We start from the raw sequence: 144,179 nt of genomic DNA, 5'->3' as shown, positions 1-144,179 counted from the left end.
CTGATTGATAACCTGGAAGCTTGCCAGAAAACACCATATAATATTGATCAGTGGTATGGCCGGTTCTGTGATGTACTAAATGATGCAACGGAAAAGTGTTTACCTGTTAGAATCAGTATCATCCAAGCCTAAGAGACCTCGACAAATTGGTAAACCGCTATTGGAATAAAGAGTTAAGTCATTTAGGGTTTGACCAATCAATGAGAAGAGGTTTAAGGGAAGAGTTTAAACAGTGTCAACATATCTTTGACAAACAAGCTAAGTTCTAGAAGAGGAGTATCAGAAGGGGCCAAGCACTGCATCTTGAACAACTGCAAAGTAACAACCCTCAGCAATTTTGGAATGAAATCAATAAACTGGGTCCGAAAAGAGTTATGAAAATTCCAATGGAAATCATCCTGGAAAATGATCAACTTGAACATAAGAAGAATTGTATATTAGATAACTGTGAGAAGGATTTTGTTAACCTATTTTCAGGTAATAATATACCATCTGTGCTTGATGATTAATTATAAATTATACATTCTTCTTTATACAAAGAATGGGTGGGAAATTGAGATGAATACGCCTCAAACGTGTTCCTGAATTGACTTGAGGAAGTTAGGAAGGCTGTTGAGAAAGCAAAATAAGAAAAGCAATAGGAATAGCAGAGTTGCCAAATGAAGTCCTGAAGTCTACTAGGTTACTGCAGACTCTATTTTGTCTTTTACTATTGTACCCGGATGATATTGTCCTCATTGCAGAAAGCGAGTTTGATTTGCAATGTACGCAGAACAGTCAATCTCTGGTGTACCAAAATGGAGATGAATGATTAACCAAGATAAAACCCGGATGGTGCACTTAAAAAAAAAAATTGTACAGTAAGAAGTTTTCATATTCTCTTTTGAAGCAATGCACCGAAAATACACTAGCTCATATAAATACATTGGTTTCCTTTTGATGGATGTATGACCTTTAAAGAGGGTATAAAGTACGTACTAGATTCTGCAGATAGCATGTTAGGGTCTGTCGTAAGTACACTAAAAGTCTGTAAAGACCTGGGCTATTGTACATATTCACAGCTCTTTAGTTCATGTGTGTCCTATACTGAACTATGCTGCTGGAATCAGGAGTTTTATAGAATCCAAAACAGCTGACTATTCAGAATAGAGCCATACAATGTTTTCTGGGAGTGCGTAAGTTTGCTCCAAGCCTTGCTATTCAAGGAGACATGGGTTGGGAGCTCTGTGAAATAAGACAGAGGGGTGAAATTATTAGGTTATGGAACCGCCTTATCAATATTCCAGTGGACAGAATAACAAAAATGGATTTCAACTGGGATAAAACACACAACTACCCTTGGACAACAGAACTCGATGCCATATTTAAGGAAGCTGATCTACAACACTTATTTAGAAACAAGTTAGGATGCAGTATGATCAAACACAAGTTAACCCTTAGAGCTACAATGAAAAATGGTCAACTGACATATGTCTAAACCAAAACTCTGAACTTACAACCAGATCAAAAACAGCTATGATCTATGACCTTATGTCCCCGCTCACCTAACCAAAAATCAAAAGGTCCTTGTGTGCCCAGTTGAGAACCAGGATACTGCCTCTGGCAATATGAAGTACGTAGGTTCAATGCCATTGATGTAGAAGAGCGACTATGTACTATCTGGGGTTTAGGAGGTTGAGAATGAAGTGCACATTTTATTTTATTGTACTTTATATGATGATTTGAGAGCTATACTGAAACAGGAACTATTCTGGATTTAAAAAAAGATATTTTTTTTTAAATGGCAATTTACAAAAAAATGTATTCCTGGTTGTAAATTGTATCTCCAAAGCTTGGAAGATGCAACACGATAAGCTGTATACTTGAAAGGTTTTCATCAGATACTTTTTTCCTAAATAGCCATTTTCTACATTAAAGTATTTTGCCAGATCAGGACCTAACATAAGGACAACTCAGAGTATGCTGTTCTGTTCTTCTGAAATAGACTACATTTTCTTCATACCATGTTACTTTAAACCATTCTAAAATAAATAATGGATTTATTGTGAAGGTGTAGGTTATATTACAGGGATTTATGAGACTTTTTATAATATAGATGTTTCAAAGTTCTGCATCAGTGGCTTGTAGACTACGTTTGGAAGCCAGGAGAGGCTAAATGTGTTTATGTTCATTAACGGTCAATTACCGTGAGACCGTCAGTTATTTGCTTGACAATCACCGGCTGACTAAATCTCGTGCCCGCCATAGCCCTACTCATGATCAACCTGGTTAAATAAAAGCGTCAACATACTCAAATAGCAGGCCAACCCACCGACTTTCTCTGTTAAAACCTGGAGGTTGAACACTCGCTCATCGTTGAACAGCTCGATGCCATAGACACAGTCGAATCCGTCGTATTTGACCATGTAGAGGGAGGTGTTGACGGTGAGGCGCTCCAGCACTGTGCCTTTCCACTTGGTCAGGTTGCCCTTCTCCCTCCAATTGTGCTCAATCCGCAGGCCCAGCAGGTTGTTAGCGTCTGAGGTCGACGACAGAGACGAACCTGAACTCTCACTCAGCTCACCGCTGCTACGTTTTCTGAGGGGAAGGGAGAGAAGAATATAGGCTCTTCATCTATGTCTGTAATGTATTTTTCGTTATGTGTCGGACCCCAGTAAGACTAGCTGTCGCCATTGGTGTCGGCTAATGGGGATCCTAATAAATAAAAAAATCTAATCTGTAGCTAGAGGACTTCTGCTCTCTCCAGGAGTAGCTAAGTATCAGTTTTTGTCTTAATCAGTTGTTGCCCTGTCTTTTGTTGGCTAGTGCCATTACTTTTTTTCATACTAGCACTTTGCTGATAACTATATTGAGGTAAAACTTACTATGATTGTGATATGTGGTTGTCTCACTTAGCTATCTTTACACTAACTGTAAGTCACTATGGATAAGAGCGTCTGCTAAATGCTAAATGACAAATGTAAAATAAGTTCAACCCACTGGGCACATACGTCAATTCACAGTCTATTCCACGTTGGTTGAACGTAATTTTGTTGAAATGACGTGGAAACAACGTTAATTCAACCATCGTATGCCCAGTGGGCAAGTTCGGGTTCAAGCAAACCAGGAAACACACAAAACAGTACTAGAATATCAGTGAAATAACCAACAGGTGATTCAACCTACCTGCCCCTTTTCTTGGACATGTTTCCATAAATTCACACAATCCTGTGGGTAGAGGGCAAAGAGTGTATTATACAACACAAAAACATGTAATAATCTCAATTTTGAGAAAGTAACTTGATACAATGGTATTGTGTGCTGGATTATGAGTTTATATTTTACTAGGTTATATGGATAACACATGGACAGTGTCTTGAGGAGCAGAAAGACCGATATTCAAGTTACAAAGGAAGAAGGTACACATTTACCTGGGATTCTGGACACTCATAACAATGTTGCCTAAATTACAGTGTTATCATATCGCATAATTATGGTTACGTAAATTATGCTATCCCCTACAACCAACAAATCCACACCCACGAATGTAGTCTACAAGTAGTCCTACAGGATTGGTTATTTTACCCATGTAGCCTAGTAGTTTCCCGCGAGTAGACCACAGGCTTTGTTACATCGTAGCCATACCGGATGTCAACAAACAACAATGTCGCCCTCCCTCTCGCTGCATAACCTCTTTCAACTTCTGCCAGTGCAATTCCCTATACAATCATGTCGCGTCTCTAGTGTCATTTCGCTGCGACCAAGTTTCGTAAAATTGTAGCAATTTGATTTTTCTGGACTAGACAAGATATATTCCTGGCGACAGACATAGTCAAGTTGAAGCCATCCTGTAAGCAGAGGTGTAGCCTTTCACATTCGTAATTTTTGTTCAGATATTGACAATTGTTTTTCAAAGGCGCGCGTGCCTATTTGCGACATCAACGTCGATGTAACAATCAACGTCATGTAATCATGTATAGGCTACAGTGAGGTTGTTTTGTGACATAAAACTGACCTCTGGTCTACAGTAAAACGACCAATGCGGTATTCACATTTGCATTACAATAGCGCACGCAACAGGCGAAATTGACGCACTGGAGGGCTTGAATTACAGCAGGCCTATACTCTAGTGTAGTAAAACGATTATTAAAGTAGAATGAATATTTAGACAGAGTTACCTGGGCACTATTTTCATATCTACTTCCCTCTGCTGAGCAGAATCCACCTCATGAAAGCTACAAGGAAATAGTCTTACTACGGAAACTACAACTACCAAGATAGGTCTATGCCTAAACGAACTGTTCATTAAATCAGTGTACTTCGCAAAGGACGCTGGGAGTTGGTGTCCATTACGTCACTCACCACAAAGCCATGGAAAGTGATTGGGTGCTGTATCTCACAAAGGAGCGGACATGTTTTAATTTAGCATAAATCTCCAGTGTGTATCTATTTTGCCTATATGTTAGTAAACTTGGCGGCCAATATGCTAGGTAGGTTGAACTAACCTACATTTCCCACCATGCAATACATTTTGTGGATTGTCTTTCCCAATATTCGTTATCTCTCTCTCTGCCTCGCAATCCGACTGCTGTGTCCGTACTGTACATAAACAACTAGAGCTACAGAGCAGACTGTGATCAGAAAAGACAGCTACCTGACACAGGACCTCTGAATCGCAATGGATGTGATCCGTCATGTCCAAAAGGAGGCTCCTAAATATCTTACTCAAATGGTGGAATACGTATACAATCTCATACTTGAGTTAAAGTAAAGATACCTTAATAGAAAATGACTCAAGTAAAAGTGAAAGTCACCCAGTATAATACTACTTGAGTAAAAGTCTAAAAGTATTTAGTTTTAAATATAGTTAAGTATCAAAAGTAAATGTAATTGCTAAAATATCCACCAGAAGCCCACTAGATCAGTGGAAATAGGGATGACCAAGGGTGTTCTCTTGATAAGTGTGTGAATAGGACAATTATCCTGTCCTGCTAAGCATTCAAAATGTAACGAGTACTTTTGGATGTCGGAAAATGTATGCAGTAAAAAGTACATTATTTTCTTAAGGAATGTAGTGATGTAAAAGTTGTCAAAAAAATAAATAGTCAAGTAAAGTACAGATACCCCAGAAAACAACTTAAGTACTTTACACCACTGTTGGCTGGCAGCAGTTATTTATTGTGTTTTATTTAACTCAGAACCTTGTCTCCCATCTCAGTATTTTAGAACAGATAATATGCATACAGTGTTACTATTCATTTTATCATTGAGCTTATTAATTCAAACCATGCTAAATGTAGGCTACGTACAATCTCCCCCCGTCAGGTATCTCTCAAAATGTCAAGGAGGCTAAACCAAGTAAAATAAATGTTACATTACAGTAACAAAGATTATGTAATAGGGATCATAAGTTTCCACATCTCTCCGTTTTCCTTGGTCTCCTCCAGTGGCAAATCATGGCAGGAGATAGAGTCTAATCATGTGGAGGGTGGAGGATCATAAACCACTGTCCAGTCCAAGTCCTGTGACGGATCTAACAAATACCTGCCTTGTCAAATAAATGCCATAAGAAAAATACTCTGTACTGTTAGCTGCTAAGGAGGCCGGATAAACCATTACATCTGATCAAATTTGGCCTACTCAACAAACTCCTCGAAAGATACTGTAAGTTCTAGTTTTTACCACTAGATGTCAGACACAGTCTATGTCACAGCAGACCATTCATAATGATCAAATCAAATCAAAGTTTATTTGTCAAGTGTGCCGAATACCTTACATTGAAATGCTTACTTACAGGCTCTAACAAATAGTGAAAAAAATTTATTAGGTGAACAATGGGTAAGTAAAGAAATAAAACAACAGTAAAAAAACAGGCTATATACATTAGCGAGGCTATAAAAGTAGCGAGGCTACATACAGACAACGGTTAATCAGGCTGATTGAGGTAGAATGTACATATAGATATGGTTAAAGTGACTATGCATATATGATGAACAGAGAGTAGCAGTAGCGTAAAAGAGGGGTTGGCGGGTGGCGGGACACAATGCAGATAGCCCGGTTAGCCAATATGCGGGAGCACTGGTTGGTCGGCCCAGTTGAGGTAGTATGTACATGAATGTATAGTTAAAGTGACTGGGTTGGACAGACTTTCATGGATTAACTGTACAAAGCAAATGATTGAGTGTTTCAGAGGGCTTCTCTGACAACCTATCCTCTATTAGAGCTCTGAGTACCTTTCTTAGTTCCGCAGTGTGTGTGCGTCAGACGTCTTAATCAACCTCACCTTTAGTGTTGCAACTCTTCAGTCAGAAATCACCAGACCATTGATTTAAAGTTGACAAAAATCATTTGTCTCCACTTAGCGACACACGAGCCTTTGAATATACTTTGTGAATCATTTCTTTAACCACTCCCCTAGGGCATTTTATCAACCATCTTCTGTCCTAGATGAGGAACTTAGGAAGAGTTAACTTCAACTAGCTAACTTGAAGATAGCTAGTTGTTTTTTAATTGTTTTAATTTAACCAGGTAAGCTAGTTGAGAACAAGTTCTCATTTACAACTGCGACCTGGCCAAGATAAAGCAAGGCAGTGTGACACAAACAACAACACAGAGTTAGACATGGAATAAACAAACGTACAGTCAATAACACAATAGAAAAAAAAGAAAGTCCATATACAGTGTGTGCAAATGGCGTGAGGAGGAAAGGCAATATATAGGCCATAGTAGCGAAGTCATTACAATTTAGCAAATTAACACTGGAGTGATGGATGAGCTGATGGTGATGTGCAAGTAGAAATACTGGTGTACAAAAGAGCAGAAAAGTAAATAAAAACAATATGGGGATGAGGTAGGTAGATTGGGTGGGCTATTTACAGATGGGCTATGTACAGCTGCAGCGATCGGTTAGCTGCTCAGATAGCTGATGTTTAAAGTTAGTAAGGGAAATATAAGTCTCCAGCTTCAGCGATTTTTGCAATTCGTTCCAGTCATTGGCAGCAGAGAACTGGAAGGAAAGGTGGCCAAAGGAGGTGTTGGCTTTGGGGATGACTAGTGAGATATACCTGCTGGAGCGTGTGCTACGGGTGGGTGTTGTTATCGTGACCAGTGAGCTGAGATAAGGCGGAGCTTTACCTACTTATAGATGACCTGGAGCTAGTGGGTCTGGCGACGAATACGTTGCGAGGGCCAGCTGACAAGAGCATACACGTCGCAGTGGTGGGTGGTATAAGCTGCTTTGGTGACAAAATGGATGGCACTGTGATAGACTGCATCCAGTTTTCTGAGTAGAGTATTGGAAGCTATTTTGTAAAAGACATCACCCGTGACCAGCTCGAAAACCGGAATGCACAGTGGAGAAGGTACGGTGGGATTCGAAATGGTCAGTGATCTGTTTATTAACTTGGCTTTTGAAGACTTTAGAAAGGCAGGGTAGGATGGATATTGGTCTGTAACAGTTCATCCCCCTTTGAAGAGGGGGATGACCGCGGCAGCGTTCCAATCTTTAGGGATCTCGGACAATACGAAAGAGAGTTTGAACAGACTGGTAATAGTGGTTGCAACAATGGCGGCGGATCATTTTAGAAAGAGAGGGTCCAGATTGTCTAGCCCAGCTGATTTGTATGGGTCCAGGTTTTGCAGCTCTTTCAGATCATCTGCTATCTGGATTTGGGTGACGGAGAGGCTGGGGAGGCTTGGGCAAGTAGCTGCGGGGGGTGCAGAGCTGTTGGCCGGGGTTGGGGTAGCCAGGAGGAAAGCATGGCCAGCCGTAGAGAAATGCTTATTGAAATTCTCGATTATCGTGGATTTATCGGTGGTGACAGTGTTACCTAGCCTCAGTGCAGTGGGTAGCTGGGAGGAGGTGCTCTTATTCTCCATGGACTTTACAGTGTCCCAAAACCTTTTGGAGTTAGAGCTACAGGATGCAAATTTCTGTTTGAAAAAGCTAGCCTTTGCTTTCCTGACTGACTGCGTGTATTGGTTCCTGACTTCCCAGAAAAGTTGCATATCGCGGGAACTATTCGATGCTAGTGTAGTCCGCCACAGGATGTTTTTGTGCTGGTTGAGGGCAGTCAGGTCTGGAGTGAACCAAGGACTATATCTGTTCTTAGTTCTACATTTTTTGAAAGGGGCATGCTTATTTAAGATGGTGAGGAAATGACTTTTAAAGAACAACTAGGCATCCTTGACTGACGGGATGAGGTCACTATCCTTCCAGGATACCCGGGCCAGGTCGATTAGAAAGGCCTGCTCGCAGAAGTGTTTTAGGGAGCGTGACAGTGATGGGTGGTCGTTTGAACGCGGACCTGTAGTGGATGCAGGCAATGAGGCAGTGATCGCTGAGATCCTGATTGAAAACAGCAGATGTGTATTTGGAGGAAAAGTTGGTCAGGATAATATCTATGAGGGTGCCCATGTTTACGGATTTAGGGTTGTACCTGGTGGGTTCCTTGATAATTTGTGTGAGATTGAGGGCATCGAGCTTAGATTGTAGGACTGCCGGGCGTTAAGCATATCCCAGTTCAGGTCACCTAACAGAACGAACTCTGAAGAAAATGGGGGGCAATCAATTCACATATGGTGTCCAGGGCACAGCTGAGAGCTGAGGGGGGTCTATAACAGGTGGCAACAGTGAGAGACTTATTTCTGGAGAGATTCATTTTTAAGATTAGAAGCTCGAACTGTTTGGGCATAGACCTGGAAAGTATGACAGAACTTTGCAGGCTATCTCTGAAGTAGATTGCAACTCCTCCCCCTTTGGCATTTCTATCTTGACGGAAAATGTTGTAGCTGGGTATGAAAATCTCCGAATTTTTGGTGGCCTTCCTAAGCCAGGATTCAGACACTGCAAGGACTTCAGGGTTGGCGGAGTTTCCTAAAGCAGTGAGTAAAACAAACTTAGGGAGAAAAAATGAAAATCTCCGAATTTTTGGTGGCCTTCCTAAGCCAGGATTCAGACACTGCAAGGACTTCAGGGTTGGCGGAGTTTCCTAAAGCAGTGAGTAAAACAAACTTAGCCAGGCTTCTGATGCTAACATGCATGAAACCAATACTTTTTCAGTTACAGAAGTCAACAAATGAGAGTGCCTGGGGACACACAGGGCCTGGGTTAACCTCCACACCACCCGAGGAACAGAGGATGAGTAGGATGAAGGTACGGCTAAAGGCTATCAAAACTGGTCGTCTTGTGCATTGGGGACAGAGGAGGTATCTGAGGCATGTTGAGTGGGACTAGGAGCTCCACAGTAAACTAAAACAATGATAACTATCCTAAACAACAGTACAAGTCATATTGACATTTGAGAGAGACATAAAGTGAGTCATAAAGCAATCACAGGTGTTGATTGGGAGAGCTAGCTAAGACAACAATGGGTAAGACAACAACAGCCAATCAGCTAAGACAACAACAACAGGTAAAATAGCGATGAATGGGCAGAGAGGGTCAGTTAACTACACACAGGGCCTGAGTTCGAGGCTGGGGCCGACAGATAAACAAAAAAATTAACTAAATGGAGTACCGTGATTAATGAACAGTCCAGCAGGCATCAGCTATGTAGCCAAGTGATCATAGGGTCCAGTGAACAGCAATAGATGGAACAGGGAAGTTGCGGGGTAGTCGTTACCATGCTAGCACACGGGAGACACGGCATTTAAAGTTAGCAGACTGGGGTAAGTAGAAGCTTCTGCTCCGACGTTGAGGGCACAGCAGGTGGAGTTACGGCGGCGAACCAGTCGTGGTGGTACGGCGGGGCATCGTGTCGACATAGGGTCCGGGCCGGATGGCGAAAGAGGTATTGTAGTTGTAGTAATTTTGTTTGCTAGCCGGGAGATGTGCCTGGCTTGCGGCTAACTGGTGCTTGCTTCGGGGCAGGGGCGTTAGCCACTATAGCCCTCGGTAGCAGCTAGCTAGCAGCGATGATCCGATGCAAAGGTCCAGAGCTTACGGCAAGGATCCGGTGGAGTAGTGGATTCTAGCCGTGTTGGAGGTAGAGTCCGGGAGGCATCAGCTGAGTAGCCGAGTGATCACAGAGTAGGCCGGGAGGTGGGCCTGGCTCAGGGCTAGCTTCGGGGGTGGGTCACTCGGTGGCAGCTAGCTAGCTGTGATGATCAGGAGTAATGGTCCAGGGTTTACGGCAGGAATCCGGCGTTGTAGTGGAGAAAACAGTCCAATACTGGCAGGCTGGCAAGTATTATCCAGGCTAAAAAAAACATCTGGTGTCTGTGCAGAAGGTAAAGGCCGCTAGCAGTGGCTAACAATGACTAAATAGCTAATAACTAATTAGCTGTTTAGCTTCTGATGGCTAGCTTCTGCCGGAGGTTCCGGCTAGGTCTAAAAAATAGCAGATCCGTGTCACATTGGGTGAGGCAGGTTACTGGAAGGTATATTTAATTTAAAAATGGAAAAGAGATTGAAAATAAATTGAAATATAGACAAAAAAGACGAAAAATACAAAAAGTAAACGAGAGGACGACAAACCACGTCTGCACTGCTACGCCATCTTGTTGTACCCTAGCATACTAGAGCTTGCAGACACTTAAACTGTGTGGTATTAATGAGTACAAGGAAGCACTGATTTGTTGATGTGTAAATACAACAGTTTAAAGTGGCCTCTTCTTTTTGTTCCCTTCATCTGTACTGGTCTGAGAACACAGGCTAGGGGAATGCAACGTACATTGATGTATTTACGAGGAATGTGGTTTGGCTTGTCAGTGCACACACACACAAGAAGACCAGGTGAGGAAAATGCACTTTCGACTATTGAGATGCACCCAAATGTGTCATTCTGCTGTCAGTCTCTCTCCCATAATCCAGCGTAATATTTACCCTGTGCCCTGTCACAATACTTTTGCAATGCATCCTTCTTTCTTTCCTCCCTTTCTTGAGGTAATCCCTGTTCTAACATGAATGATCTAAGCTCCCTCGCACAAAGCTCTCTCGCTTTCACCTCCCTTTCGTGTTGGATCAGTGATTACTCCAAAGGAGGGGAAGAAGGAAAGATTCATTTGAACAGTATTTGAACCGGGCCATGGACTGCTCTCTCTCTCTCTGTGTGGTGTGGATGCCAGTGTGCCTCAGCCTTGGCTAACTCAGCAAGACTGGATCTGGCCACAGAAGTCTGTGGGTTTGGCTAAAGCTGAGATGGTATACAATCCTCCCCCTCAGCCATTCATCATCATGGACACAGGACACTGAACAACAGAGGTGATTATTGTTGTATGAGGATCATCCTGGCCTGACGAGAGAAACTAAAAGCCTGGTACACAAGGATATAGGATTTTGGTAAAACATTTTACTTGAGCCCTTTGTCATAAGGCCTACATGATGTCGTCATGAATAGTCATGCGTTATTACAACATATGTCATTTTATGTCAACTGTCATGAGTCATGACAGCTTAGGAAATATGTCATTACATTATAATGGAACTGCCGTGTACGCCTCATGAAAGAGTAGGCCTAAAGTGCATTTTCTGATGTCAGAAACTGAAACTCTGTCTATCAGCCAAACACCTAACACAATGAGTAAAGTGCTACCACAATGTCTTCAGTTCTATACAGTGCAGATGTTTAGTCAGTGTGTGTGGGGGTGAGTCATAAAGTTATTATGTTAAACTGACAGAATGTGTCCTCTGTGACTGTGTACATAGCATTCCTGCTGCCCAAGGTTTCCTGTCCGCGTTCCTGGCTGCCCGTCGTTGTCACAGCAACAGAGCAGAAAGCATTAGTCCATTACGCTGCTATGTTGTTTCACCAAATAGCTGAACGTTTTTAGAGATGAGAGAGTTTAATAGTCACATGTACACCTTTGCATATGTAATTACAGGGGTACAGGGAAGTTCTTGAGCTCCAACAATACAGGCCCCATTTAAATAAAAGAAGACCGGGGGAGCAGCAGAGAGTACATGGGGTAAAAATTTCCATTGAGGTGGCGGGGGATGGAGCTATTGGCCAGTCTTACAGTTTTCACCATGATGCTCCTATACTGAGTGATGGAAACGGGAGAACAAGCAATGGGTCGGGTGTCTGGGGTCCCTGATTATCTTCTTGGCCTTCCTGCAACACCTGGTGCGTTCGGCTGAGTGTACAACCCTCTGTAGCGCCTTGTAGTTCACGGCGGTGGAGTTGCCGTACCAGCCTGTGATGCAGCCCGACAGTATGCTCTCGATGGTGCTCATGTAGAACACTGTGATGGCCCTCGGAGACAGGCCACGTTTTTTTCAGCATCCTGAGGTTGAAGAGTCGCTGTCATGCCTTCTTCACCACAGTGTCCGTGTGGTTTGACCATTTCAGCCCCTCAGAGATGTGTACGCATTGACCGTCTCCACGGTTGATGAGGATGGGGGCGTGCCCAGCCTGGTTCCTCCTGAAGTCCACAATCAGCTCCTTTGTTATTCTGGCATTAAGGGAGAGGTTGTTTACCCGGCACCACACCGTCAGAGTGCCTACCTCCTCCCTGTAGACCGTCACATAATTTGTTGTAAATCCTACTACTGTGGTGTTGTCAGCGAACTTGATGATGGAGTTGGAACTGTGTGAGGCCACACAGTCGTGGGTATACAGGGAGTACAGGAGGGGACTGAGGACGCACCCTTGTGGGCCCCCATGTTGAGAATCAGTGCCGAGGAGGTAATGTTGTCTACCTTCACCACCTGAGGGTGGCCCGTCAGGAAGTCCAAGACCCAGTTGCATAGGGAGTTCAGTCCCAGGGCTGTGAGCTTTGTGGTGTGCTTAGAGGGCACTATGGCATTGAAGTTGTCATGACTAATGGGATAACTGATTCATATTTGTAAGAGTGAAGCAGAATGATGACGGTGCTGTTCTGACTTTTTCCTGCTTTTCGTTTTCCACAGAAGTCGGTGCTTTGCAAAATATTTTCTTGGGAGGGAAATTAGTTCAATAAAATATGACTTTATTATATTTTACAGTTAATTTGGTCCATTACATAAGAGTAAGGATGAATCTTATAACTGAAAATAGTACTGAAAATAGTACTCATAATATTCACTCTTAATCGAATGGTAATCAAAAGGGGGATCCAGGACCCAGTGGCAGGTCATGGCTGGATCACTCACGTCACTAACCTACAAAGTTTGGGAACCACTGCTTACAAACACGTAGCTTAGCCCAATCCTAAAAAGTCTGGAGAGAAAGTAGCCTTGGAGCCTTGTCTCCATCACACCACACACGCACACACACACACGCACACACACGCACACACACACACACGCACACACACACGCACACACACACGCACACACACACACACACACACACACACACACACACACACACACACACACACACACACACACACACACACACACACACACATACCAGTGGAGGCTCTTCAGTACCAGTGGAGGCTCTTCAGTGGAAGAAGGGGAGGACCATCCTACTCATGGAATTTCACACAAAAGAAATGTAGAAATATGAAAATGTTTTATAGCCTTTCTAGATAAAACTATACCAAATATATTCACGTCACCAAATAACGGATTAAAACACACTTTTTTTGCAATGAAGTTCTACAGTAGCCTCAACAGCACCCTCTAGGGTAGCACCATTGTGTAGCTGGAGAACAGCTATTTTCATTCATCCTCTGGGTACATTGACTTTAATACAAAACCTAGGAGGCTCATGGTTCTTACCCCCTTCCATAGACTTACACAGTAGTTATGATGACTTCTGGAGGACATCTTCCAACCTATCAGAGCTCTTGTAGTATGAACTGAAATTTTGTCCATCCAATCAAAGGATCAGAGAATGAATCTAGTACTGAAAGCATAAGCTACCGCGAGCTAACACTGCAGTGCATAAAGTGTAGTGAGTTGTTGACTCAAAGAGACAGAAAGACAATAGTTGAGCTACCTATATTTTTTCTTTTTAATTTACCTTTCACTGACTTAGCTAATGCAGCTCATTTAGCCTACTCAACAACCTGACAAACAATAGCATTCTCAAACAGAGAATGCTATTTATGTTAGCTAGTTGGCTAAGGCTAACCAACACTGCAAATCTTCCAAGTCAAGGTAAGCTTTCAGTTATATAAAAGTATTGCCACCGGGGCCTGCCGGTGTAACTACTAAACTATTTGCTGTACACTGTACTGCGTGATTGTACACATGGATTAAATTGTGGGTTTACTAATGCATTAGTTCTAGTTTGTTGAGTATAACGTTAATATGGTGACAACAATGTAGGCTGTGTAGCGGTTATGGTATGAAGGTTTGTCTTGAGGAGTGTAGCTTTTTTTTAAACAAAAAGCAAAGTGATGATTCATAGCTGTGGCTGCTATGAAAATGAACTGTGTTTGCCTGTGATCAGGGGTGTATTCATTCCAGCGATTCTGTTACAAAATGTTAGCAGAAGCGAACGGAATGAAGCAGGGAGGGACGTACCTGAATTTGTCCAATATAAAATGTTGTTTTAACGGTTTGGACTAATGATTACACCCCAGATCAGCTAGATGCAGGCAAGAGTGTGCAAGGCAGTATTGAATGTGTCACTGTCTGTCACCTTGATTACTCCAATTTGTCTCTCGACCTGTGCACCTACGTTATAAACTTTCATTTGTAGTCTAGGTTGTAGCAACCTCATGATGGGTATAGGGCATATTCGAGTATCATGTAGTAGACTAAACATATTGATGTTGCATTGATCTGGTTGAATGGAAGATGAATGACAATTATCCAATATGCTGTAATGGAAATAAGGCCCCCCAAAAATGTGTCCTCATTAATCTTAATCGGCACCGACCGCCACTGACACACACACACACACACCAATAAATGTTTTTCAAAGTAAATAACGTGTGTCTTTTGCAGCCATGATAATGGAGGATAGGAACAGTCTGCAGCTCGACCTCAACTCTCCTCCTCCTCCCTTCCCAGCACTTAGCTCTTCATAAGCCTCATAAAAACACCTCTGTGACAAGCAGTCTCAGACCTCTCTGAATGAGACATGAGTCCCCCTAAATGGGGGGAGGGGGCATCTCTAATAGCCAGCTAACTATCTGCTGCTGTCTCTGCTGCTAAGAGGTTCCTCCAGCAGTGTTATTCAAGGAGGGGATCCCGTGGAGGCGTTCTTCCCAGGGGCATGCTGCGAATCTCGGCTCCAAAAATAGAGTACTCCCTCCATCTCACATCTCCAGATATCTAACCAGGCAGATTGCTCAAGATTGACTTCGAAATTGGACATCTGTGCATGTCCTGAGGATGACAAGAAATACCTTAAACCAGACACTAGGGGCAACGGTGAGCAGTATTACCATCATGTAGTCTTTGGTTTTGAAGTAGCCTTATTTTAACCCTTCAGAATGTAAACTCTAGATCCGAAGGTTGCGTGGTAGACTCAATTTGTATTTTTATTTTTTAACCCTATCTCAAACCTTAACCCTTAACTTAACCAATCAGAAGGAATGCCTAAACCCATTTTTGTTTTACTCTATCCCAAACATTAACCATCAACTTCTAAATTTGACGTTTGGAGAAACGGAATGATGCTGAGCAGGAGGACTCAACCCAGGGTGTCAAAAACACTTTGAAATTTGACATTTGGAGCAACTTCTAAAGCTGATGTTTGGAGAAATCTGGATAAGCATCAGAATCTGAAGTCAAATTGGTAAAACTGTGAGATCTTGTAGCTCTGTCAGTTCAATTTTCACTGCAGTAGAGAAGACACACATGTACAGACACACAGTGTGTGTGTGTGTGATTGATTGATTGGTAGTATTATTAGAATTTTGGCTACGAAACTGAACTAAAGCCCAGGAGCTGAGGGGGTATCGTGGCTCGATCACAAATTAAAAAATAATTGATTGAGCGTCACATCATATTTCCATTTGTAGATCATCAAGTGTGTGTGTTTGTCTAAGATATTACCCCAAGTTTATGTTATGCTGATAACAGGTGTGCCAAAGAAAAATGCAGAACATCTAGCAGAGAATACTGCTCTGTTTTAGCTGATAATGGCAGTATGTCCATATGGAGGAAAACCCTGACTGTAAGACTGTCATAGATGACTTGACGTTCTACAATGACTCATGCAGAATCACGAGCCCATATCTCTATGGACTTGTGTGGTTCTCACCACGGTTCACTGTTGATCCAAATAAAGCATTTGTGTGTGCGTGCGTGCCTTGTACATGTTTGAGTTTGTGGTATATAACATTCTACAATATAACATTACGCCATTTGAGAGTATAGGGCTAAAATCTGAATGTTTTCAATGGGCATGAATCACATCTCACCTCCCTGTTCCCCTGCAAATTTAAAGGAGAGCATCTGGTGTATTCTTTTCTCAGGAGAGCTTTCTGTAAGAACCCCAAAAACATCTTGTGTTTGAGAGCACAATACATATCAGCAGGGTCAGGAAGAGTTCAGTGCTCACTGTACTCGGGGATGGGTGTACACATGGGACCGACTTGGTTTGAACCTTGGTCTCCTGCACCCTAAGTGTTTTTATTGATTTATTTTACCTTTATTTATATAGGTAAATCAATTAAGAACAGATCCTGATTAGCAATTTGCAATGGCTATCTTTGTTAGCCCACTTGATCTTTGTTAGCTAAAGCACAAGTATTACCTCGGGAGCTAACACAAGTCTTAAGGTCTCAGACACACACACAATGAAGCAAAATTAACAATCATTCCAACTGACCTTCAGTCCACAAAACAGAAAGTTGACTTTAGAAAACGATCCCCGCAGAGAGTTCTGTACAAATATTACATTTTCTCCAGTAAATGAAACTTAGAATTCAATGTTTAACCCACGGACAACCTTGATTATACACTCAGTGGCCAGTTTATTAGGTACACCACTGTCACGGACCCCCACTCGATACTGTTGCTCATTCCGTGCACCAGTTCCGGAGGTCTACGTCACCGGCGTCTAGGCATCACTGAAATGTTTCATTACGCACACCTGGTTCCCATTTCCCCTGATTAGGATATGTATAATTGTGCCCTTTGTTCACCATTGTCTTGTTTTTGGTTATTGTTCCCAAGTCCGTTTGTCACGCCCTGACCTTAGAGATCCTTTTTTATTCTCTATTTTGGTTAGGTCAGGGTGTGACTAGGGTGGGTAGTTTATTTTTTTTATTTCTATGTTGGCCTGGTATGGTTCCCAATCAGAGGCAGCTGTCTATCATTGTCTCTGATTGAGGATCATATTTAGGCAGCCTTTTCCCACTGGGTTTTTGTGTGATCTTGTCAATGTCTAGTTGCCTGCGAGCACTACATTAGTTTCACGGTTTGTTTTTGCGCTTTATTGTTTTCTGTGAGTTTCATCCAATCAACATGTGGAACTCTATGCACGCTGCGCCATGGTCCATTAATTCAACCAACGATCGTGACACTGTTGGTCTTGTGAGTACCTGTGCTTTGTTTCGGCTTTTGTGCTGCGTGTTGTTTATTACGGGTCTCGTCCCGTGTAGTGTTTATTACGAGTCTTGTGCCGTGTATTTATTTGAGGTTTAACCTTGCTCTTTTGTTTGGGTTACATTCTTGTGTTTTTGTATACGTGTTTGTTTTGGGCTTCGTGCCTTTTCATGGCATGTTGTGTTTTTGGGTGGAGTATTAAAACCCCCCCTATTACGTACTCTTGCGCCTGCCTCCAATCATTTGTACAACGTGAATAGCACCCCTTTCATGTAAATGGTTCGCTCCTATTGCCGGCCTCCTGGGCTTTTCACGCACGACAGTGAGTACGGTTACATGCACACAATAATGCGATTTATTGTGGATGATCAAATTAATATAATAGCTCGATTAAAACATTTACGTGGTTTGCAAGAAAGATTTCCCGAATAATCCTGTTCACATGGACACATCTGAACTCAGGCTACCTGAAGCCACACTTATAAATGCAGGAAATCGGCAATCAAAATAAACGTTCTAGCACAGCGATCATGTTATTTTTGGTAAGCATTTTTGATTCTGAGTTAGGACATAAAGTTTGTATGTGAAAGCGACTTCTAAGATATATTATTCTGAACTCACTTCACTCGTCTAAAGAGGGAGGATCGTTCGGCTGGTGCTAGCACATGCGCAGATGGAATACACCGCTTGAACGCCGGTTAAGGTTTTTAGTGCTGTATCCCATTTTCCTGGCAGACGTGCTGTGGGCTACAATCAGATCGTATTGTTAAAGTTAGACCATGACGACTGAAAATAGTCTCCGGACTATCAATCACCTTTTCTGCGGTAGTGGATTGCATGATATCATATTCATAATATCTGCTGTGGTAGTCTACAACTACTAGTACTGAGTGTCCTGTTGGTAGTGGACCCAATAGGTCAGTGGCGACGTCCTGCAACAGCCCATCAGGTAGCGCTGTGGGTCTCAGCGGTTCTGGCACGTCTGATCTTGCTACAATCTGGCGTCCGTGGCATGACTCGACGTGTCTCTCTGCAGCCTTGTCCATGCCCAGCCACCATACCTTACTCCTGAGGTGTTTTATGCACACTATGCCCAAATGTCTCTTGTGAGTTGAGGCTATAGCCCTCGCCATGAAGTGCACGTGGCAAAACAATGCGTGTTCCCCTTAGGACTAATTGTTCAATTACACACAGATCATTTGCTATAGGTGCATATGCCTGGCATGTCTCATAACACCCGCTCTGAATAGCACTTCATCTGTAGCTGATGCTTCCTCCACTTCCCTTGTGGTCATTGCATTTGGCGTTCGCGTTCACTGCCACAAATCTCACATACTCCTCTGCTCCATGTGTGCGTGGGTCTTTCACTGCAGTCGCTCCAATTAGACATGACAGAGGGTCGGCGATGTTGTTTTTCTCTGCTATGTGGAAAACACGGAAGTCATAGAGTTGGCGTATCAGCACCCACCGTTTGATGCGAGAGCATGGCTTTGAGCGAGGGCTGTAAAATAGCCTCCAACGCCTTATGATCAGTCTCTAGATCAAATTCCCTGCCGTGTACATACCTTTCACAAGCCCAAGCCAATGCTAGGGCCTCACGCTCAGTTTGTGAATATCTGCGTTTACACTCTGACAGACTCCTGCTCACATAACAGACAAACCATTTATTCTTGTTGTTCTTGCATGAGCACAGCTCCTAGGCCCACTGGTCCTGCGTCTGCTATTGCTTTTGTTGCAGTGTCTTTGTCAAAGTACACAAGTGTCATGGCGTCAGACGGTTTCTCTTTTAATGTCTGAAATATATTCTTCTGTTCTGGTCCGAAGGGGAATGTTGTGTTCTTCTTGGTTAAATTCCGCAGAGGCTCAGAGTGTAGAGAACCGGGGAATTAACCTACTGCTGTAGCCCGCTAAGCCTAGAAAGCTACAAACCTCTACAGTCTCAGGATCCCTGGCCTCGACCACTGCTCTCACTCTTTCAGCTGTGGGCACAATGCCCTTCTGTTAGAGTAGCATGCCCATGTTGAACTGACATTTCTCTGAGTTGAGTGTCAGCCCATAGTTCTCCAGCCTTTTGAGGACAGCATGTAGCCACTGGTCAAGGATCTCCTTGTCCGGAGTGTGGACGATGATGTCATCCTATATGTTCTCCACCCCCTCGATGCCTGCCAGTGCTCTTGCGATTTCGTGTTGATACTCCTCGCTCGCCAATGATACTCCAAATATGAATCTCTTACATCTGTATATCCCATTATGCACTGCAAACGTTGTTATGTCTCTCGACTCTGGTGTTCCAATTGATGATAGCCCCATTTAGATCCAGTTTACTGAACATGACAGACCCATTCATTCCTTGCTAAAGTTAGACTACTGTGGGGATTGGGTACCTGCCACATATGATTCCTGTGTTCGCTTGTCTCATGTCTAGACACAGTCTTATGTCGCCATCCAGTTTTGGCACTACCACTACCGGATTCACCCATGGTGTGGCATCATCCACTCTCAATTAAGTCTATGTTTTGTAGTTCCTCTTTTTCTCCACAGCTTCTCTCAGGTAGAAGGGTAGACGCCTGTGCTACTGGTGTCACATTTTAATCAACATGTAGGTTGATCTGCTTTGTGTTTAGCTTACCCACCCCTTCAAAAAACTTGGGGTATTGCTGTTTTATCTGCGTTTTTACATTTGTCACTGCTAATGCCAACACTCACTTTTAGCACACCCAATGTGAAGGCAGTCTCTTTACCTAGCAATGGCTCTTCCCGTCCACATACCACAGTGAACTCAGCCTGTGTGCTGCGCTTGCCTGTCTTTATTTGGCATGTGAACCCCTTTTACTGGTAATGGCTCGTTTGATGAGTATGCATGTAGCTTTTTATCAGTCAGTGACGAACGGCATCTGATTTCCTTGGCTTTTAACATTTTCCATGTGCTCTCATCTACTAAGTTACGCGTGGTTCCAGAATCAATTAACAATAATAAATTGAGCCTTCCCACTGAGAACGTGATCCTGTCTGAGTTAGTTCTCATTTACCACAAATGCATAGTCTCGGTTTTGTCCCTCTGAATCAACATATTTCACAGTCTGTAACCTTTGGTCTTGCACATTTTTGCAAAATGGACCTGCTGCACAAGCAGGGTCCTTTGTAAAATGATCTGCATGTCCACAGCAGTAGCACACCTTCTCTGATTTGTCTTTTAATTTTGCATTCTTACTCTGCTTCTTTTTGTGACATTTCCCCTCCTTTTTGAAAGCACAGTTTCCTTATTCTTAGCATCTATGCTCACATGCGTGGTGGACATTTGCACTTCAATTCTTTCACATTGTGCGGCTAGCTCGAGTGACTGCACCAATGTTAGCCCAGGGCCCTCCAATAGTTTTTGGTGCACATTTTTCGTATTACACTTGCTCAGTGTGGCATCTCTAATCTGATTGTCCTTATCTCTAGCAAAGTCAGTCTTTAGCTGCTTGTTTAAGATGAGTAACAAAATCCTGAACCGTCTCACCAGTTTTCTGTGTCAGTTGATAAAATGTCTGTCTCGCGAATGCTGTGTTCACTTGTGGCACGAAGTATGCATTTAACGCAGCCACAGCCCAGACGTAGTCCGTTGGTCCTCCAGTGTCTGCGAGTGTGGCGAAAATGTCCTGCACCTCTGTCCCAGCATGATGTAGAAGCAAAGGTCTCCATTGTTTTGTAATTGCATCAACGTCACCGGATAGTATTAATCCTTTACCATCCACAAACAACTCAAACGCCATCAACAACCTGGTCCAGTGAGGACCTAACGTAGCAGGCTCACTGTAGCAGTCAAACTTTGGCATGGTGCTTACCATCTTGACAAAACGAATTCTCTATCATTTTCAAATGTTATCCTCGTCGCCATTGTTCAATTCCATACTTACAATTTGTGCTAAGTTAGGATATTATACTGAATTGAATCAACCAGACTCAGAGGTAAACTTCACCATGTCTTTACTCCATCACTGTCGGTGTTACAAGCCCTGAATTCCTTTACTGACGTGGTGACGTCATATATCAGGTCATCAAAACACAACACTAATAAACTGCCGACTGAGTGTAGAGTTCCAAGCCATGCCCTTAACACAGTTGAAGTTGGAAGGTTACATACACTTAGGTTGGAGTCATTAAAACTCGTTTTTCAACCACTCCACAAATTTCCTGTTAACAAACTATAGTTTTGGCAAGTTGGTTAGACTACTTTGTGCATGACACAAGTAATTTTCCCAACAATTGTTTACAGACAGATTACTTCACTTATAATTCACTGTATCACAATTCCAGTGGGTCAGTTTACATACACTAAGTTGACTGTGCCTTTAAACAGCTTGGAAAATTCCAGAAAATGATAGAAGCTTCTGATAGGCTTATTGACATAATTTGAGTCAATTGGAGGTGTACCTGTGGATGTATATCAAGGCCTACCTTCAAACTCAGTGCCTCTTTGCATGACATCATGGGAAAATCAAAGGAAATCAGCCAAGACCTCAGAAACAAAATTGTAGACCTCCACAAGCAATCTCCAAATGCCTGAAGGTACCACGTTCATCTGTACAAATAATAGTATGGAAGTATGAACACCACGGGACCACGCAGTCGTCATACCGCTCAGGAAGGAGATGCGTTCTGTCTCCTAGAGATGAACGTACTTTGGTGCGAAAAGTGCAAATCAATCCCAGAACAACAGCAAAGGACCCTGTGAAGATGCTGGAGGACACATGTACAAAAGTATCTATATCCACAGTAAAACGAGTCCTATATCAACATAACCTGAAAGGCCGCTCAGCAAGGAAGAAGCCACTGCTCCAAAAAGCCATAAAAAAAGCCATACTACGGTTTGCAACGGCACATTGGGACAAAGATTGTACTTTTTGGAGAAATGTCCTCTGGTCTGATGAAACAAAAACAGAACCGTTTGGCCATAATGACCATTGTTATGTTTGGAGGAAAGAGGGGGAGGCTTGCAAGCCGAAGAACACCATCCCAACCGTGAAGCACGGGGGTGGCAGCATGTTGTGGGTGTGCTTTGCTGCAGGAGGGACTGGTGCACTTCACAAAATAGATGGCATCATAAGGTAGGAAAATTATGTGGAATTATTGAAGCAACATCTCACGACATCAGTCAAAGTTAAAGCTTGGTCGCAAATGGGTCTTCCAAATGGACAATGACCCCAAGCATACTTCCAAAGTTGTGGCAAAATGGCTTAAGGACAACAAATCAAGATATTGGAGTGGCCGTTACAATAGAACATTTGTGGGCAGAACTGAAAGTGTGTGCGAGCAAGGAGGCCTACAAATCTGACTCAGTTACACCAGCTCTGTCAGGAGGAATGGGCCAAAATGCACCCAATTTATTGTTTGAAGCTTGTGGAAGGCTACCCTAAATGTTTGACCCAAGTTAAACAATTTAAAGGCAATGCTACCAAATACTAATTGAGTGTATGTAAACTTCTGACACACTGGGAATGTGATGAAAGAAATATAAGCTGAAATAAATCATTCTCCCTATTAGACAGGTAATTTTTACTTGGATTAAATGTCAGGAATTGTGAAACTGAGTTTAAAAGTGATTTGGCTAAGGTGTATGTAGACTTCAACTGTATGTTCTGTACAACCTTTTCACAGTAAAGAATGAGGTTCACACATGAGCTGTACACTCATGAGTATAACCATAATGTTCAGACTACAAATGTTGGTTCTTAATTTGAGCCAGTTTGCTACAGCAGGAAAATAATCATGCAGCAACAGGAAATGTGAATTATTATCAAGTGGATTATAATTAATATACTTTTTTTTGTGGGACTATATACATATTTCATTAGGGAAAATAAAGTCAGACATTTTAAAGATGAAATTACAAACTTTAGAAGCCTTTTTAATTCTGGAATATACCAAAAAAATTGCAAACATGTATCCTGTTTGCAATAAGGCACTAAAGTGAAACTGCAAAAAATGTGGCAATGAAATTAACTTTAAGTCCTGAGTACAAAGCGTTATGTTTGGGGCAAATCCAACACAACATATTACAGAATACCACTTCATTTTTTCATGCATGATGGTGACTGCATCATGTTATTGGTATGCAGGAAAAGGAAAACCTGCTCCAGACAGCTTTCCAACACACAGGGTATCAGGATAAGGTAAGACCCAGATGCAGACCGTGTCGAAGTAACAATGTTTATTACAGCAACAGAGGCAAAGGTACAGGACGGCAGGCAGGCAGGCTCAGGGTCAGGAGCAGGCAGAGTGGTCAGGCGGGCGGGTTCAGGGTCAGGACAGGTAAGGGTCAAAAACTAGGAGGGCGAGATAACGAGAGGCTGGGAAATGACAGGAGCTGACAGGACAAATGCTGGTAAGCTTGACAAACAAGACGAACTGGCAACAGACAAACAGAAAACACATGTATAAGTACTGTACACAGGGGATAATGGGGAAGATGGGCGACACCTGGAGGGGGGTGGAGACAAGCACAAAGACAGGTGAAACAGATAAGGGCGTGACACTTGGAGACAAATTCATCTTTCAGCAGGACAATAACCTAAAACACAAGGCCAAATATACACTTAAATTGCTTAACAAAAATACATTGAATGTTCCTGAGTGGCCTAGTTACAGTTTGGGTTTAAATCTACTTGAAAATCTATGGCAATACATGAAAATGGCTGTCTAGCAATAATCAACAACCAACTTGACAGAGCTTGAAGATTTTTCAAAAGAAGAATGTGCAAATATTGTGCAAAGCTCTTAGACTTACCCAGAAAGACTCACAGCTGTAATCGCTGCCAAAGGTGATTAAATTATACTGAATAAATATATAAACACATGCAACGATTTAACTGACACAGTTCATATCAGTCAATTGAAATAAATTCACTAGACCCTAATCTATGCATTTCACATGACTGGGCAGGGGCACAGCCATGGGTGGGCCTAGGAGGGCATAGGCCCACGCACTAGGGAGCAAGGGCCACCCACTGGGGAGCCAGGGCCAACCAATCAGAATGTTTTTTCCCCACAAAAGGGCTTTATTACAGGCTTTATTGCAGTTTCATCAGCTATGTCTCAGACGATCCTGCAGGTGAAGAAGCCGGATGCGGAGATCTTGGGCAGGCATCGTTACACTTTTTCTGCGGTTGTGAGGCCATTTGGGTGTACTGCCAAATTCTCTAAAATGACGTTGGAGGCGGCTTATGGTAGAGAAATGAACATTCAATTCTAGGTTTAGTAAAGGGTTTTATCCATCCTCTATCTAGGCCACAGCTTGTAGGATAGTAGGCTTAAGGGCTTGAAGACCTGTCCATCCAATGTACAGTACCAGTCAAAAGATTGGACATTCCAGGGTTTTTCTTAATTTTTTACTATTTTTTTCATTGTAAAATAACAGTGAAGACATCAAAACTATGAAATAACACATATGGAATGATGCAGTAACCAAAAAAGTGATAAACAAATAAAAATATATTTTAGATTCTTCAAAGTAGCCACCCTTTGCCTTGATGACAGCTTTGCACACGCTTGGCATTCTCTCAACCAGCTTCATGATGTAGTAACCTTGAATGCATTTCTATAACAGGTGTGCCTTGTTAAAAATTCATTTGTGGAATTTCTTTCCTTAATGCATTTGAGCCAATCAGTTGTGTTGTGGCAATGGAGGGGTGGTATACAGAAGATAGCCCTATTTGGTAAAAGACCAAGTCCATATTATGGCAAGAACAGCTCAAACAAGCAAAGACAAATGACAGCCTGTAACGTTCGTGTTGTGGTGATTGAACGGACCAAGGCGCAGCGGGTGATGAATACATACTGAATTTATTTACAACAAGACGAAAACACTAACGAACACTAGAACAAACTACAAAACAATAAACGAAGTCAACAGACTTGAAACAAATGAACTTACATATAGACGAAGAACGCACGAACAGGAACAGACTACCTAAAACGAACAAACAAACGAAACAGTCCCATGTGGAATACACTGACACAGGAACAATCACCCACAAACAAACAGTGAGAACAACCTACCTTAATATGGCTCTCAATCAGAGGAAACGACACACACCTGCCTCTAATTGAGAACCATACCAGGCAAACCATTAACCCAACATAGAAAACACATAACATAGACTACCCACCCAAACTCACGCCCTGACCAATTAAACACATACCAAACAACAGAAAACAGGTCAGGAACGTGACAGAACCCCCCCCCCCCTCAAGGTGCGAACTCCGGGCGCACCCCTAAAACTCAAGGGGAGGGTCTGGGTGGGCATCTGTCCGCGGTGGCGGCTCCGGCGGTGGACGAGGACACCACTCCACCACTGTCTTTGTCCCCCTCCTTAGCGTCCTTTGAGTGGCGACCCTCGCCCCCGACCATGGTCCAGGAACCTTCACCAACGCCCCTCTAAAATAGAGGAGACAACTCAGGACAGAGAGGTAGCTCAGGACAAAGAGGTAGCTCAGGACAAAGAGGTAGCTCAGGACAAAGAGGTAGCGCAGGACAAAGAGGTAGCGCAGGACAAAGAGGTAGCGCAGGACAAAGAGGTAGCGCAGGACAAAGAGGTAGCGCAGGACAAAGAGGTAGCGCAGGACGAGTGGCAGCTCCGGACTGGGTGGCAGCTCCGGACTGGGTGGCAGCTCCGGACTGGGTGGCAGCTCCGGACTGGGTGGCAGCTCATGACTGGGTGGCAGCTCATGACTGAATGGCAGCTCATGACTGAATGGCAGCTCATGACTGAATGGCAGCTCATGACTGGAGGGCAGCTCATGACTGGAGGGCAGCTCATGACTGGAGGGCAGCTCATGACTGGAGGGCAGCTCATGACTGGAGGGCAGCTCATGACTGGAGGGCAGCTCATGACTGGAGGGCAGCTCTGGCAGCTCCTGACTGGCTGGCGGCTCTGGCAGCTCCTGACTGGCTGGCGGCTCTGGCAGCTCCTGACTGGCTGGCGTCTCTGGCAGCTCCTGACTGGCTGGCGGCTCTGGCAGCTCCTGACTGGCTGGCGGCTCTGGCAGCTCCTGACTGGCTGGCGGCTCTGGCAGCTCCTGACTGGCTGGCGGCTCTGGCAGCTCCTGACTGGCTGGCGGCTCTGGCAGCTCCTGACTGGCTGGCGGCTCTGGCAGCTCCTGACTGACGGACGGCTCTAGCGGCTCCTGACTGACGGATGGCTCTAATGGCTCGGGACAGACGGGCGGCTCTAATGGCTCGTGGCAGACGGATGACTCTAATGGCTCGTGGCAGACGGATGACTCTAATGGCTCGTGGCAGACAGATGGCTCAGATGGCGCTAGGCAGACAGATGGCTCAGATAGCGCTGGGCAGACGGATGGCTCAGATAGCGCTGGGCAGACGGATGGCTCAGACGGCGCTGGGCAGACGAGCAGTGCAGGCGGCGTTGAGCAGACGAGCAGCGCAGGCAGTTCAGACGGCACTGGGCAGGCAGGCAGCTCTGACCCGCTGAGGCGCACAGTAGGCCTGGTGCGTGGTGCCGGAACTGGTGGTACCGGACTGGAGACACGCACCTCAGGGCGAGTGCGGGGAGAAGGAACAGTGCGTACAGGGCTCTCAGGACGCACAGGAGGCTTGGTGCGTGGTGCCGGAACTGGAGGCACTGGGCTGGAGACACGCACCACAGGGAGAGTGCGTGGAGGAGGAACAGGGCTCTGGAGACGCACTGGAAGCCTGGTGCGTGGTGTAGGCACTGGTGGTACTGGGCTGGGGCCACGCACCATAAGGCGAGTGCGGGGTGCTGGAACTGGAGGTACCGGGCTGGGGCGGGAAGGTGGCGCCGGATATACCGGACCGTGCAGGCGTACTGGCTCCCTTGAGCACTGAGCCTGCCCAACCTTACCTGGTTGAATGCTCCCCGTAGCCCGTCCAGTGCGGGGAGGTGGAATAACCCGCACTGGGCTGTGTTGGCGAACCGGAGACACCATGCGTAAGGCTGGTGCCATGTACACCGGCCCGAGGAGACGTACTGGAGGCCAGATATGTAGAGCCGGCTTCATGGCACTTGGCTCAATGCTCAATCTAGCCCGGCTAGTGCGGGGAGGTGGAATAACCCGCACCGGGCTATGAACACGTACAGGAGACACCATGCGCTCTACTGCGTAACACGGTGTCTGCCCGTACTCTCGCTCTCCACGGTAAGCATGGGAAGTGGGCGCAGGTTTCCTACCTTCCCTCGCCACACTACCCTTTAGCACCCCCCCCCAATAAATTTTTTGGGTGAGCCTTTCGGGTTTCCAGCCGCTCTGCCTTGCTAGCGCCTCATAATGCCGCCTCTCCGCTTTAGATGCCTCCAGCTCCGCTTTTGGGCGGCGACACTCCTCTGGCTCTGCCCAGGGTCCTTCTCCGTCCAGAATCTCCTCCCATGTCCATTCCTCCTTGAACCACTGCTGCTGTCGCTGTTGCCCGTTAACCCGCTGCTTGATCCGGGTTTGGTGGGTGATTCTGTAACGTTCGTCTTGTGGTGATTGAACGGACCAAGGCGCAGCGGGTGATGAATACATACTGAATTTATTTACAACAAGACGAAAACACTAACGAACACTAGAACAAACTACAAAACAATAAACGAAGTCAACAGACTTGAAACAAATGAACTTACATATAGACGAAGAACGCACGAACAGGAACAGACTACCTAAAACGAACGAACAAACGAAACAGTCCCATGTGGAATACACTGACACAGGAACAATCACCCACAAACAAACAGTGAGAACAACCTACCTTAATATGGCTCTCAATCAGAGGAAACGACACACACCTGCCTCTAATTGAGAACCATACCAGGCAAACCATTAACCCAACATAGAAAACACATAACATAGACTACCACCCCAACTCACGCCCTGACCAATTAAACACATACAAAACAACAGAAAACAGGTCAGGAACGTGACACAGCCCATCATTACTTTAAGACATGAAGGTCAGTCAATGCAGAAAACTTCATGAACTTTGAAAGTTTCTTCAAGTGCAGTCGCAAAAACCAAGCGCTATGATGAAACTGGCTCTCATGACGACCGCCACAGGAAAGGAAGACCAAGAGTTACCTCTGCGACAGAGGATAAGTTCATTAGCGTTAACTGCACCTCAGATTGCAGCCTAAATAAATGCTTCACAGAGTTCAAGTACCATACACATGTTCAGAGGAGACTGCGTGAATCAGGCCTTCATGGTCGAATTCCTGCAAAGAAACCACTAAAGGACACCAATAATAAGAAGAGACTTGCTTGGGCCAAGAAACACGAGCAATGGACATTTGGTCTGATGAGTCCACATTTGAGATTTTTGGTTCCAACCGCTGTGTCTTTGTGAAATGCAGAGTAGGTGAACGGATGATCTCCACATGTGTGGTTCTCACCGTGAAACATGGAGGAGGAGGTGTGATGGTGTGGGAGTGCTTTGCTGGTGACACTGTCTGGGATTTATTTAGAATTCAAGGCACACTTAACCAGCAAGGCTACCACAGCATTCTGTAGCGGTACGCCATCCCATCTGGATTGCGCTTAGTGGGACATCATTTGTTTTTCAACTGGACAATGACCCAAAACACACCTCCAGGCTGTGTAAGGGCTATTTGACCAAGAAGGAGAGTGATGGAGTGCTGCATCAGATGACCTGGCCTCCACAATCCCCTGGGATGAGTTGGACTGCAGAGTGAAGGAAAAGCAGCCGACAAGTGCTCAGCATTAGTGGGAACTCCTTCAAAACTGTTGGAAAAGCATTCCTCATGAAGCTGGTTGAGAGAATGCCAAGAGTGTGCAAAGCTGTCAGCAAGGCAAAGGGTGGCTACTTTGAAGACTCTAAAATATTCAAGAAAGCAAGAAAAAGTATGTGAAGCCTTTGGAAATACCTGGATTTCTGCATAAATTGATCATAACGTTTTATCTGATAATCATCTAGCTCACAACAATAGACAAACAGTCTGCTTAAACTAAACACACAAACATTTATACGTTGTCATGTCTTTATTGAACAAACCGTGCAAACATTCACAGTGCAGGGTGGAAAAAGTATGTGAACCCTTGGATTTAATAACTGGTTGATCCTCCTTTGGCAGCAATAACCTCAACCAAACGTTTTCTGTAGTTGCGGATCAGACCTGCACAACGGTCAGGAGGAATTTTGGACCATTCCTCTTTACAAAACTGTTTCAGTTCAGCAATATTCTTGTAATGTCTGGTGTGAACTGCTCTCTTGAGATCATGCCACAGCATCTCTTTCGGGTTGAGGTCAGGACTCTGACTGGGCCACTCCAGAAGGCTTGTTTTCTTCTGTTGAAGCCAATTTTGTTGATTTACTTCTGTGTTTTGGGTTGTTGTCCTATTGCATCACCCAACTTATGTTGAGCTTCAATTGGTGGACAGATAGCCTAACATTTTCCTGAAAAATGTCTTGATTAACTTGGGAATTCATTTTTCCGTCGATGATAGCAAGCTGTCCAGGCCCTGAGGCAGCAAAGCAGCACCAAACCATGATGCTCCCTCCACCATACTTTACAGTTGGGATGAGGTTTTGATGTTGGTGTGCTGTGCCTTTTTTCTCCACACATAGAGTTGTGCGTTCCTTCTAAACAACTCGACTGTAGTTTCATCTGTCCACAGAATATTTTGCCAGTAGCAAAATTAACACCATTCTTGTTTAGTGTTTTATGTATCATAGACTAGTCAACAGAGATGTTAGCATGTTCCAGATATTTCTGTAAGTCTTTAGCTAACAATCAAGGATTCTTCTTAACCTCATTGAGCATTCTGCACTGTGCTCTTGCAGTCATCTTTGCAGGACGGCAACTCCTAGGGAGAGTAGCAACAGTGCTGAACTTTTATAGACAATTTGTCTTACCGTGGACTGATGAACATCAAGGCTTTTAGAGATAATTCTGTAACCCTTCCCAGCTTTATGCAAGTCAACAATTCTTAATCTTAGGTCTTCTGAGATCTCTTTTGTTCAAGGCATGGTTCACATCAGGCAATGCTTCTTGTGAATAGCAAACTCAAACTTTGCGAGTTTTTTATAGGGCAAGGCAGCTCTAACCAACATCTCCAATCTCGTCTCATTGATTGGACTCCATGTTAGCTGACTCCTGACTCAAATTAGCTTTTGGAGAAGTCATTAGCCTAGGGGTTCACATACTTTTTCCAACCTACACTGTGAATGCTTAAATGATGTATTCAATATAGACAATAAAAATACAATACATGTTTTGATGTCTTCACTATTATTATGCAACGAAGAAAATAGTAAAAGATAAACCCTAGAATGAGTAGGTGTGTCCAAACTTTGGACTGGTACTGTATGTCCTTGGTGTGTGTAAACATGGTGTGTGTTCTGTATAACATTCGAACAGTGAGTTATTGGCCCTCACATACTAATGATTAATTAGACCATTCTGTATGTGGTGTGGTTTTATGTTCCATATCTTTATGTCTCAGTCATTATAATTACCCCCATGCAGATGTAGAATGCACCAACCCTGAATTAAATAGAACAGTATATATCTCTGTTTGTTACTATGCTCCCACCAGCAGGTAGTGTATGGCTCCAAAGGCAACAGTTTATTTCAGGTCTCAGCGGAGGTAGCATCACTGCACATATACAGTATCGTGTGAACGACCTCTCCTACACAACCTCCAGATTAAAGTTGTTCTTTATTGTCTAAGGAGGAGGAATGCATCTTGTCCAATTACTTTTTGATTGATTAATAGTGGTGAAATGGTTATAGTGGGTTATTGTAAAAAGGCCCATGGATTTGGTGGAATCGTCCTTTAATTCATGGCCACTTGCGCAGTTGGGCCAGGGGTGCTTTAACTAGGTCAGGTAGAAATGTCTGACAGATCTCAACTCATTAAAAGGAGGAAATCACCACTGCCCGACCTCGCTTCTTTCTCTTCCTCAACTCCGTCTAATCCAGACATTCTGTGTGTCAATGAATCAACGTACGTCCACCCAATCTGTTACCTTTCATCTGAACTATCTGTTGCAATCGAGAGAGCGAGCCATCAGCTATGGTTTATAGTTATTACCGCAGAGCGCGGCTTGGAGAGCAGGTTTAAATGAACAATGATCAAGGCCCTACAGATCATCACAGGCCAATTATGCCATTGATATATGTAATGACATGTACATATGAAGACAAACCTGAAAGGATGAAATATGAAATGTAATTATTGTTTGCTGAACTGATCAATTCTGATATCAAACTGATGGAGATTATAGATTTGATCACTGATCGACTGATATGTATTATCCTTCTCGTGATTATGATGAATGGTTATGATCCTAAATGACTCCATTCTGCTTCATATTGAATTCCTATGGAACCTTCTGTTAATAATGAGAATGATTGTTATGATTTGACTTTCTGATTTGAATATGATTGCATACATGTTATTCTGTTCCCTTTGTTATGCAGCACAGACAAACTACCCAGTAAATATACCACTTTGTGAATTCCTGCCTCAGTCTCATGCATTCCTCTGTCACCTGACCCATGACCACCTGTTCACCTTCACTATTGTCAGTCATCCTACCCATCCAGCTACCCACACAGATTCCAATAATCTTTCAATGGTCCTTTGAGCCGGATGATGACTGAGCCAAAGAAAGGTGAAATGGAGAAGGAAGAACTCTCTCCACTGGAAGGAAGGAGAGAGGAGGAAAGAGCAGCTGAGGCTAAAGAGGGAAAAGTCTTGAAACAAATAAAAGATCCAGGAGCTTAGCCTAAAGCACCAAAGAAGGCTTCATCCTCGTCCACCAGCAACACCAGGAGAACCAGGCAACAAACGAGCAGAGAACCAGGCAGCAAACGAGCAGACAAGCGCCTGGTTATCTTAAGGATTATGTGGTGGAGTTTCCCCACCAAAGGGCAAGCCCACTATAGGCTCAAAGCGACAATGGATCAACTGTACATTTCAGCCATCAACCATCCCTTCCGAGGCAAGGACTGGAAACTGCTTTGGGAACGGGAAATGATCTACAGGAAGAACCCATGGTAGAGGTAACTCCCACAGCACAGGTCGACCAGCTTCCCGAGGCAGGCTCCGCTCACCCCTTAAGTAATGGGAAATCATCGAGGCACTCTAGATGGAGTTAGAGTTCGACCAGTGGATACCCCTTTGGAAGTGGCCATGGCAGCCACCGTTCACTAGCCCTCAGCGATTCACAGACCGCTGTCCTATGAGAGAGGATGAAACTACTACCGTTGGAGGAAATTTGAGTGTCAGATTGAGGAGGAACGACAGGCTGAGAAACGATGTCACCTATTGGATGTGCAGGCCACGTAGAGCTCTACAGGAATGGCAATTCATTGCCAAAGACCTGGCACAGCAGTGGCGGCACCGTCAAGCAAGAAGGGAATTGGAGAAGGCACGGATGGTCTAGTGAATGTCATCCTTAATTGACCCCCCATAAACGTAACGGACATATACTAGGAGCTGTGCCAGGCCCGCCACGTCTGTTGACTCATCCAGCTGTAACGCTTAGAATTCACTGGCTTGTATGTGAAGCAGTAATTGTTTCAAAACACCTCCTGCCATGTCACTGGTGCGTTGTGAAACAGTGTTGTTTGATGAAAGCATTGTCTGTATAGTTTTTTGGGCCTTTTCCCCCAGCATTGTCCCAGCAGGAATAATTAAGTCCTCCACAATAGTATGGGGCTTGCCTGTCTTAGCCACTCGGTAGCTCACCATATAAGACACTTCTAGCCACTTCTTATTGATGGTATCTGTTGCTTTTATACATGTCTTACTATTCGAAAGTCGTCTTAATTCACGTTAAAAAAAAACTCCTGTGGCTTATTTTTCAAATTGGCATGTTTTGTTTCTAAATGTCTGCGCAAGAGTGAAGGTTTCATCGAGTTGTGAGATGGTACATTTACACATAACACACTGTGGCTGAGGAAAGGCCCGACTACCAATATACGGGGCGGCAGCGTAGCCTAGTGGTTAGAGTGTGGGGCTAGTACTCGAAAGTTTGCTAGATCAAATCCCCAAGCTGACAAGGTACAAATCTGTTGTTCTGCCCCTGAACAAGGCAGTTAACCCACTGTTCTTAGGCTGCAAATGAAAATAAGCATTTGTTCTTAACTTCTTATGGCTGAAATCCCATTAATGGGATCGATTTTACAACAGCCAGTGAAAGTGCAGAGCGCCAAATTCAAACAACAAATCTCATAATTAAAATTCCTCAAACATACAAGTATTATACACCATTTTAAAGATAAACTTGTTGTTAATCCCACCACAGTGTCCGATTTCAAAAAGGCTTTACGACGAAAGCATACCATGCGATTATGTTAGGTCAGCGCCTAGTCACAAAAACACAGCCATTTTCCAGCCAAAGGGAGGAGTCACAAAAAGCAGAAATACAGATAAAATGTATCACTAACCTTTGATGATCTTCATCAGATGGCACTCATACATGTTACACTCGTTTACATGTTGTTTTGTTCGATAAAGTTCATATTTATATCCAAAAATCTCAGTTTACATTGGCGCGTTATGTTCAGTAATGTTTTGCCTCCAAAACATCCAGTGATTTTGCAGAGAGCCACATCCATTTACAGGAATACTCATCAACGTTGATGAAAGATACAAGTGTTATGCATATAATTAAAGATATACTTCTCCTTAATGCAACCGATGTGTCAGATTTCAAAAAAGCTTTACGGCAAAAGCACACCATGCGATAATCTGAGTACAGCGCTCAGCCACCAAACAGATACCCGCCATGTTGTGGAGACAAAAGTCAGAAATAGTATTATAAATATTCACTTACCTTTGATGATCTTCATCGGAATGCACTCCCAGGAATCCCAGTTCCACAATAAATGTTAGTTTTGTTTGATAAAGTCCATTTATGTCCAAATACCTTATTTTTGTTTGCACGTTTAGTCCAGTAATCCAAATGCACAAGGTGCAGGCACTAGGTCCAGACAAAGTCAAAAAGTTCTATTACAGTTCGTAGAAACATGTCAAACGATGTATAGAATCAATCTTTAGGATGTTTTTATAATACATCTTCAATAATGTTTCAACTGGACAATTCCTTTGTCTTTAGAAATGAAAAGGAACAGAGCTCGTGCTCATGACCGCGCGCATGACTAAACTAATGGCTTTCTGCCAGACCCCTGATTCAAACAGCTCTTATTCGCTCCCCCTTCACAGTAGAAGCCTGAAACAACGTTCTAAAGACTGTAGATATCTAGTGGAAGTCTTAGGAAGTGCAATCGGACCAAATTCTACACTGTATATTGGATAGGCAATCACTTGAAAAACTACAAACCTCAGATTTCCCACTTCCTGGTTGGATTTTTCTCATGTTTTTGCCTGCCATATGAGTTCTGTTATACTCACAGACATCATTCAAACAGTTTTAGAAACTTTAGAGTTTTCTATCCATATCTACTAATAATATGCATATCTTCGCTTCTGGGTCTGAGTAGCAGGCAGTTTACTCTGGGCACGCTTTTCATCCGAACGTGAAAATAGCGCCCCCAGCCATAATAAGTTAACTGACTTGCCTAGTTAAATAAAAAAATAAGTGAACCCCAAATAAATGTAGTCCTTATCATATTTGCGCCTCTTTGATGGTTCAACGTCCCTGTCTGTTGTTCGGTGCTTTCCCGGGTAAGGGGGCATTAGCTCTTCGGCTGCATCAGCATGGACACTGACAGTTGTGAATCTATCTGGGTAAACAACAAATGTAGAATTACTGACGCTAGCATTGGATGTGCTAGTGGAAGCAGAACAACTTGTGTCGTCGACCAGGTGCAGGTGTAGCACTGCTGCTGGTAGCAGTACTATCAGTAGAGCTGGTATGTGTCTCTATGGACGCGGGCCTTACTTTGTTTAACCATTTATCAATTTTCAAGCAAACGGAATGAGCTGCAGCTACGTTTGGCTGCATACGGACCGTTAGTGGAATTCCCACAAGAGAGTAATGGTTAATGTGATTGGATGTTAATTATTTGACTAGGCTACCTGTATTTGACATTGTGTTGTTGTTTCGCTGAACACCAGATGGTTAAATTTTATTTTGGGCTTTGAAATGAGGCTACTCAGGCGAGGGAAAAAAAACTCACCCAAATGTATAGCCCCGTTGGAAAATATAAATGGACTGTTTGAAAATGTGAATCACATTTTTATTTGGCGTACCCCCGACGGCATTGCTCGTACCCCTGGGGGTACGGGTACCCCAGTTTGGGAATACCTGATGTAGACAAAGCACTGCTCCTTTGCCTTTCCGCCAATTACCAACAACGGCAAATCGTTCCTCTCGTCCAGGGCCTGGGCCAGGCCAGGCATCAACCATCAGGTGGGAGAGCTGTCACTCAATCCAGGCTGCCACCAATGGAGGGTCTGGGACAGTAGGGGACAGGCCCAATGAGGCCACAGTGAGCTCATCAGCAGTCACGGTTTCATCCTTCATGCAACCAGAAGAGGGAGCCAACATCATGAAACTGCTAGTCGCCTCAGCCTATGGAATTCCCAGACCCAAACTGCCATACTTTGAGAGTGGAAAGGAGAGTGATTTTTGTCCTTTTGGAAATGGCATTGGAGAGCCTATTGGCTATTCACAGCCATCTGTCAGAATGCTACAAGTACTGATGGATCACTTGCGGTTTCCCAGTGCATACAAGCTGGACAAATCCTTTATGCACTCCACAACACCATACACTGCCGCTCTACAGGCCCTGAAAGCGAGATATGTTGAGCCACGCCAGCTAATCCAGAATGAACTTAACAACATCCTGAACACATCTCCAATCAAAATGGGAGACCATGCTGCCTTCCAAGAGTTCTCCCTTGCTGTCCAATCCCTGACCTCAATGCTCCAATCCGTTGAAGGAGAAGACGGGAACAAGCTGAAATGTGTCTCCCACATGGACAGGCTTCGCAGCAAGCTTCCAGCGCTACTTCAGAGACAGTTTCATCGAACATAGTTTGAACAAAGGCTTCCTGACAGAGGCCTCGAGAGGCACCTATGCCCTCAAAGACCTAGCATCGCTCACCAGGCCACAATCTTGGCCACAGCTTCCGGTGTAAGGAAGGAGTTTGAATGCAAGGAGGTTCGTAAAAGGCCAAATCTCACTACCATGTACTTAAACAGTGAAGCCGAGGAGGAACCCAAGAGAGGACCTCTCTCTCGAGCAAGAACATCAAATTCCAGCCTTGCTGCCCCATTGCAAGAGTAAGAGCACTTCCTTGGCTCATGCACCAGAGTACAAAAGCTCACTCGACCCCAATTGAAGGCCTGGAAACTTCAGGCAGCGACGCTACAAGTGTGCCTGTAGCCATAAAGCGGAGACCTGCACATTGACAAAGCCCTGCAATCGCTGTAAGGAAATCCATCTCACAGTGTTGCATGATGTAATACCCCAAGAGCCAAAGGATCAAAGTATGCTCATGGTAGGAGCCGCAAAGGAGCTCTACCTTGACCAGCCTAACCGGTCTCCAAGGGTCATGTTGAAGGTGGTAAAGGTCACCTTGCAAAGCGAAGGGAGGAGCATGGATACATTCGCCGTTCTAGATGGGTCTGAATGAACAATCATTCTCCCAGCTGCCGCCCGGCAGCTTAACCTGAAGGGGACCCCCGAGACCCCTTAACCTCAGAATGATGCGACATGATGTTATCCAAGTGAAGGCTCTGCCTTGACCTTCTGCGTTTCACGTTCAGGACAGAGGGATGTGACCTATAACGTCATCAATGCCTTCACGGCAGATGGCCTGAATCTCGCAGAGCACTCCTGCACGGTGACTGTTCTACAGAAGCAATATCCTCATCTCAGAGGATTGCCTCTTCCTAACATGGCCAGGGTAGCGTCACTCATCCTGATTGGGTCAAACCACCCACACCTCGTCACCCCGACCGAGCCTATACGAGCTGGAACCAGAAGGAGGGCCCGTTGCTGTCCATACATCCTTGGGTTTGGCTGTGCAAGGTCCAGCCCATCTACTTCTCTCCACCCAAGCTGTACAGTCACAGTAAGTCCTCTTCACCAGAATCAGTCCAGCTCCATCTCCCTGTCTAGCCACTGACCTCCTTCAGAATGTAGAGATGCTCTGGAAGATGGACACCTTCTCCAACCGGAAGCTACAGGAGCCGCTCGAAACATGACTCCTCTGAATTAGACCTCCTGGAGAAGCGCACCACCACCACTGAAATGGATGGCATTCAGAGGTACGCGACCCCACTGATAAGGGTGCCCAACCATCCTCCTCTGGCAACCACGACACGGGCTGTACTCCCACTACTGCGCGGAACGGAGCGGCGCCTGGAAAAGAACAAATCAATCAAATTTATTTATAAAGCCCTTCTTACATCAGCTGATGTCACAAAGTGCTGTACAGAAACCCAGCCTAAAACCCCAAACAGCAAGCAATGCAGGTGTAGAAGCACGGTGGCTAGGAAAAACTCCCATGAAAGGCCAGAACCTAGGAAGAAACCTAGAGAGGAACCAGGCTATGAGAGGTGGCCAGTCCTCTTCTGGCTGTGCCGGGTGGAGATTATACAGAACATGGCCAAGATGTTCAAATGTTCATAGATGACCAGCAGGGTCAAATAATAATAATCACAGTGGTAGAGGGTGCAACAGGTCAGTATCTCAGGAATAAATGTCAGTTGGCTTTTCATAGCCGATCATACAGAGTATCTCTACCGCTCCTGCTGTCTCTAGAGAGTTGAAAACAGCAGGTCTGGGACAGGTACCATATCCGGTGAACAGGTCAGGGTTCCAGAGCCGCAGGCAGAACAGCGGAAACTGGAGCAGCAGCACGACCAGGTGGACTGGGGACAGCAAGGAGTCATCAGGCCAGGAAGTCCTGAGGCATGGTCCAAGGGCTCAGGTCCTCCGAGAGAAAGAAAGAGAGAGCATACTTACATTCACACAGGACTCCGGATAAGACAGGAGAAATACTCCAGATATAACATACTGACCCTAGCCTCCGACACAAACTATTGCAGCATAAATACTGGCGGCTGAGACAGGAGGGGTCGGGAGACACTGTGGCCCCGTCCGATGATACCCCCGGACAGGGCCAAACAGGCAGGATATAAGAATCCTGAGCCTGCTGAGATTCATAGCCTGCCTTCACAAGGTTATGTGGCCAAAGTGACAGCTCATGAAGAGGGAAACCCACTCAGCGAATCCTGGTATCTCCCTCACCATGTTATCAAGCAACACGGTGGGAAGTACAGACTTGCCTTCAACTGTTCATTCCAAGCCGGTGGTCAAAGCCTGAATGACGTTCTACTCCCCGGGCCAACCTTAGGTCCTTCCTTGCTCTGCGTCCTTCTCCGGTTCCGGCAGCACTCCACAGCCATCAGTGGAGACATCAAAGCCATGTTTCATCAGATTTGTCTGATGCCTTCCGACACCATACCGCTCCGGTTCATATGGCGAGATATGGAATGAGACGCAGAACCCACCATCTATGAATGGACAGTACTCCCATTTGGCACAACATGCTGTGCCATATACACTATTGTTCAAAAGTTTGGAGTCAATTAGAAATGTCCTTGTTTTTGAAAGAATTTTTTAATTTTGTCCATTAAAATAACATCAAATTGATCAGAAATACAGTGTAGACATTGCTAATGTTGTAAATGACTATTGTAGCTGGAAACGGCAGATTCAAAAAAAAATGGGATATCTACAGTACGTAGGCGTACAGAGGCCCATTATCAGCAACCATCACTCCTGTGTTCCAATGGCACATTGTGTTAGCTAATCCAAGTTTAGCATTTTAAAAGGCTAATTGATCATTAGAAAACCCTTTGCAATTATGTTAGCACAGCTGAAAATGGTTGTTCCGATTTAAAGAAGCAATAAAACTGTCCTTTAGACTAGTTGAGTATCTGGAGCATCATCATTTGTGGGTTTGATTACAGGCTCAAAATGGCCAGAAACAAAGACCTTTCTTCTGAAACTCGTCAGTCTATTCTTGTTCTGAGAAATGAAGGCTATTCCATGCGAGAACTTGCCAAGAAACTGAAGATCTTGTACGCTGTGTACTACTCCCTTCACAGAACAGCGCAAACTGGCTCTAACCAGAATATAAAGAGGAGTGGGAGGCCCCGGTGTACAACTGAGCAAGAGGACAAGTACATTAGAGTGTCTAGTTTGAGAAACGGACGCCTCACAAGTCCTCAATTGGCAGCTTCATTAAATAGTACTCGCAAAACACCAGCCTCAACAGACTGGCCAATTAAAAGTTTATAGTTTATAGTTATTACTGCAGAGTGCGGCTTGGAGCGCCTCAAACCTATTGTGTTATGTCAATGAGCAATGATCATGGCCCTACAGATAATCACAGGTCAATTATGCCATTGATATATGTTAACATGTAATGAAATGACATGTACATATGAAGACAAACCTGAAAGGATGATCTATGAAATGTAATTATTGTTTGCTGAACTGATTAATTCTGATATCAAACTGATGGAGATTATAGATTGAATAACTGATCGATTGATATGTATTATCCTTCTCATGGTTATGATCCTAAATGACCCCATTCTGCTTCATATTGAATTCCTATGGAACCTTACTGCTGAATTTCCTCATTCAGTTAATAATGAAAATGATTGTTATGACTTGACTTTCTGATTTGAATTTGATTGTATACATGTCATTCTGTTTCCTTTGTTATGCAGCACAGGCACTTTGTGGTTAAAGGAATTCCTGCCTCAGTCTCATCCATTCCTCTGTCACCTGACCCGTGGCCACCTGTTCACCTTCACTATTGTCAGTCATCCTACCTGTCCAGCCACACAGATTCCAATAATCTTTCAGTTATAGTGTTAACAATGCCCAACATCTGGTCCAATAACTCATGCTTGTTATGAGAGAATAGTAAGCATGTGAGCTCCACCCACACTGTTGTGTATATCTGTATATCTGAGTGTCAGGCCAAATAACAGATGCTAACTTTGCACCTGATACATATCTTGGATTTGTCTACCGTTGAGGTAGCAAATACTAGGGTAACTTCCATTGATGTGTAAAAAATATATAAAATCTTATCACGCCACTAAGAGCAGGCCTGTATTTGGCACTCAGCCATCTACGGTAATGCTACATCTAACTCCGGCTACAGTGACTCATTTCCTTGTAATTAGCCCTAGCCACAGTGATAATACGCCAATTCCATTAATGATTTGGACTAAATGAAATGTACTATTTGTCCATAAGGATGTGCAGCCTTCTCTGTCACAGCCAGTTGACCCTGAGAGAGAGTGGTAGAGTAGATCAAACCTCCATCCATGCACAAAGCTCATTAATGCTGTTACCTGATCAGAGGAGGAGTAGAAAGAGGTGTGTGTGTGTGCACGTGTGTGTGTGCGCGTGCGCGATACCAGTTTGGTATTCAGGCCATCAACCAGAAATGTTGCGTAGAACATCTGTCCCTACTGAACCATTGAACAGCTTTGATGGCCCTACTTCACAGGGTGGGGAACTGTTCTAAATATATTGGCATGCACAGGTCTATTTCCAGAAGCTACTAATGAAAGGAGTTGTAGCGTTTGACTGTTCCTTCAGTTTATTTTGATACTAATTACTCCCTCCGGTCTGACCTCCAATTTGTGAGAGGAGTGAAGATAATCTAAAGCACTCTAATCAACATACACAGGGTCAGTAAATACAGAAGAGAGAATACAGTAGAGAATACAGATTTATGACCCTATATCATGGGTCAAGTGTATATGCCCATATAAGGGCATCCTGTCAGGACATCCTGGCGGGAAGTTATCACGTGCTCTAGGGAGTGCCAATATATGGGCATCCTGTCGTCCGTTCTCACGCCTTAGAGTGTGTTAATTTATGCATATAGTGCATCTATTCATTTGAAGCTGTCACGCTTTAGAGTTAGTGTTTATTAACAAGATAGTGTATATGTTAAAGCATGTGTTTTCAGTTGATCTATCCTGGGGTGTGCGTGTGTGTGTGTGTGTGTGTGTGTGTGTGTGTGTGTGTAGCAATTGTGTTTCAAAACAATGTTTTTTTCAGGGGGTGTGTGTGAGGTGTGTGTGTGTGTGTGTGTGTGTGTGTGTGTGTGTGTGTGTGTGTGTGTGTGTGTGTGTGTGTGTGTGTGTGTGTGTGTGTGTGTGTGTGTGTGTGTGTGTGTATGTCTCTGCAGGGGTGTTTGAAACAGTGTTTTTTTATCTAAACAATTCAACAATAGGAGGGCATATATACATAACGATACCCAAACAGGTGATTTTTCCTAGGTTGGGGATCAAAAAAATAAAAATAGAAGAAGGTTTATACCCCTTACACCCCAAAGGAGAGCTGCTCTGTCATAGTCAATCATGCCATCCTCTTTTTGAAAGGGTAATTGTATTCTTTAAGTTGGGCCCTTTACTTATGACTTAAACAGATACATTTTCTACCCCCTTAATAATTAATGCAGTGGGCTAAATCAGATGTTTCTTGGTGGTCTTAATTCCACATCTGTTTGCATTGCTTGGTAGTGTATTAGCATGGTTTGAGACATGATAAATAATACAATTTAAGTAAAGTATAAAATAAACAGTATTATCCTAAACTGTGAGATGAATAAAACAAATGTGTTATCACATCAACATCAAAATCTTTCAGAATGTATCTGTTCTCAGTATAGAATGACATGTATACTGATTATATTACAACTTTTTGTGTTTTGTCTTAGTGATTGTTCTTTAGTAAATAGGAAACTCAACAGTGTGTTAGTCTGTGAAACATTAATTAGATCGTTTTTGAAACCTTGAAATCTACACAATGAGAAGTGATATTGTAACAACAGTTTTTAATGGGGTAATTGTATCAAATATATATCTTTGCATGTTTGAATTAGAACTCCTTTAAAATGTTTTTATCACTGTCTGGTAAACACATTCATGTAAGTTGGAGCTACTCTACGTGAATATATGGGGCTGTTGTACAGATATGAGCACTTGACAAGACGTTGACATTTCTGGGTATGTCTCGCCTGTAACTTAATGATAATGTTATATTCTTTTTTCATAATAATAGAAATCTGTCAACCAAATGTATTTCTTAAAACCCCGTTTTGCATCAGTAGTTGTCACAAAGGGTTTTACAGATACCCAGTCTATAAAATCTAAGACCTATCATTGCATATGCCACAGCACAGCATCTAGGAAACACTCCTTAGAAGTCATAAACCTAGAAACAAAATTATAGAGGAACCATGCTCTTAGTGGACATTTAAGAGTACATATGTCCCCTTATTGTTTATTCAAGATGTTCCAACGTTCGTAGATGACCCTCAGGGTCATATAATAACCAGGTTGGCTGTAGAGTGGGCAAAAGTTCAACACTCAGGAGTCACTGTCATGTCTTGTCTTTTTCATAGCCTGAGAGAGAGAGCGAGAGGGAGAGAGAGAGAATATATTACCCTCAAGTTATCACAGATGCATCCTATGTAACACATTATATTAATAATTGCCTAAATTATATGTCATTGTTTTTCAGAACTGTTGCAATACCGAATGTTGAAACGTTGTTAAATATTGTTACTTTGGTATACATTGAGTGAAAGGGTATGCATTGAGAGAGAGTAATATTACACAATTAAATAATAGATCATCACTCACACACCGCCATGTCTTCATAGTTGTTCATAGTTTATCAAAGTTTGATCATAGTTTGTCATAGTTTCTAATTATCGTTTCTAATCACAGTTTGAACATAGTTGGCCATGGTTTCTAATCATATTTTCTAGTCTGAGAGGTTTGATATAATTAGAGGGTCAAATAGACCCTAAGAGGGCAGAAACTATTGTTTCCAAACAGTATGAATAAAAACAATGGTTCATTGGATAAATAGCCTTCATTTTTTAAAAACATACATGTGAATGGAAAGAATTAATACATATCATTCTTAAATAATATATATCTATATACAGACATCACATTGAATATTCAACTCACCTTCAAAAAGCTCCATGAGGAAGGAAGGATTCACAGATGATCTTTTTGGCTGTTCTGTCTTCACGCTGTTCTGGGCTGATGGCTGGTGTTTGGAGTTAGGATAAGGCCGTTCGTACATGCTTCAACATATACACTATCTTGTTAAATAAACACTAACTCTAAAGCGTGACAGCTTCAAAGGAATAGATGGACTATATGCATAAATTAACACTCACTCTAAGGCGTGAGAATGGATGACAGGATGTCCTGACAGGATGCACATATATGGGCACTCCCTAGAGCATGTGATAACTTCCCGCCAGGATGTCCTGACAGGATGCCCATATATGGGCATATACACGTGACCATGACCTTAGGGTCATAAATCACACGTTTGACGTGTGCCGTCTACTGTATTCTCTCTCTTACAGACACACACACACACACACACACACACATGGGTGCGCACACGTAGGTACGCACGCATACACAGATGCACGTAGGTATGCATGCACCCAGGCACAAATACTAACACTGTATATGTATGGACTTATCATTAATAGAGTGCTTCTGTCTCTGTCTCTGTCTCTGTCTCTCAATTCTTTAATCACTCACTAAATCCAAGGTCCTCAGACGGACTCCTGACTATACAGTCCTGAGTCATACTCTATGACTCTGGCTGCATCTCCATAGTCTTCAGTGGTTTCCTCTCCGTCATCTGCACTAATCTGACAGGACAGGGTCGGTCAATGCAATAGTGGAGAATCTACCAAGAGAGTTTGCTTTCACCACAGTACGTCATTGATATACTCTCAACCCTGCATCCTCTGAGCTTGGTGGTTCTCTAATGGTTCAGTAAAAAGTTTGGTTCAAGCTTTCACTATGTAACCCTGAAGAAGGCACTGGGTTGCCGAAACGTTGGTTAGGTTTACCCATTCATTTATTGTGAGCGTATATAGAGTGCGCAGCTTAAAACAGTTCTCTAATTCTTAACATGGCATGGTGGTTTGTCCTTCCTAGCATGGCCAGATAGTGACTCTGGTATAGTGGGTATTGGACAGGCAGCAGGGGGCGCTACTCCTCTGCAGTATGAGTTACTGATACTTATTGATTGATGTTTTTGTTCACTGCTGTGTGTGTGTTTGAGAAAAAAAGAGATAGAGAACCTCCACTTCGTTCCCTCCCTTGGCCCAACAGTGCGTCATCTGACATACACCGTGAGTGTGAGTGTCATAGCAGGACCCAGTGTGTGTACGTGGGTAAATCCGTGTGAGGACAAGCCTTGTGCCTGCTGTAATCTAATGCCTTTCTCTTTGACCCTATTTAAATACTATGAAAGTGCATCACACGCTTCCTGACTTCTTGGATTGGGGAAAGCTACAGTGTATGTGGAACCCTTGCTTTAACCAGTCCACTGTTGTACTGTCATTGCTGTTATCATCAATGACCTTAGTCTTTGTTGATGTTGTTGTTGCTGACTGAGGTCAACTCAGTCAATTTAGGAGATAAAAATGTTTTTTGGGCCATCACTTGATACACTAAACATCAATTATCACTATCAGAAATTACTCTGTTCATACTCTCTCTTGCTTATTGTTTTCATATGTTCATTGTTACTAAAGTGATGCTATAATTAGAACCAATCAAATCAACACTCTGAGTCAGTCAGTACCCATTGAACAGCCTAATGGATGGGATTATCATCGTTGTCAATCATTAAGGAAAACCCGTGTTTAGTGTTCCCTCTCTCCACACCCCTGAGCTTCCCGTTGGATTTGATCTGATAGGGACTGATCATGTATAATAACTCCTTCTATATGCCATTCAGGGTGAGAGGCTTCCTCCCCACTATGCTGTGGGGTTGCTGTGAGCAGCATTGAATGAAATAGAACATCAGCCACTGACTGTACAAAACATTAAGAACACCTGCTCTTTCCATGACAGACTGACCAGGTGAATCCAGGTAAAAGCTATGATCCTTATTGATGTCACGTAATTAATTCACTTCAATCAGTGTAGATGAAGGGGAGGAGATGGGTTAAAGAAGGATTTTTAAGCCTTGAGACATGGATTGTGTATGTGTGCCATTCAGAGGGTGAAAGGGCAAGGCAAAAATATTTAAGTGCCTTGGAACAGGGTATGGTAGAAGGTGCCAGGCTCACTGGTTTGAGTGTGTCAAGGTTTGAGTGTGCAACTCTGCTGGGTTTTATATGCTCAATAGTTTCCCGTGTGTATCAAGAATGGTCCACCACCCAAAGGACATCCAGCCAACTTGACACAACTGTGGGAAGCGTTGGAGTCAACATGGGCCAGCATCCCTGTGGAACGCTTTTGACACCTTGTAGAGTCCATGCCCTGACAAATTGAGGCTGTTCTGAGGCCAAAATGGGGTGCAACTCAATATTAGGAAGGTGTTCCTAATGTTTTGTACACTCAGTGTGTACTGTATCTCTATGACGTGGGCTATCATTTTATTTAAATTGTCTATTAATCTGTGTACTGCGTCTACAAACATGTTCTTCGGGACTAGTCCAGGATGACAAGTGCAGCAACATGGATTAATTTTTTTTTAACCATGACACAGAGGTGGGGGTGTTTGTTAAATGTGTAATAAGCTTTTACTTTAATATTAATGTTAATATTTATATGAATATTTAATCTTTTCCAATGTAGCAGTGTAAATTGCATTTCAAACAAATAGGAGAATGGTTCAATTAGCCCTATTTAGAGACCCCGCCCACCCATTTAAGGGAACTCATGTCACAGAGGTGGTTTTCTGAGGCTGATAGCAGGGATAAACACCGGGAGGGGGGGAAGAGAAGACTAGGAGGAGAGTTGAGTTCAACCTGCAGCCTGTTCCTATCCTCCATTATCACGGCTGCAAAAGACACAAATGATTTACTTCAAAAACATTATGTGTCAATGATGGTCGGTGCCGTTTAAGATTAAGGAGGACACATTTTTGGGGGCCTTATTTCTATTACAGCATATTGGATGACTGTCATTCATTCCATTTACCCAACTCAATGTAACAGCAATGGGTTTAGGCTACTACATGATACTTGAATATGCCCTATACCCATCATGAAAGTTTATAACGTAGATGCACAGGTCGAGAGACAAATTGAAGTAATCAAGGTGACAGACAGTGACACATTCAATACTGCCTTGCACACTCTTGCCTGCATCTAGCTGATCTGGGGTGTAATCATTAGTCCAAACCGTTAAAACCACATTTTATATTGTACAAATTCAGGTACGTCCCTCCCTGCTTCATTCCGTTCGCTTCTGCTAACATTTTGTAACAGAATCGCTGGAATGAATACACCCCTGATCACACGCAAACAGTTAATTTTTCTAGCAGTCGCATACAACATGATCAATTTGCTTCTTGTAACAAAAAAAAAGCCATTCTTGCCTCTACACTCCTCCCCTCACCTTTTCCCTTCGAATGTGGACTTCAGAGCACATCACAACAGCTGTCTGTGACCAGGCACAAAGCATCTTCAAGCCAAACCTTCATATCATAACCACTAACCGCTACACAGCCTATATCGTTGTCACCATATTAATGTTATAGTCACCAAACTAGAACTAACACGTTAGTGAACCCACAATCCAATCCATGTGTACAATCACGCAGTACAGTGTACAGCAAATAGTTATCAGTAACACTGGCAGGCCCTGGTGGCAATACATAAATAAAACCGAAAGCTTAAATAGGAGCTTAAATAAATAGGAGTCTCTGTTTGAGTCAGGTTGTTGAGTAGGCTAAATTAGCTGCATTAGCTAAGTCAGTGGAAGGTAAACTAGAAAGAAAAAATTCAACAAAATATAAGTAGCTCTCTCTCTCTCTTGAAGAAATGAATTTGTTCTAATCTTTTCAACTATTGTCTTTCTCTCTCTTTGAGTCAACTACTCACTACACTTTATGCACTGCAGTGCTAGCTAGCTGTAGGTTATGCTTTCAGTACAAGACTAATTATTTGATTCTTTGATTGGATGGACAAAGTGTCAGTTCATACTGAAAGAGCTCTGATAGGTTGGAAGACGTCCTCTGGGAAGTTGTCAAAATTACTGTGTAAGTCTATGGAAGGGGGTAAGAACCATGAGCCTCCTAGGTTTTGTATTAAAGTCAATGTACCCAGAGGATGAATGAAAATAGCTGTTCTCCAGCTACACAGTGATGCTACCATAGAGGGTGCTGTTGAGGCTACTGTAGAACTTCATTGCAAAAAAGTGTGTTTTAATCCGTTATTTGGTGCCGTGAATATATTTAGCATTGTTTTATCTAGAAAGGATAACATTTTAAATGTTTAACTTTTTTTAATGATAGTCCTCCCCTTCCTCCTCTGAGGAGCCTCCACTGGTGTGTGTGTGTGCGCGTGTGTAAGCGTGTGCCCACGTGCGAGAGAGTGAGAGAGAAAGCCAATTGCTTAATCAGCGTTTTTCTGTGAGTCAAGTGGAGCTATATGCTCTAATATTGAGCAAACTCACAATCCTATTGCAGCTGGTTGCCTTAAAATTGCACATTGAATCAACAAACTCCGCTCAAAGTGAGCTGAATTTGTACACGCTTGTTGAGTAAAATTACAAATGCCCATAATTATCATATTTCCCAACATGGTCTCTTGCAGGTTGATTTTCAGAATTGTTTCTTTCAATACCTGTGTTTTTGCATGTACATGGATTGGTTGATTAATATTATGCTACACATACATAAATAACTTACATTTTTTCTAAACTAATTCAATCTGTTAGTGTTTAGACTTTTTACACGTTACTGAGATGTCCGTCCCAGTTGATATGATTTAGGTAGTCTCAATAATCAATCTTCCCTGCCCCGGTAGCTGTTCTGAATGCAGGTTGCAGGTGATTAAAAGTTCCAATTGTTGGAGTTCCTCACTCTGCTGGACTCCAATAGAAATTAAACATCAATTTGCAAGACAACAGGCTTGATGTGGCCTGTAAACCAGGATTTTCAGACCACTGTGTTAGGGTGTAACAAGGCCCTCAAAAACAGGCCTCGTAATATGTATTGTGTCGTCATATAGTTTCATTTTACACTGGAAAATATGCCAATAGGGTAGAATACATTCACCATGTTGAATTGTATGTTCACTCAACCTAAAATTCAAAGTTGAGTGAACATACAATTCAACTTGTGAAAGTCTGTTGGTTCAGCCATATGCCATATGTTGATCAAACTCAGTCTTATTGCAGCTGGTTGCCTTACAATTAATTGTATGTTGAATCCAATTTTTTTTTACAGTGTAGCTGGAGGAGGTTTAGCGCGAGAGAGAGAACACCGCACTCTACTTCCAATTCCCCAGATGAAGGGTGTAAATAATCCTTTCCTCCCATCTTAGGATATCACCATTAGTGTCATTACTTCATGGGGTGAAACTAAATGTTGGCCAACATCTCATCTTCATAATGTCAGACATGATTACATTTCAAAAACTGACGTTAAAACATGCAAATGTAGACATAAAATGTATCATGTTTAAATTGACTTTCAGGCAGCTACGTTAACTAACAGTAAGTGTAATTGAAGACTGCTACACGGTCTCCTTAGCAATAAGAATTTCATTGTAATCCAATCAAATGTTATTTGTCACATTCTTAGTAAACAACAGGTGTAGACTAACAGTGAAATGCTTACCTACAGGCCCTTTCCAATAATGCAGAGAAAAAAATAGAAAAATTATAGAAAGATAGTAATAGCAGGAATAAATACACAATGAGCAAACGATAACTTGGCTATATACACCGGGTACCAGTACTAAGTCGATGTGCAGGGGTATGAAGTAGTTGAGGTAGATATGTACATATGGGTAGGGGTAAAGTGACTAGGCAACAGGATAGATAATAAGCAGTAGCAGCAGTGTATGTGATCAAAAGAGTTAGTGCAAAGGTGGGTCAATGCAGATAGTCTGGGTAGCTATTTGGTTAACTATTGAGCAGTCTTATGGCTTGGGGGTAGAAGCTGTTCAGGGTCCTGTTGGATCCAGACTCGGTGCATCGGTACCACTTGTCGTGCGGTAGCAGAGGGAACAGTCTATGACTTGGGTGGCTGGAGTCTTTGACTATTTTTAGGGCCTTCCTTTGACACCACCTGGTATAGAGGTCCTGGATGGCAGGGAGCTCAGCCACAGTGATGTACTGGGCCGTACGCACTACCCTCTGTAGCTCCTTGCATCCATCTGAGGGCCTAGCCAAATTTTTCAGCCTCTTGAGGGGGAAGAGGCATTGTCGTGCCTTCTTCACAACTGTGTTGGTGTGTGCTGACCATGTTAATTCCTTAGTGATGTGAACACCAACTCCATTTCTTTCAATCGAATGGAATGCGTACATTCTTCTTGTTCTTGTTCTAGTCTGGCTGCACGTTCTCGTTCTCTTTCCCTGTGCTCAAGCTCTAATTTCTGGTTTTCAATCGCCTATTTTTGTTACTCCAACTTTGCACCGCTACGGGATAACGCTATCACCCGTAGGACCCATTTCATCAACCTTCCTCTCCGGAAGGATTTCCTCCTCCACCAAAGCAGTACAGGTCAACTCTTTGACTACTGCTTTTGGATCGCCAGATGCTACCTTAATGTCATAATGCTTTGAAATTCGCCTTTGTACATTATTTTAGCATCTCCCATGTAGGATTTTCCAAAAACGCTTCCAACTTAAAGTCCATGAAAGTGTTTATGCAACTTTCAAAATGATTTAACCAATCTTATAACCCCTCAGGGTGGATCTCAGTGAATGAAACTCTACCACAAAAGTGTATTTTGAACACTAAAATATCTGGGCACAGCAGAGCTTCAGAGTAGGTGACTAGAGGGACTACCATACTCATGGGAAACAAGATCCCGGACGAGGCCCAAACTTGAACACAGAGGAACCCGCTCCACTACAGCCCCGTTGATGTGGATCGGGGCGTTGAGAGAGAAAGGTTGTTGTCCTGGCACCACACTACCAGGTCACTGACCTCCATCCTATGGCTGTCTCATCGTCTTTGGTGACCAGGCCTACCACCGTCGTGTTGTCAGCAAACTTAATGATGGTGTTGGAGTCGTGCTCGGCCACGTAGTCATGGGTGAATAGGGAGTACTTGGAGGGGACTAAGCGCTCACCCCTGAGGGGCCCATGTGTTGAGGGTCAGCATGGTGGATGTGTTGTTGCCTACTATCACCACCTGGGGGCGGCCCATCAGGGAGTCCAGGATCCAGTGGCAGAGGGAGGTAATGAGTCCCTGAGTTCCAAGCTTAGTGATGATCTTGGAGGGCATGCTGAGGGCATGCTGAGGGCATGCTGAGCTGTAAGTAAATTAACAACATTCTCACATAGGTGTTCTTCTTATCCAGGTGGGAGAGTGCAGTGTGGTGTGCAATAGAGATTGCGTCATCTGTGAATCTGTTGGGGCGGTACGCGAATTGGAGTGGGTCCAAGGGGGCCGGGGATGATGGTGTAGATTTGAGCCATGGCCAGCCATTCAAATCATTTCATGGTTACAGACGTGAATGTTATGGGGCGATAGTCATTTAGACAGGTGACTTGGGCATTCTTGGGCACAGGGACTATGGGGGTCTACTTGAAACAAGTAGGTATTACAGACATGGTCAGGGAGAGGTTGAAAATGTCAGTGAAGACACTTGCCAGCTGATCAGCGCATGCTCTGAGTACACGTTCTGGTAATCCATCTGGCCTTGTGAATGTTAACCTGTTTAAAGGTCTTACATCGGCTACAGAGAGCGAGATCACACAGTTGTCCAGAACAGTTGGTGCTGTCATGCATGGTTCAGTGTTGCTTGCCTCAAAGCGAGCATAGAAGGCATTTAGCTCGACTGGTAGGCTTGCGTCACTGGGCAGCTCAGGGGAGGGCGAGGGAGAGCCAAAGGGGGGGGCGAGGGAGAGCCTTACGTGTGTTTCTGTGTCTGGAGTAAAGGTGATAGAGTTTTGTTGCCTGTAGTTGCACAGGTAAAATGAGGTAAAACGGATTTCAGTTACCCTGCATTAAAATCACCGGCCACGAAAAGCGCCGCTTCTGGATATGCGTTTTCTTGTTTGCTTATGGCCCTATACAGCTCGTTGAGTGCGGTCTTAGTGCTAGGATTGGTTTTGTGGTGGTAAATAGACAGCTGCTAAAAAAATAGATAAACTCTCTTCGTATACAGCATGGTCTACAGCTTATCGTGATGCATTCTAACTCAGCTGAGCAAAAACTCGAGGCTTCCTTAAAATTAGAGAACACACTCCAGCTGCAACTAACAAAGAGACACGCCACTCCCCATAGCCTTATCTAAAGCTGCCGTCCTGTCTAGACAATACATGGAGAAACCCACATGATGTATATTATCCATGTCCTTATTCAGCCAAGACTCCGAGAAACATAGGATATTACAGTTCTTCAGGTGCCATTGATAGGATAGTCTCAAACTGAGTGTATCCAGTTTGTTCTCCAGTGACTGTACATTCACCAGCAGAACAGAAGGAAATGGCGGTGTATTTGTTAGTGATCACTGTTCCAATGTCCAGAAGCTGTTTTCAGTCACAGGAAATGATGGCGGAGACATGTACCAAAAAAGTTAAGATCTGCATAAAAAACATAAAATAGCAGAATTGGTTAGGAGCCCGTAAAACGTACGCTATCCACAGCACCATCTCAGCATCAATGCTGATGCTCTCTAATGGAGCATAAAGTGGTCTAATATTATTCAGACTCTTACTTCACTCACAATTCCCCTTGGCTGATGCTTCCGGCTACATCCGCTGACAGTGGGGAGCCAGCAGGACAGAAATAGACCCACACTGGGATGGCTGTGTTGTGCTGCGGTGAGGAGAGAAGATAACAGGAGAAGAGATAAAAATGGCCTGGGCTGCTGCCAGCCTGGCAGACACACTCTTCAGCCTTGCTCCGGGTGTTGTGATGGATAGAGGGAATGGAGCATTGATAGAGTGAGCAGGATCAATGTAGAGAGGAGGATGGATTGAGCGGAGGTGTGTGTGTGGACAGTTAGGATCGTTTGCGAAACAGTTTGTACTCCTTCGTTCTTATAAATTCCACCAGTGTTTGTCATTGTTTGAGTCAGGTTGGCAGCATTGGGAAGAAACAATGTTAGTGTGCGCATACTATGTGTGTGTGTGTGTGTGCGTATGTGCATGCGTGTGTGTGTCATAAAGAGGTCACAGCAGTGCAGGAGGAGCAGTGCCCTCTGTCTGTGTGTATCTGTCATAGTCAACAAACAGACAGACACGGGATGTATCCAAAAATTACTTACACTACCATTCAAAAGTGGGGTCACTTAGAAATGTCCTTGTTTTTGAAAGAAAAGCACATTTTTTGTCCATTAAAATAACATCAAATTGATCAGAAATACAGTGTAGACGTTGTTAATTTTGTAAATGACTATTGTAGCTGGAAACGGCAGATTTTTTTATGGATATCTACATAGGCGTACAGAGGCCCATTATCAGTAACCATCACTCTTGTGTAACAATAGCACGTTGTGTTAGCTAATCCAAGTTTATCATTTTATAAGGCTAATTGATCATTAGAAAACCCTTTTGCAATTATGTTAGCACAGCTGAAAACGGTTGTGCTGATTTAAAGAAGCAATAAAACTGTCCGACTTTAGACTAGTTGAGTATCTGAAGCATCAGCATTTGTGGGTTTGATTACAGGCTCAAAATGTCCAGAAACAAAGAACTTTCTTCTGAAACTCTTCAGTCTATTCTTGTTCTGAGAAATTAAGGCTATTCCATGCAACAAATTGCCAAGAAACTGAAGATCTTGTACAACGCTGTGTACTATTTCCTTCACAGAACAGCACAAACTGGCCCTAACCAGAATAGAAAGAGGAGTGGGAGGCCCCGGTGCACAACTGAGCAAGAGGACAAGTACATTAGAGTGTCTAGTTTGAGAAACAGACGCCTCACAAGTACTCAACTGGCGGCTTCATTAAATAGTACACGCAAAACGCCAATCTCAATGTCAATAGTGAAGAGGCGACTCCGGGATGCTGGCCTTCTAGGCAGGGTTCCTCTGTCCAGTGTCTGTTCTTTTGCCCATCTTAATCTTTTCTTTTAATTGGCCAGTCTGAGATATGGCTTTTTCTTTGCAACTCTGCCTAGAAGGCCAGCATCTCGGAGTTGCCTCTTCACTGTTGACGTTGAGACTGGTGTTTGCGGGTACTATTTAATGAAGCTGCCAGTTGAGGACTTGTGAGGCATCTGTTTAGAGCCAGTTTGTGCTGATCTGTGAAGAGAGTAGTACACAGTGTTGAAACTCGAAATTGATTTGAGGTGCCTCCTGTTTCCGTTGATCATCCTTGGGATGTTTCTACAACAAGTCTCTGAAGGCCCTTGAGTGGTCCAACCAGAGCCCGGACTTGAACCCGATCGAACATCTCTGGAGAGACCTGAAAATAGTTGTGCAGCGACTCTCCCCATCCAACCTGACAGAGCTTGAGAGGATCTGCAGAGAAGAATGGGAGAAACTCCCCAAATACAGGTGTGCCAAGCTTGCAGCTTCATACACAAGAAGACTCGAGGCTGTAATCGCTGCCAAAGGTGCTTCAACAAAGTACTGAGTAAAGGGTCTGAATACTTATGTAAATGTTATATACAGTATATATATATATATATTTTTATACATTTGCAAACATTTCTAAAAACCTGTTTTTGCTCCATCATTATGGGGTATTGTGCGTAGATTGATGAGGAAAACGTAACACAATGTGGAAAAAGTAAAGGGGTCTGAATACTTTCCGAATGCACTGTAGGTTAAATACATGGTTAGAACAGTGGTTAACAAGGTATGACATGGTTATATAGCTGATTAGACATGTTAAAGAGTTTCTGGCAGAGGGATCTTGAGCCCGCCCAGAGAAGAGAACTGGTTGCAATGACGTCATTATGACAGTTTTGCCTGCTGGGTGTACATACAAAAACGAAATGTTGCTATTATTGTGCACTCTGGGCATAGTCCATTTGGATTATTTGCACAATGTCTAGAAACACTGTCAGTAACATTATTTTCAACCCTATAGGGAGAACATGTGAGGGAATGGAACAATGTGCTCTCTCTACGACCCTGGGCCATGCTGTATGATGATGATAAATGCTGAGGGGATTCTCCCCTGCTCTCTTGGCAATTAAACCACTGCTGCATGGTGTTCCTCAGCCCAGAATAAGCCACCCTGCTGCATGGGATGTCATCAATCTTCACCCCACTACTTAATGTTGGAGTCCTACATAATGTTAGTCTACCATGGAATGCTGGATTCCACTAAGGAATGTTGGAATCCTCTATATAATGTAAGACTCCACTAGACTCATCAATTTTCACTCAACCCACTATGGAATGCTGAAATCCTCTAAGGACTGTTAAAGTTCACTACGGAATATATTATGTGCAACTGACATCCTCCTACGTCATACTTCCGGGTCCTGTCCCCTAATATTTTGAATGGGCTTGGTGATAATATCATCAAATTCGTGAAAATGCGGTCATTTAATGTTTTCGAACTTTGCTTTCACAGGGACCCCCACCCAGGTTAGCAAAAAAAAAAACATGTATTGTCTTATCAGCTAAGTGATAATGGCAAGTAGAAGTAATCAACATTTTAAAATGAATAGATTTGGTAGACAATTTCATAATTTCGACCGCTAGAAATGTAAATGTACATGTGGAATTACAAGTTCACATGTGAAATTGAATCACATGTAAAAATAACATTTGCATATTCACATATAAGAAAACTCCACATGTGAAAAACACATTTTCACGTGGTATTGAATTTGGTATTGCATTTCCAAACAAGAGGGTATAAAGAATAATTATTGTACAATTTCCTTAAGACAGTAAAACAAACTGAGCGGAATGCATTATTGCAACCACTTCAAAGTAATCCCTCTCCTTCTTCTGCAACTTTGGTGTCCACTTACAGTCCTATCTCAAGGTTGTTCAAGGATGTAGTTAATAGACATTGACATATATTACACTGACCCCAGCTTCAGTAAAGTGTTTAACCCCCCCGAGGTCACTTTTCAGGGAAGACCCAGATATGCAGACAATGTCAAAGTAACAAAAGTGTATCACTAGAACAGGGGACAGGCAAAACGACAGGTCAACGGCAGGCAGAGGTCAGAAATCCATGGTGGTGTGAATAGGTACAGAAATGGAAGGCAGGCTCAGGGTTGGGGCAGGCAGAATGGTCAAAACCGTGAAAACAGGAAACAGACAGGAGGAAGGGGAAAACCGCTGATAGGCTTGACGAACAAAACAAACAGGCAACAGACAAAAAGAGAACACAGGTATAAATACACTGGGGATAATGGGGAAGATGGGCGACACCTGGAGGGGGGTGGAGACAAGCACAAAAACAGGTGAAACAGATCAGGGTGTGACAAAGACTCTCACATTTATGGGATTGCTTAGTAAGGTCAGATTTGCCTAAGAAAAAAGCAACACATTTTATGTCTCTCATTCCTGATGGCAATTTCTCCTGTCACAACTGAGTCCACTGTTATGCCATGATCAGAGGGAACTCTCTTATCCATCCCCATTTGGGTGAGAGGATAAAGGTCTGAGGTAGAATAACATGTAACACGAAATATGTTGTGTATCTACTTAAGTGTTACTGTTATTGTGTGGGTAAGACCAAACATGAATTGAAGACAAGGGTAAGATGTCAGCGTAAGAGCTCCATTCACAACCATGATGAAAAATCACCTGTTGCCAGGACTTTCAATAGCCATAATCATGAACTAAGTGCCTTGTGTTACATGGGTATTCAAATGGTGAAGGCGCCACGTAGGGGAGGAGATGGGGTTAAATGACTCCTCCAAAGAGACATAATGGATAGACCGCTTGGGCACTCTTGCCCCAGCAGGCCTTAATGAGGAATATCATTCTTCTAGATTTTGTCGTGTGTTTTTGTAGTAGGTTATAAATAGGCTGGCCATTTAGGTAAGGCCATCATAATGTATTTGTATTGTGTGTCTATAGATCTTTATTTAATTTTCATGTTTCCCCCACAGCTCCCTCTGCAGGGATCTCTTGATTTGGGCCAATACTGACTGTGAATTTATAATTATTCCCACCTGTGTGGTATTGTTGTTGTCATCTCCAAAATATCGTTTAAAAAAAAAAACAAGCCATAGAAAGTTGGTTGCAATTTCAGTTTAATCCACCTGAAAAGACAGATCAAATAATACAACAAATATTTTGGTTAAAATCAAATATACTCATTGATAAAAAAAAAAAGGTATAATCTATGTAAATTATATCATAAATAGGACTGATGGAGTTGTCACACATGCAGCTAACACAGACATATGGAAATGCTAAAATTACAACCAACTAATTGCAGCATTACCACAAAAATGGAAGAGGCAAGTAGAAGGGGTATAAAGTAAAAAAACTTGCCATTCGGCCCTGCATTAAAGACCAAAATTGGTTAAAGAAAATTGTGATGTATATATTTTTATTTCAGTTTCATTTAAGGACCAAAAAATGTTTGCTCTTCGATGTACCGATTCCATGGCACATGGTTTATGAATTGAGTCATTATATCATTTATTTTGGTTCTGTCCATATGTAGCTCGTTTTTGGTTGGCTGAAGAATTGCAACATTTACCTAGAGCTAACGCTGCAGATAGCAATACTGTGTGATTTGAAAAGTCATAGTCAATCGATCAATAATACAATAACTATTTTAGATTTTTTTTTTTACCTTTAATTTAAAATCTGTAGAAACTATAAGATTAGAAAGGTCCAGTAATTTTGTGAAGCATCACAGCACAGTTGAAAAATACATGGCAAATAGAAATCCAATTTGGATAGTGTTAAGAGATAGATGGGAGGGGTTGAATGGAGCTGAAGGGTGGGACTCGTAACAAGATAACAAATGTAAAGCATACGGGGTCTGTAAAATGTATTTTGGTTCAGAACTTTTGTGAAATAGCACAGTTACAAATCTATGGCAAATAGAAATCAAACTGGATTGACATCAGAAATAGAAGAAGGCCAGGACGAACATTTTTATTTGATATAACTATTGTAAAATAGATTGTCTGTAAAATGTATATAGTATGTATAAGCTGAAAGTAGATGCCTAAGTGTTATTGTTTATTAGTTTACTCCAATTGGGGAAGGGGTGGTAGGGTTTGCAAGGAATAATAAATTAAGGTATTACTTTAAAAAAGTGTGTATGTATGAATGTTTATAGAGATATATATATATATATATATATATATATATACTGCTCAAAAAAATAAAGGGAACACTTAAACAACAATGTAACTCCAAGTCAATCACACTTCTGTGAAATCAAACTGTCCACTTAGGAAGCAACACTGATTGACAATCAATTTCACATGCTGTTGTGCAAATGGAATAGACAAAAGGTGGAAATTATAGGCAATTAGCAAGACACCCCCAATAAAGGAGTGGTTCTGCAGTTGGTGACCACAGACCACTTCTCAGTTCCTATGCTTCCTGGCTGATGTTTTGGTCACTTTTGAATGTTGGCGGTGCTTTCACTCTAGTGGTAGCATGAGACGGAGTCTACAACCCACACAAGTGGCTCAGGTAGTGCAGCTCATCCAGGATGGCACATCAATGCGAGCTGTGGCAAGAAGGTTTGCTGTGTCTGTCAGCGTAGTGTCCAGAGCATGGAGGCGCTACCAGGAGACAGGCCAGTACATCAGGAGACGTGGAGGAGGCCGTAGGAGGGCAACAACCCAGCAGCAGGACCGCTACCTCCGCCTTTGTGCAAGGAGGAGCAGGTGTAGCACTGCCAGAGCCCTGCAAAATGACCTCCAGCAGGCCACAAATGTGCATGTGTCTGCTCAAACGGTCAGAAACAGACTCCATGAGGGTGGTATGAGGGCCCGACGTCCACAGGTGGGGGTTGTGCTTACAGCCCAACACCGTGCAGGACGTTTGGCATTTGCCAGAGAACACCAAGATTGGCAAATTCGCCACTGGCGCCCTGTGCTCTTCACAGATGATAGCAGGTTCACACGCACATGTGACAGACGTGACAGAGTCTGGAGACGCCGTGGAGAACGTTCTGCTGCCTGCAACATCCTCCAGCATGACCGGTTTGGCGGTGGGTCAGTCATGGTGTGGGGTGGCATTTCTTTGGGGGGCCGCACAGCCCTCCATGTGCTCGCCAGAGGTAGCCTGACTGCCATTAGGTACCGAGATGAGATCCTCAGACCCCTTGTGAGACCATATGCTGGTGCGGTTGGCCCTGGGTTCCTCCTAATGCAAGACAATGCTAGACCTCATGTGGCTGGAGTGTGTCAGCAGTTCCTGCAAGAGGAAGGCATTGATGCTATGGACTGGCCCGCCCGTTCCCCAGACCTGAATCCAATTGAGCACATCTGGGAGCTGCACTACCTGAGCCACTTGTGTGGGTTGTAGACTCCGTCTCATGCTACCACTAGAGTGAAAGCACCGCCAGCATTCAAAAGTGACCAAAACATCAGCCAGGAAGCATAGGAACTGAGAAGTGGTATGTGGTCACCACCTGCAGAACCACTCCTTTAATGGGGGTGTCTTGCTAATTGCCTATAATTTCCACCTGTTGTCTATTCCATTTGCACAACAGCATGTGAAATTTATTGTCAGTGTTGTTTCCAAAGTGGACAGTTTGATTTCACAGAAGTGTGATTGACTTGGAGTTACATTGTTGTTTAAGTGTTCCCTTTATTTTTTTGAGCAGTATATATATATATATCACGGTAATTAGGCTTCTCCAAGCTCTGATGCTGCTGCTGGTCATAAGTAGCCTCCCAGACTTGCTAACTGCCTGGTACTCAGGGCTCTATTGTCCCTCTAACCACTCTGACATCAATGCAAATGTAATCGAAAATCAAACCAAACACTTCATGAGAGCCCATCAGCTCATGTTGCGCAACATTTCTGTATGCTTTGCAATTGCGTGAGAAAACAGAGTGATGGCCTCTACTAAAAATGATGAAGGATGTTAACAAAGTCTCTGGGTTAAGAAGAGACAGAGGGTAAAATATTCCCTTACCCTGCATTATCTCTTTCTTCCTCTCTCCCGCCATCTTTTCCTCCCTTACTCTTTCTCCCTATCTCCATTGGCCAGGAGTTCATGGACATTTCTGGGTCGTAATGGGAAGTGTCTACCAGAGCAGATCCATAGCATACAGCACAGTCTAGGCAAGCTGCTCACACATCACAACACAGCAGTAATGTCATAATAATAATCTCTAAAATAACTTATCTTGTCTCCTCACTCCTCAGAGCTAGAGGAATTTAGCTCATACAGATGTAGGATCCTAATTTGAGCCAGTTTGCTAAAGCAGGAAAATAATCCTCCAGCAACAGGAAGTGTCAATTATTATGTGGATTATAATTCATTGATCTTTTTTGTAGGGGTTGATATGTTTTACTTTAGGGCAAATCAAGTCTGACGTTTTTAAGTGGAAATTATTAACTTTAGAAGCCTTTTTAAACGTTGAATACACAACAAGTTTGCAGGAAAATTTGAATCAACCAAAGAGTGATCAAATTAAGATCCTACATCTGTACATACTGTACGCTGTGAGATGGGATGGAAGGCGAAACTTCAGGGAAGAATGCTTGGGTTTAAGAACTGAACATTGAGCAAATGTCAGAACCAGGTCATTTATGTGACTCGGTGCTGTGTTAGCCCACTTAGCTAAAGCCTAATTGTAAGCCCTGGATTTCACGACTGTGAATACAGATATGCATCTGTTGGTCACAGATACCTTAAGAAAAAGGGGTGTGGATCAGAAAACAAGTCAGTATCAGGTGTGTCCACTATTTGTCTCATGCAGCGCAACACATCTCCTTCGCAGACGGTTGATTTTGCAATGAGGAATGTTGTCCCATTCCTCTTCAATGGCTGTGCAAAGTTGCAGGATATTGGCTGGAACTGGAGAACGCTGTTGTACACGTCGATCCAGAGCATCCCAAACATGCTCAATGGGTGACATGTCTAGTGAGTATACAGGCCACGGAAGAACTGGGACATTTTCAGATTCCAGCAATTGTGTACAGATCCTTGTGACATGGGGCCTTGCATTATCATGCTGAAACATGCGGTGATGGCGATGGATGAATGGCACGACAATGGGCCTCAGGATCTTGTTACGGTATCTCTGTGCATTCAAATTGCCATTGATAAAATGCAATTGTGTTTGTAGTCTGTAGCTTATGCCTGCCTGCCCCACCGTCACCATGGGGCACTCTGTTCACAACGTTGACATCAGCAAACCGCTTGCCCACACGACACCATACACATGGTCTGCGGCTGTGAGGCTGGTTGGACATACTGTCAAATTCTCTAAAACGATGTTTGAGGCGGCTTATGGTAGAGAAATTAACATAAAATTATGTGGCAACAGCTCTGGTGGACATTCCTGCAGTCAGCATTTCAATTGCATGCTCCCTCAACTTGAGACATCTGTGACGTGTTGTGTGACAAATCTGCACATTTTAGAGTGGAATGGTATTGTCCCCAGCACAAGGTACACCTGTGTAATGATCATGCTGTTTAATCAGCGTCTTGATATGCCACACCTGTCAGGTGGATGGATTACCTTGGCAAAGGAGAAATGCTCAATTACAGGGATGTAAACAAATTTGTGCACAACATTTTAGAGAAATAAGATTTTTGTGCATATGGAACATTTCGGGGATCTTTTATTTCAGCTCATGAAACACGGGACCAACACTTTACATGTTGTATATATATTTTTGTACAGTGTAAAAACAAAGTCATTTAAATTCCAAAATAAACTCACTCAACTGAGTAAAGGGTTCATCCTGGCCATGAACAACTTATACATTTTTCCATAAGAGAAACAAACCATGAAGACAGCACAGCACTAAGACCATTTGCACACATCTCATCAGTCCCCATCTGCCAGGAGGCTGTCCCCTGGTTCCAGTGTGTTGTGCAGAGTACCCTCCTCCCATTGGAGCTGTGTTTATTACAGTAACAGAACACTTGACCCCGTTCACCACCCCTTACAGATGTCCCACTCCACAGGAGCATTTAAAGGGACGTTTTACTATGGTGATTATGTAGGACCAGTATGTGTAATGTATCCTGGCTTTGGCTTTTCATTTTTGATCATTTCATAAGGATTTAGTGATTAATTGTCTTGGTTCATAAAGACAAACACATTCAATTTGTATAACTTTTATTGAGCTTCCGTTTTCCTTCAGGAGAGGCTGAATATGGTTTATCCAGTAGATACAACATTTTATGATGCACATTCGTTTTGATTGGGTTGCAAAAGCGTTGTCTTTGTGCACATACTGCATTATGTATATCAATAGGAACGTCACTGCTATTGTTAGTGAACTGTGGACTGATTGGCAGTCCTTGGATGATGAGGTCAAAGGTCAGTTGGAGGGCAAAACCAGTTGAGTAGATAAAGAAAGATACATCAAGCACAAATGGAATAGAGAGAGAGAGAGTATACTTAGTTGATGCAACTCTTTGTTACCTTGCACATTGCCACAAAGAGTCACTTACTGAAAGCTACATATATACATCAACAGAGGACATGAACTCACCAAATTATTCCACGGAGATCTATTGGTGCAGTCGGGCGAGAACTGTTTCCACAATGTAAAGGTCAACTGTAATACATAAGGTCATCATTATGCATGTTTCCAAGAACACAGCACATAGAATGCAGATGGTACTGAGAGCTAACCATCCTGACCTAACTAGAGAGATTCTGGGGAGTAGGTAGGGAGAGGGGGAGTGTACGAATAAACCCTTCGCTAAGCCCGCCCCAGAATGTTGGACAACCAATCACAGCACTCCGGTGGATAGCAACTGTCGCTAACCAAGCTCGTGTCCAGCGCCCCTTTGACAAGCTTAAGTTTCAAGCGCATGGAAGACAAAAGGGAACAGAGTTTTACATTTTTATTTTATAATTGTTTAAATTGCTAAATAATTGAACAGTTCTTCAGCGGTACTGTGACTGTGATTTATGAAATGCAGAGCCTATTGATTAAGTATTTTTCTAATCTGCAATTATACCTTTTTGCATTGTTTGCTAGCTGATTAACTAGCTCTTAATCTCTTTGACCACCGCTAAACATGTTGCTAAAGCTAGCTAACCAGACAGTTAATATAACTTGTTTTCTCTAAATGTATGTTAGCTAGCCAATAAGTTAAGTTTTAATGTCATGTGCACAAGTACAGTGAAAGGCATTTCTTGCAATCTCCAAACCCAACAATGTAGTAAGAAGTTGGCTAAATTATGAATAAAACTCTCATCTGACGTCGACATCAGTATATACGATTTGAGAACCCTAGTCAGCTCTGAATGTGGTTAGTAGCCTTGAATGCATGCTGCCAGTGCATTCAAAGCCATAGTGGCTAGGCACACTACAAACGTCCTTGTACCAGGATCCCGTGAAGCAATTGTAATGACAGTCCACCACAACACACCCGAGTCTCCTGATCCGCAAGGGGTAGCCTGTGTTTCATTTTGTTGTGTGAGTTTGAGATATTGTGAGGGGTTTTCTCCAGTCGTTTAAATGGGGAATTGAGCTTCCTGGGAAAATGTTGACCAAGGTAGCAACAGTAACCAAGGGTTCAGGGCTTAGAACAGGGTCAATTAGTTCCAAAATAAACGGAGAGAGAGAAGTTGCTGTTAGGTGCCTCACAAAGCAAGGAGACTAGAAGGGGATAGATGGGGATACCAGTTAGTGACTAAATACGCAAATTCCCCTCTGGAGGGAAACAGTCAGGGGTTGTAAAGTGAGAACGGTGATATAATTAATGGAAGTAGTTCAGCAGGACATCCAGGGACGCTGTAGAGGACTACCAACAAAGAGGAAAGGAAAGGGAAGGAGTTACACTTCTGTACAAATCCCGGTAAAGCTATACACACAATGTACGTGTCTTTATTCACATTATAAAACAGATTTATGAGAAATTATGCTGCAAGGAAAGGTTATTCATCATTCAGTGCCCCTGTTATTATCTCCCTAGTCTCTCTCTCTCTCTGCTCCACCCTGGATCGCTGCACTCTGTGTGTCCTGAGAGGTGGGGTGGCGCTGGGTCGGGGAGGAAGCGAGGGAGGGGAGAGAGGAATGGTGGTAAAGGGGAAACACAGAGGGGTAGAAGAAGAGAAGAAGAAGAAAGAGAGAGAGAGAGAGAGAGAGAGAGAGAGAGAGAGAGAGAGAGAGAGAGAGAGAGAGAGAGAGAGAGAGAGAGAGAGAGAGAGAGAGAGAGAGAGAGAGAGAGAGAGAGAGAGAGAGAGAGAGAGAGAGAGAGAGAGAGAGAGATGGAAAAGGGATAGAGGGTAAAGAGGAGAGGAGAGATAGTTGGGAGAGAGACAGAGAGGGTGGGAGCTGTGCTGTAGCTGCTCCTGGGCCGCGCCAGAGGAATGTGTCCTTGGGCTGCCCTCGTCTCTGACGCACGCATGAACAAACATACACATACACACATTCACTTGTTTCTTCACGCACGCACGCACGCACGCATGCACGCACGTGTTAGGAGGCTCCCAGACTCAGACACCTCATCAGGGATGCAGAAGAGCCCCTGTCTGCAGAGAGAGAGAGAGGGATTAAAAAATGAGAGGTAGATCTTGTATCCAGGGCGGAGAGATAAAAGACAGCACCCTGTATGATTAATTGGACTTGTGTTTGTTGCTTCTGTTTTGTAACAACAAATCAAAGGTCCATACATCTCTTCAGGAATCTAAAGAATGTGGGTCCTCGAGGACCTATATAGTTGTACTGTGGCGGTTATCTTCAAAAACATTTGTTTCACAAGGATGGTCTTAAGTACAAACACCTACACTATTTCATAAAAACTCATTTGGATCCTGTTAGCCTGTATAGATAATCTCCACCTCCCCCTCTCCATGCAGAAGTAAACTACATTATTTTCCTCGTGAAATATCTGAAAAACACATTTTGTGAAGTGTGTATCATTGTCAGAATCAATCTTGTCAGGTATACCACGAATACGAACACACAAATCAATGAAGGGACATGACTCGTGAATATGCCAATGCGCTCATCTTTTTATTGCACAACACTGAATCGTTTGGTTAGGGACAATTTAACAACATTGCCACTGATCGACAGATCAGCTTAATGAGAGACCAGAGCCTGGCTCTGTGTTCTGGATGAGCTGGAGGGCAGCTGTGTAACCTGTCCCAAAGACACCTTTAGGGCCTCCTACCCCCATGCACTTATGTTCATCTGAAAGTACTGGGTAGGTGGAACTATTATGGTGGAAGTTCCATCAAGCCTATCAAAGGACAAAGTGGAGCTATTACCACATTGAGTAAACCTATCCACTCCTTGCAGATATAGAGTACAGGAAGTACGTAGGAGTAGGGGTTAGGGGTCAGTTTGAGATTGGACCATTAGATATCAGCTCAGACAGAGTACAGTATGGAGTTCAGTGAAGCGTTAAAGTACTTATAACCTTTACAGACCCAAACACAAGCTGGCTCTACGACAACCTCTATAGGGGCGACAAACACTGAGTGACAATGATCTGAGAAATCAACCTTTTCAGTGGCAGAATAGGATTTCTACTACAGCCACTGTTAGGAACGCTGGCTACAGTGCAGTGGAATGTATTTTGTCGAAAATAAACAGCTTTTTTTTTTCAGATGCCAACTCTCAGATTGCTAATGCGTCAGTGTCTGTTTTTGCTTGAGGCGGGCTAGCAGACCTAGCTTGGTGTTCTCAAGTGGGACCAACAGTGTAGAAGGAAAGGCACAGGTACACACACACACACACACACACACACTCACACACATTATACAGAGAGTCCTGAAGCGGAGAGAAGGCTTAGATAAGCAGGCTACGGTATCTACAACACTAAGGTATAATAATAGTCAGACTAGAGTACGTTTTAAATCATTGTAGTTGGCACACAGCAATGTCTAGGTTTGAAGGTCCCACGAGGAATTATTAACCAAACGTCTCCTTTAGGTTAGAAGCAAATGCATTGGCTTGTCAAACAGACAGACATAAAGACCATGATTCAAGCAGCTTTGCACCGCTGTTGGTCCCCTGGTCTTCAGATATACATTTTGGGGGTTAATTTTCAATTGAATGATTCTAGATTTTTTGGGACAATTTTGAGTTCAGTTGTCCACACAAACTGTTTGTTGACTGAGGTGATATCTAGACTGCATAACCTTCACAAAAAGCCTGTTTGAGGTCACCCTCTCATTGTACAAAATGCTTTGGTGATACCAGATTGTAGTAAAAATGTAACAATGTGCCCCCACAACTCTGTGTGTAACACACGTACAGTAGATGAGTACAGAGTACAGCGCACATGGTGTTTGAAGGCTCAAACCAACAAAAAGTGCAATTTTGTGTTTCCCAAATCAGGGAAAATGATATATACTGACATTGTAATTTTAATTCAGCAGTACTACTCTTTATCTAACATTTGTACATATATTGCAAGTTGAAAATAAAAACACATATTTGCATTTTTACAGGCACGTACATACCACAAAAATAGACTATGGCGAAACTAGATATACTAGGCACAGGGTATATACAGTCCATGTGCTTTGGGGCAAATGGTCAAAAACAACAACAAAACAAACAAACAAACAAAGAAGACACTTCTCAAAACAGAAACAGAGAACACCCTGATTTGCTAAGACATTAATACCAAGATATTCAGTACCCTTAATATCTGGTACGGAAAAAATTGATTTTAAACTAAGATAATCGTCTCTGAATAATCGTCAGTCGATTTCAAGCATGCACGGGGAATCAAGTTTTTATTCCATTGCAAGTCTCTTTTTTTAATGGAGAACGAAGTAACAATGAATTCAAAATAACATTTGACTTAACCTGCAAAACAGTGTCTCGTGCATGATATAACAGATGCCAGGGCTTCAAGAAAAAGGTAACCAAATTCACTGAGGTGAATGAGGTGAATGAGGTGAATTCACTGAGGTCACTGAGGTGAATGCATGGGAACTCTTGCAATGAAACAGAGATGATATTGACTGAACAAAGCAGTGTTTTTTCTTTCTCTCTGTCCCTCTCTCTTTCACTGACTGTGGACACAAATCCTGACAAATAACATCAGCACAGTCCTTATAGCAGCTTTATAGGGCAAACTCTGGTATTATCACATACAAGGATTAGGTAAGAGGACCAATTGATTGCACTGAAACAGCATTGAAGCATCCACAGGTATTCACTCATTTGGACTTAACTCATTCATGATTCTATTGGCATTTTGACATGCATCTTTCCCATGGGAGAAAACAACAAAACATTATATTCATATGTTGGGGACTATGATCTGACTTAAAATATGTGACTTGACAGTTTAAAAAATGATAGTCTTAAAGCATAAGGTTTTGAAATGTGGCTTAGAATGTACTGAAAATATATGTAATACACTTGTGAATAATACATATTGTTATCAAATGATCCAGAATGTATATGAAAATGAAGCCTGTACATAAATTAGTGAAGCCCTTGGAAATTCACATTCACTATTCTTTTCCATAGTTATTTTTTCAATATCTAAAATGGCCTCCTACACCTGTAAGTCAAAACAAAAGTGTCAATAGGGCTTTGCTTAGAACTTCTGCATTCTATTTCAACATATAACTTATTAAACTATACTATATCCTGTGTGTTTTGTGCAATTAATCAGAATTCAAGGCCAACTTGATGCAAAATGAAAACAAGTTGATTACAAGAACATAAACAAACTGTACCTACAACAAATAAATAGTCAACCAATCACGTATCATTAAAACGATATATCTTTCCGGAAAGGTAGCGAACCTGAGTGAAATGTCCATCATCATGAATTAACAGCTTTGCTCTCGATCGATAAAGTTCAAAGCTTCAAAAGCCAGTTTTTTTTACACATTGAGCCAGTTGACAAATTTCTCCCAGATTTGTCCACAGACATTATTAGGTTATTTTTTTACAAATTTAAAAAATTTATTCAACCTTTATTTAACCAGATGTGATCATTCTAAGAGACTGAAGCAGTGCTTTTCCCTTTGCTTAAAACGTCGTAATGTGACACAATGTGCTTAAATGCTGAACTCAACTTTGCTGTGTTGCTTTGAACCAAAGGGTTGGATCTCAGTGACAAACTGGAAATGGTTTCAACTCTCTATGCTACAGTACATCCAATAAATAAAAAGTGTATTCTCTCATCAGGGAACAGGGTAACATACAGTTTACATACAGAACACACCCAAACGAGAGAAGCATCAAACCTAAGAAACATCACACAAACACTCAGCGACACATACAGCAAAATCTCCCTTCGTATCGTCACCCGTAATAATTTCGGTCCTTGTATTTACATGGCAGTTTATTTCTGATTAGCTGTCTTCCCCCTCATATGGCATACATTCAGCAAGAGAAGGCTTGAAGCACACCAGGGTTAGAATCATTTAAATATTTATCTTCAAAGTCACAACTCGCCACATCCTTGAATTGAGGAATTATTGAGGAATAAATTCTTATCGTACAGACATTCGTGGAGTTTTGGACTCGAAGGAGATGCTCTTGCTCAATATACTGTACATACAACACCAAACTCACACAGGTTAAGATATACTTTTCTTTTTCCTCTGCCCCACCCCATTTCCCATTGGCATGCATTCTGTCGATTAGTTAGTCTTGCTTTACAACGTACAATATTACTTTAAAATTGAATTTAAAGTGACAGTTTGTGGACTTGTTTTCCATAACTCCATTCTGAAATCCGCAGGTGACCTTGAACAGGTTTGAAACCAGTTTGCCTCATTTGATCCACAAAAAAACTACATCCACTCACTTCCTCTGACATTTTAGGTTAAGGTAACAATATGGTCGCTGGACTACAATATCTCAACTAGTGAAGCCACGGCAGCTGCTGATTCTTTAAGGTTTCACAGTAAAAAAAACTGCATATACACTATATATATGTATACAGTACCAGTCCAAAGTTTGGACACATCTACTCATTCAAGGGTTTTTCTTTATTTTTACTATTTTCTACATAATAGAATAATAGTGAAGACATCAAAACTATGAAATAACACATATGGAATCATGTAGTAACCAAAAAGTGTTAAACAAATCAAATATAACCACACATGCGGAGATCATCCGTTCACCTACGTCTCACAAAGACATGGCGGTTGGAAACAAAAATCTCACATTTCTTTGCAGCAATTCGACCATGAAGGCCTGATTCGTGCAGTCTCCTCTGAACAGTTGATGTTGCGATGTGTATGTTACTTGAACTCTGTGAATCTGCTATTCCTGAGGCTGGTAACTCTAATGAACATATCCTCTGCAGCAGAGGTAACTCTGGGTCTTCCTTTCCTGTGGTGGTCCTCATGAGAGCTAGTTTCATCATAGCGCTTGATGGTCTTTGCGACCTTCATGTCTTAAAGTAATGATGAACTGTCGTTTCTCTTCGCTTATTTGAGCTGTTCTTGCCATAATATGGACTTGGTCTTTTACCAAATAGGGCTATCTTCTGTATACCACCTCTACCTTGTCACAACACAGCTAACACATTAAGAAGGAAAGAAATTCCACAAATTAACTTTTAACAAGGCACACCTGTTAATTGAAATGCATTCCAGGTGACTACCTCATGAAGCTGGTTGAGAGAATTCCAAGAGTGTGCAAGCTGCCACAAATGCAAACGGTGGCTACTTTGAAGAATCTCAAATCTCAAATATATTTTGGTTACTACATGATTCCATATGTGTTATTTCATACTGTCGATGTCTTCACTATTATTCTAAAATGTAGAAAATAGTAAAAATAAAGAAAAACCTTTTAATGAGTGGGTGTGTCCAAAATTTTGACTGGTACTGTATATGGCCAGTTGATTTGGTACACCCATTTAGTACAGGGTCAGACCCCGCTTTGCCTCCAGGACAGCCTGAATTCTTCAGTGCAAGAAAACATTGCTCAATTGGTATCAAGCGACCTAACATGTGCCAGGAAAAAATTCCCCTCTCCATTACACCACTGCCACCCGCCTGTACCATTGACGCTAGGCAAGATGAGGCCATGGATTTATGCTGCTTAGCCAAACCCTGACTCTGCCATCAGTATGACGCAACAGGACTCGTCGGACCAGGCAATGTTTTTCCAGTCCTCAATATTCTCCAGTGTTGGTGATCGCATGCCCACTGTTTTTAGCTGATAGGACTGGAACCCGGCGTGGTCGTCTGCTGCAATAGCCCATCCGTGACAAGAACCGACGAGTTGTGCGTTCCGAGATGCCATTCTGCACACCACTGTTGTACTGCACTGCTATATGCCTGTTTGTGGCCCGCCTGTTAGCTTGCACAATTCTTGCCATTCTCCTTCGACCTCTCATCAAAGAGCTGTTTTTGCCCACAGGACTGCCGCTGACTGGATGGTTTTTATTTGTCAGACCATTCTCGGTAAACCCTGGACACTGCCGTGCATGAAAAGCCATGCTCAAGGTAGCTTAGGTAACTTGTGTTGCCTATTTTAACATTCAATCAAACAGTAACTGAATGCCTCGATGCCTGTCTGCCTGCTTTATATAACAAGGCCGCGTGACTCACTGTCTGTAGGAGCAAACCATTTTCTTGAACAGGGTGGTGTACCTAATATACTGGCAAATGAGTGTATATACATATAGGCGGGGTAAGAGTATTGCAGAATTATATTGCATGTATTAATCAATAAACCTGGACGAAAACAAGCAAGTATACAGTGTGGGTTGTTTGAAATGGTTCTTTTTGATAAAGCGCAGACAATTTACCACCACTTTTGCCTCCAGTGTCACGACATGTATATTTCTGCCAACATGACAAGTGGATATCTTCCCAGACACATTTAGCTGAACAGAGAAGCTGGGAAATATTGCCTGTGCCATTGCCAGCAAATCCAACCAACCATGCCTGACAAAGCAGTGTAAAGATATGAGTACACATGTCAGCTCTCTTGGAAAAACAGAATGGAACCAAAAGCATGCATACCAACTCTCTCACACACACACACACACACACACACACACACACACACACACACACACACACACACACACACACACACACACACACACACACACACACACACACACACACACACACACATACATACATACACACACACACACACACACACATATATATATACATATATATATATATATATATATATATATATATATATATATATATACACACACACCCACACAAACCAAATATATGGCTTCTAAACTTGGAATCAAGGCAGTTAAATAAATGGCATTTTCTTCTGGATCTCATTTTTAGTTGATACAGACACAACCAAACTTCGTGTTCAAGCTCAACTTTGGTTTAGAATAGATACAATGAAGATACTATCTTTCAGTCATTTTTTTTTAACTATTTCAACTATTTACATATCGATGTAAGATCGACCAGCGGTCTAAAACACTATTTTAAACAATGTGAAGAGCAATGTATTTATTTTTGCTACAACAGCGTATACAGAAAAAAAGGACACCCAAAAACACGTTCTGAAAGCGTAGAATGTCATCATTGTCCTTTGATTCAAGTCCCTGATTTTTCGTTTTTAAGTCCAGCTCCTGCTAGATTACGCTGTATGGATTCTACACGGTATGCAACAGCTTCTTTCTCGATATCTTTACAGTAAAAGTCAGCAATATAGGTGTTTGGAAGCAGAATGTAAGGGGTGCTACTAAGAATAAAGGTGCTGGCACAGTAGAACAGTCCAGTCTTACCTTTGTTAAACTAGTTTAATTGTTTAGACTCTCTGAATCACACGAGTCACAGAGTTCCTCTTTCCTCTTTGTTGACTCTGACCGACACACAAGACATTCTGTATGAATGACTGACGATGTGGCCCGTATTCTGCCAGCCACGTCGGTAAGGAAGCAAACCAGTCAGGTCATTCAGACAGAGGTTTAGATTCACCTACGTAAAGGCCTCTATCCTGCACCTCTCATAGGGTCACAAGTTAGAAGACAGCCGGCTCCGGGCCGAGTCTAACTCTGGTAGGCTATCGATCAAATCCTTGTTAGGGACCCCAGAGTCCGGGATCCCCGACTCAGCTGCCGCCACAGCCGCCCCCATCCCGGGTGCTCCTGGGGGAGGAGTAGAGGCGAAAGCCACACGCTGTGGAGCTCCCGTGGGTCTTCCCTCAACCTGGACCCCCACCCCGGAGGGCCCCGGCTGGCTAGGGTGAGTGGGCTGAGGAGGGCCGATGGAGGTAGAAGAGGCATGGGTGGATGGGTGGGTTGATTGGGGAGGGCTGAGGGCGACGGCAGGGGTTCCTTCCTGAGGGAGGGAGAGCTGGGAGGAGGAGAGGGCACGGGCGTCTTGGCTCAGAGTGCCCGAGTGGAGGGAGTGGGTGCTCTTGTGCGAGGAGGGCCTCTGGATGGTGTGCGTGGGACTGGGAACGTGGTGCTGCACCAGGGACAGCTGAGACCCAGAGGGCCCTGCTCCTCCCATGTACTGGAATGTCCGTCCCTGGTGCGTCAGAGGGCTCTGGACTGGTGGGCTGGAGATAGCCGACCCAAACGCCCCTGTTGCATGAGCCATCTGGGGTGGCTGGGACTGGAGAGGGGATGCGGAGACTGGGCTCTGGGACAGGCTATGGACCACCTGGAACCTCCGCAACATGCGGGGGGACTGCAGCGTCCCTGACCCCGAACCAGACGCCATCCCCAGCCCCATCGGACCTGGCCCCATCGGCCCAGTCCCCATACCCATCGGCATACCCATCAGCCCCATCCCCGGCATCCCCATTCCCCCCATCGGCCCCATCCCCTGGGGGCAGAAGCTCATGGCCACAGCTTGCTGGAGGCTAGCGAGGGCCCCAGCCCCGGAAGGGCCTGCAGGGGAGAACATGCCCCCGGGGGCGGAGGAAGTCATGGACATGGTGCGGGGTCTCTGGAGGTCCACCAGTTTGACCATCTCACGGTCGTACTTGACAATCTCCTGGATCATCTCATTCTCATGGTTGTTGAAGACGCCGGAGTTGAGGTCGTGCTGCACTTTGTGCATCAGAATGGTGTTCTTCTTGCCTGTGATGAAGGGAGGAGGAGGAGAATAGTAGAACATGATGAGGTAGAGGAAAGAGGAGGAGAAGTAGGGGTAACAAATTAAGAGATAAGGGAGGAGGATCACAGACAGTATGTTCTGACCTTCAAACTAGGTATATTTTTGGGCAAGAAGCAATGCACAAGGAAAATACTGAGAACAAGAGGGTCATAGTTTCACTTGATCAATTAACACTGTCCTATAGTGTGCTGAGGCCACAGCATTACTCAACTGACTGCCTGGGATAGAAATCTTATTCATAGATAAGTTTGCATCTGCTATTTCTTAGAGGGAGTAAAACATAAAAAGATAGAACATAAGGTAAAATAAAAAACATTGATATCACTACGTAATAGTAGGATCTAATATGAATATGAAGTATCAATATAGACAGTGTCATATTTCAAGCCTTGTTTTTGTCCTCTTCCAGCTTGTGAAAATAACAGGTGGATCCACTTAATAAATCTGTACCAGGTCTCGATTATTTGGAACACTGATGTGTCTGGCAAACAGTGGGGACTGCAGCATCTGTGGCAAGGTTATTATAGTAAACTAGAACTGAAACTAAAAATAAAACTAATCATGAAAAAACTATTTAGTAAAATGTAATGAAATAATTTACAAACCCGTTTGAAAAACAAAAACTATACTGAAACTGAAATTGAATTTGAAATCTTTGACTTCAAAACGAACTAATATAAAATAAAAAACATCATGACAATTATTACATTTTTATTTAAAAAATTGGGCTTGTGCATAACTATCACTAGCTATCACTAGCTAACATGGAAAAAATCGTCTAGGTAGCCAACTTGATTCTTCTTACATGTACTACTAGTTAAAAATAATTATTAAAAAACATTGGAGAGTTTCCTTCAACCATATTTTTTTGTAGCACTTCTTGCTTCCTTTTAAATTCAAGTCACAATGAAATTGACTTTATAATTTAAACCTAACCTAGAACCTGACCCATCACCTTATGTATTACTGCACCCCAGTGGCAAGAAGTAACACACAAAAATATATACAAAACAATGCCTCAAACACATGCTTTCTATCCTTAACACTAAAACTTCAACTGAAATGAAGTAATAAAAAATATTTTTTGATATAACTAAAACTGAATAAAAACTAGCAGACCAGGTCTGAAAACAAACAAAACTAACAATTAAAAAAACAGATGCAAATAAAAAAACGAATATAAAAACAAAACTATAATAACCTTTATCTGTGGAACCAGCTGGGTACCACTAGCATGAAAACTGCTATCACACAGGCAGTTTCTTTCTCTCTTTTAAGCGAGAGAAGCCGTACAACTAAGGTCTTATTTAACTACTTTAAAATCCCTCCTTCCTCCTGTAGTTATCACTGATCGAACACAAATGGATGGCGAAAGCAACGGTTCCACAGCTTTCATAGATCCAGTAATGTCAGACCAGTGATTACTTTGAGGAAGGACGCGAGCAAGGTGCATTGGTACAGGGCCCAGAGCTCTCTTCAGTACCTATGCGGTCCAGTCGGTCGATGGCCACTGTCTCGAAGGCCCGTCTCATCATGGGGTACTCCTCCAGAACCTCATTGAAGTTGTCCACAGACAGGGAGTAGAGACGACAGTATGTCTCCGCTCTAACACTGGCAGTACGCCGACCACGTGTCAGCAAACAGATCTCTGGAAAAGGGAAATAGGGTCAGGAGACATAGAGATAGAGCAACGTGTGGCAGAGATACAATATAATAATGTTATATTTAATTATGTTTCAAATATACTGTAGAAACCACACTGCATCTGTTCAACTACCAGCCATCTGGGATTGTCTTACACTTCCAAAAAGTACTGGCTATGCTAGTTTTGAGAGCTGAGGGACACAGGAATACCCCAACACACAAAGCACTTCATAATTTGAGAACATGGTAATAGAGTACAAAGATGTAAGGCAAAACACAGGAAGCACTAAATATGAATTTTTTGCTGAATTATATTTCATTCTGTGTGTATTGTCGTTCAGGCCCATACCTCCAAAGTAGGAGCCATCAGAGAGCTTCATTCCCAGGGTTCCCTTAGTGATGACATTACAGACTCCGTGCTGGATAAAGTACATTTTCTTGCCGATGGTGCCCTCTCTGATAATGTAATCACGGGGCTGGAAGACCTCGAAGCGGAGCATGATCAACATGGCTGTCACAAAGTTGGGCTCTGCGTTGGCGAACAGTGGCATGGATGCCACCAGTTTACGGCAGTTGAAATTGACAATTTCCTTAAGATAGACATAGTTTGTTAGTAATGTTTGTGTTCATGGTGTGCATGTCCAGGCAGGGACTAAGGGACTTACCTCTCTGAGTGGTTCATTCAGCTCTTCCAGGATGCTCTCTTCATCAAACATCTTCCCCTGGTACCGGTGCTCGTAATAATCATGGATTTTCTGTCGGAAGTCGGACGGCAGCTTGTGGAAGGACATATACTGCTCCACTTGTTTGTACTGGAGAGAGAAAGAGAGAGGGATAGGAGGAGAGAGAATGATAGTGAATAAAGTAGTGAAGTCACTTACACTACCTCAAAGTCAACACAGAGCTTCAACTTCAACCATTCGATTTTAAAATGACTGGATTTGAATTTTTCTGGAAAGATAATAACAAGAGGTGGGTCGACAGAAATGTGCCTATCTATATGCCCGTTGCAAACAAAGAGCTGTTCATTTCAGCCAATCAGGGCACCAACGAAGGCAAAGTGACATATTCCTGTGTACTATTGAGGGAAATTTGCCTGATGTTTGAAACCCACCGAAAGTGGACAAGAACATGAAAACGAGCAAAGGACCAAAACGAGCCCATTTATTCAGCTATTCAGCAGTTTACCCATTACTAAAGTGGATGCCAGACCGACCACGGTGAAAACTAAGGGCGCCGGTTTCACAGATGAAGCATAGTCCTGGACTAAAAAGCATGCTTCATGGCAAAGTTTTTTTAGTCTAGGACTAGTGCTTTTTATACTAAGACTTAATCTGTGTCCGGGAAACCAGAGCAGACCAACTCTAAATCAATTAAGTGTATCAGGTGATGTATAACTGGCAACCCTCCTCAGGATGCCAGCCTGGCAGTCAGTCAGGAAGAAATTGATGGGGTTGTAAAGCTGTAGAGCTCTAAGAGATAGAGAGATCACTCTTATGTCAGGCTCTGTGCAATTCAGCCTACGTCAAACAGAGAAGCTGTCTCACAAACATGCCACACTGCCCAGCACTCATAAAACCTTCACAAACATGCCACACTGCCCAGCACTCATAAAACCTTCACAAACACAACACAGGCCTGGATCTTAACCGGCACTGACACACTAAAACACACAACCCCACATACATACTTTTGTCCTTCCCTTTTGTCTCGAACCATTAAAGATTTACAAAAACAGAATCTAATTCGTCATTTAGGAACCAAACAGAAAACGAAATATTCTCTTTATCAGACTGTTAGATAGTTGTCCTATTACCCCCCCCCCCCCCCTAGCAGGAGGACAAGCATAACGTAGTCACTCTTTTTGTTAACATGACATGGCTGTGGGTGTGTGGGGGGGGGGGGGGGGGGGGCTGTTAGGCAGAAAAACTCTGTTCTGGGGGGTGACTGTAGTTGTATAATGAGAGAAAATAGAATACAACCTTGATATCGGCAAAAGGAGCCAGGACCCTTAGAAACACTTTACTGACCTCCTTTTAAGGTCAAGTTATAGAGCGTTAATAACTGCCTTATTCATGATCTATTATCAATCTATTACTAAACGGTACTACCATAAAGGTTTACCAAACCCCGTTTGACCCTGTTCTGGTTTCTACCACATCAAGGAACTGAACAGCTATATAACTCTAACAAGCTCAGTTGAATAATTAAAATGCAAAATAAAGAAGTGAAATCTCCCCATCGGCGAGGGAAGCTTTGCCGCTCTAAATGATGGCGTTACGTAGTGAGACACTTCCGATGCGTACGTGCTGCTGCTCTCTGACAGGCAGACGGGGTGCTTAACTGAAGGTGTGGTGGCGTAGGTGTTGCTGAGAGAAACAGCCCAGGACCTAATGGTGACGCTGACAGGCTAACCATAACAACAACAGGTCCTGGTGAGGATGCCTGAGACACATAGGGCTCTGGTCAAATGTAGCGCACTATAAAGGGAATAGGGTGCCATTTCAGACGCAGCCAGTGTTCCCATACTGGTGAGACCATAGAAATGGAATAGCTAGAACAGTGTCGTTCTATCATACATACCAGTAGTCATATTCTTTACAGGATCTCTGTAATACCACCCCAAATACAGATTATACCGAGAAAACATGACGTTCAATTGAATAGTGGTTACCCATGGTGCTTAAAATGTCAATTGGAGGAGTATTTGAAGTGGCTAATGGTACTTAAATACCCACCCCATACTACTACTCCTTGGCTCAGTTAGCATAAGAGACAATTTATGCTTGATCCGAAAATGTGGTCGGAGGTGCCGTATGGATGGTGTGACGCAATTGCAGAGCCTCCAGAGGCACGCAGAGGCCAAATCGAGCACAGTACCACATCGCCGTGCGCTGTAACAATGCAGAGGGCTATGTATAGCTCCGCATTGACATGATTGGTTGACGGTAGGTGAGGGCGGGAGGTCCTGTATAATCACAAACTCACTTCCTTCACAACAGCTCTGCGGTGCTCGGCGAAGCTCAAGAAGTATGAATGCCCTGACTTATGCAGAGGCCATACCACCGTAAATGCTGCACGACCAATGCAGACATTGGATTGACCATGCAGCGCCTTTAAACCTCATTCCTCTCTGCCCTCTCTGATTGGTGGATGATGATAGAGATCAGAGGTCAAACCAGACTCCAGGGATTTAGACTCTTTTAAGTACAGCAGAATGAGTCAGCAGAACACTATCTGTTTGGCTAAAATAGCTGAGGTTTAAAGACATGCCTTTGAAAAACATGTCCGAGTGCCAGATTTTTACAACCTGACAGCTCTCTAATGTGATTGAGAAATGAGACAAAGAGTTAGCCTATGTGTCACAGCACCCGGAGGGGGACTGACAAACATCCAAAGACGGTCGAAATGCCATCCATTGTCTGTGTGTCACTTTGATGGGCATCTACAGTGCATTCGTAAAGTATTCAGACCTCTTGACTTTTTCCACATTTTGTTACGTTACAGCCTTATTCTAAAATTGATTAAACAGTTTTTTCCCTCATCAATCCACACACAATACACCATAATGCCGAAGCAAAAACTGGTTTATAGACATTTTACCAAATGTATTAAAAATAGAAAATGGAAATAATCCATTTACATAAGTATTCAGACCCTTTACTCAGTACTTTGTTGAAGCACCTTTGGCAGCGATTACAGCCTTGAGTCTTTTTGGGTATGACGCTACAAGCTTGGCACATCTGTATTTGGGGAGTCTCTCCCATTCTTCTCTGCAGATCCTCTCAAGTTCTGTCAGGTTGGAAGGGGAGCGTCGCTGCACAGCTATTTTCAGGTCTCCCCAGAGATGTTAGATCTGGTTCAAGTCTGCGATCTGGCTGGGCCACTCAAGGACATTCAGAGACTTATCCCAAAGCCACTCCTGCGTTGTCTTGGCTGTATGCTTAGGATTGTTGTACTGTTGGAAGGTGAACATCTGCCCTAGTCTGAGGTCCTGAGCGCTCTGGAGCAGCTTTCCGTCAAGGATCTCGTTGTACTTTGCTCAGTTCATCTTTCCATCGATCCTTACTAGTCTCCCAGTCCCTGCCGCTGAAAACATCCCCACATTCAACCTTGGTTTCATCAGACCAGAGAATTTTGTTTCTCATGGTCTGAGCGTCCTTTAGGTGCCTTTTGGCAAACTCCAAGCAGGCTGTCATGTGCCTTTTACTGAGGAGTGGCTTCCGTCTGGCCACTCTACCATAAAGGCCACAGAGGAACTCTGGAGCTCTGTCAGAGTGACCATCGGGTTCTTGGTCACCTCCCCGACCAAGGCCCCTCTCCCCTGATGCTCAGTTTGGCCGGGCGGCCAGCTCTAGGAAGAGTCTTGGTGGTTCCAAACTTCTTCCATTTAAGAATAATGTAGGCCACCGTGTTCTTGGGGACCTTCAATGCTGCAGACATTTTTTGGTACCCTTCCCTAGATCTGTGCCTTGACACAATCCTGTCTAGGATCTCTACGGATAATTCCTTCAACCTCATTGCTTGGTTTTTGCTGAAAACATCCCCACATTCAACCTTGGTTTCATCAGACCAGAGAATTTTGTTTCTCATGGTCTGAGCGTCCTTTAGGTGCCTTTTGGCAAACTCCAAGCAGGCTGTCATGTGCCTTTTACTGAGGAGTGGCTTCCGTCTGGCCACTCTACCATAAAGGCCACAGAGGAACTCTGGAGCTCTGTCAGAGTGACCATCGGGTTCTTGGTCACCTCCCCGACCAAGGCCCCTCTCCCCTGATGCTCAGTTTGGCCGGGCGGCCAGCTCTAGGAAGAGTCTTGGTGGTTCCAAACTTCTTCCATTTAAGAATAATGTAGGCCACCGTGTTCTTGGGGACCTTCAATGCTGCAGACATTTTTTGGTACCCTTCCCTAGATCTGTGCCTTGACACAATCCTGTCTAGGATCTCTACGGATAATTCCTTCAACCTCATTGCTTGGTTTTTGCTCTGACATGCACTGTCAACTGTGGGACCTTATATAGACAGGTGTGTGTCTTTCCAAATCATGTTCAATCAATTTAATTTCCCACAGGTGGACTCCAATCAAGTTGTAGAAACATCTCAAGGATGATTAATGGAAACAGGATGCACCTGAGCTCAATTTTGAGTCTCATAGCAAAGGGTCTGAATGCATATGTAAATAAGGTATTTCTGTTTTGAATATCCTATAAGTTTGCTAACATTTCTAAAAACCTGTTTTTGCTTTGTCATTATGGGGAATATTGTATAGATTGATGAGGGAAAAATGTAATTCAATCCATTTTATAATAAGGCTGTAACGTAACAAAATGTGGGAAAAGTCAAGAGGTCTGAATACTTTCCGAATGCACTGTAAGTGGCAGCAAAACAGTGTGAGAGGACATCTTGATGTGGTCTCAACATTAGCTTTCGTGGATTTCTGTTTAGCACTTGGTGGTGCAATGATTCTCCTTTCACTGTTGACTTGTTGACAGCAAGATGGGGGATATTCTACCACCTTCACATCTACCCAGGGGTATACAATGTGGTACAAATTGTGTGACACTGTTTATACCTTACTGTAAAACATTAAAAAACATCTTCCAATCTTCTATTTCCAATGGAAATAGATGGGAATAGTTGTGTCAAATCCATTCATCACACATCTTGAAGCTCAACTCAACTCTCATGTCTGCTTCAGTGACATCAGTTACATGTACTTTAATTAAAGCTGTTTAATCTCAAACCCGCCCATTGGGCTCCCCTCTTCCCTCTTCCCTCTCTCCTCTCTACCCTTTCCTCTACCCTGGATTCTCGCTCCCCACCATGAGGAATTCTAATTTTGGTTCAGCGCGGACAGCCTTTCAGATGTATAACTAATTAATCCATTCCAGCCTAAATCGCTTCATTATAATATATCTAGCAGAGAGAGAGGCTGGTGACAGCCAAGTCAAAGCCTGTCTCCCTGTCCCCCATCCCGGGCAGAGGAGATTTGAGCAGTGGGTAAAACAACACACTTTAGGTTGTCAGAAACATTAGTCACCACAGCTGTGTTATAATTAGATTTTTAAGAAATCAGAAGAAGAAAATAACACAGATTCACACTGAGAGACCTAATGACCACAGGATGGTTGTCTGTGCAAGTATTTTCCTCCATTGAATGGCTATATAGGTTTTCTATTCTAAGAGCTATACAGGTTCCAAAAGGGTCCTTCGTCTGTCCCCATGGAATAACCCTTTTTGGTTCCAGGTAAAACTCTATTTCGTTCCAGGTAGAACCCTTTTGGGTTCCATGTAGAACGGGTTCTTCTATGAGGACAGCCGAAGAGCCCTTTTAGCTTCTCGGTAGCATATTTTTGTCTGAGAGTATATGTACTGCCGTTTTAACATATACATACAGTACTAACTACTGCTGGCCACAGTAGAACCAGCCTCAGTTTGAGTAATGGAGGTGGTTAGTGACTCACAGGATGTGTCCGAGAAGACAGATCACTGCTGTGGCTGACATGTAAACAGCCACAGATACTCCATCCTCGTACATGCTTTAGCCAGGCAGCTTGGTCTGTGGAAGACCTGTGCTTATCACTAAGCTACTATAATATCAGAGTCTAAGTCTAGAGGTATATGGTACAGCACGGGTGACCAATCCTACACTAGCACACCTGATTAATCCAATGACTCTTGGCTGATTCATTGGATTAGGTGTTTCAATGCTGGGCTGTAACAAAACTCTGCACCTACGGTATCTCTCCAGGACCAGGATTGGCTAGTAGTGGCCTTTAGTAGTGACATTTTAATAACGACAACGTCGTCCTCAGCTCAGGGACCATAATCCCACGCAGAGTAGAGTTGCGGAAAAAACTGACAACAGATCATAAGGAGAGAGAGTTTCTGTATTGATCTGGTGTTGCGGTCGCTTGTAGAATTAACGGACCAAGGCGCAGCGTGCGTAGAGTTCCACATGCTTAATTAAATGAAACTCACCAAAACAATACAGAACAAAACGAGAAGTCAAATGCAGTGCTCACTGGCAACTACACACAAACAAACAATGAACCGCGACTACACCACTAACTCAAAACATAAACAATATCCCATAACCCACAGGTGGAAAAAATGCTACTTAAGTATGATCCCCAATTAGAGACAACGATAGCCAGCTGCCTCTAATTGGGAATCATACCAAAACCCCAACATAGAAAAAACAACCTAGAACCACACATAGAAAATATAAACTAGACTAACCCCCCAGTCACGCCCTGACCTACTCCACCATAGAAAATAAAGGCGCTCTATGGTCAGGACGTGACATCTGGCCTCACTGCAATGCAGAAGGATTAAAGAGTAATACAAATAAAAGACACCAGTACACACCAGTTAAAGAGTTACTACAACTCTATTACAAATATTTCATTCTGTTCTATCGCCGTGAGGACTTTAATTTGCCTCCCAGTCTAAATGTACTTCCTGAAGAACTTTGAGATGGAAGTACATTTACGCTGGGAGGCAGAAAGAAAATAATGAATCTCAAATTTCAAAACACCAACATTCTGATATGTCATCGCTGTATTAGTATTCACCCTGCCTCTCTTCCATCTGCTCTGTCTGATTTCCTTAATACTTTGTCTGTTGTAAAAACCTGTCATTGTCTGCTGTCCGGAGGTTCAGTAAAAGTGGCCACTACCATCGATCACGTGAGAGCAGGGGCAAGTGTTTTGACTTACAACTAGGTTATTACATTCAGGAAGTGAAAAGTAGCATTGCCGTAACGGAGGATCTTCCCAGAAAAGAATGACTATCATTGTTCCGACATCTCTGACTATGCCCAGAAATCGCATAGCACGCATAGAAAGCTTACGCAGACGAGGTAAGAGATTTCGAACCCTCTATAGCCCACAGGTCCCCTCCTCTTCCTCCCCTCCTCTCCCCCTCACTTGGCTCCCTGTAGCAGCTAGTTAGCACTGCACCTCTCAAGGACACAGCCACCAGTGAGAGAGTGAGAGTGAGAGAGAGTGAGAGTGAGAGAGAGAGAGAGAGAGAGAGAAAAAGCAGGGCGATATTAAGAGATGTACGGAGAGAGAGAAGTAGACAGACAGAAAAGAGGAAAACGGAGAAGAAGATGGAGAAGGAGAGATAGAAGGGATTCACAGAGAAAGATTAACAGAATGGGATGAGAGTGACAGTGTGTGTGTGTGTGTGTGTGTGTGTGTGTGTGTGTGTGTGTGTGTGTGTGTGTGTGTGTGTGTGTGTGTGTGTGTGTGTGTGTGTGTGTGTGTGTGTGTGTGTGTGTGTGTGTGTGTGTGTGTGTGTGTGTGTGTGTGCGTGCGTGCGTGTGTGTGTGTGTGTGAGAGCGAGAGCGGGAGAGGCAGGAAAAGGCAATCAAGTATAAGAGAGAGAGAGAAACGGAAGAGGGGGCCAATGTCAGGACAACATTGGCGGCAGGACACACAGGTCTGTCATCTCATCAATTCTGCTGCTGGCAAGAGGGACGTCATATCACTACCCCCCACCCTACCTTCCCCTCCTCTCCCACATCTGCCCCCCTCCCTTATCCCCCCCCATCCCCCTTCCTCCTCTGCCAACCCCAGTCCATGGCGATTTGGCGCTACCTGGGCGAACACACCCGCTCACTCTGATTGGCTGCTGAGAGGCAGCGACACTCCCCCAGCTCCCCAGCCACATAGACTCTGCTTGGAGACAGCCAGGCTGCTGAGCTGCTCACGCTGCGTTGTGTTGCTATCGCTGCTGCTAACACCAGGCAACACTACTGCAACACTACTCAATAACACTACAGTTTACTGGCTGGGCTCTGCAGGTATTTACCTGGGATTTACAGAGAAACTATATGACGCTAAACTACAGGTACTTTCTGGTACCAACAGGTAACTGCCAAAATAAAGGAAACACTAACATAGTGTCTTAATAGGGCGTTGGGGCACCACGAGCTGCCAGAACAGCTTCAATGAATTTTACTAGTGTCTTGAATATGGAGTGATTTCAGGGCCAACAGATATTGTAGTTGAATTAGGGCGGCATCCTGGTAATAGTTGCTTTCCAGTAGTATTAGCTACTTCTACCCATGGTCTCTATCTCTCAGTCGCTTTCCACCGTTCTGAGTTACAATTGAAGTTGGAAGTTTACATACTCCTTAGCCAAATACATTTAAACTCAGTTTTTCACAATTCCTGACATTTAATCCTAGTAAAAATTCCCTGTTTTAGGTCAGTTAGGATCACCACTTTATTATAAGAATGTGAAATGTCAGAATAATAGTAGAGAGAATGATTTATTTCAGCTTTTATTTCTTTCATCACATTCCCAGTGGGTCAGAAGTTCACATACACTCAATTCGTATTTGGTAGCATTGCCATTAAATTGTTTAACTTTAGCTGGTGTAACTGAATCAGGTTTGTAGGGCTCCATGCTCGCACACACTTTTTCAGTTCTGCCCACAAATCTTCTATGGGACTGAGGTCAGGGCTGTGTGATGGCCACTCCAATACCTTGACTTTGTTGTCCTTAAGCCATTTTGCCACAACTTTGGAAGTATGCTTGGGGTCATTGTCCATTTGGAAGACCCATTTGCGACCAAGCTTTAAATTCCTGACAGATGTCTGAGATGTTGCTTCAATATATCCACATAATTTTCCTGCCTCATGATACCATCTATTTTGTGAAGTGCACCAGTCCCTCCTGCAGCAAAGCACCCCCACAACATGATGCTGCCACCCCTGTGCTTCACGGTTGGGATGGTGTTCTTCGGCTTGCAAGCCTCCCCCTTTTTCCTCCAAACATAATGATGGTCATTATGGCCAAACAGTTCTATTTGTGTTTCATCAGACCAGAGGACATTTCTCAAAAAAGTACGATCTTTGTTGCAAACCGTTGTCTGGCTTTTTTATGGCGGTTTTGGAGCAGTGGCTTCTTCCTTGCTGAGCGGCCTTTCAGGTTATGTCGATATAGGACTCGTTTTACTGTGGATATAGGTACCTGTTTCCTCCAGCATCTTCACAAGGTCCTTTGCTGTTGTTCTGGGATTGATTTGCACTTTTCGCACCAAAGTACGTTCATCTCTAGGAGACAGAACGCGTCTCCTTCATGAGCGGTATGATGGCTGCGTGGTCCCATAGTGTTTATACTTGCGTACTATTGTTTGTACAGATGAACGTGGTACCTTCAGGCGTTTGGAAATTGCTCCCAAGGATGAACCAGACTTGAGGAGGTCTAAAAAAACAATTCTGAGGTCTTGGCTGATTTCTTTTGATTTTCCCATGATGTCAAGCAAAGAGGCATTGAGTTTGAAGGTAGGCCTTGAAATACATCCACAGGTTCACCTCCAATTAACTCAAATTATGTCAATTAGCCTATCAGAAGCTTCTAAAGCCATGAAATAATTTTCTGGAATTTTCCAAGCTGTTTACGGGCACAGTCAACTTAGTGTATGTAAACTTCTGACCCACTGGAATTATAAGTTAAATAATCTTTCTGTAAACAATTCGAAAAATTACTTGTGTCATGCACAAAGTAGATGTCCTAACCGACTTGCCAAAACTATAGTTTGTTAACAGGAAATTTGTGGAGTGGTTGAAAAATGAGTTTTAATGACTCCAACCTAAGTGTATGTAAACCTCCGACTTTAACTGTAGCTAGCTGAACTTTCTAGTGTCTTAGCTAGCTAGTGGGCTAACAGCATCACAGGTGTTTTAGCTAGCAACCTCTGGGCTAAACCCAGATTCAGTTTGTTTGGCTAACACGAGCGGTGCTGTTTCTTCACAGTGTATTACTCCACCATTGAAGCACCATCCCTTTTACATTCTCGTGTGAAAGATAATCTAACTGTGCATTCTATCTCGAGTTGCTTGGTTTACACACCGATTCAGCACTTGGTATTTCACGTGATGGCTCGGCTAGCTGGCTATCATCACCCGCTAGTTGTCTACATTGCGCTCAGCTGGACTCCGGTGTCCTTAGACATAGAGTGAAGTACATGGAAAGTATTTCCCAGGCCTCATCCTTGCTCGAGGATGACTCCGTTGACAACAAAGTCCCAGAGGAGGGAGAAGCTACTCAGGCATCCCCTCCGCCTGCACTGCAGCCTGATTCGGAGGATCCCCCATTTTTCACGGGAAATGAGGATGTGAGGACGTCGGTATGTCTCTTGCCGCATCAGGCCGCACGATCTGACCAGGAGATGGATTACGCCCCTGAAAAATAATTTCTCCCCTCTGCTGAGTGTGTGCTACTCTGCCAGACCGAAGAGGTAGGGCAGGAGTGGTTCACCACAGTTGACCTTGAGGATGTTTATTTCCACATCAGAGTTTATCCTGCACATGGGAGATATCTGAGGTTCACCATCAAGGGCACAGCCGACTAATATCTCACCTTACCATTCGGTCTGTCCCTTTGTGCCGAAGAGAGCCTTAAGAGTCTTGATGTACATCGGGCTCGGGCTCAGGTAGTGAAGCACGCAGCCCAGCTGTTGTCGCACCTGCTCGCTCTGGGCTTCAGAATGAATCTCTTTTGCAGAAAATCTTTTGCCGATTGTCTCTGGACTCTGTAGCCTGTCGAGCAGCCCTCACCGTGGAGAGAGCAACGGTTTTTCGCCACTGTCCCTCAGGGTTTCGCCCAGGAACATCAGTCACGTACTAGATGTGTCTGAGTATTCTTGGGCTCATGGCCTCCATGATTGTGGTAGTTCCACTTTGTCTCCTCCTCATGAAACTTCCTGCGTTGGGTGACCTCACTCTGCTTGGACCCATCTCTCCACCGGCACAGGCGTGTGCTTCTCTTTGCAAAGTGTCTATCGGCACAGGAAAGACCCATCCTGATGACTCCCGTCCCCAGTCCACCTGGTCGTGCTGCTGCTCCAGTTTCAACTGTTCTGCCTGCGGCTATGGAACCCTAACATATTCACCGGACGTGCTACCTTGTCCCGGCTTGCTGTTTTCCACCCTCTCTTTCCCTCTCTCTCTGTCCATCCCTCTCTCTCTCCCTCTCTACCGCACCTGCTGTCTCAACCTCTGAATGCTCGGCTATAAAAAGCCAACTGACATTTACTCCTGAGGTGCTGACCTGTTGCACCCTCTACAACCACTGTGATTATTATTTGACCCTGCTGGTCATCTATGAACGTTTGAACATCTTGAAGAACGATCTGGCCTTAATGGCCATGTACTCTTATAATCTCCACCCGACACAGCCAGAAGAAGACTGGCCACCCCTCAAAGCCTGGTTCCTCTCTAGGTTTCTTCCCAGGTTCCTGCCTTTCTAGGGACTTTTTCCAAGCCACTATGTTTCTACATCTGCCTGCTCTTTGGGGGTTTAGGCTGGGTTTCTGTATAAGCACTTTGTGACATCTGCTAATGTAGAAAGGGCTTCATAAATACATTTGATTGATTGATCCCTCTTGACACAGGGCTGCCCTACTGGGAAAGTCTTCACGAGCAAAGTAGTGATGATGGATGCGTCACTACAGGGATGGGGGGCAGGTCAGGCTAGACAATACATCTACGGTGGCGTATATCAGCTGCCAAGGAGGAATGCGCTCCCGTCGACTTCACTCTCTGACGAGAAAGATCTTGCTATGAAGCAGCAAACATATGTTGTCTCTCAGAGCAACACATGCTAGGCAGACTAAACTCGAGTGAGGATTTACTGTCACGGGGGAACCCCCTACCAGGGGAGTGGCGACTTCAACCTGAAGTCGTCGTGGACGTGTCGGGGTATTACGGCATGGCTGCCGTCGATCTGTACAGCTTGTTCTGTGCAATGCGGGATCACAACGCTCCTCTAGGCGTGGATGCGTTGGCCCACAAATGGCCAGGTGTGCTTCTGTACGCCTTCCCTCCCGTGCAGTGGTGTAAAGTACTTAAGTAAAATACTTTAAAGTACTACTTAAATAGTTTTTTGGGGTATCTGTACTTTACTTTACTATTGATGTTTGTGACAACTTTTTACTTTTACATCACTACATTCCTAAAGAAAATAATGTTATTTTTACTCCCTACATTTCTCCTGACACCCAAAAGTACTTCTAACATTTAGCAGGACAGGAAAATTGTCAAATTCATGCAAGTATCAAGAGAACATCCCTGGTCATCCCTATTGCCTCTGATCTGGCGGACTCACTAAACACAAATGCTTCGTTTGTAATGCTTCGTTTGTCTGAGTGTTGGTGTTGGCTATCCTTAAATAAAAAACAAGAAAATTGTGCCATCTGGTTTGCTTAATATAGGAACTTTGAAATGATTTATACTTTTACTTTAAATACATAAGGAACCAGCAAGAAAACATTTGGAGACCTGTCATATGGAAAACTGACTGAGACTTTCAACCAGCGGTTTTCAGCTGCGGCTTAACAGTTTGGTTGTGTGTTTAACTCTGCCTGTAAACACGCTGGATGATTCAGAATCCATTGAAGAGCTTGAACGATTCATTGACGAGAGATACTTACGAACTCAAAGAAACATGTCGCTGGTTTCGGAGGATTCAAGCATTGTTAAGGACAACCAACCCAATCAACAAAACAAACCAAAACCAGGTTGGCCAATAGGTATCAACGATGGAACCAAACCATCCCCTAGTAAGAGGGCGTGTGTGGCGAGTGGGGAGAGGTTTACTGATATATATGTTGACTTGTTAAAATCCATCAATGAAAGGCTTGCCAAACTTGATATCTTGGATATATTACGAGAGGACATCAATGCATTATGTGCTAGTCTAGAATTCAGCCAACATCAGATTGATGATCTAAGGAAAGAGAACATGGCGCTGAAAGGTACTGTAGACTCTATTCATAGCAAGGTGGAGGTGGTGCAAAGGGAGAACAAACAACTTAAAGAAACCTTGCTTGATGTACAGTGTCGATCAATACGGAACATTCTAATACACTGCTCAAAAAAATAAAGGGAACCCTTAAACAACACAATGTAACTCCAAGTCAATCACACTTCTGTGAAATCAAACTGTCCACTTAGGAAGCAACACTGATTGACAATAAATTTCACATGCTGTTGTGCAAATGGAATAGACAAAAGGTGGAAATTATAGGCAATTAGCAAGACACCCCCAATAAAGGAGTGATTCTGCAGGTGGTGACCACAGACCACTTCTCAGTTCCTATGCTTCCTGGCTGATGCTTTGGTCACTTTTGAATGCTGGTGGTGCTCTCACTCTAGTGGTAGCATGAGACAGAGTCTACAACCCACACAAGTGGCTCAGGTAGTGCAGCTCATCCAGGATGGCACATCAATGCGAGCTGTGGCAAGAAGGTTTGCTGTGTCTGTCAGCGTAGTGTCCAGAGCATGGAGGCGCTACCAGGAGACAGGCCAGTACATCAGGAGACGTGGAGGAGGCCGTAGGAGGGCAACAACCCAGCAGCAGGACCGCTACCTCCGCCTTTGTGCAAGGAGGAGTAGGAGGAGCACTGCCAGAGCCCTGCAAAATGACCTCCAGCAGGCCACAAATGTGCATGTGTCTGCTCAAACGGTCAGAAACAGACTCCATGAGGGTGGTATGAGGGCCCGACGTCCACAGGTGGGGGTTGTGCTTACAGCCCAACACCGTGCAGGACGTTTGGCATTTGCCAGAGAACACCAAGATTGGCAAATTCGCCACTGGCGCCCTGTGCTCTTCACAGATGAAAGCAGGTTCACACTGAGCACATGTGACAGACGTGACAGAGTCTGGAGACGCCGTGGAGAACGTTCTGCTGCCTGCAACATCCTCCAGCATGACCGGTTTGGCGGTGGGTCAGTCCTGGTGTGGGGTGGCATTTCTTTGGGGGGCCGCACAGCCCTCCATGTGCTCGCCAGAGGTAGCCTGACTGCCATTAGGTACCGAGATGAGATCCTCAGACCCCTTGTGAGACCATATGCTGGTGCGGTTGGCCCTGGGTTCCTCCTAATGCAAGACAATGCTAGACCTCATGTGGCTGGAGTGTGTCAGCAGTTCCTGCAAGAGGAAGGCATTGATGCTATGGACTGGCCCGCCCGTTCCCCAGACCTGAATCCAATTGAGCACATCTGGGACATCATGTCTCGCTCCATCCACCAACGCCACGTTGCACCACAGACTGTCCAGGAGTTGGCGGATGCTTTAGTCCAGGTCTGGGAGGAGATCCCTCAGGAGACCATCCGCCACCTCATCAGGAGCATGCCCAGGCGTTGTAGGGAGGTCATACAGGCACGTGGAGGCCACACACACTACTGAGCCTCATTTTGACTTGTTTTAAGGACATTACATCAAAGTTGGATCAGCCTGTAGTGTGGTTTTCCACTTTAATTTTGAGTGTGACTCCAAATCCAGACCCCCATGGGTTGATAAATTTGATTTCCATTGATAATTTTTGTGTGATTTTGTTGTCAGCACATTCAACTATGTAAAGAAAAAAGTATTTAATAAGAATATTTCATTCATTCAGATCTAGGATGTGTTATTTTAGTGTTCCCTTTATTTTTTTGAGCAGTGTATATATAGGCTAACTTGGAACAAATAAAATAGTGCAGTCAAATTTAACATGGTCATAACCACTAATAAGATTGATATAGAAAATTATATTTTTTTCAAATGGAGATAGTTTCTATTGCGATGACCTTACTACCTACTAGGTAAAACCAAATGGTCCTTAGTGGTTCAATAATAAAAATAAAGTAAGTATTACTTTATTAATGATCACTACATTTTACTATGTAATTGTTACATAGCTAATAATAAGTGTATAATTATTTATATCAGAAGTAATATGAAGAGAAAGAATAGCTTAGCAGTAAAGTAGTAATGGCAGTTCATTTATTCATTCATTCATGTGTTAATACACAGGAAAGGAAGCTATAATTTCACTGCACCATTCAGGCAACATGATCGTCACCATAGTTATAACAGAATTGAGCGATAGCGGAAGGATGATGAAGGGAGAGGCTCCTTACCTTCTCCTGGTACTGTCGTCGGGACGAGTCCAGGGACTGGATGAGTGCTGTGGCATGGCCTATGAACACAGCATAGCAGGTGGCCCCGACGATCATACTGAGCATGGTGAGCCAGATATCAGACAGGCTCTCCGGGGCCTGCCGACCGTAGCCGATACACAGCATGTGGCTCATCGCCTTGAACACTGCAAACGAATATAGCTCCGACCAGGTGTCATTCTGCAGAAAGACAGAGAAATTAAACAGAAAATATTTTAAATATGGATTAAAGACAGAAGTTACCCATTTGGGGAGGAGAGGAGAAGGAATGGAGGAAGTTGGTGACTCAAAGTAAGAGACAAAAACGCACAGGGAGAGAGAGACCGAGAGGAGGGTAGGAGATAGAGAGGGCAGAAAATTGAGAATTGGGGACAAAGGGGACACGGAGAGGAAGTTGTATAAATGAGGACTCAGGGGAGATAAAGAGAGGGAGAGAGATAGAGAGGACGAGAAGGATAATTAGGGTGGGTGGGAAAGGGGGAGAGAGGGAGTGAAAGAGGGTTAGAGAGGGAGAAAGAAAAAATAAATGAGAGAGGAAGAAAGAAAGAGGTAGAAAGAAAGAGAGAAAGAAAGTGAGACAGAGAGAGGAGAGAAAGAGAGAAAGAGAAAGAGAGAAAGAAAGAAACAGAGAGAGAGAGAGATTGGGGGAATCCTGTGAGGCCTAATCAGTGAGAGGTAGAGGAGGTTCTGAGCTGATTTCCACAGAGACTTTAAAGGAAAATTCCACCCGAAAACCTTTGGTATTGTCCCAAAATGTTTCGCTTGTCCGCAATCAAGTTTAAGATATATTTAGCAAAATGCATCATACGGGGATGATTTATGTATTTTTTAAGTTACATATCTTGACAAGTTGATTGCTGACAAGCACAATTTTGGGACTATGTCAACAACGGACGAATGAAAAAAAATACCAACAGTTTTGGGGTATTTTCCTTTAATGAGAGGCAATTAAATATGCCATTTCACAAATCTGAATCTCAATCCACACACCACAACAACAACAACACACACACACACACAGGGTGACATTATGCAACCAATAAAAACAATACTGTGGCGCAGAATTCATTTTTATGCACGTCTATGAGATGACGCCAATAATTTAAAGGTGCAGAGGTGCAGTATTCCACTCATTTTGTATTACAGTGAGTGTTCTCCAGTCGATTTGAAATATTGCGGTTTGTTTTTGGTACAATCTCAGCAATTTCTTGCAGTGAGGGCTGTGTAGTCAACAGAAAATGTCCAGGAAAGAAGCAACTAAAGGCCACGTCCTAATAGTCTGGCCAAGTCCCAGTACTTTTGAATAGCTTCCTTTCCTTGCCTCCTCTCCTTGTTTGAATTCTTATTTGAATTGTGTTTACAGCTGAAGAGACAGTCATAGAGACTTCTAAAACCCTTTCACCTGTCTATTAGTGGAAAGAAAAGTCACAAGGAAAGGATGCCAGCCAGTCCCACTTTACTCCATACTCCCTCCCCTTGGCCATAACCCTTTGACGTTACCAGATCTGAAGCATCTGGATAGGTATAAGTAGTGCAGTGGTGGAGCTTCAACCATATTGCTAACACTTTACAGATCTGCAAAATATGGATATGGCCAAGGGGAAGGGCTAGGGGGCGAATTGGGACCGGATGATAGTGTTGGAACATAGCCCCTATCCAGGGAGCCTCTGATGTCAACAACACCTTGTGGCCAACTGAGAAGCAGTTCAGTTATCCATTATTCCTACCAAGCACACAATGTTCTGTACTGATACAAAGTCAAGGCCTCCATAGATTTCTTATTTCCCATGCCCTTCTCTACCGCCCACGACACACAGCAGAGCAGAGCAGGGAAAGGGTACAGCTAGAGACTGCAGTCAAAATGTTCCACTTCGTCCTGCTCTCCCCTCCAGACTGCATTCAGTGGTGTAGGTTTAAATGTAATCGACTATGATAGAATAGAATAGAGAAACTTTATTGGGGAGGGAATTTGTCTTGCAAATACAACAAAGCTCTTCTGTTTCTCTTTGTTTTAAACAGCTACATGTACACTCTTCTACTATAATATGCTATGCTGAAACAACATATATTATACAACAGGTGGGTCTAATCCTGAATGCTGATTGGTTAAAACCGCATTCCAGCGGGTGTCTGTTCCACAAGTCACCACCGGCTAAATCTATGACTTTAAAATGCCTATTTACTCTGTTCCATCTGACTGCGCAATCCACTGTCTCATCAGCCCAGCCAAGCAATTTATAAACTTGATCTCCACAAAAAAAAGCATCTAGACATTATCTCACAATTCTTTTAGACTAACATTTAGTTTTCAACAGCGAGGATTTGTATAAACCTTGCTGTCCAGGACACTGTTGTTCAGAGTAGCTAGCCAACAACCCAGCTAACACAATCAGTTCGAACTGAAGATGGAAAGACTGCAAACTAGCTGACTTTGTTTGGTTTTAGCTTTTTTCAATTTACATTTCTTTGTATATATCCATAAAAATTATGTCAGCTGATTCATGATTTCGACTGGCTGAGAAACGCTGCCTGCCTGTCTGTTTCATCCCGACTCGTTCATTACTATGGGACATAAATATTGAAACAATGTTGCAAATGTCAGGCGAGACAGACAGCGAGCACAATTTCTATGCCAGGCGAAATTGCACCTCATTAGTGCATTGTTATGGATGTATCGAAATAAATGTCACTAGAAAACAGCTTTAACAAATGCAAATGTCGTTACTTTGCCGTAGTTGGCTAGCTAGCAAGCAAGGGATAAGAACATTTCCAGCCAGTATGGCAATGGAACATTTGGAACCAACGACTGGGTAGCGTTCATAGATAATGAACAAAAAGACTGAACGACTGGGTCGAGTCTCTGGCAACCGAGCCGATAGAATGAACGACCAGCCGGCTTGGGTAGAAACCCTAGATTTGTGACGGGACCATATCTTGTGGAAGGATGAAATAGTATGAATACATTAATAAAAATAACGTTTTTAATGAAAATATGTTAATCATTATTTGAGTATGTTAGTATCCCGTTGTATAAAAGTGATAATGCCCTCGAACCCGGTGTTTGGAGGATATCGACTTTGTCTCGGGCCTAACAACACCTGTGTCAATATATCCTCCAAACACTGGCTTCTCTGGCATTATCAGTTAAGTAGAACCCTGGACACTAGCTGATCCATATCTAGGATCTTGTGTATTAAATGGTTAGAGTGGAAAGGAGGGACTGTTTTACTCAGGTAATAAAACAGAAGGAAGAGAGTTTCTTGAAATAACCGTTGGCCCCACTGCAGGGGTTGCGGCTAAATGGTGGATGTGAAAACAGAAACAGAAACAGTAGAGTGAAAGAGAGTGAATAATGGATGAATGATGAGCACTTTGGCTTGAAAATAGCCCAGGCAGCTGAGAAAGAGACAGAGGGAAAGAGAGAGAGAGAGAGAGAGATAGAGAGAGAGAGAGAGAAAGAGAGTGAGTGAGTGAGTGAGTGAGTGAGTGAGTGAGTGAGTGAGTGAGTGAGTGAGTGAGTGAGTGAGTGAGTGAGTGAGTGAGTGAGTGAGTGAGTGAGTGAGTGAGTGAGTGAGTGAGTGAGTGAGTGAGAGAGCGAGAGAGCGAGAGAGCGAGAAAGAGAGAGAGAGAGAGAGAGAGAGAGAGAGAGAGAGAGAGAGAGAGATAGAGAGAGAGTGAGTGAGTGAGAGAGAGAGAGAGAAAGAGGCAGTCTCAGGGGTTAACCACACTGGAGCATACAGGATCAAAGTGATACATGCATAAACAATCTGTTCAACTATGAAAGCGATGCTATACCTCACCAAGTGAGGCTCCAACTAGACTTCCTATGGATTACAGGGGGTTACCCCCATACTGTTTAAACCTATTAGGTTCTTTCCCATCTGAAAACACTTCAGGGATAGGAGGCTATATGCTCAGGTTTTGAGAGCCTGGCTTGGAAGTACAGTAGTAGGTAGAGGAGAACAGGATGTATTTGATGACATCGGGGTCTCCTTGAATCCTTAGGGGCTGTGTCCCAATATTTTTTACGTTTCTTTTCTTTGATACACTCTGCTGGCTCACTGTACACAAGTAGTATGTCCAGACCATACATAAGCTATACCCGATCAGTACAATTGATTCCAAGATGGCGTAGCAGTTCAGACGTCTTTGTCTTTGTCTTGTCGTGTCCCGTGTATGTATCTTTTTTCTTTCGTAAATATTTCGTATATATTTTTTATATTTTTAACCTCAGTTTCAACATACTCTTCTGCAACCCACCTCACCCAATGTGGTATGGATCTGCTATTTTCTATACTTTAGAACTGGAACCCCCAACAGAAGTTAGCCAGCTAACTAGCTACTAGCTAGTAGTCAGTTAGCCACTGCTAGCGGTCATCAGCTAATCTTAGCTCGGTCAACTCCTGCCAGTCTGCACAGCGTGATTCAACCCAGAGCATACCGGACTGCTTTTTCTCCACATCTCCAGTTTCCTACCGCAAGCTCTCAACCTTTTCACCTGGATCATCACAGCTAGCTATCTGCTATCTGAGTGGCTACCCCCTGGCTAACGTCTCTGTCCCGAAGTAAGCGCCAGTGAGCCTGGAACTAGCCTCGTGCTAGGCCATCAGCCACTCCTTGGGCTACAATACATATTTTGCCAATTGGCCTGGACCCCTTTTTCTGCCGACACGGATCCCCGGCGATCCATTTGGGGTGGCAGGTAGCCTAGTGGTCAGAGCGTTGGGCTAGTAACCGAAAGGTTGCAAGATCGAATCCCCGAGCTGACAAGGTAAAAATCTGTCGTTCTGCCCCTGAACAAGGCAGTTGTTCCTAGGCCGTCATTGAAAATAAGAATTTGTTCTTAACTGACTTGCCTAGTTAAATAAAGATAAAATACAAATAAAATAAAAATTACGACTGGTCTACTGACGTAATTCGCCCGAGGGGTTTCAACAGGCTCCTCCGTTGCGACGTCCCCTGAAGGCCCATTATTGTCTTATTTCACTGTATAGCCTCCAGCCCTGCTCAATATGCCTTAGCTAGCCCTTTTGTTTCACCTCCCACACATGCGGTGAGCTCACCTGGTCTAAATGATGATTCTAGAGACAAAACCTCTCTCATCGTCACTCAATGCCTAGATTTACCTCCACTGTATTCACATCCTCCATACCCTTGTCTGTACATTATGCCTTGACTCTATTCTTCCGTGCCCAGAAACCTGCTCCTTTTACTCTCTGTTCAGAACGCACTAGACGACCAGTTCTTATAGCCTTTAGCCGTACCCTTATCCTACTCCTCCTCTGTTCCTCTGGTGATGTAGAGGTTAATCCAGGCCCTGCAGCGCCTAACTCCACTCCCATTGCCCAGGCGCTCTCATTTGTTGACTTCTGTAACCGTAAAAGCCTTGGTTTCATGCATGTTAACCTGTCTAGCCCCCCCACATTCCACTGAAAAGGCAGCGCACGAAATTCAAAAAATATTTTTTTGAAATATTTAACTTTCACACATTAACAAGTACAATACAGCAAATGAAAGATAAACATCTTGTGAATCCAGCCAACATGTCCGATTTTTTTAATGTTTTACAGCGAAAACACCACGTATATTTATGTTAGCTCACCACCAAATACAAAAAAGCACAGACATTTCTTTCACAGCACAGATAGCTTGCACAAAACCCCCAAATAGAGATAGAATTAGTCACTAACCAAGAAACAACTTCATCAGATGACAGTCGTATAACATGTTATACAATAAATCTATGTTTTGTTCGAAAAATTTGCATATTTCAGGTATAAATCATAGTTTTACATTGCAGCTACAATCACAAATATCACCAAAGCAGCTAGAACAATTACAGAGACCAACGTGAAATACCTAAATACTCATCATAAAACATTTATGAAAAATACATGGTGTACAGCAAATGAAAGACAAACATCCTGTGAATCCAGCCAATATTTCAGATTTTTTAAGTGTTTTACAGCGAAAACACAATATAGCATTATATTAGCTTACTACAATAGCCAACCACACAACCGCATTCATTCACCGCAAAGGTAGCGATAGCGAAAAAACCAGCAAAAGATATAAATTTATTCACTAACCTTGACAAACTTCATCAGATGACAGTCCTATAACATCATATTACACAATACATATATGTTTTGTTCGAAAATGTGCATATTTAGCGGTACAAATCGTGGTTTTACAATATGAATACGTAGCCAAACTGCACAAAATTATCCGGATATATTTCTGACACTCACCTAATCTAATCAAAGAACTCATCATAAACTTTACTAAAAAATAAATGTTGTTCAGCAAATGAAAGATACACTAGTTCTTAATGCAATCCCCGTGTTAGAATTCTAAAAATAACTTTAGTACGACATACAGCTTACGTTATAGCGAGACAGCGCCTGCAATGAGCGCGGAAAATAGTACTAAACATTTTCCACAGAAATACGAAATAACATCATAAATGGTTCCTACTTTTGCTGAGCTTCCATCAGAATCTTGTACAAGGGGTCCTTTGTCCAGAATAATCGTTGTTTGGTTTTAGAATGTCCTTTTCTCCTGTCGAATTAGCAACCAAAGCTAGCCAAGTGGCGCGAAGCTGTCCATCTTCACCAAACGCAGAGAACGGAAAACGCCAGAACTCCCGATAGACTTTCAATAATCTGATAAAACTATATTGAAAAAACATACTTTACGATGATATTATCACATGTATCAAATAAAATCAAAGCCGGAGATATTAGCCGTCTATACCGAAAGCTTTTCAGAAGGCAATCCAGGGTTCCTTCCCGCGCCTTGCTGAACAAAGGAAATTTGGGGTCACATCATTCCAAGAGCTCTTGTTCGACCTCAGATCAAGCTAGACACCCCATTCCACCTCTCACTGCCTCTTGACATCTAGTGGAAGGCGTATGAAGTGCATGTATATCCATAGATTTCAAGCAAATGAATAGGAAGGCCCTGGAACAGAGCCTCGATTTCAGATTTTTCACTTCCTAACAGGAAGTTTGCTGCAAAATGAGTTCTGTTTTGCTCACAGATATAATTCAAACGGTTTTAGAAACTTGAGAGTGTTTTCTATCCAATAGTAATAATAATATGCATATTGTACGAGCAAGAATTGAGTATGAGGCAGTTTAATTTGGGAACGATTTTTTACAAAGTGAAAATAGCGCCCCCCTATCCCAAAGAAGTTAACATTAGAAGCCTCCTCCCTAAGTTTGTTTTATTCACTGCTTTAGCACACTCTGATTACTTGGATGTCCTAGCCGTGTCTGAATCCTGGCTTAGGAAGGCCACCAAAAATCCTGAAATTTCCATCCCTAACTATAACATTTTCCAACAAGATAGAACTGCCAAAGGGGGTGGAGTTGCAATCTACTGCAGATATAGCCTGCAGAGTTCTGTCATACTATCCAGGTCTGTTCCCAAACAATTTGAGCTTCTACTTCTAAAAATCCACCTTTCCAGAAACAAGTCTCTCACCATTGTCGCTTGTTATAGACCACCTTCTGCCCCCAGCTGTGCCCTGGAAACCATATGTGAATTGATTGCCCCCCATCTATCTTTAGAGCTCGTACTGTTAAGTGTCCTAAACTGGGACATGCTTAACACCCCGGCCGTCCCACAATCTAAGCTAGATGCCCTCTATCTCACGCAAATTATCAATGAACCTACCAGGTACAACCCCAAATCCGTAAACACTGACACCCTCACAGATATCATACTGACCAACCTGCCCTCTAAATACACCTCTGCTGTCTTCAACCAGGATTTCAGCGATCACTGCCTCATTGCCTGCGTCCATAATGGGTCTGCGGTCAAATGACCACTCCTCATCACTGTCAAACGCTCCCTAAAATATTTCAGCGAGCAGGCCTTTCTAATCGACCTGGCCTTGGTATCCTGGAAGGATATTGACCTAGTCCGTCAGTAGAGGATGCCTGGTTATTCTTTAAAAGTGCTTTCCTCACCAGCTTAAATAAGCATGCCCCTTTCCAAAAATATTGAACCAGGAACAGATATAGCCCTTGGTTCCTTCCAGACCTGACTGCCCTCGACCAGCACAAAACATCCTGTGGCGTACTGCATTTACATCGAATAGCCCCCGCGATATGCAACTTTTCAGGGAAGTTAGGAACCAATATACACAGGCAGTCAGGAAAGCAAAGGCTAGCTTTCAAAAAGCAATTTGCATCCTGTAGCACAAACTCCAAAAAGTTCTGGGACATTGTAAAGTCCATGGAGAATAAGAGCACCTCCTCCCAGCTGCCCACTGCACTGAGGCTAGGAAACACTGTCACCACTGAAAAATCCACGTTAATTGAGAATTTCAATAAGCATTTTTCTACGGCTGGCCATGCTTTCCACCTGGCTACCCCTACCTCGGTCAACAACTCTGCACCCCCCACAGCAACTTACCCAAACCTCCCCCATTTCTCCTTCACCCAAATCCAGATAGCTGATGTCCTGAAAGAGTTGCAAAATCTGGACCCCTACAAATCAGCTGGGCAAGACAATCTGGACCCTCTCTGTAAAATTATCCGCCGCAATTGTTGCAACCCCTATTACTAGCCTGTTCAACCTGTCTTTCGTATCGTCTGAGATCCCCAAAGATTGGAAAGCTGCTGCGGTCATCCCCCTCTTCAAAGGGGGAGACACTCTAGACCCAAACTGTTACAGACCTATATCTATCCTACCCTGCATTTCTAAGGTCTTCGAAAGCCAAGTTAACAAACAGATCCCCCGACCATTTTGAATCCCACTGTACCTTCTCCGGTATGCAATCTGGTTTCCGAGCTGGTCATGGCTGTACCTCAGCCACGCTCAAGGTCCTAAATGATATCATAACCACCACCGATAAAAGACAATACTGTGCAGCCGTATTCATCGACCTGGCCAAGGCTTTCGACTCTGTCAATCACCACATTGTTATCGGCAGACTCAACAGCCTTGGTTTCTCAAATGACTGCCTCGCCTGGTTCACCAACTACTTCTCAGACAGATTTCAGTGTGTCAAATTGGAGGGCCTGTTGTCCTGTTGTCAATTCTCTCAAGACTCTTTTCTCTGTATACATCAATGATGTCGCTCTTGCTGCTGGTGATTCTCTGATCCACCTCTACGCAGACGACACCATTCTGTATACTTATGGCCCTTCTTTGGACACTGTCTTAACTAACCTCCAGACGAGCTTCAATGCCATACAACTCTCCTTCCGTGGCCTCCAATTGCTCTGAAATGCAAGTAAAACTAAATGCATGCTCTTCAACCGATCACTGCCCGCACCTGCCCGCATGTCCAGCATCACTACTCTGGACGGTTCTGTAATGTGGACAATTACAAATACCTAGGTGTCTGGTTAGACTGTAAACTCTCCTTTCAGACTCACATTAAGCACCTCCAATCCAAAATTAAATCTAGAATCAGCTTCCTATTTTGCAACAAAGCATCCTTCACTCATGCTGCCAAACATACACTCGTAAAACTGACTATCCTACCGATCCTTGACTTCAGCGATGTAATTTAAAAAACAGCCTCCAACACACTACTCAGCAAATTGGATGCAGTCTATCACAGTGCCATCCGTTTTGTCACCAAAGCCCCAAATACTACCCACCACTGCGACCTGTATGCTCTCGTTGGCTGGCCCTCACTTCATATTCTTCGCCAAACTCACCGGCTCCAGGTCATCTATAAGTCTTTGCTAGGTAAAGCCCCTACCTTATCTCAGCTCACTGGTCACCATAGCAGCACCCACCCGTAGCACACGCTCCAGCAGGTATATTTCACTGGTCACCCCAAAAGCCAATTCCTCCTTTGGCCGCCTTTCCTTTCAGTTCTCTGCTGCCAATGACTGAAACGAATTGCAAAAATCACTGAGGCTGGAGACTCATATCTCCCTCACTAACTTTAAGCATCAGCTGTCAGAGCATCTCACAGATCATTGCACCTGTACATAGCCCATCAGTAAATAGCCCATCCAACTACCTCATCCCCATATTGTTATTTATTTTTTTGCTCCTTTGCACCCCAGTATCTCTACTTGCACATTCATCTTCTGCACATCTATCACTCCAGTGTTAAATTGCTAAATTGTAATTACTTCGCCAGTACGGCCTATTTATTTCCTTACCTCCCTAATCTTACCTAATTTGCACACACTGTATATAGATTTTTTCTATTGTGCTATTGACTGTACATTTGTTTATCCAATGTGTACCTCTGTGTTGTTTGTGTCGCACTGCTTTGCTTTATCTTGGCCAGGTCGCCGTTGTAAATGAGAACTTGTTCTCAACTGTCATACCTGGTTAAATAAAGGTGAAATATATATATATATATATATACAGTATATATATATATATATTTTTTTTAACTGTCGACCTCACCGCAAAGGAACTGGGTCATAGCCAACACATGCAAACAAAAGAACCCAGAACACAGAGATGTATGTTTGCTTTGCTTTGTGCTTGCACATTCTCATATATTTTCCCTTTCTCAGAACAAAAAGGGGGCCAGGGCTTTGCTTGGCTGTGATAGGCATGTAAAGAGAGAGAGCCAATGAGAGACAATCAACACGTGTAGTTGGGGAGCGATAAGCTGAGCAAATATCAGCAGATATAGAACAGCACGTTATGAAGCCGACAGCTCAGCCCTGTCTGCAGCCGCAGACTCTATTACACTAGCTTGACTGAATTTATAGTGACCAGCCACAGACAGAGACAGCCAGGCCATCTCTCTCTCTCTTTCTGTCCCCCCCCCCCCCCCCCCCCCCCCCCCCCCCCACGCCACATCGCTCTCCCTCCATCAATACCACTGGGAGGAGAACACAACACTGTCATATATTTGTTTAATCTGTGAGCAGAAGGCCAGACATCCTCTTTTCCGAGCCCATTCATTCGCAGCGCCAGAGGAACAGTGGCATCCATGATGATGATGGGGTCTGTAGTGTGGGAGTCTGGATCCATTTGTATGGCTTCGGTCTTTTCTCATAAAGCCTTTTTTTGGAAGGGAAACAGCAGCTCTGATGGACGTGTCTAATAGGGTTTACTTGGGTTCCACAGAGGAGCAGTACAGTAAATAAGCCCAGAGAGACGCTATTATTATAACATGGAACTACTGAACTCCACATGCAATGTGGTAGAAGCTTAGCTAACCTTTCTCTTCATATGATTAATTTGCTTGCCCATTTGCCCTTTATCATATACATAGTCTAGACAAAATCTACAGAGGTGTTTGTTCCCATGTTGCTGTTAGTTTCAATATGTTGTTTTCTGGCAAACCCCAGTTCTCCATATGTTAGAATGAATTGGCTTGTGGTACAGCAGGGCTAGGGGAACAAGCTGCAGCTGAACACGGTCCCCTCAATGAGGATGTGGCAGCCCTCTAATTGACAGCCTAAAGATGTAAAGGTGTGCAGCGCTCATTTTGGGGGAGAGCACACGTTGCGCAAAGGTATTGCTAGGACCGATATGATTAGCAGAGTTTAAGGTTTTGGCTAGCCTTGTTGACTTTGTTTTGTTTTCTATGTTTAAAATCGGACCCTGTAGAGCTCTGAAAGAGCCAGGATTTAATGAGCCTTTTCTTAATAAAAGCCTCTTTATTTGCACTGCGCTCCGGTCTCCTGTGCCTTTACGTTTAAGTCATTGCCTATGCCCCGACCTCCTAGACCAGCGTTTTCCAGACCCCAAGGGGTGAACATTTCATTTCTTGCCCTAGCACTACACAGCTGATTCAAAAAACAAAACGTGCCACCCTTGCGGTCCCGAGGACAGGGTTTGGGAAACGCTGCCCTAGACAGTGTAAAACCCCTTGCACTGTCACATAGCCGCAATACACCCCCTGCTGTACATTCAGGAACATATGACTTTGGTGGGATTATTCACACACTCAAAACCCAGACCAGCTAATGGGGCTAGATATGATCTCTTCCTTTGTCTTGCCTCTCTCTCAGACAGTGACAACAAACTCATTATGTCGGATTCCTTCACTGATTTCAAATGACTGTTTCCACTCGGTACCCGTTGGGGGTCTGATCACAGTTAATTATGTAGCGTTGGATACGGGCTCTGAAACTCGAAATTCACTTTAGCCCACCCTGATACTGCATACTAGTCCAATCCCACTGGGCACAGACGTCAGCTCAATATCTAGTTTTGATTTCTATTTGGTCGAGTTGTTATTCAACGTGAAATAAAGAAATCTCGCCATCATTGGATTTAGGTTAAAAATATGAAATGCCCTTAGGTTTTCTTCTTGCAAATCCAATCAGTTTTCCACATTGATTCAATGTCATCACATAGATTTTGGGGATTGAAATTATGTGGAAAACAACGTTTATTCAACTAGTTTTTGCCGGGTGGGATAGACTAGTTATTGTATATGCAGTAACGCACAGAGGGAAGTGGTGGCTGGTGTTACTTTAAATCGGAGGACGGGCTCATTGTAATGGCTGGTATGGAATAAATGGAAAGGTATCAAACATATGGTTTCCCATGTGTTTGATGCCATTCCATTAATCCATTCCAGCCATTATGAGCCTTCCTCCATTCACCAGTCTCCTGTGGCAGAGACGGACGTCTCAAGGAAGCAGTTTTACTAAAGGTACACAAGAGCCTCTGTATATCTTGGCCAGTCGTTTCAGTTAAGCACGTCTGTTCTTTACGGTAGTGTTTAATCAACACCAATAATTACAGTTCTGAAAGCCCGACTGTCTGTTTGCTGCTGCTGCCGCTATCATTATCCATTTAGCCCCTTCACTCCTGTGACGCATGGCTCTTCTGTCTGCAGAGGAAAAACAAACTCTCTCTCACTGTTAATCCACAATCCCTCCCAACATAGAATTCAAATTGATAGAACGGACTAGAATTGCTCAGCGTTCCCTGGTGGTTGTAACATCCGTCTATTTAAAATGTTCAAGAATCGATGCTTAATTGCCATGGTAATTGCTATTGTTCTCCTATGGGGACAGCCAAAGAACCCTTTTAGGTTCTAGATTGTGTATTTTGGAATTCTACCGCTCTATGATTGAATAATTAGCCTTATGTGACATCATCCATTCAACAAAGAAGGGAACAGGCAGTTTATACTCTTCAAAAGGGTTTACAACCCGCCCGCCCTTGCCCCCATCCGCCTCACCTCGCCCTCCATGAGTTACTGCCCGTGTGCCCTCCTGTCACCTCCACTGGCCTGTACTTTAGCGTGTGTAGGTCTAGTAGTGATGATGGATGTCCTGGCTGCTACATAGTGGATAATATTACGAGTATCCAGCCACTCAATAGGAGGGAGGTCTCAGGGGGCCTCGGGAACACTGCATCCTGCCAACCTGGGCCGCTCGCTAAAGAGTGACAGCCCTCTGGAGAGATCCTGGCCTTGGTTATACTAGGTGGGGGGAGGAGGAGGAGGATGTCAACGGCCTGCCAGAGCTAGGCTAGCTGTCAGGGTGGGAGAGAGTATCATGTGGGAGTTTATACAGTATACAACACAGTCCTCAGGACCCCTAGTTGTCTATCATAGAAGGGTAAACTCTGAGTTTTTGCTTTGAGGTGGCCAGTCAGAATGCCTGTGTTGGGTTGTCATATGAATGACATTAAGTATCTGTCAGAGCAGGTTATGGAGGTTTATTACAGTCTGACATCACAATTATGGGAACTGACAATAACGCTCCTGACAGGTAGGATGTGATGTTCTGAACCTTTCGTTAGAGAGAGTGTCCTGGCCGATCCACATGATCCTCACTGTTCTCATCACATTCTCAAACAAGCCTTTCTCAAACAAGCCTTTCAGATTATTATGGTTACCTGATCAATCAACTGATCAACTAATATCTATTCTGGTCACTTGACCCCTCACCTGAACCCTGCAATACTTCACAAGGTTGTACGATTGGGAAGCAGAGCCAAAGTCATAATCACCTTTCTCAATCAACTGACCTGATTTTAAACATCAAACAGATGAAAACACAGCACAGATAACAGTCTAGCATAATTCAATCGAACATCACAAACCAAGAGGGATTCGTTCCTTCACAACTTGGATGAAAGGAAAACACTTGTTTTCTCTTCTCATTGCTTGAGGCCCACCGGGGGATTAATTTGATGGGGTATTAGTTCTGTACGTTGATAAAAAGGAACACACTTCAACATCTTCCCTGCAGGAAAAATTTTTACTAACAGAAAATGTACGAGATTTACAGGCCCAATGACGGCAGAGGAACAGAACCCAATCCGTTTAAAACCCCATTTAGAGCTGTGCCTCGTGGCTAGGGCCTGGGAGACAGGGCAGTTTTCCATGGACCTGTAAAAGGCTGGGCTGACGGATGGACCTACACTCTTGGAAAAAAAGGTTATATTTAACCTAAAAACGGTTTATACACTCTTAGAAAAAAGGTTTCCAAAAGGGTTCTTTGACTGTCCCCATAGGAGAACCCTTTTGGTTCCAGGTAGAAACCTTTTGGGTTCCATGTAAATCCCTTTCCACAGAGGGTTCTACATGGAACCCAAAAGAGTTCTACTTGGAACCAAAAAGGGTTCTACCTGGAACCAAAAAGGGTTCTCCTATGGGGACAGCCAAAGAACCCTTTTGGAAACCTTTTTTCTAAGAGTGTATAAACAGTGGGCTTTTATCTCTCAGAGGAGAGAGACAGGAACAAAGGAGCCAGCTGCCCGGACACATTCCCATTTCACCCCTTTAATCTTTCCTGTCATCGCCCCACCCCGGTGAGAGAACGAGAGGGCTTTCCCTCGCTCGTCCTTAGATGGCTCTGCTGGCTGTGTCTGGCTCACTGGCTGACGGTTCTAACAGGAGACAGTTCAAACAACCATCAATAGAACTACTCATTGGATTGATTTCTAGTTAAAACACATTGATGTGTTTTCCCAATAAGCCTTCATTAGGAAGCTTTCATCAAGAGCAATTAGATGAAGGTCTTTTGGGCAATCGATAAATCAACAAGAGTATCTGTATTAAAGCAAGCGTTGAGCCTATCTTATGAAATGCTTCTGTGGTTACTAAATACTACTGATATGTGCATTGTGTAAGTGTGGGAGAATATTCTTATTGTTTATGAATAAGAACTGATTCATGAATGGCTTATGACTGATGTTTCCTATTGCCTCTCTACTCGTTGGTTTAACTTATGAATGTAAACGATGTCATGAATCAAACACATACCACCATCTTGTTGAGGGAGACCCAGCAGTCTGAGGGGAAGTCCTGCAGCATGGGAACCAGGAACTGTAGACAGCCATCCCAGTGACATAGCAGCAGCATCATACCAATCAGGTTGAAGATACGCATCACCGCACTGGCCAGGTCATAGGTCATATGGAAGATCTGAAACAGAGATAGAGAGACAGAGAATTAGTTCAAGTGGAGAGAAAGGATGAGAGAGAGTGTGTATGTGTGTGTGTATGTGTGCCTGTGCAAGAGAGAGATAGAGAAGCAGAGAGAGAAAGAGAGAGAGTGAGAGAGAAAGAGAGAAATAGAGAGAGAGAAAGAAAGCGAGAAACAGAATCACAGTCACGGAATTCTGTTTCATTTGAGATTTCCTGTTTAAAACCTCCGCCGCTTTTTTTCAATTTTAACCTAAAATGACATACCCAAATCTAACTGCCTGTAGCTCAGGACCTGAAGCAAGGATATGCATATTCTTGATACCATTTGAAAGGAAACACTTTGTGGAAATGTGAAATTAATGTAGAAGAATATAACACATTAGAGCTGGTAAAAGATAATACAAAGAAAAAAATATGTTTTTTTGTACCATCATCTTTGAAATACAAGAGAAAGGCCATAATGTATTATTCCAGCCCAGGCACAAATTAGATTTTGGCCACTAGATGGCAGCAGTGTATGTGCAACGTTTTAGACTGATCCAAAGAAGCATTGCATTTATGTTCAAAATGTTGTATCAAGACTGCCCAAATGTGCCTAATTGGTTTATTAATAACTTTTCAAGTTCATAACTGTGCACTCTCCTCAAACAATATCATGGTATTATTTCACTGTAATAGCTACTGTAAATTGGACAGTGCAGTTAGATTAACAACAATTTAAGCTTTCTGCCAATATCAGGTATGTCTATGTCCTGGGAAATGTTCTTGTTACTTACAACCTCATGCTAATTGCATTAGCGCACATTAGCTCAAATGTCCCGTGGTTGGGACACCGATCTGTAGAGATCCTTAAGAGTTAATGCAAAATTCTCTAGTGATCAAGATGACAAGTCCTAGAAGCAGGATTAAATGAGAAGACTCCAGTCAGCAGTACCATGTTGCCTGCTGTACCGTTGGACCACACCAAGCATGATTAATGAGAGAGAAAAGACAGCTCCCCATCAGACACAGCAGGAACAGAGCAGACATTTGTTACAGCCAGGTACAACACATCAATCAGAGATGTAACACACATGACAGGAGTCTCTCACTCACTACCGCACAAACACATACCAGTACACAAATCTGTAGGCACAGACGCGCACACACACACACTCTCTCTCTGTGTGATGGACAGGAAACCATCAGGATTCCTGATACGTCATCTCACTTATCAAACATCTTCAGTCACAAGGTTGTCACTTTAGCCAACCATCTATTAGTACTTTGGTGTGATGGCTGAAATCATGGGGTAACCAGCTAAAATCTGTCTATGCTTCTCTAAGCCCAACTAGACAAAATTCACCAAAACATATACATCTGTATTTCTGCACAAGAAACCAAACTGACCGCAAGGACAATCACCTTTCAACGACCCCTGAGGAAGTATTAACAAAACACAAGATGGAAAACGAAATGCAGTTTAGTCAGAGTATGGTGCATTGCTAACTCACAGTCACTGACTGATGACTTTGTCCTCATACAGTATCTCTACAAGGGCTGTGATTGGACATGAATCACCAGTTGATATTTCGAAATGCCACTTTAACCTTTCAGGCCTTGTGACAGTTGGTTTCTATGAGCTGGAAACGGACAAAATACTGCACTTCATCACATCTATTTATAAAGAGTCCAACTGCTGCTTAGAGGTCAACTCGTGATTAGTGACATGTTAACCAGCTGAGGAGGAGAGGGTCAGACACACTGTTAGATGTATTATTATTTTTGTTCTTAAAGGGGTACAAACACTTGTCACTGGGGTGGTACTCTGTTAGGTCATCCTTTGTACCTTTAGACATTGTAACGAGTGCGCTGAGAGTCGGGAAGCAAGAGGGAGTGTTTTAACAAATAAACACAACATAATACAAAACAAGAAACACGAACAACGCACAGACATGAAACAGAAACAGAAACAATAACACCTGGGGAAGGAACCAAAGGGAGTGACATATATAGGGAAGGTAATCAGGGAAGTGATGGAGTCCAGGTGAGTCTGATGACGCGCAGGTGCGCGTAACAAGGGTGACAAGCGTGCGCCATAATGAGCAGCCTGGTGACCTAGAGGTCGGAGAGGGAGCACACGTGACGATATACTGTAGGTACATAATTGTACCCCAGTTCATAACTCAGATAGTACCTTTCTTACATATAGTCCACAGGTACAAAGGTGTGTTTTTGTAAAAGGTACATTTTGCCTTTATAAGGAACCACTACATTGACAAAGCCATTTGTTCCTTGTAAGTGGCTAAAATGTATCCCTACCATAGACCACTTAAACTGGTACAACACTCACGGGTGACCAAAAATAACTATCTGAAAGCTACACCCCCACTAAGCCATGCCTCCAATATAATTTCCCAGTGTGCCATGCCTTTTCAAGTGCATTGTAGAGTTACCCCCCATGACTGTATTTGTTAGTGATAGCGACATGGCTGTTGAATTCATTTTTTTTTTCAATCCTGTGGCCTTCACCAAATGAGTTCCTAGGCAAATGTTATCATTAAAACTAAACTCTTTATAAGGCCTTATTTTGAGGCCTACTTTTACCATGATACAGTGGCCTGCAACTCATAGTTTACAGGCCACATCAGGCCTGCAAGCAGTGTTGCAAAATTCCGATAACTTTTCCCAAATTCCCAGATTTTCCAGAAATCCTGGTTGAAGGATACTGGATTTCTTGCTTATTCCTTCACGTTTCCAGGAATCTTACAACTGGGATTTCTGGAAAACCTGGGAATATTGGGAAAGTTACCAGGATTTTGTAACCCTACCTGCAAGTCACGTTATACTGGCATGCAAAGTGATGTGCAATTCCTATTGGAATCCAGCCAGAGTTAGGCTTTCCACATTTTTATTCACCTGCAACCTGCATTCAGAATGACTGCCAGGGTTAGGGACATTGTGAGGAGACTTCCTAAGGCATTTAAACTGGAACAATCATTTCAGTAAAGGGTACAAAAAATCAAAATAAATGATTGGATTAATTTAGAAAAATGTTTGTTATTTATCTCTGTGTAGCATAAGATTAATCAATCAATGTCAATGCAAAAATACAGATATTTAAAACAATTCTAAAAAATCTACCTGCAGTGGAGCATGCTGGAAAATATCATAATGATAATGATTATGGTACTAATTGGCCTTTTATGGCACCACCACAGTGACAAAGCCGTTAGTTCCTTTTAAGTGGCAAAAACATCATTGTATCTTTTGGTGGGTACAAATATGTACCTTTCTTCAATGCATTACCGTACAGTACCATGTGAGATCACATGTGTATCTCTGAAGGTACATCATGTGTATTTTGATCTTTGTACCCAAGGGAACAATACTGTACTCAAAGGAGATGATTGTGGACTACAGGAAAAATAAGACCGAGCACGCCCCCATTCTCATCGACGGGGCTGTAGTGAAAACAGGTTGAGAGCTTCAAGTTCCTTGGTGTCCACATCACCAACAAACTGACATGGTCCAAGCACACCAAGACAGTCGTAAAGAGGGCACAACAAAACCTATTCCCCCTCAGGAGACTGAAAAGATTTGGCATGGGTCCTCAGATCCTCAAAAGGTTCTACAGCTGCACCATTGAGAGCATCCTGACTGGTTGCATCACTGCCTGGTATGGCAACTGCTCTGCCTCCGACCACAAGGCACTATAGAGGATAGTGTGAACGGCCCAGTACATCACTGGGGCCAAACTTTCTGCCATCCAGGACCTATATACCAGGCGGTGTCAGAGGAAGACCCTAAATTGTCCAAGACTCCAGCCACCCTTGTCATAGACTGTTCTCTCTGCTACCGCATGGAAAGAGGTACTGGAGCGCCAAGTCTAGGTCCAAGAGGCTGCTAAACAGCTTCTACCCCCAAGCCTTAAGACTCCTGAACATCTAATCAAATGGCTACCCAGACTATGTGCATTGCCACCCCCCTCCCCCTCTTTTACACCGCTGCTACTCTCTGTTATCATCTATGCATAGTCACTTTAATAACTCTACCTACATGTACATATTACCTCAACTAACCGGCGCCCCCGCACTTTCACTCTTTACTGGTACCCCCCGTATATATAGTCTCACTATTGTTATTTTACTGCTGCTCTTTAATTACTTGTTACTTTTATTTCTTATTCTTATCCATATTTTTTTAAATTGCATTGTTTGGTTAGGGGCTCATAAGTAAGCATTTCACGGTAAGGTTGTATTCGGCGCATATGCTAATAAAATGCTAATAAAAATGTGATTTGATTTGATTTCTAAGAGTACAGTACCAGAGCCATATTAACAGTATACATAGTTCTGCTAACTCGGTTTAAGATATATAGGATCCGTACGAGCAGCATGTTGGCACCCACAGGTTCCAAGACCATTACATTCTACAGAGAATGCAGATTAGAATGCTACTTTAATGGAACGTTTGGTGCCAACATGTAACTGATTGGCAAACTGTATGGCTCTGTTAGGTTCTAATTTTGAGTAAATAACTCACGGACACTAGAGAAGCTTAACCAACACAGCTGTCACTCAGACAAAAAAACATTTCACACGAGCACTGATATTTAACCCTTTCTTTTAAGCTGAGTCTCCTCCTCCACAACTGAACAGCCAATGCATCTCTGTTGCTAGACAGAACCTTAGTGATATCTGTTCTTCCTCACTTCATCTAACCTGACCTCTACCCCAAAGTGATCACTCCTCCCCAACTCAAGGCTGTCATAGTTATTGATACCAGACCGTGTCTCTTCTCCTTCCAGAGGATCCCTGATGGCTAACAATAACATATCCTGACATAATGTAAACGTTATACATTACCCTCTCTCCCTCGGTGACATTGTTCGTTTCTAAGATCTCCACCCGTCTCTCCTTATCAAATACCTGCCACATGTAATCGCTTTCCTGCACTCAACACATTCCAAGCTTAATTGCACAGACGACATACCTTCCTCCTGTAACCATTAACTTCTGGTGTAGACCCTCTAAACCTCAGCACTCCATCAGCGACATGAATAAGTATATTTTCATATTCTCAGAACCCAACAACTCTAATCAGCACCATGGACAGCATCACGGTTCTTACTGACCGTAAACAGACAACCAAAGGGAAGCAGTAATAGAAAACAGTTTGAGGCGTATTCTCAGCGCTTCTGTGTGAAAATGTAATCACTAGAATGACTTATTCCTTGAGGCCCTCCAGTCTTCCAAACAACGCTGTTGTTTTTGGTGTGTAAAACAATAAACACTCACGTAATCAATTGGACAAGTGAATAACAACAACAAAAGCAAAAACAAACCTGCTACTACCACAGAGCAAAGAGTTATGTCGCCATGGCAATTCCCATTAGTAGAGAGTACAGCGTAAGTTAAGGGCACACCATTCAACCCTAAACAGTGGAGAGGGACTGTCAACACTTCCTCTCCAAACTCCACTCTATGGCCTTGTTCAAACACTCAAAGCAGGCATCCTTCTTTCATTCCATCATTCCTGTACAACCACTAAATACAAGCATTTTCCCTTCATTCCTTCTACGCCTCCTTGTTTGACGTTATGAATACGAGCGAAAGGGTGGAGAGATCTTGAACTCAGTTATCCAACTACATACAGATCAGTGATTATCAAATGGAAGGATGCATTTTGGAAGTATTCAAATATGACATCTGAGGGATAGATCTGCCAGTCATTCAGGATCTGCCAACTGCTCCATCCGTCCATCTGACTGCTGTCTACTTGTCTGCCTGTCTATGCCTGTTTAACACCAACCCATCTCAGCGCTTCTCTTCCATGCGTGCCAAGTGTCCTCCTCTAACCATCATGCACCGCTCTGTGTGTTTGTCGCATCATGTCGTCAGAAATCCAATTATCCAAAGGTAAGGGGCACACACATGGCCCGGTGCATCCACCATCCACACCACTGCAAAATGCCAGCTAGCGCCCGACGCCTGGCCTGCCAATACTTTCATAAGAGAAAAGTTTGAATGATCCCATTATCCCCATCAGACCTTTTGTGGCATCGATGTGAGATGAGGGATAGATAGACGGACCAAGGCCCCTCCAAGAGAACACAGTAGCGGGGGGAAAGTGAATAGGTCAGAGGTATATTAGGCTACCTGCCACAGGGAGCGGCAGGTAGCCTAGTGGTTAGAGCGTTGGACTTGTAACCTAAAGGTTGCAAGATAGAATCCCCGAGCTGACAAGGTAATAATCTGTTCTGCCCCTGAACAAGGCAGTTAGCCCATTGTTCCTAGGCCGTCATTGAAAATAAGAATTTATTCTTAACTGACTTGCGTAGTTAAATAAAGGTAGAATATATATTTTTTTAAATATTGTAGATGAACGAATAACTAGTAATGGCCAAAGGACAAACCAACCAATCAAGTACCATCCGAAGCTAACAAAGAGACAGAAAATGAATGGTGACACAATTAAAGGCTAACCTACGAGGAACGCTAGCCTAGCTGAATTATAATACTAATAACAATTAGCCAGATATATAATCATAGTGAGCACCCCCTCCAGTGTGCCATATTACCACCCCACCTGCTCCTCCTCGGCTTCTTCATTTATTAACTGTGTTTGCCTCTTCTAAAATGTTTCTTATCAAGATGAGCAGACGCCTTCTGGGAGTCGCGGGTCAAACGGTGAGACAGCGACGGCACTGATGGTGATTAGGATGCAGAGTGTGTTTTAAAGTTTCAACCCTCCTGGCCCTCGACAACACACAGGTCGAGAACAGCACAGTAAACCTCCTGGCCCTCGACAACACACAGGTCGAGAACAGCACAGTAAACCTCCTGGCCCTCGACAACACACAGGTCGAGAACAGCACAGTAAACCTCCTGGCCCTCGACAACACACAGGTCGAGAACAGCACAGTAAACCTCCTGGCCCTCGACAACACACAGGTCGAGAACAGCACAGTAAACCTCCTGGCCCTCGACAACACACAGGTCGAGAACAGCACAGTAAACCTCCTGGCCCTCGACAACACACAGGTCGAGAACAGCACAGTAAACCTCCTGGCCCTCGACAACACACAGGTCGAGAACAGCACAGTAAACCTCCTGGCCCTCGACAACACACAGGTCGAGAACAGCACAGTAAACCTCCTGGCCCTCGACAACACACAGGTCGAGAACAGCACAGTAAACCTCCTGGCCCTCGACAACACACAGGTCGAGAACAGCACAGTAAACCTCCTGGCCCTCGACAACACACAGGTCGAGAACAGCACAGTAAACCTCCTGGCCCTCGACAACACACAGGTCGAGAACAGCACAGTAAACCTCCTGGCCCTCGACAACACACAGGTCGAGAACAGCACAGTAAACCTCCTGGCCCTCGAATTCACACAGGTCGAGAACAGCACAGTAAACCTCCTGGCCCTCGACAACACACAGGTCGAGAACAGCACAGTAAACCTCCTGGCCCTCGACAACACACAGGTCGAGAACAGCACAGTAAACCTCCTGGCCCTCGACAAACGACTAGGAACAAACACAGACAGGGCTGGGTCCAGACTGAACGTCTGTTTCACAGCTTATTGGTTGTCAGCCAACAACTAAAGTTCTTAGATGGAACTCGGTGACCTGACGGCACTTAGACCAAAGCTCTGCTTTGATATTAATCTATAAAGAAGTCCAAATGGATGGGGGACCAAGAGGTCCTGGGTACAGAACAGTGCGGTGTACCTGTCAAATATTTCATGCTTGGCAGAGCATTCTATGATTTTCCACCTAGACAACTTGTCTGGACAACCTGTCACACTATTCACTACCCCTCACTACCCAATTCACTACCCAACTCACTACCCAACTCACTACCCTCAATTCACTACCACTCACTACCAAACTTACTACCCACAATTCACTAACCATCACTACCCAAAATCACTGCCTAAAATTCCCTACCCACTTTCATTACGATCATCAGCATTAGCATGATCCTGCCTCTTAGACTACTTCCTCCGTGACAATAGCCACTTGTCCTCTTTAGCCTGGCCATCTAGTGACTACCCTGAACCCATGGGTCACGTAGGGATGTTAGCCTACTTTCTCCCAAGGGTAACTACACATTAGTAGTGGGTGAGGTGAGTTGACCACTGTACAATGTAAAAGCACTTTACATCTAGAGTAAAGCACTTTAGACCTACAGTGGAAAGTGTGGTAAACATTTTTTTAATCCAATCCATTATCATTGGGAACTTGCGTGATGGTGCTGTGAGCATTGTATAGAAGCAATTTGCAGAAGATGAGCTTCTGCAAATTGCTTCTATACAATGCTGTCCTACCTCCCTACTGTACCTTCTCTCTGACAATACGTGTACTTTTCTAGCATAGCCATGTAGCTTTCTAGCATAATTATCTATGGTGACTATCCTAAACCATGTATTATGTAGCCACGATGCTGTGAGTGGGTACTACACATTAGTAGTGGATGAGATGAGTTTCCATCTTACAAGCTCCAGGAGAATGGTGCTATGTGTATACTATAGTTATCATCCTTTCTCCTATCATCAGGACAATAAATAGTTGATGAGGCTAGTTTGAGTTCCCCCCCTTTCAAGTTCTTTGAGAACTATTGTGAAAAGTGATGAATAGATGCAATCCATTATGATAATTATTATAGGCCATGAAGCATTTCGGGGGGCTGTGTGGAGTGTTGTCCTACCTCTTCCCACTGGTGGATGTAGCGGATGAGCCGGGACAACCTCAGCAGCCTCAGTAGGCTAAGGATCTTAGTGAATCGTACGATCCTCAGGGCCCTGGCCGTCTTATACATCTCAGAGTCGATCCCCTTCTCCACGATCAGGAAGATATAATCCACGGGGATTGAGGAGACAAAGTCCACGATGAACCAGGTCTTCAGGTACGTCTTCTTGATGGTCTTGGGGTCCAGGATGATGTCGGAGTTGTCCTCGATAATGATGCCTGTGCGGAAGTTGAGGACCAGGTCCATGAGGAAGAAGGTGTCGGAGATGACGTTAAAGATGATCCAAGGGGTGGTTGTCCCGTCGTTGAAGAAGGTGATGCCCACCGGGATGATGATCAGGTTACCCACCATGAAGAGAAGCATTGTGAAATCCCAGTAGAACCTGGAGAAAGAGAAAGGGAGCGAGAGAGAGAGAGGGGAGAGTTTGTGTGTGTGTGTGCGTCGTGTGCGTGTGTGCGTGAGGGAGTGAGTGGATTTGTGTGTGGATGAGGGAAAGGTAAAAGCAAGAGGGAGAGGTGGAGGAAAAGGATAGAATGGAGGACAAAAGCAGAGTGATAGAGGCAAGAGAGGGAAATGGACAGGCACTGGAGACTCTCTAACAAAAACTGGTGAGTGTGTAAGCAAACTACAAAGACCTACAATATGTTAGGCTGAAGGGTTATGTTAAGCTAATTAATATTGATTGTGACTAACAGTTAGTGCATTCGTCTTAAGATTAGACAACCACATATCACAGTAAGTACATTCTTCCTGAATAAAGTAGTTACCAGCAAAGTCAGTGTTAGTAGGAAAAGACAAATGCAATTTTATTTGATGTTTTCATAGGGTGGGGGATAAGACTGAGATGTCTTATTAAGATACTCTTTAAAGAAGTAGGGTTTCAGTTGTTTTCAGAAGATGGGCAGGGACCCTGCTGTCCTAGCTTCAGGGGGAAGCTGGTTCCACCACTGGGGTGTCAGGACAGAGATGAGCTTTGACTGGGCTGAGTGGGAGCTGACCCTCAGTGGGGGTGGGACGGCCAAGAGACCAGGTTGGGGTATAGGATTGAAGCATAACCTGAAGGAATATGAAAATTAATGATTGATGAATGAGAATGAGCATTGTTGTTGTCAATCATTGTTTTAGTACACCTCCAATGTAGAAAATACATTATATATACAGAAGTAAACTCAGCGAAAAAAAGAAATGTCCCTTTTTCAGGACCCTATCATTCAAAGATCATTTGTAAACATCCAAATAACTTCACAGATCTTCATTGTAAAGGGTTTAAATACTGTTTCCCATGCTTGTTCAATGAACCATGAACAATTAATGAACATGCACCTGTGGAACGGTCGTTAAGACACTAACAGCTTACAGGCGGTAGGCAATTAAGGTCCCAGTTATGAAAACTTAGGACACTAAAGAGGTCTTTCTACTGACTCTGAAAAACACCAAAAGAAAGATGCCCAGGGTCCCTGCTCATCTGCGTGAACGTGCCTTAGGCATGCTGCAAGGAGGCATGAGGACTGCAGATGTGGCCAGGACAATAAATTGCAATGTCCGTACTGTGAGACATCTAAGACAGCGCTACAAGGAGACAGGATAGACAGCTGATCATCCTCGCAGTGGCAGACCACATGTAACAACACCTGCACAGGATCGGTACATCCGAACATCACACCTGCGGGACATGTACAGGATGGCAGCAACAACTGCCCGAGTTACACGAGGAATGCACAATCCCTTCCATCAGTGCTCAGACTGTCCGCAATAGGCTGAGAGAGTCTGGACTGAGGGCTTATAGGCCTGTTGTAAGGCAGGTCCTCACCAGATATCACTAGCAACAATGGTGCCACCGTCGCTGGACCAGACAGGACTGGCAAAAAATGCTCTTCACTGACGAGTCGTGGTTTTGTCTCACCAGGGGTGATGGTCGGATTCGCGTTTATCGTCAAAGGAATGAGCGTTATACCGAGGCCTGTACTCTGGAGCAGGATTGGTTTGGAGGTGGAGGGTACGTCATGGTCTGGGGCGGTGTGTCACAGCATCATTGGACTGAGCTTGTTGTCATTGCAGGAAATCTCCACGCTGTGCGTTAAGTACCCTCATGTGGTACTCTTCCTGCAGGCTCATCCTGACATGACCCTCATACCACCAGCCATACTACTCGTTCTGTACGTGATTTCCTGCAAGACAGGAATGTCAGTGTTCTGCCATGGCCAGCGAAGAGCCCGAATCTCTATCCCATTGAGCACGTCTGGGACCTGTTGGATCGAAGGGTGGGCTAGGGCCATTCCTGCCAGAATGTCTGGGAACTTGCAGGTGCCTTGGTGGAAGAGTGGGGTAACATCTCACAGCAAGAACTGGCAAATCTGGTGCAGTCCATGAGGAGGAGATGCACTGCAGTGCTTAATGCAGCTGGTGGCCACACCAGATACTGACTGTTACTTTTGATTTTGAACCCCCCTTTGTTCAGGGACACATTATTTCATTTCTGTTAGTCACATTTCTGTGGAACTTGTTCAGTTTATGTCTCAGTTGTTGAATCTTGTTATATTCATACAAATACTTACACATGTTAAGTTTGCTGAAAATAAACGCAGTTGACAGTGAGATGACGTTTCTTTTTTTGCTGAGTTTATGTGGACACCACTTCAAATGAGTGGATTCGGCTATTTCATCCACACCCATTGCTGACAGGTGTATAAAATCGAGCACACCGCCATGCAATCTCCATAGACAAACATTGGCAGTAGAATGGCCTTACTGAAGAGCTCAGTGACATTCAACTTGGCACCGTCATAGGATGCCACCTTTCCAACAAGTCAGTTCGTCACATGTCTGCCCTGCTAGAGCTGCTCAACTGTAAATGCTGTTATTGTGACGTGGAAAGGTCTAGGAGCAACAACGGCTCATCCATGAAGTGGTAGGCCACACACGCTTACAGAACAGGACCGCCGAGTGCTGAAGCGCGTAAAAATTGTATGTCCTCAGTTGCAACACTCACCACTGAGTTCCAAACTGCCTCTGGAAGCAACGTTAGCACAATAACTGTGCACCGGGAACTTCATGAAATGGGTTTACATGGCTGAGCAGCCTCACACAAGCCTAAGATCCCCATGCGCAATGCCAAGCGAGTGTTGTAAAGCTCGCTGCCAATGGACTGTGGAGCAGTGGAAACACGTTCTCTGGAGTTATGAATCACGCTTCACCATCTGGCAGTCCGACGGACGAATCTGGGTTTGGCGGATGCCAGAAGAACGCTATCTACCCAAATGCATAGTGCCAACTGTCAAGTTTGGTGGAGGAATAATAGTCTGGGGCTGTTTTTCATGGTTCTGGATAAGTCAGTTAGTTCCGGTGAAGGGAAATATTAACACTATAGCATACAATAACATTCTAGACGATTCTGTACTTCCAACTTTGTGGCAACAGTTTGGGGAAGGCCCTTTCCTGTTTCAGCATGACAATGCCCTCGTGCACTAAGCAAGGTCCATACAGAAATGGTTTGTCGAGATCGGTGTGGAAGAACTTGACTGGCCTGCACAGAGACCTGACCTCAACCTCATCAAACACCTTTGGGATGAATTGGAACGCCGACTGTGAGCCAGGCCTAATTGGCCGACATCAATGCCCGACCTCACTAATGCTCTTATGGCTGAATGGAAGTAAGTTCCCGCAGAATTGTTCCAACATCTAGTGGAAAGCTTTCCTAGAAGAGTGGAGGCTGTTATAGCAGGAAAGAGGGGACCAACTCTATATTATTGCAGTTGACATTGGAATGAGATGTTCAACGAGCACGTGTCCACATACTTTTGGCCATGTAGTGTATTTATTAGCGTTTTATTGTAGTAAACATAGGCCTATGTTGTTTTTCTTATCAACAACAACAGTAGCAGCATATGCCTTAATTGCATGTTTATGCATATTTGTATAAACTGCATGGGAAAAGAAAATAGCTTAAGTGAAATGGTACTAGTATTGTAGTCAAACGAATACAGTAAAATCCAATGAGCCGAGGCTTAAAGAGCAGGTTACACGGTTGGGTGCTGCTGATGATGACAGTCAGAAGTACAGGGCTAGTAGGCTTGTGTTCGTTGATAATAGTGTTCATGGCCGGGCAGTCAGAGCGGGCTCGCTGCAGGTACAACGCTGAGTCATTACACTGCGACTGACGCACTAGGTCTTAACCGTGTACCTAGAGATAGTGAACACGGCTCCGCAGTTTACACCACAACAATGTCATATTTTATTAACCCTGTAAGTGACGCTATTTGTGAGAACTATGGGCATGCCTACTCCTATGAGAGACTTGTAATTCTGGTGTCGTATAACTCTCTTCGAAACTACACGGTCAAATTATACATATTGGATACGTATAAATAAAGTATTGTACTGAATCAACATTATTTGATCAGATTCGTAAACATGACCTGAGCAGAAACAGCGCGATGTGTGAATCGAAAGTAGCTAAAAGTAGCTGCCGAAGCTCCACTCTTGGTTAAGCAGGAGCTGTCCACTCGCGAGTCGTGCTGAAACGAAGGAAGGAAGCGCCCATGTGTCTATCACGAACTTCAGTGGCACAAAGATGCAATTCCATGACCCTGTATACAATGGGCCCATTTCGCGAAAATAAAGCATTTCATAATCAACATGACCCTCTCAAAGGCGAAGGCGAGAGGACCCACATATGTATGTCAAAAGGCGTGAGATGTCGATTCTCATTATCGCTGATAAAACCGTGATAAAAGGGAAAGCGAACCCGTCATTATTAAAATGCTTGATCCGGGGAGTCATAGAGGCGGATATCATAGAGGCGGAGAGGCGGATATATATCTGTCTCGAGTGAGCATGCTTGAGGTTTTAGCACACTTGGCTCAAGGTGACATTCCATTACTGAGTCCATCACACACCCCGGCAGTCCTGTCAGTCAAGGATCCAGCGCACAGCCGGCCACGACGTTAACATCGGCGCGAAACAAACCATATTTTAATCTAGCCCCACCGTATATAGCCTAGTAATTGGCGTGATTTAATAACGTTGGGTTAAGATTAGCATATTGTTCTGAATGAGATCGATGCGAGTTATCCCAGACATTCAACAGAGGGCTGTTGTTTACAACCTTGAAAGGACACGATATCATCGCTATTCATAAAGCCTATACCTTGCCAAAAAAGCTTTGCGCTCAGGTTGTCTTTGAAATATACTAAAAAGCACGACAAAAAAACCTGTCTTTGTCAATGGCCTATTGTTTAATGCAAATCACTACATAGATGGGTTCCATTCAATAAAATGTAATCAAAATGTATAGGCTAAAATACCAGCCAGAACAGGTGGGCCAAAATGGGTTATTATGTTTGGTTTATAACAACTAATGACAATAGACTGTGTTGCACAATGCACATTGATAATAGGCATTCTACTTCTGGGCCCCTGTATTCTCATTATAACTTGTTGATGGTGCTATGGGGCCAAACAAAGGCCCTCCATGACAATGCCAACATGCACACTCATAGATACCAACCGCAGCACTTAACCCTTACCTGAAATCACTGTAGGGGTGGATAATCCAATTGCCCGCTGATTTAACCCGCTCTTGCTCCCTCTCCACCGCCTTTTGACTCCCATACATACGTAAGGAGAATTTGTTAACTCCAGGTTGCAGCATGGCACTGAATTGTCGCTGCATGAAGGTGCTTCCGCCGGGCTCGGCATCCTCGGTCTGGATCTGGGGTCCCTCCTCGGGCTTCTGGAAGGTGACAGAATTCCTGGGCTGCTGGGTCGTCTGGGTCTGGGTCGAGCCGTGCAGCGATGAGGAGGCTTTCCTGCTCGGCGCGTTGGAGAAGGACACCCTGGAGTCTTTTTTCTCGGGGACGCCGGTGGAAACCGGGGTGATGCCGGGGTTTGCGCCCACTTCCCCGTGGCCCTGCGTGATGGAGCTTGTCATGGAGCCATCCATGCTGGCCCTGGCTGAGTTACAGGCACCACGCCTAAGGGTCCCTCCGTCTTCGGCCCTCCCCGCCCCGGCAGTCTTGTTGGAGATGATCGAGCGCAGGCTCCCGGTCCCGGAGTCCCTCCTGCATTCTCCGTTTTTGTTGCATTTCATTCTTGAATTTGGAGCGGTGCTATTGCAACCATCACCTGCTGCGGCGTTTAAAACCTCTAGTGTGATGGCTGCTCCAGACGTCTCCGCCCCTGCCACTCTGTTGGTCTCGCCGCGCCCGGCATTATCTCCCAGACACGTTGTGGTATCAATCACTTTGGATGCTACAGTGGGCTCGGTGGCAGCAGGCGCGTCCACCGCTTGCAGTAGGCTGGGCTCGTTGTTTGTAGAGTTATTTCTGGTAGCCGTGGCCACGGCTCCCCCTCCTGGCTTAAAGTTCTTCATTCTGATACTACCTCCTCCGCCTCCACCACCACCGCTACTGCTGCTCCCCCCAACTCGGCGCAGCCACGGATGCTGAAACTTGGACTCCTCCTCATCATCCTCAGCCTCGTCCATGACGGCGTTGCTGGCCACGCCGAGCTGCTTCACACTTGGGGCGCTCTGGCTGGCAGCAGCAGCGGGGACAGAGTCAACACAATTGCCGCTGTTGCTGCTCCTACAATTGGACGCGGCAGCTTTGGGCGCGCTGATGTGGCTACATCCGCTTCCGCCCGCAGCCTTCTTTTTCATGGTCGCCTTCTTGTCCATGGGCATGTCAAATTGTGCCTCCATTTATCTTTAGAGAAAACCAATCAGGAACAGAGGAGAGGGGGAGAGAGATAGTGGAGAGAGAAAGGAGAGAGAGGGAGGGTGGACGTGACTTCTTTGCAAACTTTACAAGAGCAGGTATCTGTGGCTGTGCTCACTTTCAGAGATCATGTAAGCATCTCTTCAAGATAGTTTCTCTTTTATTACATCTAATACACATTTGATGGCAGTTGCTCTGTGATTAAGTCACATTCGACAAAAGATACTGTAAACCTTTAGCCTTATTTAATTAACCTGCAATGCAATTCTAATCAATCAAACTCCCCAAATATTCAACAAGCTTTCAGCTAAAATCATAATGTGGAGTCCTTTAGGGTCAATGACTCACAGCATTCAAAAGCTATATTAAAACGTCATAATGAACCAATGATATCATTTTTTTAAAGGGTGTTTTCAATGACAAACAGGCGTGTAGCGCTCTCTAGTGTCCATACAGGTGCAATACATTGAAAGAGACCTCAAAGTGATACTAGTATTTTTCCTTTACCTCAACTCATCTGCACTGATGAGACGGTGAACTCCCACAGTAACAGCAACATCCCAATGGGCATCCATAACTTTCAGGGAATGGAAATCAAGAGATAAGGGGAGGAGGCCGCAACTATCGAAATGCACCCTTTATAAGCATGTCCTTGAATCTAAATATTTGGGTTTTCGTTAAAGATTATCTTCAAAGATACAGCTTTCATTTTACACCAAGCTTTCCAAGAAGTGGGGTACAGTCACCCAGACCTTAGATTAGGATATCAGTGAACAGATACATAACGTTCGCAGGCACGGAATTATTCTTTCTGGTAGGGTTACATTCTATCTCCAGTTATAGCCTGATGTTACCACCATCAACAGGACCATATAACTTATTGTAACCACATTATTATCTCAGGGCTACTTTACAATACAGAAACAATGTTCAATCCATCTCAAATTGTATCCAAGCATTTACAACCCGGTGAGCTGAGCACGTATTGCATTTTAATCAATCATACAGTGATCAAACCAGACCAGCAGTATACTAAGGAACAGCTCTGAAAAAGGACCCCAACTCATGATCTGATATAAGACAAGGATGCCTTTGAGGGAGATCAATGGTTCGCATTTCTTTATTGCCAAGTCTGCTATATCCAGAGCCATGTATTTAAAGTGTTGGGACCATAGAAATAGAAGCAATAGAACAGGCATCCCCATTCAAGTCAATGATGGCATAATGGGTGGACTGGCGGCAATTGCGAGTGTACCCATTGGAGCAAAGCAGTAACTAAAATCAGGAACTAAAAGCAAGAAGTGTACCCATCAATATGTGCTGTGATTTTTTGATTCAACTCAACTCATCCAGGCTGTATCACAACCGGCCGTGATTGGGAGTCCCATAGGGCGGCGCACAATTGGCCCAGCGTCGCCCGGGTTTGGCCGGTGTAGGCAGTCAATGTAAATAAGAATTTGCTCTTAACTTACTTGCCTAGTTAAATAAAGGTAAAAAATGTAATACATTTTTTTTTAAACTGACCAGAGGCCTAAATGGAATGGTATCAAACACATTTACACTCCATTAATTCCATTCCAGCCATTACAAGGAGCTCATCCTCCTATAGCTCCTCCCACAAGCTTGCAACTGCAATTACAAAAAAGACATTCCTTTGCATGAGCCATCAGTTTACATATATTTGAATGACCAGAGGAGGCCGATGGAAGGGGCTATAGGATATTCGATTCTATTTCTATGGTTGGGACATTGAGTTTACATTACCATAGAAATGATTGCATCACAATACCAGGCAGCCATTGTGAGTTTACCAGTGAAATTGCCAGGGTTAGAGGTTCCAAGCTTGTTCTATTCATTTTATTTCTATGGATGAGAGATTGAGGTTTCTGCATTATGATGCATTTACAGGACACTACAACGTTCAGTTTGCAGCCATGTTAGCACGCCATTAACACTACATGGGGAATAGCTATATATATATATTTAAAACAAATGCTATGTAACTCAATATCTAGAATTAGAGCAATATAAACAATTCTAAAAGTTGGCCAAACTCTCTAAATATATGGTCCTTGGGATGTCCCTACCCCATTGAAGTTTAAATGCAAAATGGTTTGTGACAGACTTTCAATGTTCTTATTATCCCTAAAATCCTTCCCTAAAGTGTAGGCTATATAATCCAACTCAAAACACTTCCCTTGATATATCCATCAAAAACTGTAAAACCCTCATTATTAACAAAAAAAAGTTGCTTAAAAGTCCTTAAAGAAAACACACATTGTATGAACTGTTCCCTCTGGATACAATAAATCAGCTAGGTGACATTTGCACAAAATAGTTGATTATTTTAGTATTTATTTAAGTATAGCTACTTTATTACAAGTAACGTTTAAAACCCAATCGGGATACTATTGTTCTGTTGCTTGGGGTGGATATATGACGTTTTGCCCCAAAAACGTGATTATTTGTCTCTCTAAAATAAAATAACCTTGCAATATATTTCAAACAAAATCATGTCTGTCTTTCCACTAGCCTATGTCATGGTAAGATAGAAAAATAATAGCCCTTTCTCTTTCACAAGATGTGTTTTAATTCATGTCAATTTACCAACATTTCCCCCCCAAAATTATATATCATGTTTTGGAACATAACTTCATATATAACCTGATATTTTACCTTCTACATTGAGACCTTGCTCTTCTGTTACAGTATCAATGGGACCTGCATGAGAGGACGCACACACACACACACACACACACACACACACACACACACACACACACACACACACACACACACACACACACACACACACACACACACACACACACACAGCCTTCATAATCACTGTCGCTGATCGCACACAGCCTGTGTCAATGACATTCAGAGGTTGTCTGCAATCACTGAACTTGTCTCAAACATCCATGCAGCGATGCTAAACTAAGTTTCTCTGTGGTCAATTAGGTTATCGTGTTCCAAGTCTCCTTGCCGCAGGTCTCTTACCTTTTCACAGTGACGCTGTCTGTGAGATGCCGGGTCCAGTCTGAGCTGCAAGACAGTGTCTCTCGCTCTGCAGAGGCTGCCTGCCTTAATTCCATTTCCTGGTATAGTATGACGCTTTGGATTAATTTGCATAAAAGGCAGAGTTCCAAAAATAATAATTGATCTTGGAAGAGATCCAACGAGATCTGAGGAATCCCAGAGAGAGACAGAATGGAAGGCTGGTTGAGCAGATTCTGCTGTGGGGTGGTCTGGTGGGACTGACCTGGAAGCAGTGTACACAGGCAGTGTCAACATTCATCATTGTCGTGGGAGAATTTGAAGTTGCAGCTATAACCACTGACAAAAGGTCAGCTATTCTTTCAACCTTCTATGGTTTAGGTTCAAACTGGGGTTAGGGTAATCTGGTCTCAGGTCTGTGGTTAAGGTCAACATCAAGCTAAAACCTCAGCTACCTTTTATTTCACACTGACATAACTTTTCTCCTTACCCCCTTCTGACACCCAGGTGGTGACACACATCTCTGCGTGCCTGGCAGACATCTCAGCTTGGATGTCAGCCCACCACATCAAGCTCAACCTCAAACAAAATGGAGATGCTCTTCCTCCCGGGAAAGGCTTGCCCGCTCCAAGACCTCTCCACCACGGTTGACAACTACACGGTGGCTCCCTCCCAGAATGCAAAGAAACTTGGTGTGACCCTGGACAACACCCTGTCATTCTCTGCAAATATCAAAGCAGTGACTCACTCCTGCAGGTTTATGCTCTACAACATCCGTAGAGTACGACCTTTCCTCACACAGGAAGCGGCGCAGGTACTAATCCAGGCACTTGTCAGATCCCGTATACACTACTGCAACTCTCTGTTGGCTGGGCTCCCTACTTATGCCATCAAACCCCTGCGAGTTATCCAGAATGCTGCAGTCCGCCTGGATTTCAACCTTCCTAAGTTCTCCCATGTCACCCGCTCCTCCTTAACAATCTTAACCCAAGCACTCTGTTCTGCCACCTCTGGTCTCTAGGCCCTCCCACCCCTACTGGAGGGCAGCTCCTGCTCAGCCCAGTCAAAGCTCTTCTCGGTCCTGGCACCCCAATGGTGGAACATGCTTCCCCCTAGTCAGGACAGTGGAGTCCCTGATCATAAACACTTTGTTGAGGGAAAGTGTACATGATACGATTGTGATGTGTTGTTTCACCTACCTATCTTAAGACGAATGCAAGAAATTGTAAGTCTGCTAAATGACTAAAAAGTCAAATGTAAATGAGGACTGGTCATAACATATTCATAGAGTAACAATAAACATGTCAGTCATGTGCAGGAAAAGGTTTAGTGAGAGGAACACAGGAATAATGCTTTTACACTTCTCTATCCTCCTCCACCTCCTGTTCTTCTCAGGAAGCCAATCAGATGACGGTGTGGATAACACCAGGCCAGGGTGGTCTCTTTCGCTCTATTTTTGTTCTTTTCCCCACCCCTTTCTTCTTTCTCTCATTTCCCACCTCCAAACACACACACACACACACACACACACACACACACACACACACACACACACACACACACACACACACACACAGAGAGAGAGAGAAAGATAAGGCAGCTCTAATTGGGTCATAATGAGTTTAGGCTGATAGGGCTGCAGCAGTAGAGAGGAGAGCTACAGTTTACTCAGATGAGTCTCACCAGCAGGACTGATAAGGACATGACTTGGGTGGGGGGGTCTTCACACACTAGAGCATACTTTAATCTTTATCGACACATTGCTTGGTCTGAAATAACATTGAAATGTTCCCATGATCCCTTCAGTGACAATAGGTGCAAGCCTAGGGGTAGCGGTTGGGGGAATATTTAGGCTGGGCTACAAAGAACACACAAAATACACTGTACTATGCACATAAAGAGTCAACAGTACAACGTCAGGTACCATCTTTGAAAAGGCGATAAAATACGCATAGTGAAAAGGAGGGTGCATTCGGCAGGGTGAGAAGTGTTAAATGGCCACATGTTTCCAGAGGCTGCGGCCTAGGACATCACTCTTTCTCCATTTCCTCCTTCAGGACAAGGCTCCTAAGGGAGCAGAGCTATGATTGGCTCCATGGTTGAGCTCATAATTAAGCCCTGTTGATTGGGTTACTAATCAGCATGCTGTAACAGTGTTCTGCAGCATGGCAACACGTCGCAAATATTGTATAATGGCTTCACACAATGGTCACGTTCCACTGCTTAGACGTTGCCAGACCTTACAACGCCTGGGTAGGTATTTTACCTATCAGTTTATCACATCATATATTATAGCAATCTGTCAGTCGATGACACAGTCAATGACAGTCGATGACATGGCACGCAACCATTGGTTGATGCATGCAACGTCTAAGCGGTGGAATGCGACCATTGCCTGGCTTAAGGCCATTAATATGTCATATAGTTCAGAGCCCTGATGGGTTGCTTCAAACCTTCCTTGAAGTGACTAACTACTGAGGTGACATGACCTTATTTGTGCTACTGTAGTACTTTCACCTATCGGGAATAATCAGTGAGAATTTACTACAAGGAAGGGAAGAGGGAAGGGTGCTTTTCTAAAGTATTGGAACAAGGCATTCGATTCCAGACACATCACATTTCACCAATCAAAAAACATTCTAGAATCTTCCAGAAGAAAACCCAATTTCTACTAATACTGTACTGTAGTAGTGCTATGATCAAAACTGCAGTATGCAAGCCTAGGGGTTTGCAGTTTTGGTATTTTATTATGCTTTTACCCCAACAACTTAGAACAGGTTAAAATGCATTAAAACTGAAATTCATTGTATGAGATATTCAAGGAGGAAACATACAGTAGTGAGAACTTGCTTTCCATTTTAGAAAGATATGACTGTTCAGAGATGCAATACTATTTTTTCTCAGTAGTAATTTCCCAAAAGTCACATTCTTGAAACCAAACAAAATGTTGCGCAAAACAAAACACAAAAGTGCAAATAAATAATCCTAAAATCAGATGCATACACTCAGTTCTCTCCGTAAGATATTCTTTAGTTGGCTGTACAGTGGTTGACCTGCTTGTTTATGTTCTTAATATGAATACCTCTATGTACACATCTCTCTCTCCTTCGGCATGGAAGTCTGTAACACCACGGTTGAGTGTAAAAAAAAACAAAAAAACGTTTAAATATAAAATGTGTCCCCATCTTGTGGCAGGAAGTAAAATCGTAGTCCATTCCGGTTCAAGCGCACTCAGTTCTTCTGTGGATACTATTATACCTCAGCCTGTGCTCATCATCCTCTTCCTCCAGTTTCATTTTAGTCTTCACTCCTTCCCTTAACAGAAGCATCGCAACAGGAACGGTGCCAGCGTCCACTCCAGTTCACACACTCATGGGGAGGAATGATGTGTTCAAAGTTCACAATAAAAAGGGGGGTAAAATAAACGGTTTGTGTTTATTGCAGGGTTTGGAACCAAAATTATTTTCCAATCGTTTCGTTCTGAACAGAACCATTATTGTTTTCGTTCTGAAATGGTTCAAACACCAAAACAGTACTGGTTTATATTGTTCCTTTCTGTTCCTTTTTAAACATCTTAAATATATTTATAATTTGCTCAACATTAAATTACTAATCAGTGCGGATACAGCAGCTTGCTGTGGAGCGGGTTAACGATTTAATCTGTACAGGAAGGTCGTTAAGAGCTAATTGTATTTCGTCATAACAGTATGGTTTAATCATAATTAAAGACAAACATACACACTGTGCTGCCAGTCACAGTGTAGGGTGTGAGATGCAACTGACATTTTGAGGGTGAGGAGAGAGCGAGAATGGAGGAAGCTTGCCTTGAAGTGCTGGGCAACTTTTTATGACATGGATTATCTGAATTAGGCCCACAGAATTATACCTACGGAGGAGAGGCTTCTATGGAGGAACCTTTAATGTCTTTGAACTTCCGAGTTGGTTTAACATTAGACCAGAGCAAACGTTAGCTCGCTAGCTAACAAGCTTGTGTGTACAGAGCAGCATTATAATTAAAAACACATCTTTCCTTTTTGTAGTTAATAAAACCAATGCGAAACATGATAACTATAGTATCTTTCACTAGCAGTGAAAAACACACTTGTTACGTCGTCAGTAGGATACAGTAACCTATGCTTCAGAGGGGAGGGGCAGGTAGCCTACACACACATGCACACCCACTAGCAAAGATTTCCAGCTGGCAGGCAGACGTGAGGGCTTTGTATTGGCGCTTTGTTGCAATTTTTGTGGGACTGGAAAAAAATGCCTGGAACGTGAAAGAACGTTATTAACCGGTTCCCATCTTTTTAAAATAACGGTTCTGTTCCGGAACTGTATAGATCACTTTTGTTTTCGATTCGGGTTCTGTTCCTCAAATAATTTCTTTATTTTCCGGTTTTCAGTTGTGTTCCCTGAACCGGTTTATTGTTTCACCTCCAGAGTAGAGTCATCTCCCCAGCAGCTTCTCCAAGAGGGCCTAGCAGAGCACTGAGAAAGGTGGCCCTCCTGAGCCAGTGGTAGAGTGGGGGTGTAAGTCTGCCTGGGGTTGGGATGAGGTGTTGGTTGTTGCAGGAGGTGTTATTGAGGTTTGATGGTGATGGAGGTCTAGGAGTTGTTGGCAGCGTTCTCGTTACTGGGGGAGTTGGAGGAGGATGAGGAGGAGGAAGAAGGGGAGAAGTTCATTCCTGATAGTCCCGGGGGGTCCGTAGCTGTGTTCTGTCCACTGAGGCTCTTTCTGCACACTGGACATGTGTCGTGCTGAGGGAGGAAGAGTAGGACACAGACAAAAGAGGTTCAGTTTACATCTGCTTCAATGAGAACAAATACATGCACACCACTACATTTAAATGAATGAAAATGTGGTGTAAACGCAGCCCACATACCTGTTCCAGCCATGGTACTATACAGTCATTGTGAAACAGGTGATTGCACGGAAGTTGCCTGACAGTCTCCCCGACACTGTAGTCTTCTTTGCACACAGGACATTCTAAACTGGAACCTAGAATTAAAGAGAACCAATTTTGTGAAGTATTCCTTTAATATGACCTTTGACCTCTGGGGTTGCTTGATGATTTGTTGACTCACCCACATGTTCCTCTGTGATCTGGATGGTGGGCAGGGTCTTTATCCTCTCTCTGTCAGCAGGAGGAGGACCAGTGTTCTCAAACTGATTCAATAACTACAGGGCAGAGAGGGAAAGTTGTATTATTAGGATGTGGAAATGTCACCAGAATCTGATGTCATTGCATGTAATTGAATCCCTTGTGAAGTGTAGAGGATTTGGGTATACCTGGGTAATGATAGCATCAAGTCCATTGGCACCCCAAGCATAGTCCATTGGATTTGAGTGTAGCATGCCCCTATCAAGAATATTCCAAGAAATTACTAGAAACTCAAAGCAACTAGTATGTTCACAGACACAACATAGAGTATGAGGGTATTTATATAATAACACATACCATGGTCCCATCCCAATGTTTGGTGCCATGGCTGTGGGTGCTATGATTCCATTTACTAGCTGCTGGATGATTCTGCAGAGGGACAATGAGAAACATCTTAGTCATTTCCTGAATTCCTTCCTTAAGGAAACTGAACCATGTCACTACACAAGCAAGCATCATTCCTTTCTCATCTCCTCTCAAAAGGGCAAGCAAGCTGTAAAGTGTTCCATACCCCTCTAAAGTGGGTACTCCCTCGTGTCTCTGTCCCTGTCGCCGTGGGATGTGTCGTCCCCGTGGTTGCCGGGCACTGTACCGTTGCCGTGATGCCATCTCCCGTTCCCGCCGGTTCTCCGTCTCGCGGTTGTCTTCCGTCGGCATCCCCGCTCGGAGGTCAAAATTCTCGTCAAAGATCCCCAGAGAAAACTGTCCGTATCCGGGCGGAAATGTAAACATGTGCTGGTGGTCCATAATCTGAGGGAGGAGGACAAAGGGAAAAACATACGGTCACTACCTTGTAGTCCAACCAAGCTGCATAAATTCATGAGGAACATGTTGAGTTGAGGAACATATCAGTTCTGTGTCACTAACCTCGAAAGTCGGACGGTTCTGATCGCTGGAGGAGGCAATGGATGTGGACTCATTTTCAGTGCTGGAAAGAAATATCAGAAGTGAGAGGTTCTCATCTTATCTTCAACTATGAACCAATGTGGGAACACAGCCACTACTGCTAATGTAGAATTGCTGCTGAAAGTGTTTCGAACTCTGATAGACAAGCAGATAATACTGTACCTTCTTTCCTCTGATAGCTCTTCAATGAAGCCAGATTCACACTGCGGACAGGTGTAGTCCTGCAGGAAGGCAGAGATAAAATCGTATTTATAACATAATCATAAACTCTCATCAGTCAGTCTCATACACGTTCATGTTTTTATTTGATCTAAAGCAAAACAAAACATGCCTCTGGAGGCTATGTAAGTTCCTGGGGAATTAAGATAGTTAGCTAACTTCAACCAGATGTGGCTTGAATTAAAAAAAAATGTAATTAAAAGTTGGCCATTGACCTCACACTTTGATCATTTTAACAATAGCTGATGATCTATTCAATGATCCATTGCTAATGGGAGATATTTGATCTCTCTCGGATTCTAAAAGAAGCTACCTTTGGAGGGGCTAGGGACCAATGTCCCTGTTTATCTGGCAAGCTGTCAGAATCATGAACAGATAGACTAACAGACACAGACACGCTGTCACTGGAAGAGCATTTACTGGTTAGCTTTTTCATTTAGCTAATTTAGCTAGCGCCTCAACTAATCCAACAAGTCACGGAGGCATGATCTCGAAACATCCTAACAGACAAACTACACGCTATTTTGGTACCTGGCTAGATTATAAATTAAGCCAGCTGTCAAATGACAAAAACACACCTGTCAACGTGAACGTTCTAGCTACAACGTTTAGCCTCAGCTAGCTGTATCGCTTCAGTCAGGCAATCGTGAATGAAATAACGTAAACCCCACTTAGCTGGCCATGGTTTTCTTTTCTAAACGACAAAACCTCTTTGGAATGCTTACCGGGAGACGAGGGTTGATCTCTGCTGAACATTGGTGACAAAAAAAACGACTGGGCCGTAGGGGAGCTTCAGCCATCTTCTGATTCTTTACCAAACAACCGAGACGGAACGTGTAAGGGTAGCGACAACGGACATAACTCGCTGTTCTCGGGTTCGATTTGCAAGACGGACCGGAAGCGGAAACGAGTTTAGCAACAGCTAGCTCATAACAGCAAATACAGATCTAGCTAGCTGAAGCTATGGAGTCCGGAGATACAGGTAAAACTTCGCAATAATATGCAATATTTGAAATGACAGACCTGTATATAGCTAGTAACATGTATTCCAATATTGCTAAACTATTGCCCCATCAAATCCGGTTCTTGTAGCTAGCTACCACCGCCCATCAACAGGATTTGTTGATGATGCATCAAAACTCAAACACATTTGTTGCCACAATCAGCATCAACTGCATATGTGAGATTCGTGACGGAATTGGTTGTAGTTTGGTAACTATTTCTTACTATAGTAATACCCGAGTTGATGCCACCCGAGCTAGTTAACCCGTTTTTACCAACCCAGGCCTACTTCTCTTGTCTGTGGCAACAAACACATTTGTGACTTTACTAAAATACTCTCAAAGAGCAATTACAAAGCGATCCCATCTTGTGACTAACATTATTGGTAACAGTACACACAGACAACAAGTGTTCCAAACTCATCCGCTGACTGTCTCTTTTATTCCCACTGCAGGGAGAGGAGGCTGGAACAACAAGTTCCGGCCACCCCAGAAGAACAGGATGAGTGTGAACATTCTCCGTCAGGAGGAGCTGATCGCCCAGAAGAAGCGCGAGATTGAGGCTAAGATGGCAGAGCAAGCCAAGACCAAGAGCCTTCAGACTCCCCACAGGCCACTGCCACCAAGGTACAGCAGACCTGGGTTTCTGAAACACTACAAATAGGTCTACCTCTATACTTAATCGGTGCACTTGACTGGTTGACTGCAGCCATTCATTTTGACTTCTTATCCCCACAGTTTACCCAGTTTACAGGGACCGTCTAAGAACAATAACAAGTATGTGAATGACGGAAGTTTCTTACAGCAGTTTATGAAGCTGCAGAAGGACAAACCCTGCCCTGACTCTGGTGAGATAGGTAGCTCTTTTGCCTTAATGGGTTTCAATAGAAAATGTGTTAGGGCTTTATTTTGATGGTACAGAAATGATGAAATAAAACAATAACAGTAATAATTTATGAATGACTTGTTTCTTCTGGATTCATTAAACAATTAAGGAAGCACTGCAGTGAGTCTTAACCCAATTCTGTACCCTCTCCAGGCTCCACCAAAGCCCCATCTTCATCCATCCCCAGTCCATCGTCTGGAGTGTCTCAGCCCCAGAAGAAGAGCGTTCTCATCGGCAAGCGTCCCGGTCTAGGCATCAGCAGCATGCTGAACCAGTTTAAGAACTACTCCCAGTCAAAGAAGACCCCGCTTCGCCATCAAAGGCCTAGCATATTCAGCTCCCCAGATGATGATGATGAGGAGGAGGAAGTTGATGATTTAAGCTTCCTAGAGATCAAAGGTAATCAATGATCTGGTTTTAGATATAGCCTGGGTGCTGGTCGGATTCTGTACTAGGCTACTTGTTGTCATTTCACCCATGTCATTGACTGTGTATTCTAGTGGCAGAGTAGCTGCTTGCCTGAGAATAATGCTTTTGCATAGCCTTCTACAGTAAAGGTAAGGTACTCATAGTCCTCTTAAAGTTTCTCCCCCAGAGGACCCAGACACACGACTTATCCTGGACAAGATGGCAGCCTTTGTGGCTGAGGGAGGGCCTGAGCTAGAGAGGAAGGCCAAGGAGAACTACACGGACAACCCTGTTTTCTCGTAAGTCTGTATGGCTGAACTAACAGTATGCCCAATTTATATTATGTGTTGTATGTAATGTGGCCTATTTTTGTCCTGATATAAAGATCTGTTCCTTTTCCACTTTACAGATTCTTGTATGATAAGAACAGCCGGGACTATCTTTATTACCGAAAGAGAGTTGCTGAACTCCGAAAGGATAACCCAAAACCTGAGACGCCGTCACATTCTAATGGTAAGATTACCTATATCGGTTTCTCTCTCTCGCTCTCATATGCTTGGTCTCAGCTCCAAAGACTGCAGATGAAAATAACACCATTCAATCTATCTTTATACATGTGAATGATATATCCATACAGTTGAAGTCGGAAGTTTACATACACTTAGGTTGGAGTCATTAAAACTCGATTTTCAACCACTCCACAAATTTCTTGTTAACAAACTATAGTTTTGGCTAGTCGGTTAGGACATCTACTTCGTGCATGTAATAAGTCATTTTTCTAACAATTGTTTACAGACAGATTATTCGAATTATAATTCCAGTGGGTCAGAAGTTTACATACACTAAGTTGACTGTGCCTTTAAACAGCTTGGAAAATTCCAGAAAATGATGTCATGGCTTTAGAAGCATCTGATAGACTAATTGACTATTACTCTTATTCTGACATTTCACATTCTTAAAATAAAGTGGTGCTCTTAACTGACCTAAGACAGGGAAGACTGACCTAAGACATTTTTATGAGGATTAAATGCCAGGAATTGTGAAAAACTGAGTTTACATACATCTTAGCCAAATACATTTAAACTTCTGACTTCAACTGTGTGTGTATGTATATATATATATATATATATACACAGTGATTTCAGAAAGTATTCAGACCCCTTGACTTTTCCCACATTTTGTTACATTGCAGCCTTATTCTAAAATTGATTAAATAAAACATTTCTCATCAATCTACACACAATACCCCATAATGACAAAGTGAAAACACAATTACTTACTGAAAACTACTAAGTCCTTCACGACAGACAGCATTTACCATGCCCACTGTTCATGGTGTTATTTATTCAAAAAATATAAGATCAGGCCTATATTTTAATATCAAATCCATACAATCCACTTCCCCAATCACCACCATGTCCCCCTGCTCCTCCTCCCTCTTCTTATCCCCTACTGGCTGTAGACTGGTGTGTGAGGGCCAGTTGAGTACAGTACGGTAGTAGTGTGAGTTGAGCCCCAGTACTGATAGGCTGCTTAAAGTCTCCCCCCCAGTGGACGAGGAGACCCAGAGGGTGGCCGAGAAGCTGGCCAGTTTTGTTGCCGACGGCGGCCCCGAGGTGGAAGCCATCGCCGCCCAGCACAACAAAGACAACCCTGCCTTCAGGTTAGTGACAGTCTCAGATATTGTAATGAGAGTGTTTTAATGCATTGATCCAATTGCATTTTTATTGACCCCCAAGAAGAAATTGATTTGTCGTAGGTTTTTAATAATGTATGCAATACTAACATGTAAAGTGGACGAAATACCGTTAAAGATGGCTTATTTCTTGTTCCTCTTCTCAGTTTTCTTTATGATCTCCAAAGCCCCGCCCATCACTTCTACAAGGAGAAGGTGGAGGAGTACCGCCAGGCCAAAAATGACCAGAGCCCACCAATCAAGCAGGAGCCCGGAGTGGGGCTCACGAGGCCGGCTGCTCCTCCCCTGACCTATCCTCCCCCACCTTCTCACTACCCCAACCTGCTGGGACAGGTGAAGCTCGAGCCGGGTCTGGAGATAAAAGAGGAAGTAGCGGGGCCCCCCATGGTTAAGAGGAAGAGGAAGAGCCGCTGGGGTTCAGAGGACGACAAGGTGGATCTGTCGCTGCCACCCATCATCATCCCCAAGGAGGAAGAGCCAGAGCCCAGCCCGTGTCTTTCTGGTACACCCACACACACCCATAGTACACAGCCTCTCTTGTATCACACACACAGAAATCAAATCAAATGTAATTGGTCGCTTACACATATTTTGCCGATGTTATCGCGGGTGTAACGAAATGCTTATGTTCCTAGCTCCAACAGTGCAGTAATACCTAACACAAAACGATACACGCAAATCAAGAAATATTATAACGGAGAGACAGTTGTTTTAGTATATCTTGGACTAAAAACAGTGTAAGGTATGTCTATCCTTGATCCTGTGTTGTGTCCATCCATGCGGGGTGTGTGTTTCAGTTCATGAACTGAGAGATCTGGGCTATAAGAAGGGAAAGCCTATGGGCCTGGTTGGGGTAACAGAGCTCTCAGATGACCAGAAGAAACAGCTCAAAGAGCAACAGGAGGTACTGCATGACCGACAGACAGAGCACAATACACAATGGCAGCATATTGTACTTTCACTGTTTGAATTGTTGGGGACTTGGCAGTGTTAATCATTAGTATTTTGGGCATGCCTTGGTTTGGGAGTGCCCAGCATACTTCAAACCTAGCCTCTAACAAGGCCAGATGGCTGAGAACGGACGCAACTGAGCCCATCTTGAAATCCGTCTCTGAAACCTTGACTGAGGTGTGTGTCCGGCCTGCACATGCATGTGTTCTCACCCCAGATGCAGGAGATGTTTGACATGATCATGAAGCATAAGCGTGCAATGGCAGAGATGCAGGTGATGTGGGAGAAGGCGGTGAGGGACCACTCCCATGAGTACGACAGTGATGAGGAAGTGGACCAGCAGGCTGGCACCTGGGAGCACCGCCTACGGCACATGGAGATGGAGAAAACGCGTGGTAAGATTCATGAAGACAATGGCCGTGTTCGAGATCATCAAAACCGCGATGTATCATTGGTAAATTCTGACTGACTGATCTGTAAATAATATTGAGTAGTTATTTATGATACAAGGTGATTTGTAGCTCAGTCAGTCTCAACTTTAAAGTCAGCTGCAATGTCAAATGCGCCCAATGTGTTTATGTTAAAAAGTGAAAGGACTTAAGGCCTTTTGAATGTGAGATTTGATTCTTGAAAATATCAGTTTATTACTACGAGAATTTTTGTTTAATCAATGACTTTCAGAACATTTTGTGTCAACAATTCATTAATGAACTCTGAGATACTTTTTCATATTAACCTGGGCCTCGTTCAATCTGAATGTTCAAAACGTTGTGTCCTGCTGAACGCGCCCCTGATGTAATTTGGTGTTGACGTAAATGGCTGCTTGTCTTTTCCTCCAGAGTGGGCGGAGTCGCTGACTGACATGGGAAAGGGGAAGCACTTCATTGGTGACTTCCTACCTCCGGAGGAGCTGGAGAAGTTCATGGAGACCTTCAAGGCACTCAAGGTCAGTTCCAAATCTTATCCCCAACTTTTCTCTTTGCCACTTAACCCTTGACCCCTTCGTTGCCTAGCCTCAGCCAAAAATGAATTACCGGGGAACCACCATTTGGGGAACACACTCTATTCACATGATCTCATGTTCTTGCATTGGGTTTTGTGGTGTTCTGCAGGAAGGCCGCAATCCAGACTACTCGGAGTATAAGGATTTTAAGCTAACGGTGGAGAACCTCGGTTTTCAGATGCTCATGAAGATGGGCTGGAAGGAGGGCGATGGTCTTGGCTCTGACGGACAGGGCATCAAGGCCCCTGTCCACAGGTGTGGAACTGTCGAATTCACAGACACATAGTATACACACTTGGACTCAGGCATAGTCACACGAAGACATGTAAAAACTGGACATGAACACGCACACTATTGGCTGATACAAGGTCTTCTACACAGTTTCTACACACCTAACCAGCTGCGGTTTGGTTTTCTCCAGGGGAATCACGGCTATTGACGGGGCAGGGTTTGGCGTGGACCGGCCCGCTGAGCTCTCAGGACAGGATGATGAGTATGACGCTTTCAGAAAGAGGATGATGCTAGCCTACCGCTTCAGGCCTAACCCACTGGTAATTACTACATAATATGCAAGCTGTTCTGTTCAGATGACCTGGCATCGGTAAGAGGTTTTGGTAACACGTCTTCTCTCTGTTTTCAGAACAATCCAAGGAGACCATACTACTGATGAAGAGGCCTGAACTTGGCCGACTTTGTCAAATTTACTGTTTTAAACCACCAACAGTGGCAAGATGGCCCAGTTATGCCTTTCACTTTGTTGTGGGAACAAACTGTAGGACACTCAGTTATAGTAATCTCCTCTAGATTGTGTGGAATTTTATAGTCGTTGATAAATTGTTTAGGTTGGAGAATAAGAGGGACGGATTTGTCGGATTTAAGTTGTCTAAGACTCAGTTGATGTTCTTACGCAACTGCAGAATCAAACTATCATATTTGATCAATCGGATGGCTAGGGTATAATTGTGATGGCTTATCTGATTTTACAGTCACGATTCAAAACACAGAACGACCTATAAACACTACCTGTCCTCTCTGTATTGTGACGTCTGTCTTTTTGTTTGGATTTTAATTTCTTCACATTTTCAAGATGCTACTTGACATTGACCGTAACCAAAATACATAATTTGACTGGTAATAAATGGCTTTGTAGTTAGTTCTTTCTGTACATGGTTTTGCTATGGTTGTTTGATCAACCTTCAAAGATTTGAACACAGTGTTAACACATCGTAAATGTATTATTTACATTGGAAATTCAAGCAACGAATGTAAAATGCTTCACTGCGAACAATAAAAATATTAAATTGTCTTGAATGTGTAGTATTGGAGTATGCTTGTAGCTGATCATTGCCCTCTGACTTATGGAAACCAATTTTACACTGAACAAAAATATAACAGCAACATGTAAAGTGTTGCTCCCATTCTTCATGAGCTGGTGTAAAAAATCCCAGAAATGTTCCATATTCACATAAATCTTATTTCTCTCATGTTTTGCGCACAAATTTGTTTACATCCCTGTAATTGAGCATTTCTCCTTTGCCAAGGTAATCCATCCACCTGACAGGTGTGGCATATCAAGAAGCTGATTAAACGGCATGATCAGGTGCATCTTGTGCTGGGGACAAAAGGCCACTTTAAAATGTACAGTTTTGTCACACTACACAATGCCACAGATGTCTGAAGTTTTGAGGGGGAGTGCAATTGGCATGCGGACTGCAGGAATGTCCACCAGAGCTGGTGCCAGAGAATGTAATGTTAATTTCTCTACCATAAACTACCTCCAATGTCATTTTAGAGAATTTGGCAGTACGTCCAAACGGCCTCACAACCGCAGACCACGTGTAACCACGCCAGCCCAGGGGTGCTGAGGAGTATTTCTGTCTGTAATAAAGCCCTTTTGTGGGGAAAAACGTATTCTGATTTGCTGGGCCTGGCTTCCTAGTGGGTGGGCCTATGCCCTCCAAGGCTCACCCATGACTGCACCCATGCCCAGTCATGTGAAATCGATAGATTAGGGCCTAATGAATTTATTTCAATTGACTAATTTCTTTAAATGACCTGTAAAACTCAGTAAAATCTTTGGAATTGTTACATGTTGAGTTTATATTTTTGTTCAGTATATATTTTTTTCAATTCTGACAAACTACAATTCCACAGTTTAGATCAAATAAAGATATTTATCTACAAGATAAAGTGAAAGTCCATTACACAGTATGTGTAAAATACTACTTCTATTAGTGAAAATGTTTATTTCACTGAGCAAGTAGCATGTTTGTTATTGCAAATAGCACATTATTGTACGGCATTGCAAGGATGCAAGGGCAATAGTTGAAATTAGTGTTGTATAATGTGTACTAGAGGTACACCTGGGGCACGTTCAGCAATAGGCAACATTTTGGAACTTTCAGGTAGAAATATGCTTTGTAGAACAAACATGCCTCTGATGTAGAATAAGGAATCGCATCGGCTCTTCGTGCCATTTCTATCTCCAACATTTGGCTACTGAACGTGGCCCTGATGCCCATCTTATTCTGGGGGTTGAAGAGTTCGTAACCCTGATAGGGTCTCCTCGAAAACCTGCAACCCCATCCTCGTAGTCGTACCCAATACATACAGGTATGGGAGGGGGTATCCTAACCCCTCCATTATCACCCCCAGGGTTTGACAGCCACGGCAGTCATTTAATGAGGGTAACAGATCTCTGAAATCAGAGCTTCAGGTTGCCATTCCCTGGGAGTTAACACCAGTTAAATATAACACAGATCGGCCAGCTAAGCAAAAGAGACCCCCTGGAGCGCAACATCAGCCAATGGCAACACAAGTGTTGGCCTCTGAAGCTGAGGTAGCTGGATACTTGTGTAGTGGGGCAGGGTTGGCCAGTATGCAGTCAGTGCCCTGGCAGGCAGGTCAGCACCACTGACTGCACTCCTGTGACCAGACATGGGGCAAAATGTTGTGGATTATGTAAAACGTTCGTCAAGGATTACAACAGCAATGAAAGCACCCTTGTTTTTTTTATGTCTGTCCATATGACTTCCATTCATTTCAAATTCAGTGATCACTTTTATTTCTGATTTATGCAGGCCTTCAGTGTATGTTTAGAATTAATAGATTACACCCTACAGAACACATGCTATTTCTTTGGGAGTTTTTATTTTATTTGTGGTGCCTTTGAGATGTGCATATTTGTGTCCCTAAATCTGTCCTAAATTGTTAAATGTATTTCAGTCCTCAATTGTTTTTTGTGTAAACCGTCAAATTGGTTCTAGGACATATTAAAAGACAAAGTACATCTTGTGAAGGAAGTGGGTGTGAAGTATTAAAAAAAGTCTGGGACAATGTTGACCGTTTCTTTGTACCTTTTGTTACTTTGATTTACGAGTCAAAACTGAGAATGGAATACGTAAAATAGCTTGTTTTTCATTTCTGAATATGAAAAACGAAAATTGGAAATCTACTTGTTTCCTTCTCTATTGTGACAAAATTGGACAAGGAAAAACAGAAAATAAATCAAATTTATTCAGGTTGGCAGCACAACGATTTTACAGCATAAAGAAATTAGACTGTTCGAAGATTTAAAAAAAAATACTAATGTTAACTAAGAACTCATTATGAAGTTAGCATACCAATAGAACAAACTCAACAAATACTGAACAAAGTTGGTTTACACTAGCTGAATAGCTAGCCATCACTACCTGGCTAGCTAGCACTAGCTGGCTACTGACTAGCTAGCAGGCAGGCTAGCTAGCCCTACCTGGTTACTGGCTATAGTCATGCTAGTTAGTAGCTAGTGGATAGTCAAGAGACGTGACCAGATGAATGAACTCACCAATGGTAAGTGCTTGCCATTCAACTATTAATCAAGTTTAGTTGGCTGTGAGTGAGCAATGTGTGCGTGTTTCTGTGTCCGTCTATCTGTCAGTGGCTGAGTTTATGTATATGTGTGATGAGGCACAGCTAGCTAGTGTATTAAAGCCAAGTGTGTGTGTGTGTGTGTGAGTGAGTGAATGTGTGGCTTGGAAAAGAGAGAGAGAAGTGGGGTATGTGTAGCCCATGCAACCTAGCTAGCTATGTAGCTAGTAACTTATGGGACCTGTGTGTGTGTGTGTGTGTGTGTGTGTGTGTGTGTGTGTGTGTGTGTGTGTGTGTGTGTGTGTGTGCATATGAGAGAGAGAAGTGAGGAATGTGTAGCCCATAAAATATTTGCAGTATTTTATGGGATCTGTGTGTCAAATCAAATCAAATGGTATTTGTCACGTGCTTCATAAGCAACAGGCACATAGAAAAGGCCATCAATAAAGTTATCACATACCTTTATATCAAATATGACGCATTTTCAATAGTAGTCAAAGTGTGTGTGTCTGTGTGTTCACGCATGCATTTTAATGAGTGCAGGTTATAAGTAGTGTGTGTGTGTTTCAGAAAGTGAGTTGATATTACTTGAAAATGTATTGGCTAGAATAGATTATGACGATGACAATGTTAAAGATGAAAAGCATCTAGTGCTCATTGACAAGATAGCTGGTTCCATGAATGTCTGCAAGGAAACAATCAGCTCGAAAAGGAGAAAACAAAAAGAAAGGAAACATCAGAGGACATCATATTTCCTTGATAGCCAGCAAATCTGCAGAGAAACATTCAAATTCCTACAAGTGTAAGTTTTCTTGAAGAGTAATACAACTTCATGGTTTCTGTTTGGGCTGCAACAGTATTAAAAATGTTATGCGGTAGTTAATAACCCCTAATGGATCAGTGTCCTGAAATCAGGACAGTTGTTGCTCGATATGTGATATTTGACTAGAATGGAGTTGTAAACCACAGCCAACTTTCCAGGGACATAGAAATGTCTTATATCGTCAAAAAGCTTAAATGACTGTTAATCTAACTGCAGTGTCTAATTTACAGTAGCTATTACAGCGAAAAAAATACCATGCTATTGTTTGAGGATAGTGCACAACAACAAAATGCTTTTATCAAGGCAACTGGTTTGATACATTCACCTCTGACGGTAAATAATGTACTTACATTCAGTAATCTTGTTCTGATGTGTCATCCTGAGGGTCCCAGAGATCAAATGTAGCACTGTTTTGTTTGATAGAATTTTTTACATTTTTATATCCTAACACGATCCATGTTGTATACAGCGTTTTGCTTTAATTCCAACTGTCTACAAAACTATTTATGAAATCTAATCCGCAAAACTCTAGTCAACCCGGTCAATTTCTGTGTCTGTGCAATCCGCAGACACTCTAGAAGGCAACCAAACGTGTCTCATCATTCTACATTATGTATTGGCTATACAACACATCAATTAGCCCATGAAGGTCAGCCATCATTACTCACCAATGAGACGAGCGGTGTTCACTTGATTGACAGTGTCTTGGTCCAATGACCACCTATCATTTTGAAACATAGCTAGCTAGATAGCCAATGAGCTCAGCTTTACAGTAGTATGTGAACGCCCTTTGTACGACAAACAGACATCAAGCTAGAGCTGTGCGCAACAGTGTTCATTCTCATGCAAACAGGACGCACCGTAGTTTATGTTACGCAGCAGTTAATTATCTTCTTCAATCTTTTCTCAAAACTGAAAAAGTAAAACATGGCTACTAACATGCTGACCAGACCGCTCGCGCGTATGTTTATTTTGTCCACCCACACCAGACGCGATCAGGACACGCAGGTTGAAATATCAAAACGAACTCTGAACTAACTATATTAATTTGGGGACAAGTCGAAAATAATTAAACATTTATGGAAATTTAGCTAGCTAGCTTGCTGTTGCTAGTTAATTTGTCCTGGGATATAAACATTGGGTTATTATTTTATCTGAAATGCACAAGGTCCTCTACTCTAACAATTAATCCACAGATAAAAGGGTAAACGTTTGTTTCTAGTAATCTCTCCTTCAGACTTCTTCTTCTTCTTCTTTGGACTTTATATGGCAGTTGGCAGCCAACTTTAATGTGCATTACCACTACCAACTGTATTGGAGTGTGGACCTCAGTTCATCTTTCAATCACCCACGTGGGTAAATGCGCCGAAAACCAATGAGAAGATGGGAGAGGCAGGACTTGCAAAGCATCAAGTGTCACAAATAGAACCAAGTTCTATTTTAGGGTCTGGCTACGCAGACGCTCGTTGACGCACGCGATCAGTGTTGGTGCAATGATTGAATACTTGGACTTCGTTTTAGCTTTTCGACTCTTACATGCTGACAACACTGCTCGCGTCGTGAAATAAATTAGCAAAATACATTTGTGTATGTGTGCATGCCATGTTGGCTATGACATGCTGTGGCTGTTTTTTTAATGTCTCAATGCCTATTTGTCCACATATTTAATTATAATGATTGTTTTCCCCATACTCAATATATTATATGTTTATAGATATGTGTTGTGTATTTGATATATTGATGCAGGGCCCATCCGTAAAAGTATTGATGCAGGACTCACCCCCTGACAAAATAAAGGTTAAATAAAATAAGTAATTGTAAACTTGATTTCTGAATCAATTTTAAAAAATCCTGAGCTCAGATGACCTCTGGGAGCCAACGCCAAAGAGACCACATTCAAGTCCTCCATCCCCCACTCATTCAAACGTAGGAACTGGTTCCTCCAGTCTGACCCCTGCTGCTGTCTCTGGCTCCACACCCACCCCCGCCCGGCCAAAATACATAACTGCAGACCTGAATTTGCCTCAGGGCCAAAAGAGCACACATTGTACTCTGTGCCACAAAAAAAATCTCCTATCCCCTGCACTACTTGTGCTGTTACCCTCTGCTTCACAGCAGAAAGAGAAAGCTATGGGACTTGGCATCAGCAGCACAATCTGGTGTAGAGGACTGTGGGTGTTCTAAATACTGTGTAGTCTAAAACTTTTCACACACACCATTGCCCTGTTGTGGACAACATCTAAATGATCCCCAAAAAGAAAAAGAATACTCATGTTTTTTTGTTTGTTTTTATCTTTGACCAAATCTATTGTTTTATATTCTCCTACATTAATTTCACATCTCCACAAACTTCAAAAGTGGTCCCTTTCATATAGTATCAATAATATGCATATCCTTGCTACAGGCAGCTAGATTTGGGTATGTCATTTTATGTGGAAATTGAGAGGTCCTATCCAGAAGAGGAAAGAATGAGTAATAAATAGTAGGCTGTATCATGAATAGGAAAAAGAGCAGCGAATACATTGTGCCTTTCAGCACATATTAAAAGCATGTTTTAAAAAGTTTATTTTTACAGATAAGCTGACTGCAGTGATTAAATTCTATAAGGAACATGGCGTGGCTCCAAGGAAGAAGAGGTGTGGTGGCCATCTCGGGTGTTGTCCTATGAGGATATTCAGCGAATTGTTCACCATGTCAAAAACGTTGATGTTCACGCGATGTCGCTCCTAAAATGGATCCCTGGATTTAAGAGGGCAGACATCCGGGTGCTACTGACGTTTTAGACCAAGTCCTCTGTGTGGCGCAGGTACAAAACTTTTTGATGCGTGATCATGTTGACTGTTTTCCTAAATCAAACATTCAACATCTCAAGCAAGTGGACCAGTGGCAAAGACTAACCAACGCCCACACGAATCGGATCCAAATAGGCCGTCAGTCCTTACTCTCTGATGACACGTGTGTGTGTGGTCATATTTTCTTTAACATTTTTAATTGATTTGCTGTTTAGAGAACAGAGCTTACTCTGACCCTTTTTAGCTCTCAGCCCCTCCATCCCCTTTCCTGTTTTAGCTCTTTTCAGATGTTGTTCACTCTGTAACGTGTTCATAAAAATGCAGGTCCTGGGTTTGTGAGAGGGTTGCTTAGGCACATCTACATAGGGTAAGCTGTACCCAGGGAAAAAATGTGTTTGAGTATAGCCTGTACACTTTTTCTGTGACATGTATTTATAAGAGACGTTATTTAACGTGGGAATTTCTTATGTATTTATCCTCCCAAGCCTGATCTTCGAATGTAATCTGACATGGAAAAACTAAGGGCCACAACCATATGTGCAAGGACTACATGGGATGAGGACGTTGGTGCACATGTATACATGCATGTGCGCGTACACACGAACACAAACACACTGTGTAGTCCTCGCACATACTGTATCATGGCGTGAACATGTGCGGTGTGAGTTTTTCGCTGTCATACAT

The 144,179-nt window shown here is 43.4% G+C and overlaps 4 protein-coding genes across 7 annotated transcripts in view; 1 reads left to right on the top strand and 3 right to left on the bottom strand.

Moving 5' to 3' along the window:
- LOC120020163 (spindlin-1-like) overlaps positions 1–4,278 on the bottom strand; it is a 9,741-nt gene extending 5,463 nt beyond the window's left edge. Inside the window, exons 1-3 of one of the 4 annotated variants that reach the window (XM_038963640.1) lie at positions 4,158–4,278; positions 3,166–3,207; positions 2,291–2,577 (exon numbers count right to left, since the gene is read on the bottom strand). In XM_038963640.1, coding sequence (XP_038819568.1) covers positions 2,291–2,577; positions 3,166–3,185 — 307 coding nt within the window. In that variant the 5' untranslated portion in view covers positions 3,186–3,207; positions 4,158–4,278. Of the gene's footprint in view, positions 1–2,290; positions 2,578–3,165; positions 3,208–3,410; positions 3,515–3,564; positions 3,849–4,157 lie in introns of those variants that run through there. The other 3 variants (XM_038963644.1, XM_038963641.1, XM_038963643.1) reach the window with 3 other exon arrangements.
- Positions 4,279–71,291: 67,013 nt separating this feature from the next.
- Positions 71,292–120,783, bottom strand: LOC120020576 (potassium/sodium hyperpolarization-activated cyclic nucleotide-gated channel 1-like). Its single transcript, XM_038964280.1, has 9 exons — positions 119,609–120,783; positions 114,042–114,465; positions 105,178–105,339; positions 89,967–90,185; positions 74,714–74,860; positions 74,398–74,638; positions 73,888–74,052; positions 72,095–72,367; positions 71,292–71,992 (listed from the first exon to the last, which is right to left on the bottom strand). Exons 1-9 carry the CDS (start codon positions 120,781–120,783, stop codon positions 71,292–71,294), a joined length of 3,507 nt encoding a protein of 1,168 aa, XP_038820208.1.
- Positions 120,784–126,487: 5,704 nt separating this feature from the next.
- LOC120020160 (E3 ubiquitin-protein ligase RNF126-like) lies at positions 126,488–130,930 on the bottom strand. Its single transcript, XM_038963638.1, has 9 exons — positions 130,812–130,930; positions 130,030–130,088; positions 129,829–129,889; positions 129,473–129,711; positions 129,259–129,330; positions 129,090–129,159; positions 128,885–128,978; positions 128,683–128,798; positions 126,488–128,557 (listed from the first exon to the last, which is right to left on the bottom strand). The coding sequence occupies exons 1-9, from the start codon at positions 130,884–130,886 to the stop codon at positions 128,405–128,407; spliced, it is 939 nt and encodes a 312-aa protein (XP_038819566.1). The 5' UTR covers positions 130,887–130,930; the 3' UTR covers positions 126,488–128,404.
- LOC120020159 (SURP and G-patch domain-containing protein 1-like) lies at positions 130,909–137,342 on the top strand. Its single transcript, XM_038963637.1, has 14 exons — positions 130,909–131,068; positions 131,543–131,714; positions 131,826–131,935; positions 132,127–132,372; positions 132,557–132,680; positions 132,791–132,894; positions 133,921–134,044; positions 134,224–134,579; positions 134,875–134,981; positions 135,246–135,423; positions 135,868–135,974; positions 136,141–136,286; positions 136,453–136,582; positions 136,672–137,342. The coding sequence occupies exons 1-14, from the start codon at positions 131,050–131,052 to the stop codon at positions 136,696–136,698; spliced, it is 1,950 nt and encodes a 649-aa protein (XP_038819565.1). The 5' UTR covers positions 130,909–131,049; the 3' UTR covers positions 136,699–137,342.
- Positions 137,343–144,179: the final 6,837 nt, after the last annotated feature.

The sequence above is a fragment of the Salvelinus namaycush genome, chromosome 25, assembly GCF_016432855.1.
Source record: "Salvelinus namaycush isolate Seneca chromosome 25, SaNama_1.0, whole genome shotgun sequence".
NCBI lineage: Eukaryota > Metazoa > Chordata > Actinopteri > Salmoniformes > Salmonidae > Salvelinus > Salvelinus namaycush.
Note: the sequence above shows the minus strand (reverse complement) of the source record. Positions and strands in the feature narration are given on the sequence as shown.

Excerpts from the sequence above, each read along its gene's own strand:
- LOC120020576 (XM_038964280.1), bottom strand. The coding sequence starts at position 120,783 with ATGGAGGCACAATTTGACATGCCCATGGACAAGAAGGCGACCATGAAA. Across the intron at positions 90,186-105,177 it reads TCTCCCTCAACAAGATGGTG|AATGACACCTGGTCGGAGCT; the intron begins GTATGTGTTTGA and ends GTCTTTCTGCAG. Across the intron at positions 74,053-74,397 it reads TGATGGCTCCTACTTTGGAG|AGATCTGTTTGCTGACACGT; the intron begins GTATGGGCCTGA and ends TCCCTTTTCCAG.
- LOC120020160 (XM_038963638.1), bottom strand. The coding sequence starts at position 130,886 with ATGGCTGAAGCTCCCCTACGGCCCAGTCGTTTTTTTTGTCACCAATGT. Across the intron at positions 130,089-130,811 it reads AGATCAACCCTCGTCTCCCG|GACTACACCTGTCCGCAGTG; the intron begins GTAAGCATTCCA and ends GCCTTCCTGCAG. Across the intron at positions 128,979-129,089 it reads TTGATGCTATCATTACCCAG|TTATTGAATCAGTTTGAGAA; the intron begins GTATACCCAAAT and ends TCTGCCCTGTAG.
- LOC120020159 (XM_038963637.1), top strand. Across the intron at positions 131,715-131,825 it reads CACAGGCCACTGCCACCAAG|TTTACCCAGTTTACAGGGAC; the intron begins GTACAGCAGACC and ends TTATCCCCACAG. Across the intron at positions 134,982-135,245 it reads AGCTCAAAGAGCAACAGGAG|ATGCAGGAGATGTTTGACAT; the intron begins GTACTGCATGAC and ends TTCTCACCCCAG.